At 45.4% G+C, this 143,557-nt stretch overlaps 5 protein-coding genes and 1 pseudogene across 7 annotated transcripts in view; 3 read left to right on the forward strand and 3 right to left on the reverse strand.

Moving 5' to 3' along the window:
• Nucleotides 1-1,862: 1,862 nt before the first annotated feature.
• LOC142068091 (coiled-coil domain-containing protein 81-like) lies at nucleotides 1,863-4,338 on the reverse strand. Its single transcript, XM_075117337.1, has 6 exons — nucleotides 4,221-4,338; nucleotides 3,948-4,009; nucleotides 3,414-3,567; nucleotides 2,942-3,198; nucleotides 2,495-2,580; nucleotides 1,863-2,064 (listed from the first exon to the last, which is right to left on the reverse strand). The coding sequence occupies exons 1-6, from the start codon at nucleotides 4,336-4,338 to the stop codon at nucleotides 1,863-1,865; spliced, it is 879 nt and encodes a 292-aa protein (XP_074973438.1).
• A 23,353-nt stretch (nucleotides 4,339-27,691) lies between these two features.
• Nucleotides 27,692-28,706, forward strand: LOC142067830 (olfactory receptor 6B1-like). The gene has a single exon (XM_075116803.1). The coding sequence runs from the start codon at nucleotides 27,771-27,773 to the stop codon at nucleotides 28,704-28,706; it is 936 nt and encodes a 311-aa protein (XP_074972904.1). The 5' UTR covers nucleotides 27,692-27,770.
• Nucleotides 28,707-66,178: 37,472 nt separating this feature from the next.
• On the forward strand, nucleotides 66,179-88,199 carry LOC142068092 (olfactory receptor 6B1-like). Its single transcript, XM_075117338.1, has 3 exons — nucleotides 66,179-67,090; nucleotides 70,790-70,882; nucleotides 88,134-88,199. Exons 1-3 carry the CDS (start codon nucleotides 66,179-66,181, stop codon nucleotides 88,197-88,199), a joined length of 1,071 nt encoding a protein of 356 aa, XP_074973439.1.
• A 2,767-nt stretch (nucleotides 88,200-90,966) lies between these two features.
• On the forward strand, nucleotides 90,967-104,103 carry LOC142067750 (von Willebrand factor A domain-containing protein 5A-like). Its single transcript, XM_075116688.1, has 17 exons — nucleotides 90,967-91,030; nucleotides 94,813-95,060; nucleotides 95,173-95,395; nucleotides 96,752-96,894; nucleotides 97,027-97,141; nucleotides 97,308-97,435; nucleotides 97,580-97,668; nucleotides 97,892-98,036; nucleotides 98,456-98,538; nucleotides 99,008-99,122; nucleotides 99,297-99,461; nucleotides 99,751-99,854; nucleotides 100,122-100,303; nucleotides 100,483-100,674; nucleotides 101,788-102,011; nucleotides 102,328-102,451; nucleotides 102,628-104,103. The coding sequence occupies exons 1-17, from the start codon at nucleotides 90,988-90,990 to the stop codon at nucleotides 102,705-102,707; spliced, it is 2,403 nt and encodes an 800-aa protein (XP_074972789.1). The 5' UTR covers nucleotides 90,967-90,987; the 3' UTR covers nucleotides 102,708-104,103.
• Nucleotides 104,104-109,352: 5,249 nt separating this feature from the next.
• Nucleotides 109,353-110,250, reverse strand: LOC142068093 (olfactory receptor 6C1-like; annotated as a pseudogene).
• A 22,005-nt stretch (nucleotides 110,251-132,255) lies between these two features.
• Nucleotides 132,256-143,557, reverse strand: part of LOC142067751 (olfactory receptor 6E1-like) — a 16,793-nt gene continuing 5,491 nt past the window's right edge. Inside the window, exons 2-4 of one of the 3 annotated variants that reach the window (XR_012664139.1) lie at nucleotides 136,675-136,695; nucleotides 134,646-134,787; nucleotides 132,803-132,888 (exon numbers count right to left, since the gene is read on the reverse strand). Coding sequence is in view for 2 of the 3 variants with exons in the window: in XM_075116689.1 (XP_074972790.1) it covers nucleotides 132,776-133,717 (942 nt within the window). In the remaining variant the exon portion in view is untranslated. Of the gene's footprint in view, nucleotides 134,788-136,674; nucleotides 136,696-143,557 lie in introns of all 3 variants that reach the window. The other 2 variants (XM_075116689.1, XM_075116690.1) reach the window with 2 other exon arrangements.

A 143,557-nucleotide genomic window follows, 5' to 3' on the forward strand; every position in this document is an offset into this window, starting at 1 on the left:
CTTGTTCGTATTTCAGAGCCTTGCAAGTATCCGTTTGGGGCACTATCACCATGCACATGGCTAAGCTGACTGCTTGACTTTCAGCTGTGCGGGGCACAGACAAAAATTGCTCTCAGGCTTGTCCTCTTCATCAGACATCTAACGAGGCAAAGTCACCGAGCATGACTGCTTCCAAGAGATCAGTCGTCTTCCTTGGTTTTGCCTCAGAAACTGGCTGCAGATATGGGTTGTTTTGCTACAGGGTTTGCGAGCCCAGCTTTGCCTCATCCCCGTCCTTCTTCGGCTTGCCTGGCCATGGCTCCTCCTCCTCCTGCCAGGCTGGAGAGCAAATAGGGTGGTAACATCTGAAATGCGGGCACTTGTTCTCAATTGTACCTGTCTCCTACCGGAGAGCTGAGAGACCTTGCTCACAGAAGAAGGGCTAGGGAGAACACAAGGCAGCCTGCATTAGTCAGGCGGTAAGAGACCAAAACTTCCACCACAGACCACCTCCTTCTGGGTGAAATGCTATTGCCAATGGTGAAAAGCCTCAGGGATTTTTTGAAGCAAAACCAACAAAAAACCAGCTGGGTGATTTTTTCCCCCCAGCTGGGCTTTTTTACCCCAGCCCTGGCCACTCTGCAAGACGATGCTCGTCACCAATATTATGGTGCAGGATTGGGCCCAGGGCAGGGCTTTTCCCCCAGTAATGCAGTCGCTGGGCATTGATCAACAACTGGGGCAGTGGCCCAGATGACTATTTTTGCTCTCCCCAATTCCCATCTATTTTTTTTCCTTTCTTTTTCTTTCTTTTTCTTTGGAATCACCAGCTGCTGCCTGGAAGGACACAACTGGAGAGGTCTACCTGAGGACGCGATGGGTTTGGGGCCCCCCATGAGCCACGTGCCCCTTCATGCGGCCACTGGCAGCTCACCCGAGGAAACCCCGAGCCAGGACCCTCAGCTGACACCCGGCTGTCCCATGCGCAGCTCAGGAGATCATGCTGGGGCTCTCCTGAAGGGCTGGGGAAGATCCAGCCCTGTGAAATGGGGGGCTTTCAGCAGCCCCATCCTGCCCTTCCAGGCATTGCCTTCACCGTGGTTGGGCAGCAATGAACGGTGAGTGTTTGGGGCTGGGGAATGGGCTCGTGCTGGGTCAGAAAGTCATGGAATCATAAAATCATAGAATATTTGGGTTGGAAGGGACTTTTAAAGGTCATCTAGTCCAACCCCCCTGCCCTGAGCAGGGCCATCTTCAACCAGACCTTGTTGTTCAGAGCCCCATCCAAGCTGGCCATGAGTGTTTCCAGGGATGGGGCATCAACCACCTCTCTGGGCTAAACATCCCTGTGCAGATGCCAACCCTGAGCCTCCAGCCTCACCTGACCCGAGACCTTTTCCTCTTCTTCTCCTTCATCTCCATCATCTTGCAGAAGGGTGGTATTTCACTAGTAGTCACGCTTGGACCGGCAGGAACAAGAGAACCAGAAGATTTCCCTGGACCCAGGAAGGAGAGACCTCGTCAGAAGAGCGTCGCTGTGACGCTGCCAGTCCTGCTAATGCCCAGGGGTGTTAGACCTCTTCCCAAAACATCTGAGAGGGCTGTTGTGCTCCCCTTGCAGCTGCTGCCGCAGCCTTGCAGCCTCCCCAGCACGGGCACTTGCCCCGGTTCCCAATTTCCAATGTGGTTTTGCAACTGTGTTATCAGCACCAGGGTTGGGAACGAGGAAGGAAGCGATGGGGACTCTTCTGGAGAGTCGTTTCTGAGGGGGGAGGAGATGCCATTGGATCCACTGTACCCTTGGGTGCATCCCACCCCAGGGCTCCGTTTTGGAGAAGCTGATGAGTCGTTGGGACAAACGGCTTTGGCGCAAGTCAGCACCTTTAGGCACTCAGCGCCGATGATTTCCCCATCAGTGACTGAAGTTGGTTGCTCATCCCATGGAAAGGAGCCAGGAGCTGCTTTACCTTCTGCTCAAGAGGTGGCAAGTCCTTTCTTCTCAGCTGCTTGTCTTTCCCAGGGACTTGTCTCAAGGTCTTGAGGAGCCTCCTGGGCGGTGGTTTGGGCACAAATTCCATTTCAAACCTGGAAACAAGGAGAAGATGCTGACATGACCCAAAGCACCAGCAGCCCTTGCCGCTCACCACCATCACCAGCTCACAGGCAGATTTTGGCATTGCCATAAAGACCATAAAGGCCATTGTTTTCCTGAGTCTACCGTGGTTTTCCCATCTACCATGCCCCATTCCCAAGGACAGTCCTGGGAAATGGCGGGAGTCACCCGGCAAAGTGGGACAAAGCATGGCCTAAATTCCTCTGTCTTTCCCATCAGATTTGCCTTCTGGGAGTGACTATGACCTGGGGACATCAACGAGAGTTGCTGCCTGGTGTCCCCATGGGTGGTGGACATCGTGCCACCACCCACATGTGGGCATCACATGGGTAGTGTCACAAGGAGCAACTGCTGCCGTGAGCATCTGCATCAAACAGTGGCTACAGCCACCAACGTACTCACTTGGGAAAGACGATGATGCGGTCAGAGACACTCAGTGAGGCCACAGGGACCTCCCAGGACACCACCATTTCCAGCAGCCAAGGGACCTGCAATGGAGAAGCCCAAAGGTGGCAGGATGTCCCCAGCATGGCCAAAGCACCCAATATTGGCGGAGCCCAAAGGTGGCAGGACGTCCCCAGAGTGGCTGAGGCACCTGATATCAGAGGAGCCCAAAGGTGACAGGACGTCCCCAGCGTGGCTGAGGCACCCGATATCGGAGGAGCCCAAAGGTGACAGGATGTCCCCAGCGTGGCCGAGGCACTTGATGTCAGAGGAGCCGAGGCAGTGAGAGCTGGTCAGGCCACATCTCTCACCTGAGTGGATGACCACGTCCTTATGTGCCACAGCAAGGAGTGCTGGGACACTGCCGTGGGACCACCTGTGCCACAAAGACACCAAAACACTCACCTTGAAAACAGCTTTTTCCAGGTTCTCCTTCCCAGACAGCTTCTCCAGGAAGTTGTGGTAGAACTTCATTTGCACCTTTGTGCCTTCAATGAGGAGCACCCCGATGTCCTTCAGGACGAGGGCAACAGTCTCCCCCTTCCCCAGGCAGTGTGAGAGGAGGGTTGTGGTGCTTTGGATGCAGCCCTCCACTTTCTGCCGGGACACAGAGGCGGCTGTGGCCACCTTGGCGTATCTGAAGGGCTCCAGCACCTTATTGCCTGGAAAACCACACGAGAGAGACGTTCACTCCGTGGCCCTTCCGCAAGCATTTCCAAAGGGCTGCTTATTGCAGTCATTGCATTGCCCCAGAAGAGAAAAACCCAACCATTTTTGAGGTGCTCTGCAGAGGGGGAGTTGCTTTACAGAAGCATCTCAGAGCAGGGGAGGGGTGCAACGGCCGTGCAGCCAGCTAGGGTTTAACCCCACGTCTCACCGGGCAGGTAGGCCTTGTTGTCCGTTAGGCTGTGGGCAACCACGAGATTCCTGGCCAGGTGAAACATGGGCCACTGGAGAGTTACAGCCTTGTCTCCGACCTGGATCTGCTTGGGGATGGTGTCGAAGGAGCCGAGGGTGGGAATTCGGAGCCCCTGCAGCAGAAGAGAAGGCTGGAGGTGGCCCTGACCGCGGCGGGTGCTTTGGGGTGGATCCTGCCCGCTCCTGCTGTGTGGAGGCATGAGCCGAGGCAGCGAACAGAGCTTTGGGGAGGAGCTGCTGAGTCTTTCCCCCTCCAAAAACGCCATGGTGGAATCATGGTAGAGCATCCCAAGGGCATCTGGGGGGTCTCCAGCAGCCGGGCTCAGCCGTGCTGTACAATACCACCCACCAGAGGTGACACCACCCTTGCATGAGCCATCAGTGGGAACTTTTGGGGTGAATTTCCTGCTTTCCGAGGAGGGGAAGAGTGCCAGCAGCCGTGGGGCCTCCCCACCCCTCTGGGCGGACAAGGATGATGTGGGTCTTGAACCACCTTGTGCAGCAGGAGCCACTCCTGAACGTGGTCGGCCACTGCGTCCCAGACGGCCGCTTGCTCTGGAAAGCAAAGGAAAACCAGGTCACGCTCCCCATCTGCCGGCTCTCAGCCCCCCAGCACCCCGAGCCCTCGCGCTGGGCAGATGCAAAGCGGCCTCACCCTCCACAGCCAGAGACAACCCTGGGGTGGCTGCAGTGCTGAGTCTCGCTCACGCGAGGCTGTGACTGCTGGTCGCCACCACGTTCCTGCCGTGGCTATGGCCGCTGGTACCTTTGGCGGTGATGCTGGGCATCATGAAGGGGTGCTCCGTCCCACCCCAGAAGCCCTTCTGGGCCCAGCTCTTGCTCTGGGGCTGCTCCTCAGCAGTGACGCTCGTTGGGGAGCTCATCTCTGTGTCAGATACTCCTCTGGGGTGCAGGACCCACTGCCCCGTGGCCTCTTTTATGGCCTGAGTGGCCACGTCACAGCCACAGCGTGAGGCCACAGCGACACGGCCGCGATGGCAGTGCCCACTGTGACACAGTGGTGACCCACTGCCCGCCAGGACGGGGCAACACCGGTTCCATCCCCGCAGCCGGCACGCTGCTGACGGACCCCTGCGAGTCGCAGCCCTGGCGGGTGGCACAGGCGGAGAAACGCCTGCGTGCGTGGAGCAGCCACGGGACGTGCTCGGCTGCCCCGTGCTGCCCAATACCCTCTCTTGCATCGCAGTCACCCTGACATCGGTGGGGCGGGAGGGCATCAGAGGGGTGAAGGCAGGGAAACCTGCAGGTTGAGATAAGAATGGCTTAATAACGATAGTAATAACTGTAATAACAACAATAATAATAAGTATAATAATAATTGTAATAACAACTATAATAATAATGAGTCTGGTTTAATATCTTTATCAATGATCTGGATGAGGGGATTGAGTGCACCCTCAGTAACTTTGCAGAAAACACTAATTTGTGTGTGAGTGTTGATCTGCTCGAGGGCAGGAAGGCTCTGCAGAGGGACCTGGACAGGCTGCATCGATGGGCCGAGGCCAAGTGTATGAGGTTTAACAAGGCCAAGTGCCAGGTCCTGCCCTTGGGCCACACCAACCCCAGGCAACGCCCCAGGGCTGGGGCAGAGGGGCTGGGAAGTGCCCGGCGGAGAAGGCCCTGGGGGTGCTGGCTGACAGCCGGCTGGGCATGAGCCAGCAGTGCCCAGGTGGCCAAGGAGGCCACCAGCCCCCGGGCTTGTGCCAGCACTGGTGTGGCCAGCAGGAGCCGGGCAGGGATGGGGCCCCTGTGCTCAGCACTGGGGAGGCCCCACCTCGAATGCTGGGCTCAGGTTTGGGCCCCTCAGGACAAGAAGGACCTTGAGGTGCTGAAGCGTGTCCAGAGAAGGGCAGCGGGGCTGGGGCAGGGTCTGGAGAGCAGGTCTTATGAGGAGAGGTTGAGGAACTGGAGGTGTTTAGCCTGGAGAAGAGGAGGCTGAGGGGAGACCTTATTGCTCTCTAAAACTACCTGAAAGGAGGCTGTAGTGAGGTGGGGGTTGGTCTCTTCTCCCAAGACAAGAGGAAATGGCTTCAAGCTGCGTCAGGGGAGGTTTAGATGGGACACTGGGAAAAAAGTCTTCCCTGCAAGAGTGGTCAGGCATTGGAAGAGGCTGCCCAGAGATGTGGGGGAGTCACTGTCACTGGGGGTGTTTAAAAAACATGTAGACGTGGCATTTCAGGGCATGGTTGAGGAGACCTGGTGGTGTTGGGCTGACGGCTGGAGTTGATGATCCTAGAGGTCTTTTCCAAACTTAGTGATTCAATGCTTTCATGATTCGACACTTCTATATTATAGGCATTGTCCACAACTCAATTTATCTCTGTTTCCAGTCTTCCCCCAGCCATAGCGGTACATTTACAGGAGGTCAAAGGAAGGAAACAAAAAAAAAGATTAAAAAAGATCCCCCGTGGAGTTAAGGTGCTGCCATATTTATGGATTTTCTCAGGACTGCTAATATTTACACAAAACGGGAGATAATTCCAAGTACAGTGTGCTATTTAATTAATATGCAGTTTATTTGCCAGGCCACTAATTAAATATCTCACCTAAAAAGCCAAAAAATTAAATTCAATTTCAATCACACCTGTAAAATGGGGTGTGAGCTGGGCTTTGCTGAGCGATTCTGTAACCGCCCGGGGTGTGGAGGTTGGCGTGTTCCAAAGGAGACGGTAAATTCCTGAATTGTTCCCTAAATCCGATACACTCACCCGATTATTGCAATAAAAAATAAGAAAATCAGAAAGAACCCCACAAAAGCTGCTCTCCTTGTTGACTGACCCATTTTAAGCTATTTTTTTAGACTGGAAGTTTATAAAGACATAGATAAATGCTGATGACGTCACCGAAATCCTTTTTTAATGCAGAACTACATATTTTCAAGATAAAACCTGAAATCCTGCAGATATAAATAAATTGCACCCGATAAATGGAGTGAGTTTTGAAGCCTGAGGCCGTAAAAATTGTTTAAATCTTCCGATTTCCTCCACTCTATCATTCTTAGAAAATAAATCTTGTATATTGTTGAAGGGTTCAAATAAAAGCAAATGTGGAAGCGCTTCAGGACACAGACAATATACAGATTAGGGGTATTATTCCACCTTTTTACTGGTCGTGTTGAACAAGAGTCTCTTAAAATAAACTGATTAAATTAAGAAAAAAATAGCCAAGATGTAATTTTAAAATTTTTAAAATTTTAAGATTTAAAAAATTATTTTTAAACTTATTTTTTATCTTTATTTTTTTAATTCCTACGGGGCGGGTTTTGGTAAAAGAGAGGTGGGGGATTCAGCCCCCACCCCAGCACACTGCACTCCTGGTGAATATTGGGAAAAATAGATATAATATTGTTCTTCCCACCACTTACTGCGTGGTAATCGTACCAGCGGGCGTTCGGTAGGTGAGCGCTCACCACTGCAGCGCCCGGGAATTAAACATTCTTCATTTAAGTCTGTTAAAGCCACAAAGGAAATTTCAGCTCAAGTCACTTCTAATACCTCCAGCAATTTCTAATATTTTCTAATTTTCCCCCCCACATTTCTGATATTTCTGTTTCTGCTTATTTCCATTTCTGATATTTTTCTGTGTGGTATTTCACAGGGCTGACGAGCAGTGCCAGCCCCCGCTGAAACTGTCTGTTTATTTCCCATGTCGGTTTTGTGTTCCAAAAACCTGCAAAGTAACAGAAGAGTGGGCATATTACAATAATAACAGCAGCAATTAAAATTAAGTCTATAAACTATATTTTTATATTTTACATATTATCTAAATAATAATTAGTATAACTAATGTAAATTGTAATGTTATTTATTATTTTAGTTTTTAATTATTTTCTAATTACTGTTGTTATTGTTATTCCCTTCCTGCCTTGTCATCTCTCTAAAGCAGCACCATCCGTGCTTCCTCATTAAACTGGAAACGAAATATTGGTTTATGGTTGTTACACCAGGAGTTATTGAAAAGAAGCTACAAAAACAACAAAAAAATTCCATTTCAGATTTAACAATTCAATTTCAGAGGTAATTTTTCCCTTTTCAGCACCATTTAATTCATTTCAATGACATTCACGTAATGGCTGTGTGACTCATCCAGACTAATTTTCCCTCCCTTGATGTAAGGCTGAGAGAAAATCAACCCTATGAATAAACCATTTGACTGTAGAAATAGGTAGAAACACCAGTTTTTAGGTGCGTGAATTACTCGAAGCACTTGAGACTGTCACTGACTAATTGCTTTTGAGTGATTAATTAATTGGGTGGATTGGGGGGGATTATTCACTTTTAATTCACTTTTATTCAATTTAACTGATTTGAAGAACTGAAGATATTCCGATAAAAGGTAAAATTATGTGAAAAAATAATTTCTGGTCAAGCAACTGGTGAAAGTTTTCATTGGCAAAATTCTGAAATGATCATTCGACACTGAATATTAATTTGCAGCATATTTTGGAAAGAACAACCAAAAAAATACAACTTCCTGGGGGGCTGGATCCACACGGGAGAAAATGATGGGAGTGAAAACACACGGATTTCAACAATTTACATCCCATAAGAATGTGAATGAAGTAGTTTGGTTTTTTTTTAAATTGCATTGTCTTGGTGGGTGGTCACATCCCTTCATGTATTTATGTGGTCATTTATTTTATTTGAATGAAAAGAACATTTTAGGGATTGGATTTCAGGAGTTCGGGAAATGCTGCAATTTGATTACAGAAATTTTGGAAAGACTGAAATTTAGGAAATGTTGAAATTTGATTTCAGAAATTTTGGAAATGCTGCAAATGGATTTCAGAAATTTAGACCATTCTGAAACTGGATTTCAGAAATTTAGACCATTCTGAAACTGGATTTCAGAAATTTAGGAAAAGCTGAAATACCTGATGCTCCTGGGCAGGGGGAGGGAAGTCTCTTTCTGACCGCAAAATGACATTTAAACACCTCAGGAAGCAACGGAATATTCCAATTGGTAGGAAAGCCCTGCCAAAAAAGCGAGTATCTCGAGCTGTTCCTCAAATTTGGCCCAAGAATTTTACATGTAAGGAATGACCAGGGGAGGCACAAGGACAATTTTGGAAATTTTAGTCATTCATTACATTTTTCACCTGGGAAAACTACGCAAACCCCTGAAATCATAGCCGTGAGCATGGCCAAAGCTAGGAAATAGCTAGAGAGAAAATAAATATTAAAGTGTAGCAAAAAAAAAAAAAGAAAAAGTGTTAAATTTTGGAAGTGCCATGCGTTCACTGGCACTGGCTGAGTGCCGATCATCCCCCAGAACTCACTGTCTTTCTGTTATGGGTTGAATTACGGATTTGGCTACCTAATTTTAGGGTTTTCTGCCAATTCTAGTGTGCACAAAGTCCTGCCCAAACCCGAGTGATTCAAAATATTTAAATTTTATAATTTAAATAGTCAGAATATTTAATTTCTTTCCGGCAGCCATCGGACTCACGGGGTACGTACCGCAGAAAATTTGGCTCTGGATTTCTACAGCTGCTGGCGGTGCCAGTCATGAAGCTCGTGGGTTTGTTTGTGGCCTGAAAACAAAATGCCAGATGAACAAACGTCTCTTAAATTTGAGTACTTAGTTTCATTTTAATTTCTGCCCCCAATATTTCATTCTCGTCAGTGGCCCAACGGAGGAACTGAAACGAGTACGAAAAGTTAAGATTTTTTCCACAGTTCTTCCTCCAGCCCGGGAGGCATGGTTTATTAAGGAAGGAATCAAGCGCTTTGGTTTAAGCCAGCAACGTTGCTGCGTGATGCACGCTTCGCGCAGAAATCAAGAGGCCCCCAGATGCGCTGCATTCCCGCAAAGCTGTGCTCTCCCCACTGAACGCAGCCCTCTTCCCGCCATCGCCGCTCTGCACCGATGGCGGATTCCCACCTCCTCCCTCGGGCAGTTACCCGTCCTGAAGCACAGAGATGGCTGGCGAGGAGCACCTGGAAGGGAGCAGCGTGCAGCCTCTCAGCGAAGGTGTGCCTGCAATGGTTTGTTATCCAGGTCGCCATCAGAGCCCTTCCTTCCCAGAGCAGCCCGCCAGCCGCTCCTTGGCTCTTACACCCCACAGCCGCCTCTGAAATGCTTCTCTCTGCCGGAACAGGTCACGGTAACCTTGGCTGCTTTCAGAAACATGCCTGGCATTCACAGCATTGCTGTATTTTTGGTAAAAAAGAACAAAGAACATATCTGCCCCGAGTTCTGGGGTGTGTATCTCATCTCCAGTATTACAGTGCAGGATTGGGCCCAGGACAGGGCTTTTGCAGGCAGAACATTTCTTGAGGATCCTGGCAATGCAGTCGCTGGCAGGTGACCATGAAATGCGGCAGTTGCCCAGAATGACTATTCTTGTTCTCTCCCCAATTCCCATCCCTTTTATTTCCTTTCTCTTTCTTTCTCTGTCTGACTCTATTTTCTAACTCCTCCCTGTCTGTCCTACAGCCTGATGCTATGTTTTCCTTTCCCTACACCTCTCTCCCGCTCCCTGGCCGCCTCCTTCCTCTGTCGCCGTGTCCTGGCCTCCTGGTTCCCCTCTGTGCTGCCGCCTGTCCCCTCTCTCCCGCCTGTATCCCCCGCTCAGCTGGCCCTGCTGCTCTCGGGGCCTCCGTCCTGCTCCCCGGCCCCTTCTGCTCCTCCTGCGTCTCCACCCTGGAGGCCGCGGCTGTTGTGCCCTTCTGCGCCTCCTTGTCCCGACCCACAGCCCCTCTGTCTCAGTCTCTCGGGGTCGTTTCCCGCCCTTCCCTCGCCCTGTGTCCCGCTCTGCGTCCCGGCCTCTCCCTTTCTCTCTCCCCGCTGCCTTTTCCCTCCGCCCCTCTCCCCGCTGTCCCCCTGCCCCGCTCCCTCTGCCACGTCTCTGTCCCTGCGCACTCCCGGTGCCTTCTCGGTCTCTGTGGCGGCGGGTCCCGCAGCCCCGGTGAGGCGGCCGTGGGGCCTGCGGGGGGGCGGCGGGCTGGGGCTGGGGGGGCGGTGCCCGCGCAGGGTCGGGCGGCGGGAAGGCGCGCCCCGGGGCATGCTGGGAGCTGTAGGCCTGGGGCAGGGGCTGCCGGGCGGCCATGTTGCCCCAGCCCCTGCCCCGAGGCCTGTCCCGCAGCCCCAGGCCGCCCCCGGGCCTGTCCTGGCAGCAGCCAGCTGGGCCTGGGCCCCGCTCCGGCCTCCCTGAGCTGTGCCTCGGGGCGGCCTCGTGGGGTGCGAGCTGTGAGGCACCCGTGGGTTCCCTGAGGTGGAAGGCAGTCGAGTGAGTGGGGCTGCAGCAGAGGGAGGGGGGGGCAGACAGACAGACAGAGAGACAGAAGTGGCTGAGCTGTGCCATGTGCCTGGCAGTGCAGAGAGCAGGAACTGCGGTGAGTCCTGGGCCCCTGGGTCATGTCACCCCTCTCCCGCATCCCAGTCCCTCCTGACACCCCCTTCCCTTTCCCTCTGTGGATTTGGTGGTGGGATACGTAGATACATATCTATGTATGTGTATATGTATATGATATTATACATAGACATATACATAATACAAATATTATAATTTCAAAATAATTATTTGTAAAAAATCTATTCCTTATAAAAATAGAATCATATTATCTTAAGCATGCACTTAAGTGGATGCACTTAAGCATCCACTGGGGCAGGATGGGGCACTTTTGGGGGTTGTTTTTGCGTTCCCCCTCTCTGCCCCAGGGTGGGGACAATGCTGCTCCCAGCTGTGGCAGATACCTGGTGCTGGCGGTACCGGTACCGTGTGGCCATGCTGGGGAGCTGTCAGGCAAATCTGGCAACTGGCCCGTGCCAACCGAGGAGAGAGGCTGGGACGCAAAGTATAGCAGTTCAGAGGCACCCTCACATTCGTGTCCTCGAGCTGTCCTGTTAAAACTGAGGCACCCCAGATGCAGTCTTACACATGTTTCTTAGACGTTCAAGCGTTCATGTCCAGCACTAGTTGACCGGTCGCTACTTAACACACACGAGTGCGCTGCTGTTTTGCAAAGCAACTCTAGTTCTGTGGTGTCATCATCTGTCTGCTTGTTTCTTGGTCTAGATGCCACTAGAGCCAGGATTGCTGCAGCTCCTCATCTGTGATGCCAGCTGAGAGGAGGGTTTCGCTGACGTTACCAACTCCAGAGTTACCAACTCTAACAATGGTTCTCTTAAGTTTGTTCTTGGGGTTGATTTTTCTGAGAGCCGAGTTGCAGATCCTGCTTCCTGTACCTGGAGAGATTCCTTATTCGATGTGTTTGCTTCTCTTGCTTTTAGACTAAAGGCAGATACGCACTGTAGTGTAAACTTATAATTTGTTCCCATCCCAGAAGAGTCAGATTGTCAGTGTTTGACTATTTCTTGCATTTGGGGAGAGGGGGCAGGATATGGCAGGTATTATTCTGCCCCAAATCTGGGTTTTTTGCATACTAGCCATAGAGGAAAGAGCAAGGGTGCCAGCTGGCGAGCCATGCAAACAAGCAGTTTCCTTCATAAGTGATTGCGACTAATTTCCTAAAGACAATGTCCGTTTCAGGCAAGAGCAAAAAAATAATATCCTAAACAGTATTGCGTTTGTGCAGGTATTATGAAGGAAGAGTTAATCCTTTCCCAACCTGAAACGCAGTAAGCAGTTTGGCATGTTAGCAAATGTTAGTAGTTCTCTTTCTAAGGTATCTTTTCTACCCTAAGCTGGTCTCTGTGCGCCAGGTTGTTATTCTGTATTGTGTGTTCCTCAGATTTACGGAGGACAGAGAATCAGGTGCAGTGATTGACATTTCAGCTATGGAAATGCAATCCTGGCTACAGGATTATTGCTGTCATTCATGTATTCATACAGCCCAGTAGTATGTCAGCTCCACCGGCCTTATTCGAACGGTCGTGTTTTCCAGCCTTCTTAAAGATTTGCCTCTCCACTGCAATGAGTAGCCATTGTTAGCTTGTGGTTTTGCCATGTCTTTCTAGTGTTGGTTCTGAATAAATGAAGTACACTGGTGAGTTACAGCGTCTCTTGCACAAACACTACAGCAGCCTCCTGGTGCCCATCCCTGAATTTATGTGGCTCTGCATGCAAGCTTTGGGCGTATTGCTGCAGTAGTTGTTGCAGTGCTTTCAGGCCCTCCCCAGTAATTCTGGACACCACAGTGTTGTGCTTCTAAAGGTGGCCTTGTTCTGGGGGTTAATTGAAATAGGTGTGCCTAGTGCTGTCTTGTCGATGCACCCTCTGTTTCTGGTTGGGCGGCACCCTCTCCTGGTATTGTAATGCTGCCCTAAATGAGAGGAGAGATGCTGCTGTCATCAAAGATCAGGTAAATACCCGTATGTGGTTCAAGGAAAGAATGGCACTGCTGTTCTGACACGGAAAATGAACCAGGCAGATGAGCTTTCTGTTCCTTCAGCTGGAAACGTTGCAGAAACCACTGTTAGAGTGGCTCCTGTTTGGGAGCGAGGAATGGAGGCTGTACTGGTGGAGAGGCCTTCCAAAATGCGTTACTGGTCTTGGAGTGTGTTCTTCAAGGTAAATGGATGAAGCAACCCTTGTGTGGTGATGTAAAGTATGTCCTTGTCCTTCCTCCGCTTCAGGAGGTACATGGCTGTAAGTGCGAGCCCAGTGGTGCTCTAGCAGTGGCAGGCAGCACGAGCCTTTTTGCACCTAAATTCCACAGCAGCCTCTGAATTGCCCTCAGAGGCTCATGGGACACTTTGGATAATGATGAGTTGTTTGTCAACGATATCCGTGGTTGCATGTCTGATTCGTCATGAGTAGAGGGCAGCTACAGATCAATGAGTGTGTGAAATCTCAGCAAGTTTTCAAATGTAATAACTAGTCCCTAAAATGCTGTAGCATTTCCCAGATTATCTTAAAGCAAATTCTGGCAGTTAAGGCCTGTCTGGGTTTTTTCACAGGGCTCCTAAATCGCACCTAATCCTAGGAACTGCTTTCAGGTGACGTTTCCACTCCTATTTTCAGTCGATACAGCACACGTAACAGATTTAGTATTTTGGCACTGTGATGGCTAAGTATCTGAGCACAGGGCTTGGGCTTCCACAAAGAAACACTGTTCTAAAGGTGCTGCTGCTGACAGTTTTGTTACTTCTTTGTCAGGTCACTGATGTTTTTCACTCAAGTAAATTTGCACTTCAGAGTGTCTGGGCTATCGCTGTTCTTTCTTAGAACTTGAAGTACTGTGTCTGGTACCTGCCTGTAATCCTGGGGATATACAGGCTGGCTAAAGGTACCTTTGTATTTTGATGGTTGATTATTTAAGAACCCAAAATGGTAGCACAGACTTTGTATTTTTGATACTTCCACAGCAGAGACAAAATACCTGAGAAGTTCTTGCACTGTTGTGTTCTATATCTGTATGTCTGAGAGTAACTTGTGACAAAGTAGAAATGGGATTTGGGGGGCTTTTTCAGTGGCACTGACTGTACCAAGAGAGAAGAGTTTCTGTATACAAATGAATGTCCATATTCTCTAGACCATCAGAACAGCATGTTTTGATGTTCAGGCTCTATAATTTGTGTTCACTGCTTGATGTTGGGTACCAGTGCTCTATTTGAGGTTCTGATCACCTTTATTTCTTCGTCTAGAAGTGGAATTGAGCCAGTGAGTGGAACACCAAAAGCAGTATGTAAAAACACAGTCTCACGCGTTTTTCTACACACTGCACTTAATTCTAAACAATGTAGCCATGTATTAATTTTCCAAATATTAACACAATATATTTTCCAAGAAACCACAGTCTATATTGTAAAGACAAGGTATTTGATTCAGCATAGCAAAAACTGAGCAATGCCATCATTTGCACAGCTCTGATGTGACTGTTGGTTTTGGTGCCCAGTAACACGCTGTATTTCATCCTGAATATGCGAGGCTATTTCCTGAATGGCTTTGTGTTGTACAGGTAAGGTTTGATCGTTTTTAGGCGCTGTAGGTTCAAGGTTTGCGCAACTGAACGCGGTGCCGTGCTCTGCATCTGTCTGTGTACGGCTACTAATGTGTATGTTTGTGTAGCTTGGTGTGTGCTTCTGTTCCTTGCAATAGGAATGCTTTGGAGTGTCTTTGTTGCCATTTTCACCTTGTATCACTTAGCTTCTGGTTTTAAATACTTTTTTTTTTGCCTAATATTTTTTGAAATTGTTACCAAAACCCACTGAGAAAAGCATTGTTATTGAACTTGGTACTGTTTCCTTCTTTTGATGTGAGGGTTCAGACAAATCCCAAACCTGACATATGCCCCATGTTTTGAGGACAGATCTGTGCAGCGAACTGATTCCTTTTCATGCCCTTAAATACTTGGGTATTTGTTCCTAAAACTGTATAACGGAAGTGATGTTGTTTGGGCCCCTCTGGGTACAGAAATGTCTTCCATAGCTTGCCCTGAAGGTAAATATCGTTGCTACACAACGTGGGGTTCTGAAGTTCTGCATTGGCTCTTTCCACTTTCTCAGATGTAGCAGTTGAGTTGAATAGTTTGTCTGCAAATGAAAATCCCTAAAACCCAGTGTACAGACTTTGGCACAGGGTTAGAGCCTTGTGCCTTTGTGGGTAAATCCCTGTCATTCTTTTTAACTTGTGCCTGCAGCCCATGTTTGGATGTGGGTGACCCCAGGGTTGGATGCTGCTTTAGTTTCCCAAAGGTGAAACCCTTCTTCAGTATAGCACCACTTTGAATTTCCATTCGGAAAAGGGGCAGCATTTTTCATCAGGTTTGAAAACACTGTCGTTCTGCTGCAGAAATATAACTAAGTAACAGAAGGAAATAGTGGCCTGGTAATGGTCTAGCTCTTGATTAGCCACTTGGGACGGCTACTGCATGTAACTCTGCATTTCAAAATAGTCCTTGCAGTATCAAAATTCCGGTGTGGTGTTTCTTATTTTTCATCTTTATTTTCAGTATCGCTGCTTTTTCTTCACTCGAGTGGTGTGAGGCTTTACTCTAACCCTGGCTCATTGGATGTGATCACTTGATAAGCTGTTAGGATAACTTAACTTATGTGGGGGATGAATTTGCAAGTAACTTAGCACTGTTTGGCACGTCCTTGAACTGAAGAAATGCGGCAGTAAAAAACAGAGACAGGAGTGTGGGAAGTGCCAAGAAGAATTTAAGTAAGTAAAAACAAGTGAGGTAGCGCAAATAGACCAGCCTGCTAGACTGTAGCATAAAGCGCATGCTGAGAGCTCGAGCAAATAGAGCGGCCTGTTAGACTGTAGCATAAGGCGCATGCCTAGAGCTAGAGCTCTAGAGATTTGTTGTTGTTGCTGCTATTATTGTTGTTGTTTTATTTTAAATATTCAATTATTCTTATCTCTACCCACGAGTTTTCTCACTTTTCCCGTTCATATTCTCCCCCCATCCCGCTGGTGGGGCAGTGAGCGAGCGGCTCTGTGGGGCTGAGCTGTCGGATGGGGCTGAACCACAACAGTCTCTTTTGGTACCCAACGTGGGGCACGAAGGGTTTGAGATGATCACAGTTGCTGGTCACAGCATTGCCTCATCTGTTCTCAGTATTAGCAGAGAGTATTCTCTGATCTACACCGTGCTCTCATTTGTGCAGAACACGTTAAAGATTGGTGTTGGTTTGTGTAGTCTGCCGTGCTCTGCAGTGATTCGTGATGTCTTGGCAAGGAGATTTGTTATTCAAACACTGGCCTTCAGCATTATCTGATATGTGGGTTTTGTATTGAAGCCATTACTGTTCCTCGGGTATCACCTCATGGAGCAATTAGCAACTATACCTCCTCCTCTGAGAGATTTTCTATGGAGGAAATAGAGAGTGGCATCTTCGCTACCTCCTTCTATCACATCTCCTCCTTCATAAGAACAACCTTTTGTATCTTGAACATCCTTGGGTAGTGAAGATATGCTGATTGGTAGCTCTTGGGCGTATTCTTTTGGTTTTGTCTGAAGTTAGTATGCAGTTTAAGAATGTCACCCAGAGATCTGCTGCAAGGCCTGACAGTTCTGAGTGGCAGCGTCAGGGACCCCTCTGCCCACCCAGCTCCATCAGGGAGGACGCCCAGGTGCGATGGCAGAAGGAGGCCCTAGTCATGCGTCAGTTGACCAGAGTCAGTCGGCTGTGTCAGTCGGCCAGCATCACCTGTCTGGACTCAGCTGGCTGGCGTCAGTCAACGTCAGCGTCTGTTGCCTGCAGTCAGTCAGGACTTAATCCTGTCGGCACTGCTGACCCCCGTTTGGGGTGTGTGGCTGAAGGAGGTGGTTCACGTCCCCAAGAGTCGGGCCACTGAAGAACGTCGGAACAACCAGCAGGTGGATCAGGCTGCCAAGATTGAAGTGACTGAGGTGGATCTGGACTGGCAGCATAAGGGTGAACTATTTCTAGCTCGGTGGGCCCATGACACCTCAGGCCATCAAGGGAGAGATGCAACATACAGTGGGCTCGTGATCGAGGGGTGGACTTGACCATGGATGTTATTGCACAGGTTATCCACAAATGTGAAACATGCGCTGCAATCAAGCAAGCGAAGCGGGTAAAGCCTCTGTGGTGTGGGGGACGGTGGCTGAAATACAAATATGGGGAGGCCTGGCAAATTGGCTATACCACACTCCCACAGACCCACCAAGGCAAGCGCCATGTGCTTACAACAGTAGAAACAACGACTGGCTGGCTGGAAACATCTCCTGTCCCCCACGCCACTGCCCGGAACACTCTCCTGGGTCTGGAAAAACAAGTCCTGTGGCGACATGGCACCCCAGAGAGAATTGAGTCAGACAACGGGACTCATTTCCGAAACAACCTCATAGACACCTGGGCCAAAGAGCGCGGCATTGAGTGGGTGTATCACACCCCCTGTCACGCACCAGCCTCTGGGAAAATGGAGCAGTACAATGGAGTGCTAAAAACTACACTGAGAGCAATGAGGGGTGGGACATTCAGGCCCTGGGATGCACATTTGGCAAAAGCCACGTGGTTAGTCAACAGGAGGGGATCTGCCAGGCGAGCTGGCCCTGCCCAGTCAGAAATCCTACATACTGTGGAAGGGGATGGAGTCCCTGTAGTGTACGCAAAAAGTACGCTGGGCAACACAGTCTGGGTCCTCCCTGCCTCAGGCAAAGGCAAAGCCATTTGTGGGATTGCTTTTGCTCGAGGACCTGGGTGCACTTGATGGGTGATGCGGGAGGATGGAGAAATCCGACGTGTGCCTCAAGTGGGTTTGATTTTGGGTGAAAACAGGCAATGAACTGAATGGCACAATGCTGTTAATTGCTATATAATGTTGTATGTCATCACTACTATGGTTGCTATATGCCATATCATTTGTATCATGGTGGGAATCTCCCAAATTAATAAAAAAACTTTAACTGAACGAAGCAAAGTGCAGCGGTGATAGAACACGGACTAATAGTGCTGTGCTGATGGAATGAGGACTGACTTCAGCAGGCAACAATCCAACACCACACACAGCACCTCTGTGCAAGACTCGTACCATAGATGGAGCCCAAAGTCATGGACTAAATGAACTCAATGGACATTTCATGGATGTTTTACAGGGGGGGTCCATAGACCAGGGGAATGATAAATGAAATCTGTATATTCTGTCAAAGGATGAGAAGGTGGGTAGGGGTTATTGAAATTGTATTGAATAGTATGGGACCTGACTAAATTATATGGAATAAGGAGTGGATACTGTTGTGGTTTTAGCTCGGATAAAGTTAATTTTCTTCACTGTAGCTGGTACAGTGCTGTGCTTTGGACTTAGTGTGGAAACAACGTTGATAACACACTGATGTTTTGGCCGTTGCTGGGTTGTGCTTGTACTAGTCAAGGACTCTTCCAGCTTCCCATGCTCTGCCGGGGGCACAAGAAGCCGGGAGGGGAGGGGGCACAGCTGAGAGAGCAGATTCAAACTGGCCAAAGCGATATTCCATATCATGTAACGTCATGCCCAGTATGATAACTGGGAGGGGCTGGCCAGGGGAGGAAGGCAGCAATCACATCTCGGGGATGGGCAGCGTCAGTTGGTGGGTAGTGAGCAGTTGTATTGTTTGTGTTTCTGTTTTTTCCCTTTTTCCCTTTTCCTTTTTATTATATTATCGTTATTTTTATTACTATAATAATAATCATTATTATAATTATTATCTTATTTTAATTATTAAACTGTTCTTATCTCAACCTACAATTTTTTCCTTTTGCTTTTGCTCTTCTGATTCTCTTCCCAGTCCCAGAGGGGTGGGGGGAGTGAGCAAGGAGCTGCGTGGTGTTTAGTTGCCGACTGAGGCTGAACCACGACAGTAGGAATTTCAGATCTTCATCTCTTGGAGTTTGTGTCTGATAGGAACCGGAGTGCAAGTAAGTGTGAACCATTGTAGATGGTTAGGAATTTTGGGCTGAGTAGAAACTAAAGTTTAAAGATGCCAGACTGGACAAGACTAGACTAGACTAGACTGGACAAGGCTAGAATATACTAGAATACAATAGAATAGAATAGTTCAGAGGGAAGGGACCTACAACAATTGTCTCTTCCAACTGCCTGACCGCTGGCTCATGGTGCATTCAACTCCTGCATCTAGGTCATTGATAAAAATGTTGAACAGGACTAGCCCTAGAACTGAACCCTGAGGAACACTGCTGGTGACCAGATGTAGCCCCATTCACTACAACCCTTTGAGCCCTGCTGTTTAGCTGGTTCTTCACCCACTGCACCATGTAGCTGCTCATCTCACGGTAGACAACTTGTCCAAAAGGATGCTGTGAGGGACAGTATCAAAAGCCTCACTAAAATCCAGAAAAACTACATCCACCACCTTCCCTTCATCCACTAGGCACTAGACCTTATCAAATTAGTTAAACAGGACTTTCCCTTTGTCAACCCATGCTGACTGTGCCTGATGATTGCATTGTTCTTTAAATGCCTTTCAGTAGCATTGGATCATCAGTATGTTCTTCATGTTCGAGTTCATGATTTTAATGTACAAATTCATTTAGAGATCAGACGTCTCATCTTAACTGAACCTTTTTTTCCAAAAGATAGGCAAATAAAAGTAATAAAGGAACAGTGAAGCACTCCAGAAAAGAATCAGGCAGCGATATATCTTGACACATACACTTTTTTCCTGATTCAGTTCAAGGATGCTTTGTTTGATCCATTGAACATACTTATATGTTGTCATACAGCCCCACTGTAATTTCATTTCCATGCTATGCATGTAACATCTCATTGTGTAACACATATTTTTGTACTGAGGCAAAAACCAGGAAAAAACCCAACCAACCAACCAACCAACAAACCCAAAACAGCAATAGCCTTTCAAGAGCCACAAAAACACCACACAGAGACCGGTGAAAACTTGGGAAAGATGCTATGCATATGCTTGGATATAGCAACCAACTTCACAGAGGCCTGGTCATGACAATGTTTGATCAAAGTTACTTTGTACTATTTCATCTGGCAGGAAACTGTATGTCTACACTGCTGGGATCTATGACTAAATTAGGGCAGGTGATTCACCCAAGCTGCCTACGTGCTTGGAAAAATGTCCATAATCAAAGTCTGAGCAACTGTCTGATGCTCATCAGAAGTCCTGGTATTTCAGTCTCACAGAATAAATTGTTGTATTTTATTATCAGTTTCCTGTTACTCAAGAAGGAATACTCCCACACTAAAAAAACTGGATGAAGGCCCACAATTTGACTGTAAGGAAGGCTGTTGACACACAATTGACATACAATACAGCATTGCTGTGCTTAAACAGGTTCAGGAGGAATGTGAAGAGAGATGAGGTAGAGGAGGAAGAGAACAGGAGCTGCTGAAGTGGAGGGACTGAAAGCAGTGAGGTGAGTGCCGTGACTGGAGGGTTATAGGTGAGAGCAGCTAGGATATAGTGGCTAACAAAGGTGGTTACGGGTGGACGTATTATCCCAAAAAAGCAGGTTCGTTTGCCTGGTGTGCAAAACGCCAAACTACACACAGAGCAGAGGTATTTTATTTAATTCATTTTTGTGCAGAGATTGGTGCTACATGGTAATTCAACAAAGCTAGCACACCACACCAAGACACTACAATGCATTCATACAGTTAAATGTGTCAGTCACAGCTAATATTCACATGCCTCAGCTAAAAATTTGTTAATTTCTTTCTCACTTCAATGTAAAGGTACAGCTCACTTTTAATTTACTATGCATGCTCAGAAAGTAAGGGGCTTATTGGGGGGGGTTGGTTCTGGCCTATGGGCCTGATTTTTAGTATTAAAATGAGGATAGTTCACCTAATGGGCACTTTGTTTTTGTTCCTGTCAACATCCCAGTTAGTTGTTCTCCTTGACTATAGACGTTATCACCCTGTTCTCAGCATCTTCTGAGGTGGGATGTTTGCTTCGATCAGCTTCTCAGCTCTCCTCAAGGATATAGTTGTAAAACAAGTGCTTCTCTATCTCTCAGTTCCTGTCTCTGGCCATCAAACTCTGTTTTGCCAGGTTTGCATGGTTCATTGTTATGACTATGCACTGGAACAGGTTGCTCAGAAAGGTTGTGGTAAAAAAGTGTTTCCTGTTGTTCAGACAGAACTTCTTGTGGTTCATTTTCTGCCCATTGCCTCTTGCCCTGGCACTGGGCACCACCTGGAACGCAATTCATTATCTCTGTGCGAGACAAGGGGATTTGATTGATCTGTCCATATCTAGACATTTACAATGTGTATCACCAATGTGGGTAGGATTAGATTATGTTTTCACTGGCACCTGCTTCCATTTTAGTCTCCATGAGATAGCTTTCCTTGTTATCATTTTTACTCCCAAAGGTTACAGTATGAGTAAAGCTGTATCTGCCAATGCATTATAGATCATAAAGTCATAAAATAGTTGAGGAATGTTGTGAGAAAATAGGATAAGAAAGCTCATGGGTTGGGATGAAGACAGGAACACTGCTTACCAACTACCATTGTGTGTAAAACACACAACTTAGTTTGTTGCCAATTAAAATAGGTTTGGATAGTGAGAAACAAACATTAAAACACATCTCTCCCCTCTTCCAATCTCAATTTCACTCCTTCACTCCATAGTCCCCTACCCTTCCCTGAGAGTGGAATGGGAGAGATTTATGGTCATAACATAGTGATTTCCCTCTGGTACTCCTTCCCTCTCACACTTTTCCCCAGCTCCAGCGCATATGCTCCCCATGGGTTGCAGATCTTCTTGGAAAAAATATGCCCTGATATGGATTCTCAATGGGCCACTTTTTCCATCAGGAAAATCTGCTCCAGTGTGGGCTTTTCCATGGGCTGCGGTTCCTTTCAGGAAAACTCAGTTCCACATGGGCTCTCCACAGGCTGCAGTGGATATCTGCACTGGCACTACAGAGTACATCCTCCATATCCTTCTCTGACCTTGCTGTTTTCTCTGCTGTTTCTCACTCTTAGTTTTCCCTCTTCCTCTCTGTCTGATGTTTCTTGCCCATTCTTAAACATGTTTTCACAGAGGTGCCACAGATGTCACTCATGGGCTCAGCATTGGCTAGAAATAGGTGTATTTTGGAAATATCTGGACCTGGCTCTATCCTGCATGGGGAAGCCCTTGGCCTCTTCTCACAGATGCCACACCTACAGACCCCCTACTAACAAAGTCTTACTACCTTTCATCCAATATGCCCGTGTATTCCCGTATCTCTCTATTTTCCCATCCTTGTTCCTCCCCAGATCACCTTAATATCTCCCCTTACCCACTTTTGGTTCTTCCCATAAACATCCCATAATAAGTCTGTACAATGTCAAACTGCTCTTCCCTGCATCACATAGGAGCCTTCCTATTGGCTCATCTTGATGAATTTTCCACCTGGGCCATGGGGCTGATTGCTGTCCTGTGATAGCAAGATGAAGAGTTTTTCAGATTAGTCATACTCCCCCTCCCAACTTTCTTTCACTGTGCTCCTCTATGCATGTCAAGAGAACCATTTTATCCCATAACCTATCATTCTTAACTAACTATAAGTTAGTATCTATTCTTCAAGTTGGTTTTAAAGGAAAGAGAAATATTGTGATTTCATCTGATTTTAAATATCCAGATGTAAAAATGTTAATATCTAACAATATATGATCCCAGAATGGGGAATGGAGAAATATGTAAGATTCTATACCACTGTTCTTTTCATCACAGGAACAGTTCTACAGTATCAGAACAAGGATCAGTCTAGTCCTCTATCTATTCTCAAACAGTTGCCAGAAAAAATTGCCTACAGGGACAAAGACTGGGCAAGCATATATGATACGTCATCTAAGTATACTATATGGCTACTTTATCTTTCTGAACCTGATTTTTAATGTCTGCTATGTAATCCTCAACAGACCATTCTTCCAAATATTTATTCAATCTCCCTTTGAACTAATGTGAAATTTTCACATCTACAATGTTGTTTGGAAAGGAGTTCTGCATCTCCAACTATCCTTTTGTCATGTTTTAAGACCAAATGACAGTGTGGGTCTAAATGGATTTGAATATGTCGTAGTTTAGCCAGCAGCTCAGCCCCACACAGTCGCTCGCTCCCTCCCCCACCGGTAGATGGGGGAGGGAATCAGAAGGGTAACGCTCGTAGGCTGGGATAAGAACAGTTTAATAATTAAAATAAAACAACAACAAAAATGAAACGGAAAGGAAAACAATGAGAGGTGCGAAACCTGCGGCGGGGTGGGGGGGGAAGGGAAATGAACCACCAAAACAAACCGCACATGACGCAGCGACTCACCACCCGCCCACCCAACATCACCAGTCCCTGAGCCACAACTGACACCCCTCCCACGTGCCAACTGCCCCAGCTAATAGACTGGTCATGGCATCACATGGTATGGAATGAATATCCCATTGGCTGGTTTGGGTCAGCTGTCTTGGCTGTGGCTCCGCCCCTCCCAGCCTCCCGCCAACGCGGCAGAGCGCGGGAAGCTGGAAAGGTCCCTGACCACCACAGGCACTACAGTGAAGAGAATTAACCCCTACTCGGCCAAAACCAGCACAGATACCAGAGCAGTTTCATCACAGATACATAAAATTTTACAAATTACCCAAATTACCTGATTTTGGTGAGAGATGGCACAGAAAAAGAAACCAACTGGGTTAGCAGAATAGGTTTTTAATGCAACCTCCCCATTCTGTGGGAGAGAGGAAATGTAGTTCTGGTGACATTGCTTAACCCCAGTCAGCAACCAAGCACCACACAGCTGCTCGCTCACTCCCTGCCAGTTGGGATGTGGGAGAGAATCGGAAGAGTAAAAGTGAGAAAACATGTGGGTTGAGATAAAGACAGTCTAACAGGTAAAGCAAAACCTGCACACACAAGCAAAGCAAAAAAGGAATTAATTCACTCCTTCCCACAGACAGGCAGGTGCTCAGCCATCCCCAGGAAAGCAGGGCTCCATCACATGTAACGGTGTCTTGGGAAGACAAACGCATCACTCTGAATGTCCCCCCTCTTCCTTCGTCTTCCCCCAGATTTCTATGCTAAGTATGACAGCATACGGTGTGGGATATACCTTTGGTCAGTTTGGGTCAGCTGTCCTGGCTGTGGCCCCCCCCAGCCTCTCAGGCACCCAGGAGAGCGTGGTGGAAAAGCCCTTGACTAGTGTAAGCACTGCTCAGCAACAACTAAAACATCTCTGCATTAACAACAGTGTTTTTAGCACAAATCCAAAACAGAGCCCCATACTAGCTATTATAACGAAAATTAACTCTATCCTAGCCCAAACCAAGACAACTTCATGTGTTAATGCTGTCAGTTATTCTAACTACACCTAAATCATTCTAGCAGATAAACTTCTGAAAAAAGACTGCTTTGCTTCACTTGTTTTGAACTTCATTCCAAATATTTTCATTTAATTAACTCTGCTTTCATTGAAAGGTCATGGAAATGAGGGCAAGTCTGCAAATCCTCCAAAATGCAAATACTGCATCCATCTTCAAAATAGGCAAGAAGGACGATCTCAGGAACTACAGGCTGGTCCATCAAACTTTAAATTTTGTTTGAATTCCTCTTGCTATTTTTTAATGGAAAACAACGTTTACAGGAGAGAAAAAAATTACACAAGAGTAAAAAGCTTTGACAGACATTCCCCAGAATTCTTAAACAATGCCACCTCAACTTTTCTTTGATAAAAAACCACTTTTAAAAAGATCATTTGAGGAACAATTGCAATTCATCATTGACTTATTAATTATACACAAAACTTTGCAATTTAGATTGTTTCAAGTGAAAAGTAAAAGTGTTTAGTATTAGCTTTGTGTCTTTCACAGTTTTTTCATATAAGCAGGCTAATTGGTCCAGCAAAGAATGTCTTGTTTTGGTTGGTGTTGGGTTCTTTTTAATGAAATTTTCTGTTGCCTAGTGCTTTGACTACCTGTGCTGTACCTTGGGCTTCTTCAGGGGAGTACCATCAGAGGTGTAACATCCTCTGTAGAACGAAGAATTAACACGACCAGAAAACAAAGGAAACTAAGTGGGGTCAGTTTTTGTAGTTACACATCCAATACATCTGATGACATCTTAGTTGTGAGTTGTCTTCTCCCTGCAATGCATTCCATACTCCTGGTCCTTCAGCTGCTTACAATGGGAACTGTATTAGAACACACAGTTACCTCTCTGTGTATTTTCCTGGTTTTTCTTTCAAAGGAAGCTGTGCTGTACATGGCATTGGTATAAATACTCACATGTGATTCATAGTATATATAGTATGATATCTTACCATCTCTGGAGGCAATTTTGTGACTAAATAGGTCCAATGACACTTAAGATGACATTGTGTGCCTATCTAGAAAATAAAATCTGCATTTCATATACTTATCGTAGACACATCTACATAGATGTCTGTATTTAGATTTCTTAAACATGAACCAGTTCCTGTATATTTAATGACTAGATGTATAAACTGAAGGAGATTTTTTTAAAAAAGAAAAAATATTCTTGGAATGTCTCTTTTTATAAAAATAAAAGTGCAGAATTCCCAAACATTTCAGCAAATATAATTCCTACCTAGTCTTGTCTTCCTAATGTATTTTAGAGAAAGAACACTTGTTATTCTGTACAAAGCATGACAGGTATAGTTTCTGCTATGGTCTTTATTCCCCTGATCTCATTTGAGACTCTGTTTCTACTATGTACAATTACACATATAAATTAGCATCTGGAGATAATTACTGGAGATAATGAGAGGTAATAAGCTTCCTCTCCCCCTTCATTTCTTTAATTGGCAAGGACTTTATTAGCTTGGGCCTTTTTGTACAAGGGAAGCTTTCCCAGAAGAAGACACTGAGTACTTTAAAGGACAACCTTTCAGGTAGGTTAGAAAAAAATATATCTGATCCACTGCTCATTACAAGTGTTTAAAGGCCACATGCGTACTTGGAAACCCTGAACTGGTAAGTAAGTCTTAATGCTTTCTTACCATAACAGATATATAAATGAGGAAATCACATACCCATTATGGTGTAGCTTATTGGACTGAATGCTTCAAAAAGCAATTATTCTTGGTTTTCCCATCCCATACTTTTTCATCATGAAAACTGCCAGATATGTCATATGGGATTATACCTGCAAGTCAAGAATAATAGCAAAACACATCAAGTCTTTCTATTAAAATTTCCTCTTAATGAAAAAGCAAGTTTTTTCTTTCCTTGCCATTCCTTGCCTTGATTTTGATATTCTGTGTGTCTTGTAAATACAAAAACACCCACTGAGGTGTATCACATCAGTGTCTATTCTTTTTGACAAGTGACTTTTCTAATTGGAGATGTACAGGGTTTTTTTATTAGGTTCAGTAAGAAGACATGAGTAGTAAAGACAGGTTAGAAGGAGCACTGTAGGGGCTGAATGTGAGGGTAGGTGCCTGATGATCTCTTGTGCCATTTTTGTTCTTCATTGAGCTTTAGACAGAGACTGCTATTCTCTGTGGGGAATATTTTTTTTGCCCAGGATCTCCTTTTATCATGGAACTTGCCCAGGACGTGTTCTGTGGAAAGGGATTTTTTTTTTCTTTTGGCTGGACAAAGACTATAGAAAAAGTATCCTGCTTGCCATTTCCCGAAATTCTTCTGGTTTTGTATTTGGAGAAAGAAGCTCCCAAAACTTTGTTCTGTGCCTCCAGTCAAATTTGTCATCCCTTAATTACTCAAAGGTCCATGCATGTTCACATCAGTGATGATACAAAATAGCTAAAGACTATGTTACTGTTCTGAATAAATTAATGCATCTTTTGTACAGACATCTTTTTCTCTCATGCATACAAAAATGAGCATATATTAATGAGCTGTAAAATCTGAAAGTAAGCAGATTGGAATCAGGTATGGTTATGTGTTCGTTATTTGCTCTCATTTCCTTGAAAAGCAGTAAAAATAAACCTCACCTCCTGCATCTTAAATAATTTATAGTACAGACAACTACTTCAAGGTCAGTTAAGGAGCACTAAAATGGCCATGAAGAGAAATAGGCATTTCTAGAGTGCAAATATGTGATGTGTTTTGGAAGAAGATATACCTACCTAAAGACAATATTATTCTCTAGTCTACCAATACTCAATTAATGCCTTAAGCGGATGTCCATTGATATTATAAAAGGAATCTAGAGCAAAACAGGCAATAGAAACATGCAACATCTACTTTAAGCTATTGAAGTTAAACTACCAACTATATAGATGTCTAAATCGGAGCTAAGTGCAAATTGAAAATGAGAAAGAATTATTCTTCTCTTTCAAAGACAGGTGTTTAATACAAGTTAGATGAATCACGTACTGGAGGAGCCAGTCTTTAGAGTCACTAAATATTTCTTGCTTAAACATAAACTCCTAAAATCTGTAGCAAAAAGAGCTGTAATGTCTATAGCAGTCTCTTCCAATAAACTTCACTGGTGTCACTGAAAAATACAGAGGTGGATAATTTCCTAATAGGAAATGAAGAATGTCCAACATTTGCAAAACTATGTGTTCAATTGATATTACATCCATGGTTTTAACCTTTTTTATCTATATACTACCTGATTTTTTGTGGTGCTGTTTTCAGCAATGTGATTGTCAGCTGCCAGTCTCTGTGCTCTTCCATATTCCATCCTACAGGAAAATAGTGTGCATTACAGAGGTCTTCTGGAGGATTTTTTGGCTAAGTTTTGGGTTGTTTTTCCAGTGTTGCTATTGAAAGCAATATAACAAGTCATTGGAAACAATGTCATGTGTCCCTCTCACTTTCTCTCTTGTAAGAATTGTTGTTTCTATTTTGTAAAGTTTCCACAAGAAAGAGTTTACTAATTGCCCTAATTCTTCACATAAACATGCTTTTGTGGAACTCTTACATTTGCTATTTCTTCTGCTTTGACACCTGCAGGGATAGCTGTGGGCACCCAATATGGAATGAAGAACCAAACTGATATCAATGAGTTCATTCTTCTGGGATTTTCATATGGGCTGCAGGTCCAGACCTTACTTTACCTGGTCTTTCTGGTCACCTACATGGTAACAATCACTGAGAATGCAATCATCATCTTCGTGGTAAAAAGGAACCATCTACTCCAAAAGCCCATGTATTATTTCCTGGGGAACCTGTCCTTCCTGGAGATTTGGTATGTTACAGTAACATTGCCTAGGCTTTTATTTGGGTTCTGGTCACAGAGCATGACCATCTCATTCTCCAGCTGCATGACACAGTTATACTTCTTTATCTCCCTTATGTGCACTGAATGTGTCCTCTTGGCTGTAATGGCCTATGACCGCTATTTGGCTGTCTGCCATCCCTTGCGCTACCCAGCCATCATGACCCACAAGTTGTGCTTTCAGCTGTCGATTCTCTCATGGGCAGGAGGCTTTTCCATTTCCTTGGTCAAGGTGTCTTTTATTTCACGCCTCACGTTTTGTGGTCCACAAGTCATAAACCACTTCTTTTGTGACATCTCTCCAGTCCTGAACCTTTCCTGCACTGACATGTCCCTAGCAGAGACAGTGGACTTTGCATTAGCCTTGGTGATCCTGCTGGTACCTCTCTTGATCATTGTTTTCTCCTACTGCTGTATCTTGTCAACTATCTTGTGTATGCCTTCAGCCCAGGGAAGGAGGAAAGCTTTTTCCACTTGTACCTCCCATTTCACTGTAGTCGTTATCTTTTTCTCAGCCACTCTCTTCATGTATGCCAGACCCAGGAGGATCCATCCATTCAACCTCAACAAAATAGTGTCTGTCTTTTATGCTGTATTCACTCCAGCACTGAACCCTCTAATCTATTGTCTGAGGAACACAGAGGTGAAGGAGATTCTGAGAAAGATCATAGGCACAAGCTGCTTTGCACACCAATAAGTTCCTAGGCTAAGGATCCAGAGGAACATGGACAGTAGTGTGAACTTTCCATCTTGAAATGTAGTTGAGTAAGATCATTACAACTTGTTCATTGCTGACTCAGTCATCACTGTCTCGCTGCACTGAAGTCTGGCAAGGGAGAAATGGTATCATTGTTTCTATGTGGAAATGTTTCCTTCTCATTCATGAGGGTGCTTTGATGACTGAACTACACCTGGTTGTAAATTATTCTGCTACAACAGCAATAAAATAAGTCATACTAGAACCTTGGCTGATGCATAATTTCCTTCTAAAAATGAGATTTATAGATTTTGAAACCATGTAGGAACATTGGATATCATTGAAATTCAGTTGTCCAAATCCCTACAGACACAAATAAAGAGAGCTAAAACACCTGTCAAAGAAATAGTTTGACTTCCTTATTCTATTACAATCTTACTGTATATAGAAAATATTATTCTTGCTGTACCTATGCTATTTGTATAGCCATACCTTCACATTACCTCAGAGCTGGAATATGGTAGCATGTAGTAAACCTCACTTGAACACCATTGTACACTGAGGAATTAGTGATCCATGTAATATTTAACCTGAGTAGGCCCAGGCATATGCTACATGTACAGCCTGGCCTTCAGGCCTTCGTTGTGCTGTTCATATCCATTGGATGCAGGATAAACTTTACCAGCTGAATTTAACATTATAGCCTGGAATCAGCTCCCACTTGGTACCTATGATTACTCCACTTGTGTGTCTTAGCCTTGATCTAAAAGTGGAGCAAGAACTCCTTATGTGAACATCCTTTCTGTTTGACAGTAGGAATGCTAGATAGAATTGTTCCCTTTTAAGTAAATCCTATCATAGCTTGAGTGACCAAAAGAGGGTAAATTTTCCACAGATATATTTGCACAACATACTGTTCCCTGATTAGAGTCTGTTTGGTGCTGCACAACGTCTGACACGATGTAGGATTGTCTGTATCATCCAGTTTTTCTTTATAGGGTTACCTCCAATAAATGACATTTCAAGTGATACTTCACAGAGTCTGAGTCTCTTTCTTACTGGTATTGTAATGAACATGCACCTCCAGGTGCAAAACACAGGGCTTGAGGCCACTGCATTCCCACCAGTACTAGGAGAACCATCTTACTCATATTGACCAGAACCAGTGTGAGATCCGATGTGCAGTGTGTGCAGTCAAGGAATTAGGGCTCCAGTGTCACTAGGAGCTACACATAAAAAATTATGTTTCCCATGTGTGTTGCAGCAGTAGTACTACTTTTCTCAAGTTTTTTTTAGCTGACTTATTTCAGTTTTTTCAGAATGTAAAAATAAATCTTATGGGAATTAAAAGGGCATCTACTATTTAGTCCTAGACTGTTATCACCTAAATTTACACCTTTTTTTTTAGACTGATGTAAAACACTTGCCAAAAGGGTCTAAAATTGCTAGCCTGGTTAAAGACATCTACACAAAGATAACAATTCTTCTTCTTCAGAATGAAGCGTACAAAACAACAAAAACTTTTGTTGAAGAAGTGGTGATCATCCTGATACTGTTTGTTCCTAAGGAATACATTGGTCTCATACTGCAACAGTGAGTATTATTATTACTCAGTTAATAATTCTATGATATGTTGTAACTTTCTATCAATACTGAAAATCAGCACCCTTCAGATTCCCATTTTTCCTAATAATAGCAAGCTGGATAATAACAAGATAGAGAAAATGGTATCATCATTAGGTTTTATTCCTGCTACAACAATGTTGTACTTCAAGAATTTTGAATATTTGAATTAACTCTTTCATAAGTATTATTGTTCTGTAAAATAATAATGAATTACTGTATATTAATTGTAATACCAAACCCACAATTAATCTTAATGATAGCTGCTATAGGACCTATTTATTCTATATTATACTATAAACTTCTCCATAATATGCTTGAGCTTTTCTGTTTTTTTTAACAGTATGGTGTTGTAGACATGAACAACAATCTCATTCATAGGCCTCACAGAAATACAGAGGCATTTTGTGGTGCTGGTAATCTGACAAAAGAAAATATGAATTCGGATTGAGATAAAACTCACATGCCCAGTTGACATCACTGTAACAAAAGCACAGAAAGACTAATGTACATGTAGAGTTTTAGCGAGAATATCTATTCTCGGATAAATTCCATCCATGAGCTACTAACTCACCTAACTTTAGTGACTGCAATGAACTCTCTAAACATATAAGTCTAGTGACAGTTGAAATGTCATAAGACAGCCAAAATAGATGAGGTGGGCTGACAGTTGATTACCTAGTCTACTCATCTGGGCTCCCTTCAAAAGCTGAGGAAGGAGACATATCTCTAGAGGGTGATATATTGCACATAAGATATACCAGTAAGTAAAATGGATTAAGTTATTCTTTGCAAGTGCTTCTCCCTTTTCCTTCACTGAAGACTGTATAAGGAGCCAGGAGGAATGATTTTGACTTTTCTTATAATATTTAGAAAACTAGATGTAAGGTGAGGAATATTTTAAGATGGAAAAGGTGCCAGAATAGAAAGGGCTTACTTTCATCTAAGATTTATTATTACTATTACTGTAATGGTTGTTTTCTTTATTAATTATCTTAAGTAACATACAAGAAAAAATAAAAATGAAGAATATTGTGTAGGGTTTTTTAAAATGGATTAGGAAAAGAACCAAGACTATTTCAGACCTTCACCTTAGGTCTTTCTGACATTAATCACAGACCAGAATAAAAACGAAAGTGTTATGTGAAGAAAACCATTATTAGGTTTATGGACTTTTTCCTTATTTTTTTCCTTTCTTTTTTACAGGTCTTTATGCATTTTTTTTATTTGCTTACTGCTTTTACTATCTATTGTTCCCTATTGTTTATTCTGATGGTAGATTTTGCTTCCTGATTTCTCAAAGTGTAGATGAAAGGATCTAAAACAATAGTTACAGCATTATATATGAAGGTGAACAACCTGCCTTGCTCAGATTAGCCTCCTGAGGAGGGTTCAGTGTGAATACAACCAGATGCAGGTAGGAAAGAAGGTAAAGGTAGGAAAGCAATATTACAATGAGGGTTCCGAGAGACAAGGTGGAGGAGATTCAACATGACCATCTTGCAGTGCAGAGGGTTGCAGATAGCCATGTAGCAATTATAAGCCATGATAGCCAGCAGGGTGACTTCAGGGTTGCCTGGAAAGTGAAGGAAATGGAGTTGGGACAGGCAACTTGCAAAGGAAAATAATTTTTACCTTAAGAGAAAACCAGGCAGTGTCCTAGGTAAAGTACTGAGCACTAAAGTTGCTGTGGAGTAACTGTTGTCCAGGCAGGAGAGAGTCCCCAGGAAAAAGTACATAGCTGCATAGAGCATAGGTTCGCCTAGCACCCCAGTAACAAAATGGCTGCATTCACCACTAGGCTGGGTAGGCAATGAAGCAGGAAGAGGATAAGGAGGAAGTCCTGCAATTCCCAGGTGTTGGTCAGACACAGAAGAACAAATACGTTAACTTTTGTCTGGCTGCCCATCCTGGAATTGGCAATGACAAAAAAGAGAATAAAGAGTTTGCATAGCAATATGAAACAGATTGGATAATTTCAAAAGCAGATTCAGGAAGTCTCCAGATAACAGACTGAGGTACTTATTGTGGACTTTAAGGTCCCTGACTTCATCAGGCAGCACTGAAGGACACAAGCAAACCTCAAGGGTATCAGGGATAAATTCTTAATACAAATGCTGGATAGATAAACTAGCTCTTCTAGATCTTCTGTACCAAACAAGGTTGAACTGGTGAGGGAGAAGATAATCAATGGCAGTGTTGGCTGTAGTGACCGTGAAAGTGGAGCTCAAGATACTCAGGGGAATGAGAAAGTCAAATAGAAGAGTACAGACCCTAGACTGTATAAGGGTATAAGTAGACTTCAGCTTATTCAGGGAACTGATAGGTGGGAACCCATGGGAAACTGCTGTTTAGGGCAGTGGAAATTACTGGCTTAAAAAATCTGTAAACATAAGCTTTTTTTTTTTTGTGGACAGTGTCAACAATCTTCTAAGGCACTCAAATCACTCCACTACCTCCCATTGAATACTAGTACCCTGACAAACTGAACAAATGGCTCTCTTCCCTTTACATAGCCCTCACTCTTCCAAACAACTTCCTTGCCTACAGCTTGAGAAACAGAGATTAATAAAAAGTCCTGAGACAAGATGGGGATAAGTGCAGGATTCTCCAAAATTCAGAATATTTAACTTAGAAAATAAGCTTGTATTTCTAAAGTGAAAGAAAGTCAGGTGTAGGGCTTTGCTTAAATTTAGGAGTAGGAAGCAACTGTAGACTAAAACAGCTGATTGCAGCTAAAATGAGCCTGGAGAGAACAAATGTTTCTCTGTATAACTCTTTGTAGTACCGAATAGATCCTGCAGGTGCAATTTAGTTGCATAAGCATAAGCACCTAGTTTTGTTTTAGGCTATCCTAAAGTCTGCATACAGAGCTATTGTTATATATAATAAGGTGGCAAAAATATGATAAACAGAAACTGGCAACTCCAGAGGTTGAAGTTAATAATTTTTTGATAGGAACTGAAGTTTTCTGGATTGAATAATTTTCTGGAGGTATTTAAAACTTGTGTAGATGTGGCATTTCAGGGCGTGGTTTAGGAGATATGGTGGTGTTGGGTTGGGGGTTGGACTTGATGATCCTAGAGGTCTTTTCCAACCTTAATGATTCTATGAATTCTATGATTCTATGGATATGTTTACTTCTCCCTGTTACACTGTAGTTCACAACACCGAATAACAGGAAAATCCACTGTGGCCAAATTGACCCATAACTGATCAAAGATGCACATACCTTATCACGCATTAGGGCAAACATATTGGATATATAATGCTGTGTTTCACAATGTGAAAGGTATCACATGCCATTTGAGATACACTAGCATATTCTAGTCCTGCATTTGTCACATCAGAAGACTATGGCTTCCATAGATACTGTGTTCTATCTTCCAGACCTCTGAGACACTCTAGAATATCACAAATGATATGTAAAATATATGTTTAAACATATGAATGATGTTATGAGAGCAAGGTTCAGCTCCAGATGTCTTAAATTTAAGTGTCTAAAATGAAAAGTCAATATACAGATGCACAAGTCGATTGCCTAAAGATGGGAGTTTGGTGCCATTTGAGATTCTCCATGGTTTCTTCTCTAGCCTTAAGCTGTAACTACAGAAGGTGCTGGATATTTCTTAAGCATTGACTCATATCTGTTGGCATGTGTGTAATGGTTTCAAATGCTACAGGATATATTAGAGGAGACTAGCTGCTGATGTCTACCCATTGGGCCCTAAATATCTGAACAGCCATTTGGCATATGATGGGGATTCAATCAGTGCAATCAGTGGAACACAGTGAAATCCAGTGCCCAGTAACCACTGGTGTTCCTCAAGTCTCAATTCTAGGGCCAGTTCTGTTCAATATATTTATTGAAGAGCTAGTGCAGGAGTTGAATGTACCATTAGTGAATTTGCTGACCATACTGAACTGGGAGGTGCTGTTAACTCGCTCAAGGGACAAGAGGCCTTGCAGATGGATAGAGAGAGATCGGAGCATTAGGCACTCATCAATGGCATGAAATTTAACAAGTCTGAGTGCCAGATTTTGCACCTGGGATGGAGTAACATTAGGCACAGGTTTAAACTGTGAGAGGAGTGGACTGGAAAACAACCCTGGAGAAAGGGATCTGGGAGTGCTGGTTGCCAGCTGTGCGCCCTGGCAACCAAGAGTGCAAACCACATCCTGGGGTGCATCAAACCCAGTTTAATAAGCCAGTCAAAAAAGGTTATTACCCCACTGTATTGAGCGTTAGTGCAGCCTCACCTTGAGTACTGTGTGCAGTTCTGACCCCCAAAATTTAAGAAGGATGTGAAGGTCCTTGAATGTGCCCAGAGGAGGGCTACAAAGCTGGTGAACAGGAGAGAAAGCCTGTCCTATGAGAAGCGGCTAAAGACTCTGCGATTGTCTAGTTTGGAGAAAAGGAGGCTGAGAGGAGACCTCATTGCTTTCTACAGCTTTGTGATTAGGAGACATGGAGAGGGGGGTACTGATCTGTTCTTCCTGATATCTAGTGACAGAACACGTGGGAATGGTTCAAAGCTGTGTCAGGGGAGGTTCAGCCTTTACGTTAGGAAGCATTTTTTTACTGAGAGGGTGATGAAACTCTGGAACAAGGTTACTAAAGAGGTGGCCAATGCCCCAAGCCTGTCAGTGTTTAAGAGGCATTTGGCCAGTGCCCTTAATAACATGCTTTAACTTCTGGTTCAGCCCTGAAGTGGTCTGGCAGCTGGACTAGATGATCATTGTAGGTCTCTTCCAACTGAACTATTCTATTCTATTCTATTCTGTTCTGTTCTGTTCTGTTCTGTTCTGTTCTATATGACCATATGTCATTGCCTACTTTAGTAGCTCTGTAGGCACTGAGTATATCTCCAGGGTGTTATTCAGTTGTCTAAAGAGAGGTTTCTAGGACAATTTTAGATGATCCAAGATAATCCCTTTTGATCTCCAGCTGCCACTCAAGGAAAATGTGATTTTTCCATTAAGTCCTATGTCATAATTGCCAGTGCTGTGAAGATGTCTTGGAAACTTTAGCCGTCCTTGAAGAGCACTAAATATTTGATAACTGAACTTAATCCTCACATTACATCTGGCCACATACATGTAAGACAACTAAACTTAGATCCTCAAAACTGAGCTGAACTGTTCCCATATACGTGATTATATCTGAGAAGTTTAACTCTATCTATGCCTGCAGCAATGTACTTTTCCAACCTCTCCATGGCCACTGGGTCAATTGTTGCAAAATAGTTCACATTTACAGGATTTTGGGCAAATGCCTTTTAGACCAGTGTTGTCCTGTACCCTGTATCCTTGTGTGGCCCTGTACCTGTGTATAGGGTTTACATGGCAAGGTTTTGGTAGCAGGGGATGTGCAGGGGTGGTTTCTGTGAGAGATTGCCAGAAGCTGTCCCCATGCTGGACAGAGCCAATTCCAGGTCGCTCCAAGACAGACCCACGGTGAAGACCATGATGACACAGGTCATGTGTCAGGTAGCCCATGAAGGTCCACAGTGGAGCAGATAACCACTCTGCAGCCTGTGGATGACCCCACACTGGAACAGGTAAATGTGCCCTGAAGGAAGCTTTGTACTAGCTTTGTGGGGGGTTTTTTTGATTTTTTTTTTTCTGAAATAGTTGTGAAACATGTGATTTCAGGAATTCTCCACAGAGATGAAAATCAGAGGTCTTTATTTCCTTTTCACTGTTCAGACAGAAATCACACTGAAAAATTACAGAACTTTTTCCTCAGCTTTTTTTACACATTAAATCACTCTTTAATTTAATTTTGGATTAAGCTCAACTGTGTTCATACCTCATGAAAGGAAATGTGGAGAGCTTATATTTGCTTATTTTTAATTTCAGCTCTTCCTGAAGGAAAATTTATCCTATTAGCTACAGTGTACAGACAATCACAGATAACAGTAAGTTCATTATATTTCCTGCCACCCAGCAAAATCTGGTTATATTGATTTTACATGGCCAGGTTTTTGTAGCAGAGTAGGGTGGGGGAGCTGCAGGGGTGGCTTTTTGAGAAAAGCCAGTTCCTGTCAGCCTGACCTTGGTACCAGAGAAGATTCTGGAGTGGTACATCTTAAGTGAGCTCACTAGGCATGTGCAGGACAACCAGGGGATCAGGCCCAGTCAGCACGGCTTCATGAGAGGCAGGTCCTGCCTGACCAACCTGATCTCCTTCTATGACCAGGTGACCCACCTACTGGATGAGGGAAAGGCTGTGGATGTTGTCTGCTTGGGCTTTAGCAAAGCCTTTGACACTGTCTCCCACAGCACCCTCCTAGAGAAGCTGGCAGCTCATGGCTTGGACGGGTGTACTCTTTGCTGGTTAAAACCCTGACTGGATGGCCGAGCCCAGAGAGTTGTGGTGAACAGAGTTACACCCGGTGGTGGCTGGTCACGAGCGGGGTTCCCCAGGGCTCAGTGTTGGGGCCAGTTATGTTTAATATCTTTATCAATGACCTGGAGGAGGGGATCGAGGGCACCCTCAGTAACTTTGCAGACGACACCTAATTGGGCGGGAGCGTTGATCTGCTCGAGGGAAAGAAGGCTCTACAGAGGGACCTGGCCAGGCTGGATCAATGGGCCGAGGCCAATTGTATGAGGTCTTGCCCTTGGGTCACACCAACCCCAGGCAACGCTCCAGGCTGGGGCAGAGTGGCTGGGAAGTGCCCGGTGGCAAAGGCCCTGGGGGGGCTGGTAATCTCTCTCCTCATCCCTCCTGAGTTGATGGGCCACACGATGGGGACCAGAGGGGTAAAGCCCCTCCAACTGTAAGGGAAGATCAGGTTAAAGACCACCTGAGGAACCTGAATATACACAGGTCTATGGGACCTGATGAGATGAATCCCAGAGACATAAGGAAATTGGCTGATGTAGTTGCCAAGCCACTCTCCATAATATCTGAAGTCATGGCAGTCAGGTGAAGTCCCTGGGGACTGGATAAAGGGAAACATTGTGCCCATCTTTAAGAAGGGTAGAAAGGAGGACCCAGGGAACTACTGGCCTGTCAGCCTCACCTCTGTTCAGGGGAAGATCATGGAACAGATCCTCCTAGAAGCTATGCTAAGGCACATGGAGGACAGGGAGGCGATCCGAGACAGCCAGCATGGCTTCACCAAGGGCAAGTCCTGCCTGACCCACCTAGTGGCCTTCCATGATGGAGTGACTGCATCAGTGGACAAGGGAAGAGCTACGGATGTCATCTATCTGGACTTCTGTAAGGCCTCTGACATCATCCCCCACAGCATCCTTCTCTCTAAGCTGGGGGGAGGTTTGGATTTGATAGGTGGACTGTTTGGTGGACAAGGAATTAGTCAGACAGTCACATCCAGAGGTTAGTGGTCAATGGCTCAATGTCTACCACCAGTGACAAGTGCTGTCCCTCAGGGGTCTGTACTGGGACCAGAAGTGTTTAACATTATCACCAATGACTTAACGGGATTGTGTCTCAGCAAGTTTGCAGATGACACCAAGCTGAGCGGTGACATGCCAGAAGGACAGGATGTCATCCAAAGAGACCTAGACAAGCTGGAGAGGTGGGCCTGTGAGAACCTCATGAGTTTCAAAAAGGCCAAGTATAATGTCCTGCACCTGGGTCAGGGAAACCCCCTGGCATCAATACAGGCTGGGGGATGAAGGGATTGAGAGAAGCCCTGCAGAGAAGGACTTGGGGGTACTGGTGGCTAAAAAGCTGGACGTGAGCCAACAATGTGTGCTTGCAGCCCAGAAAGCCAACTGTATCATGGGCTGAATCAAAAGCAGCTTGGCCAGCAGCTCAAGGGAGCTGATTCTGCCCCTTTGCTCTGCTCTGGTCAGACCCCACCTGCAATGCTGCATCCAGCTCTGGAGCCCTCAGCACAGGAAGGACATGGACCTGTTGGAGCAGGTCCAGAGGAAGACACAAAAAAGACCGGAGGGCTGGAGCACCTCTCCTACGAGGACAGGCTGAGAGAGTTGGCATTGTTCAGCCTGCAGAAGAGAAGGCTGCAGGGAGACCTTGTTGCAGCCTTTCAGTACTTAAAAGGGGACTATAGGAAAGATGGGGACAACCTCTTTAGTCAGGCCTGTTGTGACAGGACAGGGGTGATGGTTTTAAACTAAAGGAGAGTAGATTTAGACTGGATGTAAGGAAAAAATGTTTTACGATGAGGGTGGTGAAACACTGGCACAGGTTGCCCAGAGAGGTTGTGGAGGCCCCATCCCTAGAAACACTCACAGTCAGGTTGGATGGGGGTCTGAGCAACCAAGCAACCTGATGTATTTGAAGATGTCCCTGCTCACTGCAGGGGGCTTGGACTAGGTGACCTCTGAAGGTCCCTTCCAACCTAAACCATTCTAAGATTTTATGATTCTATGAATCTATGATTCTATAAAAAGGATATTCCATGCCATATATTGGCATGTTCTGCAATAAATTGGAGGGGAGGGTTTCTTAGGGGAAGGTACCCATTTTTCAGAGACTGGTTGGGCACTCGTAGGATATTGTGATTGTGTTTGCAACACATTTTGTGTTGCTGTTGTTGTACTTTTTTCTTTATCCTTCCTCTTTCCTTCCCTTATTAAACCATTTTTATCTTGACCCACCATTTATCTTGCTCTTTTTCTTCATATTTTCTCCCCTGTCCTGATGTGGGGTGGAGGGGAGTGAACAAGCAGTGATGTGGTGCTTAGCTGCTGGCCAGGGTCAATGCCCAGCGGATGTCTAATGCAACTGGAGGCAAATTCTATTACTGCCTTTAATAAATTTTTAAAAACCACTGTAGTCTGATTAGATTTTTTTTCCCATAAATTTGTCCTTTAGTTTAAATACAGATTTGAGCTTTTAGGTAATCTTGATTTTCTTGCCTAGGAAGCTGAGAAAAATTACAATGTTCTCTTATTCTCCAGTACTGTTTCCTAATGTCCATTGCCAAACACCATGTCACTGGGTACTAGGGAGAAAAGGCCAGCTCCTTCCTCTTCATGTACCCTTCTAAGGAAGCTGTAGAGAGCAATGAGGTCACCCCTCAGCCTCCTTTTTTCTAAACTAGACAAACCCAGAGTCTTCAGCCACTCCTCATAGGACATTCCTTCAATCCCTTTCACCAGCTTTGTTGCCCACCTCTGGACACATTCAAGTACCTTCACATCCTTAAATTGTGGGGCTTAGAACGACATACAGTACTCAAGGTGAGGGTGCACCAATGCTAAATACAGTGGCATAATCACCTCATAGGAATGATTTCTTCCCAGTGTCCAGCATAGGAATGGTTCAAAGCTGCATCAGGGAAGTATTTCTTTACAGACACGGTAGTCAAACAGTACAACACACTTCCTAGAGAGGTGGTTGATGCCCCAAGCCTGTCAGTGTTTAAGAGGCATTTGGGCAATGCCCTTAATATTATGTTTTAACTTTTGGTCAGCCCTGAAGCAGTCTGGCAGTTGGACTAAATGATAACTGTGGGTCCCTTCCAACTAAAATTTTCCTCTTCTCTTCTCTTCTCTTCTCTTCTCTTCTCTTCTCTTCTCTTCTCTTCTCTTCTCTTCTCTTCTCTTCTCTTCTCTTCTCTTCTCTTCTCTTCTCTTCTCTTCTCTTCTCTTCTCTTCCCCTCCCCTCCCCTCCCCTTCCCTTCCCTTCCCTTACCTCACCTTACCTCACCTTACCTTCTAATATTATAGTTCACATATTGTATTTTGGCCTTTTTTGCTGCAATGGTGCACTGCTGGCTCATGGTCAGCTTGTTGTCTCCCAGGACTCCAGGTCCTTTCCTACAGAGCTGCTTTCCAGTTGGCCAGCCCTCAGTATGTACTGTATTCAGTTGCTGTAGTCAGACCTCTTCTCATTACATATGCATGCACACACACAGACAATTGGACAGCTTGCCCAGGACTGTGGTTTCCCTAGTAGCAGGGTCTCAGACTCTGTCTATCCAATATTTAGCCTCAAGGCCTATGGTATATCTGGTAGTTGGTTTGCAGACTTGTTCTCCTATTTCCTGGCTAGCCCAGCTTGAACTTCACTAGTGTCAAACGCCTCAAAATAGAAGCCACTCTTATTCAAGAAAATAATTGGAATAAATTTAAATAAGAAGATAGGACAGACTGGTGGCTAGGCTCAGGACTTGGCCAGACAAGCATACTAACCAGCAATCTGTTTACACTGCACTGGCCCCTTTATCACCTATTTCTTCTATTTTCCCATACTCCTCCCCAGTTCACCTTGGTCTCTCTCTTGCCCTGGTTGTTATCTTTCCCTTAAACTTCACAAAATCCCCTTAAAACTTCCCATAATAAATTTTCCACAATCCCAAAGTGCTTTTCCTCCTGATCCTGTAGTCCTGTACCCCCTTCAGTCTGCATGGAGTTTGGTGTGGTTGACTCAGCTTGATGGGTTTCACATCAGGTGCAAGAGGGTAAACGTACCCCTTGGATAACTGTAGGAGTAGTCAATTCATTGTTCCCTGTGTTACTGATTAAGTTACTACGGTTCCTCTGTCTATCATTGTTCCCCAGTCTTTAACTGATCTTTGTGTTTATGGTGAGTAGCTTTTAACCATGCAAATATAGCACATTACACTTGTTTTGTAACTGTGGCTCTGCAGGCAAACAAACTTTCATTCTATTGTCAAAAGTTACAAGTTTCTAGCCTCTTCCATTGTGGGAGTTTCCATAACTGCTCAAACTTGTCTCTAGTTGTCCCTCCTTCACTATGTGATGGGGTTCAGGTTCTTGGTCCTTCAGGGTCAGAGAAAGTCTGTGTTGCTATTCTGTTCCTCCTGCCTGACAGTGCAGTCTGTTCAACTCTTTCCACAGCTCCTTCATCGGGTACTCAAGACATCAACTGAAACACACATCATCCATGTGAAGCTATCAACATTCCCAGCCTCAGGGAGAGACACAAGGTACTGCTTATACCCAGAGACCTAGATGCTTCTCTCTCAGGAATTCTGTCTGGGTAAAGGCCTCAAGGACAGTTGGTTCAGATGTTGCCAGAGATGGTGTCACTTGTTTCTCTAATCTGTTCATTCATACACTCTGAATCCTGTACTGGTTAATACTTAGCCCAGAGGAATCCCAGCAGAGGCAGAGATGGCTGCTTGACTTCCTTTCTTGCTACAAATGCTCACCGTGTAGGTGTGGCTCCATAAGACAGCCCAGCATCTGCTAAGATAATGCCAAAATGAAAGCACACTGACAAAATCATCAGAGGGAAGCTTCTTACCTTGTGATTAGTGCCCATGGTGTATTTTCATTCTGACTGCAGACAGGTCCACAATATATACATTTATGTAACAGCAACTTTTGATTAACCAAAAGAAAGTCTCAAATATGAATCTTCCTACAGATGTATGTATTGGACAGAAGAAAAAGGGTTCCATTCAAATGAAAATAAACCAGCCAATAATACAAATGAAAACTTTGTTTAACTGAGAATCAATTCATAAGCATCATTTTGGAAGCAATCTTCAGCTGGTAAAGCTACTGCAATAGTTTGCAACATCACTGCACATAACAAAGATCTTTGATGCTCCAAGGCCCCATCACCTCTTACTGGATCTGTCATGACATGAAATGCACTACCATAAAGTAACTTAAACATTTTTAAGGTGTTTTAATATTAAAAAGCTTCATAATATATTGAAAACAATGAGATGTTTGCTCACAGTTCTCCACATGCACATAGGCATGCAGAAAGACGTGTCATAAGAAAATGGAGTTCAGTGCTACGAACATCGTTGGAGGACCTGCCTGGGTGAAAATAATGTGGTGTCCTTCAGTGGTGTTTCTAATATGGATTAGTGGAGTCCTGCCTTTACTAATCTAAAAAATTACATATTCTGAGGTTTTCACTGGGGAAAAAACTTTGTTGTTCCACTTCAGAAGAATCCCAGGACTTAATGTAGCCTGTGTGCAGCTTAGATAATTCAGGAACTGAGTGGGAAGGGAAAGGTAGAAAGATTCAGTCTGACACTGTAGTCACTTTCAGTAGCCCTTCTAAACTGTACTTCTTAAATCATTGAGACCTATATATTTTGGATCCCTTTGTAACTGCTTGTGAAAACTCATCTGTTTTACAATGTCTTAATTATAGAGCCTGGAATCAGGTCAGAGTATGATACTGTGGACTGGTGGGCTTTGGGTGTGAGAATGTCTGTGTGTCTATAGGGAAAAAAGCATGGGGAGGTCAGCTATGGAACCAGAGGAGTCCTAGCCATCTGCATGTATGTGTTTGTGATGGTCTGTAACAGCAACTGGAGTAGGACTGCTGTCCCAGGTGCTTGTATGTCTGGATGCCAGTCTGAACCTGGGCCAGCTACTAGAAAGATTGAGTGACTGAACCTGACTGCTGGAGGAATACACCTTGTACATGTGTCTATACACACACACACAATATATATATTCTCACTGGTGGACATCCATTCTTCTTAGCCATACAGGGGAGCAGGGTGAGGCCATTGGTGCTATGTTTGTGTAGGTGCTCTGAGTGTCTGTGATCTGTGTGGCCAGCCATGGACATGTGTGCATATATGCATACATGTATGTATGTATTGTATATGTGTGCTCGGTGTGCATGGGCCTGCTGGGGATTCAACTTCAGCCCTGGGGGACATGGAGTCACAATAGCCTTGTCTCTCTCAGGCTATTAAATCCAGCATGATATATTTTTCTCTAACACTCAAAACATTGGAATTTGTGACTAGAGGCACATATCCTTAGAGATATTAAAAACTTTACTGAACAGGTCCCTGGGCAACCTGACCTAGTTTGCCATGCTGCTAGTAGGAGTTCAACCAGACAACCTCCAGAAATCCCCTCCAACCTAAATTATTGTATTATTCTAAAATTAATATGTTTGGGATCAAGCAGAGACACTCTATTCCCAGCATCCCCTTTGGGGTTTATGATAACATTTGCTCTCTAACATGTAGGACATATACTGTGATGTATTTCTAGCAGCCTCTTTTACAGTTTGTTATAGAAATGTTCCTCTTATCAACCCCATTATTAATGACTGGTTTCCAGTTTGGAGTGAGTGCGGACAGGGGAAGGATTTCAAAACCCCTTTTCTAGAGACTCTGCTGCAGCTAAATGTAGCATTGGATATCAGGAAATTAAAATCAGCTCTTATAATCCCTCTCTGATAAGCTACTTGATTATGTCTGCTAATAGTGAGAGGCAATCAGTCAGAGCACAGCCCAAATTCTGGCAGATGGTGCCTGGGTGTGGATGGAGGTTTAGGAAATTCCAGGACACATTAGTTACAGACAGTTTAGAAATATATATCTAATTTAAGAGTGTAAAAGACTTTAATGTTAGAGACGTGGTTCTTTTGTATGCCAGTTGGTCTCAAAGCTAGAAAATGGTCTTGGTACATTTTATTTGCCAATATAGACTGCTTAACATGTTGACTCACTGGTGCATCACCACTGAAAAAAAACCGGAGTAAATCTCTCTGCTCCAGGAATGTGGAGTTCCCACAAGGTCCTGTTGTCCAATTACAAGTGCTCCACAGATGTCTCAGATATCTTGAGGCATCTAAATAGCTATAGATGCCTTCGTGTAAGTAGCTGAATCACTCTTGCATACCACTCACAGAATCCAGTTTGGGTTGAGTCCTACCCAGTGATATTCTTACTCCTGCAACCCAGTGTTCCATTATGAACAGCTGCTCAGATTTTGGTTCATGTACTGTCTTGGAAAATCCTCCTTTAAAAGGATCAGGTCCTTTGACAGAAGAACCTGATTGTTTTTTACCATTGCTTGAGAGAGTAGCACCAGGATGCAGAGCTATTCCTTGTTTGTACAGGGATGACACAGGGAAGACCTCTGTCTTACTATGGTCCTTTCTCATGCAAACATAGTGTGTCTAATGGTCTTACTTCTGACCCGTACTGCTCTGAATGAAAGGAAAATTGGTCTTTTTCTGTTTGTGAGAAAGTATATGGAAATCATGAGTCCAAATCAGTCCTCTGTTTCTGGAGCACAGATGGTATGAATTAACCTATCTGCTCTGAAACAAGACAATCATTCTTGTGCTAAGAAGCAAATTATTTTGACTTTAAATTGGGACAGATCAGGAACTAACTGCAGTGTGACAGTGTTCACACAGATGACAGCCTCAGGTGCACCTAAGGTGAGAAACACTGATGCATTTTAGACACGGGGCAAATAACAGCAGGGTTTGGACCTCAGATTTTCCAAATGATATTAAAAGTATCTTGAATTTGCATGTCTTTCAGTTTCTCCAGCTCTTCCCCTCTGCCTTTGTTCACAACCCTTACTTCTTTTCCCCTTTTCCCAAGACAGTGAAGTTTCTTTCCAAGATGCTGAATGCATTCATCCCAAGGCACTAGAGTTTCACCAAATTTTAACTAGGCCTTTGTGCTTAGCTGAGTCCCCCCCCAGGGGAGGCACTGGGCTGTAGAGAATTGGGGAGGGGGCCAGTCAGCAGCTAGGAAAGTTTTTAATTGCAGGAGTGAGTCTAATCCCAGAAGTGCTTGTTAGCTCCAGTTAATTGCTCTTAGTTTTTTACTGAAAACAAATATTTCACTGTCTGAAGACAAAAAAGCAGCGTCACTTCAATCCAAATCTAGATGTGACTGGAAACACCAGTCTTTCTGACATTACACCCTTGTAACATCAGAGCTGGAGAGTTAGGGTTTTTCAAAAACTTCTGAACAGCTCCAAGGGCTGTCAGGACATTGCACTGGGGTCACTTGGCCAGCATGCAAATAGGGCCTTGCTTAACCCTGGCCAGAGAAATCATAACATTATTTAACAACCCCCAGGAGCAAGGATCAAAGGCAGCAAATATTGCTTCTCCGCAAGGGAGAGAAAACATAGGTAATATTCCTGGCTGGTGTAAATTGCTTTAACCAAAGCTGATGCACTCCTACTGAGTCAGGCTCAAAAGTTCAAAGCCACATGCTCCAGTGTAAACAGAAATATCTCCACTAGAACCAGCAGGGCAGAATGTCCTCCTGTATCTCATAGTGTAAAATAGCAATGAGTGCCCTGGAAACCCTCAGACTAAACCTCCTCTTTCTCACCATTGCCAGTACATAAGGAGGTATATTACAAATTGTTCCTTTCCTTTCAATGTACTGATTTCCTTTTTTACACCAGATTCCCTCACTTGGTCTGCTGTACCAAATACAGTTCTTAGTTGTCTGGCTTGTGTTGCCCAACTTCAGTGTCCCCTGCTCCAGCTGCTGTCTGAATTAATGGAATACCCTTGCCTGGCCTATTCACCATGCCCCATTGTCAATGACTTAGTCTGAACTTAGTCCCCTATTGACTCTAACCATTTCCCTAGCCTTCTCTATTAATTTCATATTATTTTTTCCTACTGCCCCAATATGCCCTGACCATTATGCTCTATGCATTGGCCTTGGACATATTCCTCATCCTTCTGTCCTTGTACTGTCCATACTATCTCTGCTCTGGCCTTATCCATTTTTCATTCCTTCTCTACCTCAGTTCAGCGCATCTGGGTTAACCTATTGATGTAGCCTTTTCCACCCCTGTCAAAACAGATTCTTGTCTAGTGAACACATTTGATTCCTCTGTCATACCAGACCCTTGACCCTAAATCACTGTTCTAAAATTCCCCATTCTGTTGTCCTGACTTGGTCTGTCCACTTCATTGTATGCCTTTATCCTGCTCCAACTATGTTTACCACACCACTGACAGCTGCGACTTCATCATGCATCATGGCTGTTTGAACAAGACCTTCAGCCTTCAGAGACATACCAACCATCTGTCCTTGTGCTATACATCCCTAATAGCCTTTTCCCTCCCAGCCATGTCCATTTCTGCCTCCCACTACGCCACCTGAGTCCATCATTGCTCCATGGTGGACTGAAATACCTCTTCCATGCCTTGGTTCCTCCATTTCCACTTACCCCTTAGAAAATCACACTGGATTAAAACTGACTGAAATCAAGGTCTTGTTCAGCAAATAGAACTATGACAGTCAGCATCAGCTGTGCTCTACTGTGTTGATAACCACACATGCAAAACCCTTTGGATTTCTTTATCCACAATTTTCAGTATGTATCTACAGTGTGAGCCTCCTGATGTTTTGTCATGCAGAGAAAACCAAACTCTGCAGGCATGGATTAGGAAAATAACCTTGAACATGCTCATATGTAAGAGGTTACCAGTAGGATGAAAGAGGTACTAGTTGCCTGAATTGATGGTCTGGGGCAACTGGAAGCAGAAGTGCAGAGCAGGAAGAAGTGTGAGTGTGGAAGAGTATTTCTGCTGAAACCCAGCAGTATCTGACTTGGAGAACACAGCCTATTCCAGCTTAATGAGCTAATCACATTTGAAAGTGTCTCCAGATTTGCCTGGGAAGACAGCTGTTTGCTTTCCTTGCAACGTGTGTTGTTATAAGCCTTACCTCATTCTTCAGTTGTGTATTATGTTGTGATTCGATCCCCTGAACATAAATCACAGCCTTTCCTTAGCTTGCTCCATCACTGTTTCAGCCTCCACATTACACCACTCTATAGAGTGTTAACCTAACTGCCAAGTCCACCACTAAACCATGTCCCTAAACACCACTTTTAAATACCTCCAGGGATGGAGACTCAACCACTTCCCTGGGCAGCCAGGTCCAGTGCTTGACAACACTTTCAGTGAAGAAGTTTTTCCTAATATCCAATCTAAACTCCCCTGGTGCAACTTGAGGCCATTTCTTCTTGTCCTATCACTTGTTACTTGGGAGAAGAGACTGACACCCACCTCACTACAACCTCCTTTCAGGTAGTTGTGGAGAGCAATAGGGTCTCCCCTCAACCTCCTTTTCTCCATGCTAAACACTCCCAGTTCCCTCAGCCATTCCTCATAAGATTTGTGCTCTAGATCCTTTACCAGCTTTGTTGCCCTTCTTTGAACAACAGTTCAAACCCATAGTTTCCAGATGCCTGACAGCAGTGCAACATCTTCTTTGATCTAGTGTATCCATAGTGACTCTCAGCTGCTTAAGTCCTCCTATTTGCTGGATAACCCCGGTGCAGTAGGGCTAGAGGAAGATTACTTCAGGCTGCTGCTTTCTGTTTGTCATGCTGGCTCACAGGCAAGAAATAGCTTGCAATGAACGCTGATGGGCAGTAGATGGAAGCAGTAGCCTAAGTATGTGTTGCAGGCACCACTTCCAGAGACAAGAGTGCCAAGTGCTAGAGCTGCTACTGCAGAAGGAAGAGCTGCGGCGGGGGTGGGTGGTTCATCAGAATTGCAGGACTGTGCCACAAGTACTGGAGTTATTTCTGAAGGTGGCTTAGTGTACAACTGGGAAATTCATTGGCAGTGGAGAACAGTGTGGTGACAAGATCGACTTTTGTCTCCTTCCTTAGCTTGACTCACTTGTCTATCACAGCTAACGTCATCTGGCTTCATATTTTGACCACTACCTCGATCGTTATGAATGCTGCCCTGTTCTGGTACATTCATTTTTACTTATAGCCTAGCCTGGTCCATATATATTTTCTTAGATGGATAGCCCATGCCCTGGTCCTATCAAACCTGACCCACAGCCTAGCATCTCTATTTCGAGTCCATACTTTCCATCTTAAGCCACTGATTTATCCTGCTATAGATTAATCCACAGGTCACAAGACACTGCCCTGTTCTGATTCATACTTGTCACTGACTTCTTGGTCTGTTCCACCTTATCAGCTTCACACTTAGCCTGTTACATCCACCACAATTCCCTGACATAACCAGTCCTTCTACATTTACCAGCTGGACTGGTCCGGTCTGTTAGTATTCCACTGCCCTGGACAGGTTCAGCTACATGCCTTTTCCTCCCTCAGGTGCCAATGAAAATACGCTGTCCCCCATTCACTCAGTTTCCCTTGTGAGAAAACTGGCTCCTGCTTGGGAATTCTTTTGGATGCATTGCATCAAATTTCCTTCAAACACTTAGCTGACAAAGTCTACCAGAGAGTGAGTCTGACCTCTGAAGGCAACAAAGTGTGAGTCCTGTCTTACATTCTCTGACTACAGATCCACCTGCATTTCAGATTCCTGCAGCCAATGGATACAGAAGCTTGTAATGGACTTATATAAGCTCTAGGTGGCGTTTATAACCTAAAATATGCAACAGGCGGCTAATGTGCTTAGCTGCAAGATATATTTTTCCAGGAAGAGGAATTTATATAGGAGTCTTCATTCTCCTTCAGAAAGTCCTGAGGCTTCAAGAGCCTTTGTCTTACAGGGCCTCTGTCCTTTAGTGTCAGGTGTTAAAAGCCAAAGATTTCTGAAGGTGGCACAACTTTTAGTAAGAAGACAAACAAGCAGAAAATAATTAATTCCTACTGGGAGCATGGACCAATAACTTGTACTGCTGCCTTGCCCTGATCCATTCAGTTTAACAAAATGACAGAACTGGCCTACAATAGCCCTTTGATTTGGTGTGTTGAACCCTAATGCAATTCCTGGCTTGGACAGATCTTAGTACATAATACAAACATGGTTCCAAAAATCAATCAACTGCCTCAACTCATTCAAAAAGAAAAAAAAAAGGGGTGTGGGGGGGCAGAAATTACTATTACAGCCTTGTCCACTCCTAATAATGTAGTACCTTGGCCCAATACATGGAAATTATTGTGATGACCTGAGTTAGCCCACCCACGGTACACCAGTCCCTAGCCTAGGTGCCTCTGGTCGTCATTCTTCTCTAGGGAAGCTGATTAACTTAAGATAGAGGATTAATTGATTAGTTGGTTAATTAAAATATTATGAAGCAGAGCTCTGATGCCCATTATTATAATCTGGGACTTCTTGGATCTGAAATTTTATCCTTATCTTTACAGAAGTGGGGTTAGCTTGTTGGCCCTAAAACATATTGATCTTGGATCCACTCCTGAGGACTAATCTATCTAGTCATGATTGAAAGTCCTACAAGCTAATCATTGGTGGCTTGGGACAAAGGTTTTCTAAGAGCTCTTAGCCAAATATTCTAGCCCTGTATCAGCTTTATTACAGGCAGGGTGAAAATCATAGCACTGTTATTCTACATCAGTAATAGATATGAGTGCAGAGAAAGCAGTGGAGCTATCTTGATTACATTAACTTGACATTTTCTCTCATTAAAGATGGTTAATGGGATATGGATATCTGGTGCACATTCTCTGCCTTGAGAGCAAAATTCTTTACTTCTTATTTGAGTCCTGATGGAAGCAAGAACTGTGAGATTATCTTCAAACTATGTCCTGGCTTTATCTATAAATTTTATCTTTCTGCTCTGCCTGGTCCTATTTGTTACTGTTTGTGCTCAATTTTGATCCAAGTTAGTTCCAAGTGTGAACATCTGCGCCTAGTCCACTATTCTTATGAGCCAGTCAACTATCCTACTCATTTCTTGCCCAGATCCATCACCCTTAGTTCATTAGTTTAGTTTGTTTTGTTCATTTTACACCCACTGCCACAATCTGGTTCAAATCTGTTGTTTCACTGACTTCCACTAGCCCCAACAAAACAAAATAGAGTCTCCTTTGGGCTGACTTATCCATGTGCAGTTCCTATACACTATTCAAAAAAGATAGTAGAAAAGAAAAGATAGTATTCAAGATAGTATTCAAGAAAAGATATAGAGCAAGATTTAGTGTGGATGGAAAACAAGAGCATTGTGATAGCAGTAGATTATCCATATTACCTGAACCTGAGATTTAATAAGAAGCTTTTAACATACAAACATGGGCACCTGGCTCTCATTCACTCAAGCGAAATAATCTATTTTCCTCCTACAGGGACCAGCAACTTTGTTACCCATTGAAGTATGCTGGGTTACACCAGTGAGATCTTACCTCATTCATACCAAAGAAGTAGTAATAATTTACCTCAGAGATATCACTAATGTATTTCAGGAGACCTACTCTACCTAATTTATGTCACAGAACACTTAAGTAGAAAGTTACTAAGGGAGTGAAAGAAATCTACTCCAGCTCCCAGTTTGAGCCAAAATACCCTGGCACATATTCAAGTTTGGTGGAAATCTGGACACAAGTTTTTCACTTGCCAATTCAGTGTTGACAAGTACATGGAGCTAAAAAGATCCCGGATATTTGTTCTAGACAGCTGGGACTACTGAGGAACCTAAGGAAATGAGGAGACTGATTTTATTTTGCCTCTTCAATTCTCTTTTAAGCTCTGAAAGGCATCCTGGTTGAGCCTTACTCCTAGGTTAGGAGCAATGAAGACTTTTTGCACTGTTCTGACCTATCAATTTTAACTTTCTCTCCTGGGTTCTTTCGCCCACATTATTGCAGTGTAACTCACTGGCATATCCCAACTCACTGTCTGGCCTAACATGGGTATGTCAGCTCCTTATTCTTGCCTGACCTCTCAAGCAAAACAACTCCATCTGGTCTCTACATACCCTCATTACTAGGTCCTTATAGCTCTTCCTGTATGAGAGGTGGAACAGACCACAGGAGTAGGTTACAATATCCATAACCCGTTCCATCTCTAATAATGGAAGGCCTTGGCCTTGTCAACACACTATGACCTGCTAATGTGTGTCAGATGGTCCAGGAGGCTAAACTATTTGTTAGCCTTTAGAGACTGACTTCTTATTCCAATGGGGCCAGATTTGGGAAGCTAGTGAGGATAAATCTCACCAGAAATCTTTATAGTGCCTTAAAAGTTTGATTGCAACTCAGCACAGACAAACTATTAAACCATCCCTTGCAGCTAGGTGTTTGACTGAATGGAAATCATAGTAAATGACATTTACTATGACCTTTTGGTATCTGGCCCACACTCACTCTCAGGCTGTTGTCCTGATTTCAGCTGGGATAGAGTTAGTTTTCTTTCTAGTAGCTGATACAGTACTGTGTTTTGTATGTGGCTTTTTTTGTGTTTAGTATGGGAATAATGTTGATAACACACCAATGTTTTAGTAGTTGCTAAGTAGATTAGTGCTTACACTAATCAAAGGTTTTTCAGCTTCTCATGTCCTGCCAGTGAGAAGATGGGAGGGGGCTCAGCCGGGACTGCTGATCCAAACTGGCCAAAGGGATATTCCATACCATATGATGAGATGCTCATTACATAAATTGGGGGAATTTGGCTGGCAACTGTTGATCAGGAACCGACTGGGCATTGATCAGCAGGTGGTGAGCAATTGCATTGTCCATAAATAATTTTGTATATTCTTTTATCATCATTAGTACAAGTAGTAGTAGTATTACTATTACTATTAGTATTATTATGGTTCCTTTCTTTTCTGTACTATTAAACTCTCTTTATGTCAACCTACAAATTTTACTAATTTTTCCCAATTGTCTCCCCCATCCCACTGTGGGGGTAATGAGTAAACGGCTGTGTGGTGTTTAGCTGCCTGCTGGGTTAAACACAACAGTCCTTTTGGCATCCAACATGGGGTATGAAGGTTTGAGATAATGCGAGGTCTTACCAGAGCATGTTAAAGCAAATTTGTGATAAGCATTCATTATACTCGTTTAATAATTGCTGGTCACAATGTTGATTTATTTGCTCTCAAAGTTGCATTATGTAATACTTTACTTGCAGTATATATTCCCTGTTGTGCTGCTTATCACCTCTGGGAACTGGATCAAGGTAATAATTTTGCTGCCCTGTGTAATACTAGTTTATGATATGGTAAAATTATTTGGCCATGAGACTAATTTGGTATTTGTACACAGCATTGCCATCATCTCAGTACCTTGGGAGCCACCTCTTGGAAACTATTAATAATTACACTCTTTACCTTTTCTCCTTGGAGAATCAGTCTATGGTGGAGATAAGGGGGGACACTTTCCCCCTACTCTTTTACCTTCTCTTTTTCCTTCAGCCTAGTTACAACAGCTTTTGTGAAATTTGAATGTCCTTTGGATGTTCAAACCAGCATGTTCCTATTGCTGTGTCTCCTGAATGTGGTTCAGGTCTTGTTTAGGGTTAAACAATATTTAAGAATAACATCCAAAGATCTACCCCCATGGCACCACTGCAGCTACTCCAACCCCGGCGACTGGCACTGCAACTGAACCTGTGCCAGTATCAGTTGTGTCTGTGCACAAGAAGAAATGCACAAGAAGAAATACACAAGAAAATCAGCTCATTTAGTAAGGAATGAAGACAAACCAGGGCCATAACGAGAACAGGAGGAGGAAGAGGCAGAACCTATAAATGAGGTGGGTTCCTATACCTGATACATATTCCTGAGTGAGCTGCAAGATACATGAAAATATTTCAGTCTCCATCCAGACAAGCACACTGTCACCTGGCTGCTCTGACGCTGGAATAATGGGGCTAGTAGCCTTGAATTAGAAGGAAAGGAAACAAGCACCTGGGATTTCTAAGGAAAGGGGAGATTGACAAAGTAATCAAAAAGGGGCTCAAGTCCTCAGCTCTGGAGGAGACTACTGTCAGGTGGGAAGGAAAGGCATCCCTTCAAGTGGATCACCATTAAGGGACGTATCCAGTATCAGAGGGAATTAGCTATGCTCGAGGTAACTTATGATGACCTGAACAATAAGCAGTTATCCAAAGATCCAGATGAAGTCAAGTGCACACAACACAGATGGCAGAAGCTCATACGGAGCTCTCCATCAAACCATGCCCTGAAATGCAACATCTACAGGTTTTTTGAACACCTCCAGGGATAGTGACTCCCCCGCCTCTCTGGGCAGCCTATTCCAATGCCTGACCACTCTTGCAGTAAAGAAATTTTTCCTTATAACCAATATAAACCTCCCCTGATGCAGCTTGAGGCAGTTTCCTCTCGTCCTATCACTAGTAAGCTGGGGGAAGAGCAAAGAGTACACCCGTCCAAGACATGAGCTGCCAGCTTCTCTAGGAGGGTGCTGTGGGAGACAGTGTCAAAGGCTTTGCTAAAGCCCAAGCAGACAACATCCACAGCCTTTCCCTCATCCAGTAGGTGGGTCACCTGGTCATAGAAGGAGATCAGGTTGGTCAGGCAGGACCTGCCTCTCATGAAGCCGTGCTGACTGGGCCTGATCCCCTGGTTGTCCTGCACATACCTGGTGTGCTCACTCAAGCTATATCACTCCAGAATCTTCTCTGGTACCACAGTCAGGCTGACAGGCCTGTAGCTCCCTGGATTCTCCTTGTGGCCCTTCTTGTAGTTGGGCGTCACATCGGCAAGCTTCCAGTCACCTGGGACCTCCCCTGTTAACCAGGACTGCTGATAAATGATGGAGAGTGGCTTGGTAAACTCCTCTGCCAGCTCCCTCAGTACTCTACGATTCTCTGATTAATATTGACGTAGTCAATATATGTATATTGTCTGTATAATGTATATATATACACATATGTATATATTCTACAATATAATGTATAATTTATTACATGTTATTGTGCTGGTTTTGGCTGAGAAAGAGTTAATTTTCTCCACTGTAGTGCCTGTGGTGGTCAGGGACCTTTCCAGCTTCCCGCGCTCTGCCACGTGGGCAAGAGGCTGGGAGGGGCGGAGCCATGGCAAAAACAGCTGACCCCGACTGGCCAATGGGATGTTCATTCCATACCATGTGATGCCATGACCAGTCTATTAGCTGGGGCAGTTGGTGGGGGAGGTCAGCTGGGGCTTGGGGAGGCATGGCGTCAGGTCGGCGGGTGGTGAGCGGTTGCGTCATGTGTGGTTTGATTTGGTGGTTCATTCCCCTTCCCCGCCTCCCCCCAACCCGGGGTTTTGTGCCTCTCATTGTATTCCTTTCCACTGCGTTTCTGTTGTTGTTGTTATTGTTTTATTTTAATTATTAAACTGTTTTTATCTCAACCCATGAGCGTTACCCTTCTGATTCTGTCCTCCATCCTGCTGGTGGGGGAGTGAGCGAGTGACTGTGTGGGGCTGAGTTGCTGGATAAACAACAACACCCTAGATCATGCTGGAATTAGAAATGTTGTTCATGTTACCTTCAGCCTGTAACACTTTCACATGAGTCTATGATTTTTAACTGTACACCTGGTCACTGTGGAGTACCACAATTCACCAGATGAATTTGTACTTCTGCGACCTCCCCTGCATGCAAGTTCTTATTTTATTGTTTATCTTGGTAATCTATACTGCAGCTGTGGTGGGGAATATGGGACTGATCACAGTCATTGTCAGTAATCCACAACTCCGCACTGCACCTGTGTACTTCTTTGGTAATATTCACTTCGTAGATGCTTCTTACGCCAGCAGTGTTGCCCCCGAAGTCCTGGTCAGGGCACAAAGGCATTTCCTATAATGGCTTTGCAACTTGATCTTTCTTTGGAGGACCCTTTGTTTCGACTGAATGCTTTCTTCTTGTGACAATGTCTTACAACCACTTCACAGCCATCTGCAATCTTCTGCTCTACCAGACTATCATGTCTTAGAGGGTGTTACCTGCTGGTTTTGGTTACCTACCTTTGTGGCAGTTTAAACACTGTAGTACAAACCAGTAATCTTTCAGCCAAACTTCTGTGGGTCCAATGAGATTGATCACTGCTTTTCTGAGCTCCTATCACTTCCAAAGCTCTCCTGCAGTTAAACTTATGTCAATAAGGCTGTGCTTTTCCTATTTTTCTCTTTCTTTTTTACCACTTTATGCTGTGTGATCCTGGTGTCCTACTGCAACATTTTCTCAAAGCCTTCTTTACCTGTGCTCCCTACTTTATGACAGTAGCTCTGTATTTTGGCATAACATTTGAAATGTACGCCATTCCTTCTGACTCCTCTTCACCAGACCAGATCAAATTAGTGTCCATGTCATACCATCTTTTCATGCTTATGTTAAACCCCATCATCTCTAGCCGAAGGAAGAAAGATGTGAAAGATTTTCTAAAGAAAACACTAGAAAGGAAATTATTCTAAGGAATTACACCTGTTAAGTCACATGCTTTCAAAGAAAGCTTTTTCAGAAGCAGACAGAAGCAAAGAGGAACAAAGCAAAGTCTCACAATGAATTTTTCCAATCAAAACTCAAGCTCTCTGTTCATCTCAATTTGAAAATTTTTCTAATTTCAAGCATATTTTCCTCAAAATTATCGTGCAAACCACTGCTGCATGTTCTCTTGAAGTCACTCCTGAAAGTAAAGTAGGTTTAGCCAATACTGGAAGTGCTTCGGTACAAATAAAATGTCGCCAATACTTCGTCATGAAGAGATGACTTTGGGAAGCTTGCAAGCTAAAGAGACATTAGGTAACAATTTATTTCAGCTCATTTGGTGTGGAAACATAGGAGAAGGGGGAAATTCCTGCTATGTCTCTCCATACCTCTTTTATGCACCTAATAGGGTGCCTGTGGGTGCAGGAGGAGATAGAGAAAAAGGGAGGTGGGCAGAAGAGAAAACATCTGAACTTCAGGGGTTTTGATGGAAAGACAAATCAACAATCACAGACAACAGGTGGGGAGTTTTGAAAGTAGTTATCTCTACCATTTCTCTCTTCATGACAAACAGCAGAAAATTTTTCCTCTATTTTGTTTTTCCAAAGACATAAACAATAATTTTGGGGGTTTATTGACAATTGCAGAACCAGTGCAAGGAATTTTCTGCACTTGTACGTCTACTACTTTTTAATTACTCCCTGGTTGTACAATATCAGTATCTGAGACTGGGCCTCTACTGAAGATCTTTGATTCACCCAGGTTTCTCTTTGGAACATTTGGTATGTTTAAGTGGGGAGTCAAACTATCATCTTGTTTTCTAAGTTAACAAAAGTAATCTCACTTCAGTTAAGTCCCTGTTGCTCACATGCTAGACTTATACTATTCTTTTATGCTTCAGAGAGAAATTAGCCCACAGAAAAGGAAAATGAGGCCTACGATAGACCAATACAGCTTCAAGCTGCACCGTCTGGCTGCAGCGTATTTAATTTATTTGGCTTTGGAAAACTAAGCTTGCAGAAGAAAGAAAAGTTAGTGACGATGACAAATACATAACTGAAAGAGAAAGGGATTTCCAAAACTGTTTCTCTTACCAGAAAGGTGAATCATATCCTGGAAGTGTCTGTCAGTTACCACAATACATAAAATGAGATTATATTAATAAACTAAGCACAATTATAAACCCAGGGTGGAGACTGTAATTGCTGAACACCACAAGTACTTTTCAAAAAAAACCCTGTTCCTTCTTTGATTGTTCTTTTGAGGGGACACAATCGGAAGTAGCACTAAATGCTGTCCTGATTTTAATGCCGTACTGTTTGGTACAAATTATCTCACCCTTTGATTATGAATCTTCCACCAAATCAAGTTTCACCAATATTCCTAACCAAATAAAATCTGAGCAATAAACATTTCGGGGGGATTAAACTAAGCCAAAAATAGATTTCTGAAATTTATGGGGAAGTGTTCTCCTGGATTTGCAATAGGAATCATATTGCTTCCTATTCCTATTCCAGAAGGTTCCTGGAGTGTGTGGGAGATAAGTTCCTGACGCAGCTGGTAAGTGAGCCTACCAGGGGAGGTGCCTCCCTTGACCTCCTGTTCACAGAGGACTGGTGGGAGATGTGGCGGTCAGAGGCCCTCTTGGGCTTAGTGACCATGATATGATTGAGTTCTCAGTCCTTGGTGAAATAAGCAGAGGGGTCAGCAGAACAACTACCATGGAATTCCAGAGGGCAGATTTGGGCCTGTTCAGGGCACTGGCTGGGAGAGTCCCTTGGGAGGCAGTCCTGAAGGGCAAAGGGGTCGAGGAAGGCTGGGCTTTCTTCAAGAAGGATGTCTTGAAGGCACAGGAGCAGGTGTCCCCAAGTGCCACAAGACAAACTGGCAGGGAAGACTGGCCTGGCTGAACAGGGAGCTTCTGCTGACACTCAGGAAAAAAAGGAGAGTCTAAAAGTTTTGGAAGAAGGGAAAGGTAAATCAAGAAGAGTACAGAGATCTCATTAGGTCTTGCAGAGAGAAAATGAGACAAGCAATAGCCCGGCTAGAACTCAACCTGGCCACTGCTGTAAGGGACAACAAAAACTGCTTTTACAAATACATTAACAACAAAAAGAAAACCAAAGAGAATCTCCATCGTCTATTGGACGCGGAAGGGGAACATTGCCACCTAGGACAAGGAAAAGGCTGAGGTATGAAATGCCTTCTTTGCCTCAGTCTCCAACTGCCAGACCAGCTATCCCCATGGTATTCAGCCCCTGGAGCTGGAAGGCAGGGATGGGGAGTGGAATAAACCCCCCATAATCCAGGAGGAAGCAGTTTATGACCTGCTGAGCCACATTAACACTCACAAGTCTGTGGGGCCATACGGGATCCACCCAAGAGTACTGAGGGAGCTGGCGGAGGAGTTTACCAAGCCACTCTCCATCATTTATCAGCAGTCCTGGTTAACAGGGGAGGTCCCAGGTGACTGGAGGCTTGCCGATGTGACGCCCAACTACAAGAAGGGCCACAAGGAGAATCCAGGGAGCTACAGGCCTGTCAGCCTGACTGTGGTACCAGAGAAGATTCTGGAGTGGTATATCTTGAGTGAGCTCACTAGGCATGTGCAGGACAACCAGGGGATCAGGCCCAGTCAGCACGGCTTCATGAGAGGCAGGTCCTGCCTGACCAACCTGATCTCCTTCTATGACCAGGTGACCCACCTACTGGATGAGGGAAAGGCTGTGGATGTTGTCTGCTTGGGCTTTAGCAAAGCCTTTGACACTGTCTCCCACAGCACCCTCCTAGAGAAGCTGGCAGCTCATGGCTTGGACGGGTGTACTCTTTGCTGGTTAAAACCCTGACTGGATGGCCGAGCCCAGAGAGTTGTGGTGAACAGAGTTACACCCGGTGGTGGCTGGTCACGAGCGGGGTTCCCCAGGGCTCAGTGTTGGGGCCAGTTATGTTTAATATCTTTATCAATGACCTGGAGGAGGGGATCGAGGGCACCCTCAGTAACTTTGCAGACGACACCTAATTGGGCGGGAGCGTTGATCTGCTCGAGGGAAAGAAGGCTCTACAGAGGGACCTGGCCAGGCTGGATCAATGGGCCGAGGCCAATTGTATGAGGTCTTGCCCTTGGGTCACACCAACCCCAGGCAACGCTCCAGGCTGGGGCAGAGGGGCTGGGAAGTGCCCGGTGGAGAAGGCCCTGGGGGTGCTGGCTGACAGCCGGCTGGGCATGAGCCAGCAGTGCCCAGGGGGCCAAGGAGGCCACCAGCCCCCGGGCTTGTGTCAGCACTGGGGTGGCCAGCAGGAGCCGGGCAGGGATGGGGCCCCTGTGCTCGGCACTGGGGAGGCCCCACCTTGAGTGCTGGGCTCAGGATTGGGCCCCTCAGGTCAAGAAGGGCCTTGAGGGGCTGGAGCGTGTCCAGAGAAGGGCAGCGGGGCTGGGGCAGGGTCTGGAGCACAAGCGTGCTGGGGGGTGTCTGAGGGAGCTGGGGGGGTTTAGCCTGGAGAAGGGGGGGCTGAGGGGAGCCCTTCTCGCTCTCTGCAGCTGCCTGAGAGGGGCTGGAGTGAGGGGGGGGTTAGTCTCTGCTCCCAAGTCACCAGTGACAGGACGAGAGGAAACGGCCTCAAGTTGTATCAGGGGAGATTAAGGTTGGATATTAGAAAAAATTGCTTTACTGCAAGAGTGGTCAGGCATTGGAACAGGCTGCCCAGAGAGATGGTGGAGTATCTATCCCTGGAGGTGTTAAAAAAATATGTAGACATGGCACTTCAGGGAATGGTTTAGGAGACATGGTAGTGTTAGGTTGATGGTTGGACTTGATGGTCTTAGAGGTCTTTTTCAATCTTAATGATTCTATGATTTTCTCTATATTATCAGCTGAAAAAGTGGACTTTTTTTTTTACATTTACTTTATGATTTATTCATTTTCCCCCCTGAAATATATTTATAAGAAGAAGAAAATCCAAGAAAAATGCACAGGCTAGCATCAGTGACACAGGGACTAAAGGAGCCCTCTAGCATTCTTGAATAGCAGCAGCAGTCTGACAGAGTACCATACAGCTATAAAATGGTATTGCGTATTTGTATTTTGCCACCTCTATTGCTGCCTTTTAAGTAACTGAAGGTAGGCAAATGAAATTTAATTCTGAGACAGATAAATTTCAAATTGGTATTATCTGTTTACATCTAGATACTGTGAGATTGCTTCATCTGAATCAGTTATGTATAGTACTTCTACAATAAATTTAACCCTTCTTAAAATCACTACTCTTCTAAAAAATTAGGTATTTATATGACTGTTCTCTTAAATTGCTTATTTCTCTGCAATAGCCATACAGGGAAGATAGACAGTTGCCTCAGATATGAATGCTAACAATGCAAAATATACAGTATTTATTATTTTTATTTATACTTAGAACAAAAAAAAACCCTGCTATTTCTCCTTATTTAAACTAATTTAATTTATTGTTTGTTTGTTTGTTTTTTCTTAGATTAAGGTGATCATGAATATGAATGTAAATATAAGTTTAGGAATATAAATATGAGCCCATAAATTAGGCTAGAATAGAAGCCAAATTCTCAGTGATCGTTAGATAAAATAAAGATAGATAATCTGCTTTCTTTTAATCACAAGAAAGGTTGAATTATATGAAAAATTGGCTTCACTGGTACATCTGCGTTCAAAGGGAGATAGAATAAATTTAATTTCAATAGTGTTTTTCAAAAGTAAAACTTCTTTGGAAATAAACAGAGATTAGAAACTATACTAAATTTCCACTTGATTATTAATTTACTATGATCTTTTCCATTTTCACCAATTCCCACTTCAAAAAGGGAAAGGGAAAGATGAAAGGGGGAAAGTTAAAATTGTTTCTTGGGTTTCTTTTGTTTGTTTATTGTCTTTTGTTAATTATCCAGATAAATATAACTTGTGGTAATAATATGGGAGAATGAAAATAATGTATTATGTTTACATATCATGATGCATATGCACAGGTATATACATTATGGTGTGTATGTGTATTATATATATATGAATTTCTATGCATACACTTACATGAATAAACCCTTGGCTGTTTTTACCTCTCAGCTGAGGTAGAAAGCAGAAATAACTCCAAGATGAACTCAGCTTTATTCTGTTAACTTTTTTTCTTCATCAGGGTTCTGCCATGGAAAATTGCTGCACGGTGACTGAGTCCACACTGATGGGGTTCAAAATCAGCTAGAACCGAATATCTTTCTTTCATTGTCTTCCTACTGCTGTATGTCTTGGGAAAGAATACCATGACTGTAATAATTTGTATAAACACTCGTCTATTACCAAACAACCATATATTACTTCCTCAAGAACCTTTCCATCTGGGACCTCTGCCACACCTCTCTCATCACCGCTCCTTGGACCGCTTCTTTGCTGAGAGGTAGGCCATTTCCTGTGGTGGTTGGTTAGCCCAGCTGATGTTGTTTCCTCTCTTTGTCACCAGAGAGTACTTCCTCATGGTGTTCGCAGCTTATGACTGCTTCATGGCCATTGGTAACCCACTGTTCTACCTCCCCAAGTTATCAAAAAATGATGCCATCAGCTTGCGTTGGTATCCTACATCTGTGGCTATGCCAACAGCATTCTACAGACTGCAGTTCTGTATTGGCGGCTAAATGAACCACTTCTTTTGTCATATCCCAGCTGCTATGATTTCTTCCCTTTAAAGGCAATTTAATAACATCCATCAGCACAAAAGTGATATTCACCTCATACACGTATGTCATCTCCACTGCCCTAAAGTCAGAGTAAAATGGGCAGCAAGTCAGGAAATACCCATCAGTTGAGGCTCATCTATCTCAGTGTGGGTATCTGTAATACAGACATCTCTGTCTGGACTTTATTTAAAATGACCATTGTATACATAGACTTACTGCAGCATAAATTTTCAGGTTCTACAGCAAGAAAGTGCAACTGTGGCAACCAGATGAGGTGAACAAAAATTAGAGCTGCTTCCTTTGCTGCAATATATTTTGGGCCTAATGTGAACATCTTCAAAGGACAATCTGAGAAACTACAGATCATTCAACATCCTCAATTCTGCTCCTGGGAAAATAATGGAGTAATTCTTCTTGGAACACACTTCTGGTCACGTGAAGAAGGAGGTGACTGGGAGCAGTCAGCAGAGATTTACCAAAAGTAAATAATTCCTGGTTAGCGTAAATCTGCCATGAAACCACCAGATTTGTGGATGAAGTAAGAGCAGCAGATACCATTTACATGAACTTTAGCAAGAGTTTCAACACTGTCGTCCATCGTATTGTAGTCAAGTTATGATTTTAGGATCTGGATGGATGGACAACTAGATGGATTAAAAGGCTGGTTGGATTATCAGGCTCAGAGAGTAGTGGTCAATGGATCATACTCTACCTAGAGTAGCCAAGGGGTCTGTTCTACCCTGAAATACTGCAGAAGGAGGTGAAGGAGTGCTTACCCACCAGGTTTACTGATGACACCAAATTGGGGGAGGGGGAGGGGAATGATGCTCAAGGGCATAGTCTGGCTGGAAGAATTGGCCAATAGGAACTGCCTGACATTCAACAAGGACGCAAAAACAATGCAAATTCCTGCATGTGGCAAGGAATAACCCCTGGCAATGACTCAGGCAGGGGACTGACTGGCTAGGTAGAAGCTCTGCAGAAGAGAAGGATCTGGGAGTCTTAGTAGACAGCAAGCTGAACATCAGTCATCAGAGTGCCCTGGCAGCAAAGCAGCTCAACTGTATTCTGGGCTGTATACACAGCACAATAGCCAGTACATCAAGGGAATTGTTTATCCCCCTCAATTTAACATTCATTAGACTGCACCTGCCTTGAGCAGGAGGTTGTACTTCAGATCTCCTGAGGTCCCATCCAGCATAAATTATACTATGAGTCTATAGAAGGCAAGGACAGGATTCATGTGCCTATATGTTATTAGGTATTGACATTTTAGGTGTCCCAGAGCATGACACCTGGCTTCCTGCTCCCACTGAGGAAGAATATAATTTAACATATGTCTTGTACAGAAGTGTCAAATACCCTAAGACATGCAAAATATTACTCTGTGCCTGTGTTAGACAGCTCACTTGCTCCTTTAGCATATGCCAGGCTAATCATGGTAGCTTTCTTTCTAGTTCTGAGAGAGTCACTAAATGCTGTACATGGATTCTAAGAAGTAGTAAATCTCATTGTAATGCACCCATTCAAAACAGAACAGATAAAGGGAATTCTAGATTACTATGTCATGTATATATATAAGTAGAAGAGCCAAATCCTGTCTATTGTAAGTAAAAACTAGTGTTTTCCCCTTGGCACAAAGTCTGTGTGGACCTGATTTGCTTATCAGTTCTCAAAGTGGAAGTTCTTGTACTGCAACTTTGGTCTACTTGAAAAAAAATGAGAGCAGTGTCAGTGACCACAGGAGGAATGGTTTTTTTACCTCTCATGTTGGAGAAAGAGGAGCAACTCAACATATGGAACTCAAATTGGTCCCTAAAGAGAGAGAGGTTCATTTTTCCCATGCAACAGAAGAGGAAACAGTGCTCTCCCAGCCTTGTCTAATTCTTGATCTGTAACTTCTAATTTAAAAAAAAAATTTTCTATGAAACTTCTTTTTTTAATCTGCAGATTCCTATTTTCATGCCTTAAAAGACATTTGTTCTGCGACATTTCTTTTTCTTTTCATCAGCTATTTCAAACAAACATCAAGAAAAAAATAGGCTGGTATGTTCATCTTCATCCTTTTCTCTCAAGTAAGTAGTGATTTATATTGTAGCATGTTAATGCACATTTATTATAGAAATATCTTTTCCCATTGTCTGTCTTTCCTTCCTTCCCTCCTTCCTGCCTTTCCACTTTTTAATTTTTCACTTGTTTATAATTTATTTTCTTTTCTTTCTTCCTTTTTCCTCAGAGTTGTGTGGGATGAGATTAATTTCCCTTAAGTGTACGTATCTACATCAGTAACAACAGCACAGCCCCCTCCATAGTTTATTGTCAATATCTCTTTTGTCAACTACTCTTTGAATACAATTCACCTGAATTATTTTGAAGTCTACTTCAGGTGCTTCATGCTACATGCTACAGAGAGGTAACCTTCTGTAGAATTCATTGATTAAAATCTGTATTTAATATTTGGATTGGTGAGACTTCTCTTATGAGTAAAGTTTATCCATCTTGAAATTGACCTCACATGAGATTTTCCCTGCCTGTGACTTACAGTAGAGCAGGCTGTTATCAAATCTCTCTGACAATTTCTCCTGCATAGAGGTTCATGATTCATTGGCATCATAATGTTTTTGAATCCAGTGGGCAATTGCCTAATTAAAGGGTGGAGTCAGACCTTCTGATGCCAAATTGAACTAATCTCATGAGAATTGCCTCTCATTTTTTGATAATCACATTTCCTTAAAGTGTCTTTAATTCAGAAGGAAAAAAAAGAAAAAAAAGGGCACTTCTTAAGAAATATTGCACATGATTATTTATTTTTAGAACTTGCACACCTACACATGTCTATAATCACATTTCAGGTATGAAATACTTTTGCTTTCATTCATTTTCACAGCTATGCACATAGAGAGATAAAGATATGGAGGAACAGTATAATATTAAAGTGGACAATTAAGAAGTCATGAAAAAAAGCAGTCTTCCTACCATGCTATATGGTGTATAGGTATGTGCAATCTACATTCTGTTTGTACAGCATATCCTTTCTGTCTGCCCAAATCTGATATTAGAAGCATATTTATAATACATATATAAAAGAAATATTATCAGCTAGACAGTGTTGATATGTTGGAATAAGCATAGATGAATAAGTAGCTAAATATGTGTGTGTGTATGCTCTCTCACATAGCGCATTTGTGAAAGGGATTAACCTCACAGTTTGCCACAAATATGGCATAATAGATGCATGTAAGATTTAACAAGCTGTCTGCATGCAAAACAGTGAGTTTGTGCATTTATGTTGGTTGTGTCTAATGACGGAATTTCTGCCACCTTGCTTAAACCATCCAGAAGATAGGTCAGGTTCATTGTAGTGAATTCATTAGTGGCTCAGTACAGTTACTAAAAATAAATTATTTTGCAGGTTATCCAAGGCATCTGCACAGTGCCTTTAAATATCTTATACCTTTAAGTTTCTATATCCTTCAGAAGCAAGAGCTGAAAGCTGGGTGGCATAATCTTCATCATCTTTTGTGGCCACAAAAACATATTTTTAGGCAATGCCTGCTATCTCACTTCTTAATCATATCTACCGACAGAAGAGGAATTCAAGTACTTAAACACAGGCATCTCTAGTGTTATTTTAAACCTTTTGTGGTACTCTGCATGGCCTTCAGCCCTGCTCTGGAAGGACACAGATCTTCTGTGGGTCCCATATTATATTTGCCAACTCCAAGTGAGTGGCTAAGATATTGCTGGCAGCTAAAATTGCACGATCTCACTCTATATGGGTGCCTGAATATCACCATGAGTGCCTAAAGTGGAGTAACATGTGCAATGTTAGCTGTCTAAGCTCTGATTATAGTCATATAATTATACATAATAAAGTGTAAGCCATATAGATAACAGTGTCCAGTAATATTTAACCCATTCCTAACTAGAATCCTATATAAGGCCAGATGAATCACTGTTCAGAGTCATGGACTGTATTAATTAGGATTTGATTTGCTGGTCCATGCACAGGCTCTCAGTGACGTTTTGAGAGGCCCTTTGTTCTCCACCAGAGGTGGAGGTGTCACTCCAGGTTCTGAATGTCCTGTAGTTTCTGTGTCCTAATTTTTTGCTCTGTATGAATGGCCCAAGTAACTACAACGTACAAAAGACATTACATGTATCCACAAACTCATATATGGACACTGAAGGTGGGATTCAAGAACCTAAACACAGCCATAGGAAAGCATCTGCCATGTGCTAGAGTGTTTCACAAATTCCTGCCAGGTATGACACAGAACCTATAGAAATCTCATCATCTTGTAGACTGAAAGCTAGAAGGCCAGGGTATCTATACCATCTCAAAACATGCTTATGTTTAGGTACCTAAATCACTAATATAGAATTTAGACACCCACCATGTGGTTAATTCCACACTGTTTGCTTAGAACAGGTTAACTTCACATTTGAATGTCCTCTTCTGGTCAAAGGAGAAAGACCAACACTTCAAGGTGGATTAATTTATTCTATTGTGTTTTATGAGATATTGTTACTTCTTAACAGTGTTTGTGTCTCTCTGTTAACTTTTCTATTCACTACATAACCAGATTATTCACAAGGAGATCCACCTAATATATTTAAGTAGAGACAGGTGCTGGTCTCAATCTTAAAGAATAACAATAGGAGAGATGGAAATGCATCTAGAAATTATGCCACAGGCATTTACAGGAAACGTATTAGTCATTCTGTGAAGATCCTAACTTACACAAGGATGACTAACCTTAAGATTTAGTGAGATGGCTTCATTATCTGAGTCCCTAATAGTTCAGAGGCTCTAAAGATCGATGTCCAGAATAGTGTTATAACAGTAGCTTCTTAGAGTTCTGAATGAGGAGAAATGTGGAGGCTGGGTGAAAAACTCAAGTAAACAAATGAGTATGGAAAAAAAAATCCTAAGCACTGCACCCTTTCACGCACCTAGCACGTTTCAGATCATGCTGTGTTAGTATCATGAGATGCTTGAGGTCTCGATCAGAAATGTAACTCAGTTTTGTGAGCATGATCCTAACTATATTTACAAAAATGATCCTAGAAAAATCCTGCAGTCTACTTTGGAAAATTCCCCTTGTGCCTCAATAGTACTTTGTGAAGTTGCTATGTTGTCGCCATTGGTTGTTTTTTTCCATTATGAATCATTCATTGCAACTAATATTTTTATATTTTTTCTCAATCCAGACAGATCTAATTACACAGATTTTCAAGTCACAGTGTGCGCATACAAGATAACTGCTGCTACATCTGCTTCTCCTGCAAAGTCTATAGCAGCTTCTGTATGATTTTCAACATGCCCTCAGGTAACTTGACGCAAGTGGTTGAATTCATTCTGGTTGGTTTTCCAGGTAAACAGGAAATGAGGCTTCTGCTCTTTTTTATGTTCTTCCTGGCTTATGTGCTGACAGTGATAGAAAATGCAATGATTGTTGTGCTTGTTTGGACAAATCTCCAGCTTCACAAGCCAATGTATTTTTTCCTGGGCAATCTTTCTTTTCTGGAGATCTGGTACGTCTCTGTCACAGTGCCCAAAGTGCTTGTGAGCTTGGTGACGAAGAGACAAGGCATCTCCTTCACAGGCTGCATGGCTCAGCTATTCTTCTTCCTGGCACTGGCCTGCAGTGAGTGCACTCTCTTGGCTGTCATGGCCTACGATCGCTATGTGGCCATCTGCAACCCATTGCATTACTCAGTCATCATGGATCACACTCTTTGCACCCACCTGGCCATTGGCTCCTGGATGAGTGGCTTCCTGATTTCCACAGGGAAGGTTTACTTCATTTCACATCAGACCTACTGTGGGCCTAATATCATCAACCACTTCTTTTGTGATGTCTCCCCCTTACTGAAGCTAGCCTGCACCAACATGTCAGTAGCTGAGCTTATGGATTTCTTACTGGCCCTGCTCATCCTTCTTGTACCACTCATTGTGATTATGGTCTCCTATGTGTGGATCATCTTCGCTGTCTTGGGCATCCCCTCAGCCCAGGGGCGTCACAAGGCCTTCTCTACCTGTGCCTCTCACCTCTTAGTGCTCACATTGTTCTACACAGCCTCCCTGTTTATCTATGCCAGGCCTCAGCCTATTGATTCCTTCAGCTCCTACAAACTGATTTCTGTGGTCTACACCGTACTGACACCCCTCATCAACCCGGTCATTTACTGCCTAAGGAACCAGGAATTCAAAATTGCTTTTAGGAAAACAATATACTGGAGCAACATCTCATCATAGAAATTTCATCTAGGGTTTCTCTTATTTATTTAACTCCCTTTCTACTCTGTAAAAGTGATTTCTACAGGTCCTAATAAATTACCTAGTGTTCATCTATAAGATTTGGGAGATCCTGAAGAAAGAGAGGAGAGAGTTCAGAGGAACTTGCACTACCTCCCATGAGGAAAGCTAGTGGTCAGGGGAACAGAGGCTAATCACAGGTAAAAAGTAAATTGCGGACAGCTGTGGGTCTTTGGTCCTGCTCCCAGTTTTAGTGCTCCCCAGCCCCATATGAGCCTTAATTAGCCTCAGAGCCCTATCCAGATCTAAGATCCCTAAGCTGGGAATAACTTTTTCTCTTGTTCCCACTAAAGATACTCTATTTAGTAGTACTATTCTGTGAAGTCCTTAGGATAACATACACCTATATCATAGGAATCTAGAATAGAATGACAGAGTTAGAAGGTATTCTAAGAGGTCTGTAGGCCAACCTCCTGCTCAAAACAAGCTCAGTTACATCAGGAACTTGTTCAGGTGAGTTTGCATACCTCCTATCATGGTTTAGCCCCAGTCAGCAACCAAGCACCACGCAGCCGCTCACTCGCTCCCCCCTGGTGGGATGGGGGAGAGGATCGGAAGAGTAAAAGTGAGGCAACTCGTGGGTTGAGATAAAGACAGTTTAATAGTAAAAGCAAAAGCTGCGCACGCAAGCAAAGCAAAACAAGGAATTCATTCACTCCTTTCCACGGGCAGGCAGGCGCTCGGCCATCCCCAGGAGAGCAGGGCTCCATCACGCGTAACGGTTACTTGGGAAGACAAACGCCATCGCTCCAAACGTCCCCCCTTCCTCCTCCTTCCCCAGCTTTATATCCTGAGCATGGCGTCGTATGGTACGGGATACCCCGTGGGTCACTTTGGGTCAGCTGTCCCGGCTGTGTCCCCTCCCAGCTTCTTGTGCACCTGGCATAGCACGGGGAGCTGAAAAAGGCCTTGATCAGTGTACACACTACTTAGCCACAACTAAAGCATCTCCACATTATCACCGCTGTTTCCAGCAAAAATCCAAAACACACCCCCATACTAGCTACTAAGAAGAAATTTAACTCTACCCCACCTGAAACCAGGACAGTATCCACCCCTTATTCCATACCATTTACATCATGCTCAGGTTCCACACTATCCAATACAACCACACTAACCTCCATCCCCCTTCCCATCCTTTGATAAAATACACAGATATCATTTAGTCCACGGCTTTGGGCTCCATCTCTTCTTGTGGTCACGCAGGACAGGAGAGGTGGTGCATTGCGTGGAGTTACTGGGCACCAAAGCCAGCTCAGGTCGGGTCACTGCTGCGCTTGCACTGCTTCTTGAAAGGCTTGTCCTCCGTTGGTTCAGGTGGTTCCTGCTGTAGTAATTCCTACAACATGCAACTCAAATCACAGGTTGCAACAATTTAAAGGTATATCCACCAAAATCGCCACCCCTGGCCCCTTTGGGCCAGGTTATAGGTTTTAACATTGCAGTGAACTCCTCCCCTTGCTCCCAGCCTGGCTAGCAACCAGGGGTTTCTGCTATAGTAATTTCCACAACAAGGAACTTGTGCTGGTTTTGGCTGAGAAGGGGTTAATTCTCCTCACTGTGGGGGTCAGCTACCTTTCCAGCTTCCCGCGCTCTGCCGCGTGGCGTGGCAGGGGGGGCTGGGAGGGGCAGGGCCATGGTGGGGGCGGCTGACCCCGACTGGCCAATGGCAGGTTCATTCCATACCATGTGACACCATGACCAGTATATTGAGGGGGGGCAGTGGCAGCGCGCAGGCGGCGCGGCGTCGGGTCGGCGGGGGGTGAGCGGCCGCGGCGCGTGCGGTTTGTTCCGGCGGTTCGCTCCCCCTCTCCCCTCCCTTCCCCCCTCCCCCGGGGCTTTGCGCCTCTCGTTGTTCTCCTTTACATTGCATTTTCTACTGTTGTTTCTTTTAATTTTCATTATTAAACTGTTCTTATCCCAACCCACGAGCGTTACCCTTCTGATTCTCTCCCCCATCTACCGGTGGGGGAGTGAGCGAGCGGCTGTGTGGGGCTGAGCTGCCGCTAAACCACGACAGTCCTTTTGGCGCCCAACGTGGGGCACGAGGGTTGGAGATAACAACAGCTGCTGGTCCCAGCACCATGTTGTCCTTTTTGCAGTTGGTGTTAAAAATCGGTGTTGGTTGTTTGAGTCTGCTGTGTTCTGCTGTGATTAGTAATGTTTTGCCTACGAGATTTGTTATACAAACACTCGTTTTCAGCTTTATCTGGTATTTGGGGTTTTTGCTGAAACCGTTACTGTACTTCGGATACCACCTTGTTGAGGCAATTAGCAATTATACCTCCTCCTCTGAGAGATTTTATATGGAGGAAATACAGAATAATACCTTTGCAACTTTGTTCTATGATGTCTGTGCCTTTGTTACAACAACGTTTTTGTATCTTGAACATCCTTGGGTGGTTAAGGTGCAGTCATTGTTAGTTTTTGGGCATGTTGTTTTGGTTTTGACTAAGCAACTTAAGAATATCACCCAGAAATCTGCCCCGAGGCTTGATAGTTACGAGTGGCAGGGCATGTGGGATAGCATGGGCAAATACCTAGGGCAGTGGGCACCCCCAGTGTTTTGGAGTTTCACCCCCGAGCAAGTGCAGAATCCTAAAAAACTAGTAGAATATTTAGAGAAAGTATGTTGTTACGCTGGGAACTCCAGAGAGACACAGATAACTGCAACGTGCTGGGGTCTGGCCCATGCATACCGAGCCCTGCTCAACAGTATTCAGTGCCCCCAGGGGGAAGAGAATGTCTCTGGATTGAAATGCAAAGTGACTGGCACTGTAGACAATCCAGCCCTGACAACAGGCACTGCAGCCACTCAAACCCCCACAACAAGTACCGGAGCTAGCTCAGAAAATAAACCCGTACCAGTATCAGTTGCCCCCATACATAAGACGAAATATTGGAAGCGGACATCAACTCGTTTAGAACGGGATGATGAAGAACCAGGGCCATCGCGGGGAGAGGAGGGAGAAGTAATAAATGAAATAGAGACCACCCGATCCCTGTCCTTAAGCGAGTTGCGAGATATGCGAAAAGATTATAGCCGTCGTTCAGGTGAGCACATTGCCACCTGGCTGCTCCGATGCTGGGATAATGGGGCCAGTAGCCTGGAACTAGAGGGAAAAGAAGCCAAACAATTGGGATCCCTTTCTGGGGAAGGGGGCGTTGACAAAGCAATTGGAAAAAAACCACAAGCCCTCAGCCTCTGGAGGCGACTCCTGTCTGGAGTGAAGGAAAGGTATCCCTTTAAAGAAGATGTTACATATCGCCCAGGAAAATGGACAACTATGGAGAAAGGCATCCAGTATCTCAGGGAATTAGCTGTGTTTGAGGTGATTTATGGTGACCTGGATGATCAACGGTCATCCAAAGATCCAGATGAAGCCGAGTGCACACGACCCATGTGGCGGAAGTTTGTACGGAGCGCACCATCTTCACATGCAAACTCATTGGCAGTGATGTCCTGGAAAGATGACGAGACACCAACGGTGGCAGAGGTGATAGATAGACTCCGGGATTATGACACAAATATCTCTTCCTCGCTTGTCTCTGCTGTGGAGAAACTATCCCAAGAGGTCCAGCAACTCAAAGAAGATCTGTCCTACTCCCCACCTCGACAGAGCAGTGTCTCAGCTGTTAGGAATAAGCGTCCTTTGGCTCAAAGAAGGGGATACACACCACGGGCCACCCTATGGTTCTACCTGCGTGACCACGGAGAGGACATGATGAGGTGGGATGGCAAGCCTACTTCGACCCTACAGGCACGAGTACATGAACTGCAAGGAAGAACAGTCACTCAGGGAGGCTCTTCCAGGAAAGCTGCTGCTCCAGTTTCCAGCGAGCAAGTCCCCAGACAGAGGAGTAGAAGCGCAGATTTTATTTCTAAGTGTAATAGAGGGACTCCTGATTCACATTTACAGGAAGTGAGTTGTGACTGCCATGATCAGGACTAGAGGGGCCCTGCCTCCAGCCGGGTGGAGGAAAGGGATAACCGGGCTTACTGGACTGTGTGGATCCGATGGCCTGGCACGTCCGACCCACAGGAGTATAAAGCTTTAGTGGACACCGGCGCACAGTGCACCTTAATGCCATCAAACTATATAGGGGCAGAACCCATCAGCATTGCTGGAGTGACAGGGGGATCTCAAGAGCTAACTGTATTGGAGGCCGAAGTGAGCCTAACTGGCAATGAGTGGCAGAAGCACCCCATTGTGACTGGCCCAGAGGCTCCGTGCATCCTTGGTATAGACTACCTCAGGAGAGGGTATTTCAAGGACCCAAAAGGTTACAAGTGGGCTTTTGGTGTAGCTGCCTTGGAGACGGAGGAAACTGAACAGCTGTCTACCTTGCCCGGTCTCTCAAAGGACCCTTCTGTGGTGGGGTTGCTGAAGGTCAAAGAACAACAGGTGCCAATCGCCACCACAACAGTGCACCGGCGGCAATATCGCACCAACAGAGACTCTCTGATCCCCATCCATAAACTCATTCACCAACTGAGGAGCCAAGGAGTCATCAGTAAGACCCACTCACCCTTTAACAGTCCCATATGGCCAGTCCGGAAGTCTAATGGAGAGTGGAGACTAACAGTAGACTATCGTGGCCTGAATGAAGTCACTCCACCGTTGAGTGCTGCTGTGCCAGACATGCTAGAACTTCAATACGAACTGGAGTCAAAGGCGGCCAAGTGGTATGCCACAATTGATATTGCTAATGCATTCTTCTCAATCCCTCTGGCAGCAGAGTGCAGGCCACAGTTTGCTTTCACATGGAGGGGCGTCCAGTACACCTGGAATCGACTGCCCCAGGGGTGGAAACACAGTCCTACCATTTGCCATGGACTGATTCAGACTGTACTGGAACAGGGAGAAGCTCCAGAACACCTTCAATACATTGATGACATCATTGTGTGGGGCAGCACAGCAGAAGAAGTTTTTGAGAAAGGTGAGAAAATAGTCCAAATCCTTCTGAAAGCTGGTTTTGCCATAAAACAAAGTAAGGTGAAGGGACCTGCACGAGAAATCCAGTTCTTAGGAATTAAATGGCAAGACGGTCGTCGTCAGATTCCAATGGATGTGATCAACAAAATAGCAGCCATGTCTCCACCAACTAGCAAAAAGGAAACACAAGCTTTCTTGGGCGTTGTGGGTTTTTGGAGAATGCATATTCCAAATTACAGTCTGATCGTGAGCCCTCTCTATCAAGTGACCCGGAAAAAGAATGATTTCAAATGGGGCCCTGAGCAACGACAAGCCTTTGAACAGATTAAACGAGAAATAGTCCATGCAGTAGCTCTTGGGCCAGTCCGGGCAGGACAAGATGTAAAAAATGTGCTCTACACTGCAGCCGGGGAGAATGGCCCTACCTGGAGTCTCTGGCAGAAAGCACCTGGGGAGACCCGGGGTCGACCCCTAGGGTTTTGGAGTCGGGGATACAGAGGGTCTGAAGCCCGCTATACTCCAACTGAAAAAGAGATATTGGCAGCATATGAAGGGGTTCGAGCTGCTTCAGAAGTGGTTGGTACTGAGGCACAGTTGCTCCTGGCACCCCGACTGCCAGTGCTGGGCTGGATGTTCAAAGGAAACATCCCCTCTACACACCATGCAACTGATGCTACGTGGAGTAAATGGGTTGCACTGATCACCCAGCGGGCTCGAGTAGGAAACCCCAGTCGCCCAGGAATCTTGGAAGTGATTATGGACTGGCCAGAAGGCAAAGATTTTGGATTATCACCAGAGGAGGAGGTGACACGTGCTGAAGAAGCCCCACTGTATAACAAACTGCCAGAAGATGAGAAGCAATATGCCCTGTTCACTGATGGGTCCCGTCGCCTTGTGGGAAAGCACCGGAGATGGAAGGCTGCTGTATGGAGTCCTACACGACAAGTAGCAGAAACTGCTGAAGGAGAAGGTGAATCGAGCCAGTTTGCAGAGGTAAAGGCCATCCAGCTGGCCTTAGACATCGCTGAACGGGAAAAGTGGCCAGTGCTCTATCTCTATACTGACTCCTGGATGGTGGCAAATGCCTTGTGGGGCTGGCTGCAGCAATGGAAGCAAAGCAACTGGCAGCGCAGAGGCAAACCCATCTGGGCTGCCACATTGTGGCAAGATATTGCTGCCCGGGTAGAGAAACTGGTTGTAAAGGTACGGCATGTGGATGCTCACGTCCCCAAGAGTCGGGCCACTGAAGAACATCGAAACAACCAGCAGGTAGATCGGGCTGCCAAGATTGAAGTGGCTGAGGTGGATCTGGACTGGCAGCATAAGGGTGAACTATTTCTAGCTCGGTGGGCCCATGACACCTCAGGCCATCAAGGGAGAGATGCAACATACAGGTGGGCTCGTGATCGAGGGGTGGACTTGACCATGGATATTATTGCACAGGTTATCCACGAATGTGACACATGCGCTGCAATCAAGCAAGCGAAGCGGGTAAAGCCTCTGTGGTATGGGGGACGATGGCTGAAATATAAATATGGGGAGGCCTGGCAAATTGACTATATCACACTCCCACAGACCCGCCAAGGCAAGCGCCATGTGCTTACAATGGTAGAAACAACGACTGGCTGGCTGGAAACATATCCTGTCCCCCACGCCACTGCCCGGAACACTCTCCTGGGTCTGGAAAAACAAGTCCTGTGGCGACATGGCACCCCAGAGAGGATTGAGTCAGACAACGGGACTCATTTCCGAAATAGCCTCATAGACACCTGGGCCAAAGAGCACGGCATTGAGTGGGTGTATCACATCCCCTATCACGCACCAGCCTCTGGGAAAATTGAAAGGTACAATGGACTGTTAAAAACCACACTGAGAGCAATGGGGGGTGGGACATTCAAGCACTGGGATACACATTTAGCAAAAGCCACGTGGTTAGTCAACACGAGGGGATCTGCCAACCGAGCTGGCCCTGCCCAGTCAGAAATCCTACATACTGTGGAAGGGGATAGAGTCCCTGTAGTGCACACAAAAAGTATGCTGGGCAAAACAGTCTGGGTTCTTCCTGCCTCTGGCAAAGGCAAACCCATTCGTGGGATTGTTTTTGCTCGAGGACCTGGGTGCACTTGGTGGGTGATGCGGGAGGATGGAGAAATCCGATGTGTGCCTCAAGGGGATTTGATTTTGGGTGAAAACAGTCAATGAACTGAATGGCACAATGTGAACTGCTATATAATATTGTGTGTCACCTCTGTGTTGTATCAATGATATCAGAGTACGAGCCTCCCAACCCATGGAAGATCAACTATGAAACAAGCCGTGCAGCAGTGATGGAACGATGACTGACTCGGTATGCAGCAACCCAACGCCACACACCATCTCTCCCACCCGGAAAGACTGATACAACAGATGGAGCCCAGAGTCATGGACTGCGTGAACTCAATGGACATTTTAATGGACATTTTACAGGGAAGATCCATGAACTAAGGGAATGATGTCTGTGTATTATGTTAAAGGATGGGAAGGGGAGGGGTGGTGGTTGGTACGGTTGTATTGCATCATATGGGACCTGGGCATGGTGTAAGTGGTATGGAATAAGGGGTGGAGAATGTGCTGGTTCTGGCTGAGAAGGGGTTAATTCTCCTCACTGTGGGGGTCAGCTACCTTTCCAGCTTCCCGCGCTCTGCCGCGTGGCGTGGCAGGGGGGGCTGGGAGGGGCAGGGCCATGGTGGGGGCGGCTGACCCCGACTGGCCAATGGCAGGTTCATTCCATACCACGTGACACCGTGACCAGTATATTGAGGGGGGGCAGTGGCAGCGCGCAGGCGGCGCGGCGTCGGGTCGGCGAGCGGCTGCGGCGCGTGCGGTTTGTTCCGGCGGTTCGTTCCCCCTCTCCCCTCCCTTCCCCCCTCCCCCGGGGCTTTGCGCCTCTCGTTGTTCTCCTTTACATTGCATTTTCTACTGTTGTTTCTTTTAATTTTCATTATTAAACTGTTCTTATCCCAACCCACGAGCGTTACCCTTCTGATTCTCTCCCCCATCTACCGGTGGGGGAGTGAGCGAGCGGCTGTGTGGGGCTGAGCTGCCGCTAAACCACGACAGAACTCAAATCCCGGGTTAGAACAATTTAAAGGTATTTCCATTACAGTCTCCACCCCTGGTCCATTTGGATCAGACCATCAGGTTTGACGTTGCAATGAACTCCTCCCCTTGCCCCTGCTCTGGTTCGGACTTACCCACAGACTGTTGTCCTTTAGGGTTGTACCTGCTCCAAGTGGATCCTTACCCGGGAGCCACAGTCTCTCCAGGGGCACACCTGCTGCAGCATGGACTTATCCAGAGCCACAGTCGCTTTGAGGTGTGCCTGTTGCAGCGTGGCCTTCTGCATGGGCCTCAATGCTTTCAGAGCTATACTTGCTCCAGCATGGCCTTGGCCACAGCTGCAGTCCCTCCAGAAGTAAACTTGCTCCAACACGGCCTTGCCCATGGCTGTAGTCCCTCCAAAGCCTGCTCCAACATGGCTTTTCCCATGGCTTCAGTCCCTCCAGAACTAAGCCTGCTCTGTTGTGGGCTTATCCATGGCCACGCACTTTGAGGTGCTCCAGCATGACCTCATGCACAGCCACTGATGCTTCAAGGTGTACCTGCTGCAGCACGGACTCATCTACAGCCACAGACACTTCGAGGTGTACCATCTCCAAGATGGATATATCCCTGGGCCACAATTGCCTCAGAGGTATACCTGCTGTGGCACAGACATAACCAAGGCCACAGATGCTTCGCGATATACCCGCTCTGGCACGGGCTTATACACAGCCACAGATGCTTTGGGGTGCCCTGCTCCCACATGGACCCATCCACAGCTCACAGTCCCTCTGACTCGAGTTCGCACTGGAGTTCCAGCCTGTCCAGTGCAGCAGCACAGAAACAGCAGCAGGGCCCTGGCCATCTGCCAGCCCAGGCGCATCGCCATGGCTGTTATCAGAGTGTTCCCAGGCCCGGCAGGGGAAGGGGATAAGCAGTACAGCAGTACAGCGAGCAGTGAAAGCAAAAAGCACCACTAATGAGCACTAGATTTTAAGGCATGCAGTAAGTCAGGCGAGCCCCCAGCAAGCACAGAAGCCTGCCATACAATAACTGAACAGCAATAACCGCTATAAATTCCATCTAGCACATTCAAATAAAATCTGTCGTTATCTCAAACCTTTTGTGCCCCATGCTGGGCGCCAAAATGGACTGTCGTGGTTTAGCCCCATTCAGCAACCAAGCACCACGCAGCCGCTCGCTCGCTCCCCCCTGGTGGGATGGGGGAGAGGATCGGAAGAGTAAAAGTGAGGCAACTCGTGGGTTGAGATAAAGACAGTTTAACAGTAAAAGCAAAAGCTGCGCACGCAAGCAAAGCAAACCAAGGAATTCATTCACCCCTTCCGACGGGCAGGCTGGTGCTCAGCCGTCTCCAGGAGTGCAGGGCTCCATCACGCGTAACGGTTACTTGGGAAGACAAACGCATCACTCCAAACGTCCCCCCTTCCTCCTCCTTCCCCAGCTTTATATCCTGAGCATGGTGTCGTATGGTACGGGATACCCCGTGGGTCACTTTGGGTCAGCTGTCCCGGCTGTGTCCCCTCCCAGCTTCTCGTGCACCCGGCAGAGCACGGGGAGCTGAAAAAGGCCTTGACCAGTGTAAGCGCTACTCAGCAACAACTAAAACACCTCTGCATTATCACCGCTGTTTCCAGCAAAAATCCAAAACACAGCCCCATACTAGCTACTACGAAGAAATTTAACTCTATCCCAGCTGAAATCGGGATACCTCCAAAGATGTATATCTCACCACTTAGCTAGGTCCCTTATTACAATGTCTGATCACTCTCAGAATCACAGAAAGGCTGAGGTTAGAAGTGATGTCAGGAGATCGTCTAGTCCAATGTCCCTGCTTGAATAAATATCAACTAGAGTGGGTTGCTCTGGGTCATGTCCAGTCAGGGTTTGAATATCTCCATAGATGGAGACTCCACAAACTCCTTTGAAACTAGTTCCAGTGTTCAACAGGCCTCAGAGTAAAAAAGAAAATTTCCTATCTTTAAAAAGAATGTCCTGTATTTCAATTTGTTCTCATTGCCTCTTGTCCTTTTGCTAGGAACCACTGAGAATTCTGGCTCCATCTTCTTTACTATTCTCATCAGGTATTTATACATACTGATAAGAATCCTTCCTGAGGCTTTTCTTCTCCAGGTCAAACAATCCCTGCTTTCCTAGTCTTTCCTCATATGGAAAATATTCCAATTGCTTAATCATCTTAGTGGCCCTTCTCTGGACTTGCTCCAGTAGCTCTGTGTGTTTTATGTGCCATGAGCCCAGAACTGAACACAGTATGCTAGATGTGGTCTCACAAGTGCTGATGTCCCTCAACATACTATGTTCTTTCTAGTGCAGCTGAAAAAGCTGTTGGATTTTTGCAAGGCTGCACTGATTTTCAGTTTGTTGTCAATGTGGATACACAGGCTCCTTTTTGCAAGGGTATTTTCCAGACAATAGTCCCCATAAAGTATTGGTGAATGGGGTTATCCCTCCACAACGTCAGAGTCTAACACTCTCTGACCATGTTCTTTAAGATATTCCTCTCATGGACAGTTTAATGTCTTATTTGATGTTATTGGACATTATACAGGATTTTTATTTAACATGATACAGCAATGTTCTTAAATCAGGATACAAGTATAAACTGCACATAGCAGAGAGTAGCAATTGGAATACCCAGTTGAATCACAATGCAAATATGAATTTCATTACCTTTTTCTACAATATGCTGGTCATCTGCAGCCAATGAGAGGCAACACATGGGTTGAAACCATCTCAAGCTGACTGCTCTTTTGGAAGTTCTTTTTGATTGTTGTCCACTTTTAATATACTATATTGGGCTGAACCATGTAACCCTGCCCCTGGCTAAGTTAGGAAGATATATGCACTCTTTTGATCAACTCAGAGACAAGTAATTATGCAGCTGTTTGATCTCCTCAACTGATATAGCTGGCTGATCTACTGCACTGATATAGCCATTTACCTAGAACCAAGGATACCCTCTGGTCTCCTTTGTGCGTAACTCCAGCTTTCTTTGCAACAGCTGCAGTCAGTAACTTCCTATGTTATTCCCAGACCTTCATAAGAACAAACCCCTCTTCCATCTCCTCAGACCGTCCTGCCATTGTAGATGTTTGTTGACAGGTCACAACCAAGTGCAGGACTTTGCATTTCCCCTTGCTGAACTTCATAAGACACCTGTCTGCTTATTTGTCCAGCTTCTCAAGGTCCGTCTGAGCACAACAACCTAGTTTATCAAACACCTTTCACAGTTATGTATCACATGCAAACTTTTTGACAGTGCACTCTAACTCATCCATGTGGAATTTGCACCGCTGATCAAAACTCTCTAAGCCTAGCAGTTCAGCCAGTTTTCAATCCACTTCACTGTCCACTTATGTAATCCACACTCCATGAATAAATTCATGAGGATGTTATGGGACACAGTGTCAAAAGCCTTGCTAAAGTCAGGGCAAAAATCATGCACTGTTCTCCCCTCACCCACAGAGCTATTCATTTCATTGTGGATGTGCATCAGACTATTCAGGCATGCTTCCCCTTTCATACGTCCAAGCTGACTACTATCAACCACTTTCTTGTCCTTCATATATTTGGAAATGGCTTCTAGGCACGTTTGACCAATCACCTTCCCAAGGACTGAGGAGAAGGTTGATTAGCCTGTAGTTACCCAGATCTTCCTTCTTGCCCTTCCTGAAGGCAAGGGTGACCTTTGCATTCTTCCTGTCCTGAGGAACCTCCCCAGATCACAGAGACCTTTCAAGGACAATTGAGGGTGGCCTTGAAATGACACTGCCCAGTTCCCTCAGCATTTATGGGTACATGCCATCAGATCCCATGGAATTCTGCAGGTCTAGTTTGTTTTACGTTCCCTAACCTGATCATCCTCCACTGACAGCAGGTCTTCCCTGCTCCAGATTTCCCATGAGTCTCAGGGTCCTGGGATTCCTGAAGGCAAATCTTATTAATAAAGGTCAAGGAGAAAAAGGCTTTAACTACCTAACCTTTTCCATGTCCTTGGTAACTAGGTCTCCTCATCCGTTCAGCAGCAGGCCTACATTTTCCCTAGTCTTCCTTTTACTGCTGATATACCTGCAGAAGCTCTTCTTGGGCCTCTCAAGACTCAGGTCCAGAATAATTTTTATTATCTTAAAGAAATGTTAATACAGAGAACAGTTCAGTCTGGTCTTACAGATTCCATCTTCCTTTTGTACAGCTATGAATAAGAAAGACTTTTTATGTGGAAGAATACATTTCCTTGCTTGATTCAGATATAGGTCTGAATGTAATCACTTGATCCATGTGTTCCTTTATTTATGAGGAAGGAAAACATGTAAACCAGATAAAAATCTTTTAAATTTCAACTTTAAACTCAATAGTCATTGAGTATATTCGCCTAGAAGTGATTTACAAGCACATGAAGGACAGAAATGTGATGGGAAACAACCATCCAATTTAAAATTGTGCCCAACCAACCTTCATGCCTTCTATGAGGACATGACTGTCTTTGTGGATAAGCAGAGAACTGTACATTTTTATTTCCTTGACTGTAGCCTTTGAGATGGTCCTCTAAATTATATTTATAGCCATATTGGAGCATGGGCTGAATAAATGGACTATGAGATAGGCAGAAAACTGGATGGACTGCCAGGCTGAAAATGTTATGATCAGTGGTATAAGGCCTACAGGAAGGCCAGTCACAACTGGAATCCCACAATCATGAACTCTGGTGAACACCCTTATCACTGATCCAGTTGAAGGGATAGCATGTACTCTCAGAAACTTCATACATGATACCAAATTAGAGAGAGAGGTCAATAGTCAGGATGACATGACAGCTCTTCAAAAGGACCTTGAAAGCCTCTATAAATGAGCTGCAGGAACATCATGAAATTCAACAAGGGCAAATTCATGAAGTTCAGTAAAGGCAAATGTAAGCATTAAATTCACATAAGCAGACAGGCTGTGGGCCAATGTGTAAAAAACTGCTTTGCAGTGGTTCTTCCACTATACTCACTCCTTGTGAGACCGTAGGTGCAGTACTGTGTCCAGATTTGGGCTCTCCAGAACAAGAAAGTCACTGACATCCTGCAGTGAGTTTACTGGAGGGCCACAAAGATGGTTAGGGATCTGAAGTATGCGATGTATAAGGAGAAGTTGATTGATAGCTGGATTTTTTCATCTTTGAGAAGGTGAAGGGTTGTTCTTCTTCCTGTCTTCTCCTACCCAATGGTACACAGTTAAGATGAGAAGCATCAGACACAAGTTGCAACATAGGAAACTCCAGACAGATATAAGGAAAAACTTTATCACCCTGAGAGACAGCATTCAATGGACTCAGCAGTTTTTGCACTGATGGGGGCATAAATTCTGCTGAGTCCCATGTACATGTGCTCAAGAACAGTGGTGATGTGCTGCAGGGCATGGTCCCCAGCACAAACTGGAGCAACTACCCTTGTGTTGTGGTTTAACCCCAGTACACAACTAAGCCCCAAACAGCTGCTTCCTCGCTCTTCTATTAGCAGGATAGGGGAAAGAAACAGAAGGGTAAAAGTGAGAAAACTCATGGGTTGAGATAAAAACATTTTAATAAGTAAAGCAAAAACTGCATGCACAAGCAAAGAAAAAGGAGTTCATTCACCACTTTGCATCAGCAGACAGATGTTTAGGCCTTTCCAAGAAAGCAGAGTTTCATTAGACCTAACAGTTACCTGGAAAGATAAACACCATAACCCTGAATGTCCCCCACTTCTTCCTTCTTTCCCCTAGCTTTTATTGCTGAGCAAGGTGTCTTATGGTGTGGAATATCCCTTTGGTCAGCTGGGGTCATCTGTCCCAGCTGTGTCCCCTGTCAACTTATTATGCACCTCGGGCCAACTCACTGCAGTGGCAGTGTGAGAAGCAGAAAAGGCCTTGACACTGTACAAGAACTGCTCAGCAACACCTAAAACTTTGGTGTATTATCAACACTGTTTTGGTCACAAATCTGAAATATAGCACTATATGAGCTATATGAAGAAAATTAACCCTATCCCAACCAAAACCAATACACCTTGGAATGGTACAGGTCTCATCTCAGACCAAGCTTCCAAGGGAGGATGCAGGTCTTCAGGCATCAAGCTACAGGGAATTCTTGGTGCCTCTCTCCGCACCAAGTGTCCTTGTCTGCAGGAAGTGTATAGTGGTTGAGGATCTGTGCCACCAAATTATGAACTATTGGAGGAGGCCAGAAGGCAATGTAGCACCAGAAATGAAAACAAAAACAAAACACAAAACAAAACAAAACAAACAAAAACCCCAGCTGGTGGGTTATTCTCCAAGACCCTGCAGTTACAAGAGATTGAATCGCCAACTGTATGGAAGATGGGACAGGCATATTCAGTGCTTATCAGATTGGGCAGTAGAGACTCCCTCTATGTAAAAAAATCAATTGTCTGCACAGAGCTGTCTGAAAATCAGCGATAAACAGGCTGAGAGCTTGTGGGTAAAAACTGACAGCCACAATGAGCTCTGTGGTTGGTTTTCTGCCACTCCCCATAGCACTGCAAGCACTGTGTAACTAATTAGGGAGCTCCCAGATGTGTTTCAATGAACAGCACAATTTTCATTTGTCATTGCTTTTAATTATGTATAATGAGGAGAATGGAAATTAAGAAATATTGAAAGGAAATTAGGCAGGCTTTATATCCTGGTGGGAATCAGGCAGAAAGAGGAAAAGTATCTTTGTGATCAAGCAAGAAGTGACCAAAGTAAAAGTTAAATTCATGCGCTGGGAGTAAGACAGTTCTTATTACAGTCTGCTCTCTTGTCACTGCAGCCCACAGCAGTGTCAAAGGCTTTATTTGCAAAGTCTTTGTCTGCTCTAATTAGCACTGTCTTTACCTGTTGTGCTAACTAATCACAGACACAGAAGGAATATTCATTACAACTGCAAAAGAATTTCAAGACCTTTTTTTAATGAAAGAAGGAAAAACCTTATTTTAAAAAAAAAGTAATATCTTTTACCCTGGTCCCACTGAACTCCAGTTTCCTCAGGACATGAACCCTGAAAAGAGCTACCTCAGTGGAGAGAAAATTTCAGAGGCAATTAGATTAAGGAATGTTTAAACAATGGAATGGACAGAAACAAATAAAGAAAAACTGAATGCACATGCAGAAGAGAACGCCATTGCCTTGCCAGATAATTTAGCAGATGGACAGGACAACTGGGTATCAACTTGACTGGTTTAGGAATTACAGAGGTAATGAGGTGGAACTACGGATAGGAGCGTTTGTTTGGCCTGGCTTTTTTTTTCTAAAGTTAACACCATTTTTCAACATTTCCATGATGGGAACATGGGAAGTTATAGCAAAGACATTTCAAATGTGAACAATATGTTCAGCCAGAATAGAGGGAAGAATTCTTTGGAAATGTCAAAGTAATTGTTGGAATTGTTCATTTAAAATTCATATACTATTTATAGCCAAAAGAACCATTGTCAGCCAAACAAAACAAAAATATTATCATGAGCTAAACAATAGGAAAGGTAAATAGCAACATTTCTTACAGTTAAAAATGTATGGATTGTAAGAAAAATCTTTTGAGGGAGTGAAGTAGTATTTCCTTCTGAAGTGTATTGCTTGTTTCTTGCTTTTATTATTAAAGCATTCATAACATTTTGGTTTTGGGTATCAGTACTTATTTCAGGGATGGACTAAAGTAGCTTTCTTCTCCAAGCCTTGTATGTTCTGACCTTTCTAGAAAAGTACACAAGACTCCAGTTGATGTTCTCAGCAGGCTGACTTTTGCAGGAGCCTACATAGGCAGCTTAGACTTGAGGGTGTATTTTGGGTGAACTTAGTGGATTTAGCTGAAATGCACAAAAGAGCCTTTCTTACAGTGTGTACATAATAAAAGAGCCTGCAGTCTAGCTAGTCATTTGCAAAGTCCTGCACCTGGGACAAAATAAGCCCCCTCCAGAGGACAGGCTGGAGACCTGGCGAGCAGATTGTTGAACCTGTCTCAGCAGCGTGCACTTCAGATGATGAAGGCAGACTGTCTATTGTGCAAAATAATTAGAAACTGCTTGCTTTATGCTGAAACACCTCTTGTCGCTTGTTGGGGGAGAATCAGGGAAGTTGTACTTTTCATTGTCTGTGCTCATTCTCTGGTTTTATTTTGGACACAATGCTCACTTCTTAGGGCCTGCACTGATGTCTTTGACAGACACAAAGTTTAATCTGCATTTGGAGACCTACAGCATTTTTTGAAGTTCAGAAAGGGTGGAATTCATCAGATAGGCAGGAGCGAGAAGCTCAAGTGACTCAACCACTTCCATGGGCAGCCTGTGCCAATGCTTGACAACTCTTTCAGTTAAGAATTTTTTTCCTAATATCCAATCTAAACTCCCCCCGTGCAACTTGAGGCCATTTCTTCTTGTCCTATTGCTTGTTACTTGGGAGAAGAGTGTCCTGGTTTCAGGTGGGGTAGAGTTAAATTTCTTCTTAGTAGCTGGTATGGGGCTGTGTTTTGGATTTTTGCTGGAAACAGCGGTGATAATGCAGAGGTGTTTTAGTTGTTGCTGAGTAGCGCTTACACTGGTCAAGGCCTTTTTCAGCTCCCCGTGCTCTGCCAGGTGCACAAGAAGCTGGGAGGGGACACAGCCGGGACAGCTGACCCAAAGTGACCCACGGGGTATCCCGTACCATACGACGCCATGCTCAGGATATAAAGCTGGGGAAGGAGGAGGAAGGGGGGACGTTTGGAGTGATGCGTTTGTCTTCCCAAGTAACCGTTACGCGTGATGGAGCCCTGCTCTCCTGGGGATGGCTGAGCGCCTGCCTGCCCGTGGGAAGGAGTGAATGAATTCCTTGTTTTGCTTTGCTTGCATGCACAGCTTTTGCTTTTACTATTAAACTGTCTTTATCTCAACCCACGAGTTGCCTCACTTTTACTCTTCCGATCCTCTCCCCCATCCCACCAGGGGGGAATGAGCGAGCGGCTGCATGGTGCTTGGTTGCTGAATGGGTCTAAACCTCCTTTCAGGTAGTTGTAGAGAGCAGTAAGGTCTCCCTTCAGCCTCCTTTTCTCCAGAGTAAACAACCCCAGTTCCCTCAGCTTCTCCTCATAAGGCTTGTGCTCTACACCCTTCACTTGCTAGTGAACTCGCTGCAGCGTGGGTACCTCTCCATGGGTTCACAGGTCCTGCCAGGAGCTTACTCAAGTGCTGGCTTCCCACAGGGTCACAGCCTCTTTCAGGCTTTGGATAAAAATTAAGTCCTTTTATATAATAGGACAGAAGAGAGCATAAGGCACCTTCACTTTGAGCAGCCAACAAATACTGTTAATTTCTATTTTTCATCTGTAACAGTCAATAAGTGATGATGTTTTCTGTTTTTGCAGGCCAATTTTATTTTCCCAGACTGTTTACACTTTTTCAGATTACAAGTTGCTATTACAGTTGCTTTGCTTGCATGTGCAGTTTTGCTTTACCTATTAAGCTGTCTTTATCTCAACCCACAAATTTTTACACTTTTACCTTTCCCATTCTCTCCCCCGTCTCACTGGGCATGAGAGAACAATGAGATGAGCAGAATAAGTGGAAAAAGCTCTGCGATGACCTTGAACTGTTGGGATTCTGAGTATGATGGAGATGGTATAAGTGTAAGAGATCAGGGAGACAAAACATAATCCAGGAATGACAAAAATAGAGAAGACAAAAGCTGTCATGTCAACCACATGGATATTAGGAAAAATTTCTTTACTGAAAGAGTTGTCAAGTATTAGAAGAGGCTTCTCAGCGAGGTGGTAGAGTCACCATCCCTGGAGGTGTTTCAAAAATGTGTAAACATAGCACTTCAGGACATGGTTTAGGAGGTATGGTGGTGCTGGGTTGACAGTTGGACTTGATGATCTTAGAGGTCTTTTCCAACCTTATTGATTCTATAATTCCTGCCCCAAGTTCCCTTTTTGTTGAGGCAGACATGCACAGGAAGAAAAAACTGTTGGAAAGATTTGATAAAAAACTAAGTGTCCTCTTGGTGGACTTTTGAGGGTCTACCTTACAATGAAGGACTCTGTGGGAGGCATCACAAAGGTCTGTCAGACACCGATGGCAAAAACTAAAGCGAAGACACTGAGTACTTCTGCCCTGTCTTCATCTGCTCTGTCTAAATCACAAGCCCCATTCAGCAGTGAGCCCATATTTTCCGTCTTTGTTCTTTCCCTGTTAATGCAGCAATAGAAGTTCCTCTTGTTGCCCTTGACATCTCTTGCAACTCTCAACTCCAGCTGAGCTTTGTTTTTCCTAACCACATCCCTGCATGCCAGAGCAATTTTTCTGTATTCCTCCTGTGTTCTGTTCCTACTTATACCTCTTTTACATGCTTTCTTTTGCATTGGAGCTCAGTTTTTTTGGCCAGGTTAGTCTCCTGATATGGACCATTTTTGTGCTTGAAAGAGATTTCCCTTGAAGACTTGTAAGCTCTTTTGAGCTCCTTTGCCCTTTACAGCAGATCCCTATGGGATCCCAGCTCCTTGGCAGCAGGAGCCACAATGGCAGGATGGGAGGCTGACAGCATCCTGGGCTGTATTGGCAGTAGTGCAGCCAAGTATGGACCAACCAGAAGTGGTTAGTCCACTTTACTCAGTACCCATCTGACCATATCTAGAACGTTGCATCCACTGTTGGGCTCCACAAGAGAAGGAAAATGTTAATGCACTGGACTGAGTCGAGCGGTGTGCCAGGAAGGTGGTTGGGGCTGGAGGAAATGGCCTATCATATGAATCTTTCCCACAAGTCCCCAGCTGGCCCTCTGCCCTCCTGTAGAATCGTTGTTCTTTCATGTAAATGGAAACCCCTTCCACTTCATCCTTGCCTGTCTTTCCCGTTTAGCCTTCACAGAGCACAGAAATCAGTCAAGTAAGAGCTCAGTTACTCCAGTGACATCACAGCTGTGCATTGGCTTGCAGAGCTCTGACTCTGTGTGTAGCTACTTACAGAAAGCCCAGTTTTATGCTGTTTTGTTTTTCCTGAGGGCTGTCCCACTCTCATTACCCTGCCCCATAGATTTACCACACTGTCCTCCGTTCCTGCCCTCACTTGTAGGCTGTGATCCCCAACCTCCAGTGTACCTTGTTTAAAGCTTGCCTCATCAGTCTGACTTCTTGACAGATTTCTCATTGCACTTCCAAAGGGGTGCTCCAAAGCAGCACCCCTTCCAGGTCTGGAGTTTTGGCATTCACTTTTCACAGGGGTATGGCTCCAAGCAAGCTCAGCAAAGTCTAGAATAAAGATTCAAGATGCACATCTCTTCTTCTAAGGTTTCCTTGCTGGTCTAAAACTCTGTCCCTACCTGAATCCTCTTGGACCTGATGAGGCCCACTGGAAAAGGAAAAGTCAGGGGAGGGTGTCAGGAAGGCAGGCTGAAGTACCTGTGTGGGTGTACTTTGGCTGCAGGAATGGGATGGCTCCCTGCCCAGCAGCCACTTTCGCTTCTGGTGGGGGGGTGCTTCCCTCAGGGAACATGGGAGCCTTCCCCCACTCCACCCCTGCCAGCTCCAAACCCGCCCCCACCCAGGGCGGGCAGTACTGGGCAGCACCCCCTCCCTCCTTTTCTTTCTTTCCCTCCCCTCTCCTCCCCTCCCCACGCGGGGCAACACTGCTGCAGTTTGCTCTGCAAAGCACCCCTGCTACACGCAAGAGGCCTTTCCTAGGCAACATCCCCATTTTGGAGCCTCCAGCACAGGGCCAACCCACAGCATGGTCTCTATTAATGCCTCTCCCTCCAGACTGGCTCCCCGATCTGGGCCCCAAAAGCACCCTCCGTGCTCCTGCTTTCCTCATGGCTCCACTGACTCCCCAGAGCTGCCCAGAACCTGGAGCACCCCTGCACACAGCGCCTCCCACCCGCCCCAGAAGACAGGGCTGGCAGCACCTCTGGTTCCCAAACATATATGCCAGAGTGCACGTTTGGCAGCATTCTCATTCTCGGAATCCACCCAGGCACTGCGGCAATGACCGCAGCTCCCATCCATCCCTGCCACTTCCTGCAAAGACCAGCCTTCTGCCTCCTCCTCCTCCTCCTCCTCCTCCTCCTCCTCCTCCTTCTCCGAGAGCAGCTTTTCATGCTGAAACTGAAAACTACAGGTTTCAGTCCCGGTGCCATTGCTCCTGCTGCAGTCTGCCATTCCATGGTGAGTGCGTTTGTCTGTGCATCCATCCATCCTTCCTTCCCTCCTGCAGACCTGTTCTGCGTGCATGTGTGCATTTGTTTGTCCGCGCTTGCCATACCCTGGCAAAGACTTGGAGGCTTCTGTGTGTCTCCCTGTGTTTGCTGCCCCATCCTGCCAGGCCACTTAGTTCAAATGGTACCTACACATTTGGGCTCTTTAAGGTCAAGGATAGCAGACTAAGGTCCAAAATCACAAAGAGGTACACACACAAATCATTATATTTATATCATTATATATCTTACCTGACAGAAAAAAAAAATACAGGAACATGGATGTGCAAGCATATGAATTTTGCTATTGGGACCCTTAAAAGCAGTTGCCCATAAACTGGGATTTCTTCTGCAGACAAAGAATCATATCTTTAGTTTTTTGTCAGTGTAGCATCTCTCTGTTTCATCAAATAGGGGCTATCTCCCCAGGAATTCCTCTGACGAAGGGGTCCTCCAGAATCCGGAGGATTATCCAACTACCATTTAAAGAAACTAACAGCAAGGATGACTGACTGAGGGTAGAAACCTCTGAGAGCACCAGAGAGAGAGAGAGAGAGAGCACCTCCTGATATGAGTAAAGCAAGGAAAATTATACCTGTCCTTAAGTTCGGTGGTGAGTGAAGTCCAAGCCCCTGGTGTCCGGTTTGCACCTGCTGACCTTCCTTCCTTTCTTTTTTTTTCCTTTGACTTTTCTCACTCTCTGCTTTTGCTCCGCACAGACCCCAGACTTACGTGAGAAACTTACATTGATTCTTGTGGAGTCGTCTGAGATTTACATGTGGTAAGCAAAAGGGGCCGTTAACTCAGAAAGCCTGTCTGGGTCAGCACTGGCATAGAATAAAATACTGCTGGCAATGCTGGGCTGAGCCAGGGAAGTAGGAGATAATTCTGCGCCTGGGAACAAAAGGGAGGTGCCCAAGAGCCATTCCCTTGGAAATCTCACACCGAGCAGGATCAAGCGCTAACAGCACCTCCCAGCTCTCTTGGTGCTGTTATTACCATGCCTGGGAGGGAACTGCACAATCATGCACCGCACCCTCCCGGCGGCAAGGTTAGAAAGACTTTTCGAGACAGTTCTTCTGCCCTCCACCCTGATTTTGTTACCAGTCGTGACTTTAGTCCTGGGGTAATGGGGCAGGTTTCCATGAATCAGGGTTACGTCTGCCCCAGTGCACAGCCGGGCCGTAGCCGCTGCTTGCTGTGCCGCTTCCGCTGCGTTACAAGCAGAGCGGAAGGGCGGCGGCCTGGGTGAGCCGCGCCGCAGAGGGGCCGCGCCTTCTCCGGGCTTCTTTGCAGGGAGGAGGACGCAGTTAAGGCAGGCACCTCTTCCCGGTGACCGGGGTGGGGCGGCCGGGGCCGATGCCCCGGGGCTCCGCGCTTCCCTTCCCGCCCCCTCCTTCCCCGCCTCCATCGCCGCCGGCCGCACGGATGTGCTGCTGTGCCCCATCCCCGCCGGGGTCCCCGAGGTCTCCCACCCCCGCTCGTGTCTCAGCGGTGCCCGGGACGGGCCGCCCGGTGCGACCCTTGCCCCCGCCCCGCCGCTCGCTGCCCGGGACCCCCTTGTGCTGCTGTTCCTGCAGCTCAGGCGAGGCCACTGCTTCTGCCCCAAACGTCGTCCTGTCCGCTCCAAGCACGTTAGTAACAACCTAACACAGCACAGGTTTTCCTTGCCTTTTCCTTGCTCTGCCCCGTGTTTCTTGGGACACGTTAATACTTCAGGTAATACATTCAGATAATTCCTCCTCACCTTCCCAATTCACTGGGAAGACCATCTGGGCCAAGTTTCTTGTGACACAGCTCCCCATGGCTGAGTGCGGGAGCCAGCCAGGCTCTCAGTCTGTATCTTCCTCATTAGCCTTTCTCCAGAAAAGTATTTCTCACTGGCATCCACTGGCTGCACCAAATGTTTTGCCCCAGGAGGTGCTAGTTCACTACGACCCCAGTAAGAAAGACACTCCGATTCTGCAAAGTACTATTTGAAACGTCATTTTTTAGAGCTGACCCTATAAAGAAAGAGAGAATAGCATAGATAATCTTACATCTGCTCAGATGCTGGGAACCCTGGGCTGTGCAGCGTCCAACAGGCCTCCAGTCAGCATGCAGCGTATTACAGTGCACATGTTCCAGAGCCGCTCTGTTACAATCAGCTGGCTGAGGTTATCCTGCGACCATGGGGTTTGTGCAGCCCAGCACAGGCCTGAAGGCCAAGCTGTACGTGCAGACCAGCACAGTCCTGTGCATCCTCAGGTTAACTGCTACGTGTATCACTAACTCAGCGTACAGCGGTCCGCCCTTTGGGATCACTACAGCAGAGAATGCACAACCCTCCTTCCCCTCGTCAGCCTACCCCTCCTCGCATCCCCCTTACTCCTCATTCGTTTGCCCCATTCTCACTCCCTCTTTCTGTGGCATCTGGAAAACCCCCTTGCCTGGGTTTAGAAGTTAATCTGAATGTACCTATTTTAAATACCTCCATTTATGTGTAATAATCTTGAACTGACTCTTACCCTTGTGCTAAGGAAGAGGCTCCTCCTCTTATTTAAATTTGGGGTGAGATGTAGTTGTTGAGATGTGGGTATCTAGTGTCATTTTAGATGTCCTGTCATTTCCAAGATAGATACATGATGCCAATACGCATAGCACAGGACCTACGGGAGACAGGTACATTGGATTTCCTCACCTTTGCAAGGACCACTCACCTGTGCTAGGGCTCCTTGCTGCACATGGCCCTCCTGTCCAGTGTTTTGACAACTGAGTTAAGGCTCCATTCAGTGTTGGAAGAGTTCTGACCTGTACACAGACCTGGTGGTTTTAGGTGCCTGATTGACAGATCAGTCACAAAACGGGCACTTTCTACCATCCTCTCCCTCACATTCCACACAACTGCATTTGGTCACCAATTACTCCAACACCCTCCTGCCCCCCACTTCCCTGGATGTGCATCCATGCATCCCAACTAAAAATTCATTCATCCATTCCCCTCCCCAGTTCCCTATATGGCCGCTATTTTCTGCAATGCACTCCCACTGCCACTAAATACCTCCCTATCCAACTACCCGTCTACACCACTCTCCTCACACAAACCCATACATTCCTCCACCCATCCTCCTAGACCATGATTCACCTGCTCTCTGTCCATCCTTCTGCCCATTTCTTCCTCTGCCAACATTGGTGTCCTCCAGGTGCACATATCACTGCTCATGCCCAAACTCATAAGGCACAGTATGTCTCGGGCTGTGACCCATCATTGTTCCCACATTCCCCGTGCACCAATGTCAATACAGCACCACACCCCATTGAACCAACAGACATTTTTGACACCTGCAATTCCCATCCCAGGCCTCTCTTCTAGTAATCTGCTACCAGGCTGGTGAGAGGGGGACAAAAACCATCCTGGGTTGGGATGTGAGGAAGCAAAGAGTCACCTTGGCCCATGTATGGAGGGAGGTGGGGGCGGAGCTCCATATCTTGGAGGAAGAGAAGGTAGAGTTGCCCCGCTTTTTTTCACAAGGTCCTCATAGGTCACTTTATGCTCTTTCCCACACAGAGGCTGTCTTCAACCAAAGAGTCAAGATGAGGAAGAGTGGCATCCTGACTAAATGCTGTATGTATAGGGGTGAGTTGGGGCTAGAAGGGTGCATCTGCGAGCAGTGGAGATTTTAGCTGGCAGAGCAATGTGGGAAGGAACTGATTTCATAGGTGGTTGACAGGGAGGCACACGTCACGATGTTCTGGCAACTAGGGGCATGGCCTCTAGGTAACCTTCACTTTTCTGGTTGGCATAGCGAAAGATGCTTTTTAATTGTGATTTATCTCACCCATAGTGTTGAAGGCTTTCCAGGGAAACCATCACGAAGTGGGAGGATGATGCAGACGAGATGGCTACTACTGCAGGATGGGGGGCAACACTCCTCAGTGCTGTGATATTGCCTCTACTGTAGTGCTAAGTCATAGAATCATAGAATCATTAAGGTTGGAAAAGACCTCTAAGATCATCAAGTCCAGCTGTCAACCTAAGACTACCATGTCTCCTAAACCATGCCCTGAAGGGCCACAGCTACACATCTTTTAAATACCTGCAGGGATGATGACTCTACCTCCTCTCTGGGCAGCCTGTTCCAATGCCTGACCACTCTTGCAGTGAAGAAATGTATCCTAGTATCCCATCTAAACCTCCTCTGATGCAACTTGAAGCCATTTCCTCTCGTTCTATCGCTGGTGACCTGGGAGGAGAGACCAACCCCCAACTCACTACAGCCTCCTTTAAGGTAGTTGCAGAGAGTGAGAAGGTCTCCCCTCAGCCTCCTCTTCTCCAGGCTAAACCCCCCCAACTCCCTCAGCCACTCCCCAGCACACTTGTGCTCCAGACCCTGCCCCAGCTCCGCTGCCCTTCTCTGGACACGCTCCAGCCCCTCAAGGGCCTTCTTGTCCTGAGGGGCCCAAACCTGAGCCCAGCATTCGAGGTGGGGCCTCACCAGGGCTGAGCACAGGGGCCCCATCCCTGCCCGGCTCCTGCTGGCCACCCCAGTGCTGACACAAGCCCGGGGGCTGGTGGCCTCCTTGGCCCCCTGGGCACTGCTGGCTCATGCCCAGCCGGCTGTCAGCCAGCACCCCCAGGGCCTTCTCTGCCGCGCACTTTTCGGCCACTCTGCCCCAGGCCTGGAGCGTTGCATGGGGTTGGTGTGACCCAAGGGCAGGACCTGGCACTTGGCCTTGTTAAATCTCGTACAATTGGCCTCGGCCCATTGATCCAGCCTGTGCAGGTCCCTCTGCAGAGTCTTCCTGCCCTCAAGTAGATCGACGCTCCCGCCTAACTTGGTGTCGTTTGCAAAGTCATCACCTACTGCATTGTTCATTGTTTGATTGGTGAGTTGCTTCATCCCCTCCAGGTGAACTATACCATCTTCTACCATCTTATATATATATATACACACCCCTATATATATATACCTAAGAGAAACACTGTGCCCATCTTTAAGAAGGGTAGAAAGGAGGACCCAGGGAACTACTGGCCTGTCAGCCTCACCTCTGTGCCGGGGACGATCATGGATCAGATCCTCCTAGAAGCTATGCTAAGGCACGTGGAGGACAGGGAGGCAATCCGAGACAGCCAGCATGGCTTCACCAAGGGCAAGTCCTGCCTGACCCACCTAGTGGCCTTCCATGATGGAGTGACTGCGTCAGTGGACAAGGGAAGAGCTACGGATGTCATCTATCTGGACTTCTGTAGGGCCTCTGACATCATCCCCCACAGCATCCTTCTCTCTAAGCTGACATCATCCCCCACAGCATCCTTCTCTCTAAGCTGGGGAGATATGGATTTTACGGGTGGACGGTTCGGTGGATAAGGAACTGGCTGGATGGTTGCATCCGGAGGTTAGTGGTCAATGGCTCGACGTCCACATGGAGCCCAGTGATGAGTGGTGTCCCTCAGTCATCTGTACTGGGACTGCTATTATTTAATATCTTTGTCAATGACATAGTGGGATCATGTCCACCCTCAGCAAGTTTGCAGATGACACCAAGCTGAGCGGTGCGGTTGGCATGCCAGAAGGATGGGATGTCATCCAAAGAGACCTGGACAAGCTGGAGAGTTGGGTCTGTGAGAACCTCATGAGGTTCAAAAAGGCCAAGTATAACATCCTGCACCTGGGTCAGGGCAAGCTCCAGCATCAATACAGGCCGGGAAATAAAGAGACTGACAGCAGCCCTACAAAGAAGGATTTGGGGGTACTGGTGGCTAAAAAGCTGGACGTGAGCCAACAATGTGTGCTTGCAGCCCAGAAAGCCAACTGTATCATGGGCTGCATCAAAAGCAGCTTGGCCAGCAGCTCAAGGGAGCTGATTCTGCCCCTTTGCTCTGCTCTGGTCAGACCCCACCTGCAATGCTGCATCCAGCTCTGGAGCCCTCAGCACAGGAAGGACATGGACTTGTTGGAGCAGGTCCAGAGGAAGACACAAAAAAGACCGGAGGGCTGGAGCACCTCTCCTACGAGGACAGGCTGAGAGAGTTGGCGTTGTTCAGCCTGCAGAAGAGAAGGCTGCAGGGAGACCTTGTTGCAGCCTTTCAGTACTTAAAAGGGGACTATAGGAAAGATGGGGACAACCTCTTTAGTCAGGCCTGTTGTGACAGGACAGGGGTGATGGTTTTAAACTAAAGGAGAGTAGATTTAGACTGGATGTAAGGAAAAAATGTTTTACGATGAGGGTGGTGAAACACTGGCACAGGTTGCCCAGAGAGGTTGTGGAGGCCCCATCCCTAGAAACACTCACAGTCAGGTTGGATGGGGGTCTGAGCAACCAAGCAACCTGATGTATTTGAAGATGTCCCTGCTCACTGCAGGGGGCTTGGACTAGGTGACCTCTGAAGGTCCCTTCCAACCTAAACCATTCTAAGATTTTATGATTCTATGAATCTATGATTCTTTACACTATCCCCTTCCAGGACATTACAGCAACTCCTATGAAGGTCTTATAAATTCTTTTGCTAAGTGTCACTCTATTCCTACTACAGTGTTATGCCATTCTTGACTAAGACACTACTCCAGCATTGGCATTTTACCACCAGGTTTGATGCACCACTGATGCAAAACCTTGCCCTAATATGAAATGCTCTTCATCTCAAACCAAGGGCAAATGTATGGAGAAGGTTATCTTTTGCATGGGCTGCTGTCAAAGCAGGAAGGGCGGTCATCAAATCTGTCTTCCAACCAAGTTCAGATCTACACATTGTTGGCCTTAAAGAAACCATAGCTACAGGTATGCCTGGTGAGAAAGGGAGGTCAGCAAGAAACATCTCCCCTGCTGACAGTGAAGAGGAGATGAGGTGACTTCCTGTGAATCTAACTTTGATGCCATGCTAAGTGCCCTTGGTAAGGCCCCACCTTCCCTTCCAGTAGTCCAAAACTAGAGGTTTATCTGCTTAAGTAGAAAACTGAGCTCGTCTCTTTGGAGCATTGGCCTCAAAGCGGGTGGTTAGACCTGCTCCTGTCTCTGAGATATAGTTTGGAGGTTTGAGGAGGTGTAGGGCACCTCCTGCCATTTGTGTGGAGCTCTATGGTGGGACTGTCTCATGCTATGTTCTGGGGGACAGACAGACTCCTCTCAATGCCATGGTAGGCCTGAACTAAGATGAAGCATGGCACATTTAGATGATCTGAGGGCACAGCTGCCATGTGTGTTGGACAGAAAAGGGCCTAGAGAGATGAGGAACTGTGATCTAAGGGAAACATGTTGGCAGCCTTACAGGGACCTTTCATTGCTACTTGTCAGCTTCTGCAGCTGGCATTTCTGTGGCAGGTTTGGACACACAACCATTTCCCACTGCAAGCAGACACCTCAAATTTAAAGTTTTTGATGTGCAACCAGGGAGTCTGAAAGCTCTTGTGTCTTCCTCAGGCTTATTCCAGAGGGGAATAAGGTTCTTTTCTTCCTGTCCTGAAGTGAAGCTGGAAGTTGTGACAGTAAATGTAACCATCCAGGACTTCATAGCTGATGTGGTGTCTGAGCTGTTTTTCCGCAATACGCAGCAAGTCTCTAAGGAGACCATGTTCATCTTTCCTGTGGACTCTCACACTGTTGTACACACCTTCTATGCTACCGTGGGAGACACTCGTATTGAAGCAATGCTTTGGGAGAAGGAGGAGGTACTGGGATTGGGGTGGGAGGGGGTAGTCCACAGACTGGGATGAAGGGTGGAGTTGAGTGAATGGAATCCTGTGGAGACCTCAGTGACACATTACTCCCCCTTTGTGGCAGGCCCAGCAGCTGTGCAATGCCACTTCAGGCATGGAGAATTTAAGATACCTGCAGGACCAGTGGGATCTTTGGGGTCCTTTCTTCGCTTGTTTCCTGGGGACCCTGCCTCCTAACAGGGAGGTGGCCATCAGCCTGTGCTATGTCCAGGAACTGCCACTGCAGCCTGATGGAGCTGCCCAGTTTTGCTGGCCGTGCGAGCTGTTCCCTCCAGTTTACCCCATTGGTAAGTGATCCCCCAGGTGCATTCCCCAGGGAGGAACACTTCATTCCCCAGTATCCCTCTGGGGGGGACCCCCATCTCTGGACACATGCTCAGTTGCATCTCACAGTCAGGGACACCATGGTGTTGCATTAATAGGTGAAGAAATTTGGCAGAAAATAAACCCCCTTGTGGTCCAGCTGGCCCTCAGGTGTCAGAGGGGCCTGGGGGAGGCTGGGCTTAGATTCTGAGTGATACCCAATTCAGTTGCAAGGTATTCACTAACAGGATGCTCACTATTAGCCTAGTTATGCCTAATGACTCTCACAGCCAGGTTCACCAATAGTGCAGTTTACTGAAGCAACAGAAATACAGGTTCTTATCAGATTGCTGGTGATAAATGCACTGTCTGCAAATGACATGCAAGTATAAAGCGCTGAAACACAAACCACAAAATGACAGGTTTGTTCTCTAAACTTCCCAGTGTCCATTCAGTATAACCAAGTGTTCGAGTCTTACCCAATGGTCCCTATGGGGGGGAAGAGAGGTTCAGCCTGTCATCTGATCCCAGTGGTCTGTGATGGTATCTTCCCTAACGTCCCTCTCTCTTTAGGTCATTTTATACTATTTTAAGTTTAGGTGGAGCTTGAGTGACTCTAGTCATACCTACTTTTGTTACTGATTGGTGTAGAAATTCCTTGCTTCGATTTAAAGGTATAGACTAAGAGAAATTCAGAGCACATGCTCAGTGAGGGGTGGTCGTGCTTTGGAGGTGGGTAACTTTTGGATGGAGGCATGTGTTTTGGTATTATAATGACCAAAGTTCGTCCACAGAGCATGATTGTATGGTGCTGGTCAGGGAATGGCTTCATGGTTCCATCTAGTTCTCAGATCTCCAGTGATTTATGGATGACTTTGGCCATGGAGCCTTTGCTCCGCTCCCTCCTCCAATTATCTCTCTTAGAACTAGTACACCAAGCACCCTCAGTGTTGCCAACATCTAAGAGTGCAGGTGATGTTGCTTAGGGAACAATCACTGAACCAATTTCCAGCGTGCCAATCACATTCCACTCTGGAAGTTAACTTTTATGAAATGTGGATATAACTTTAGCCTCAGTAATTTCATCCTCAATAATTTCACCCCCAGTAATCATTCCACGCACGGGTCTCCCCGTCCATCCCACAGCAAGAGATCCACACAGATCCCTATACAAACCACAATGTGAGTCTACATACTCACCCCTACCCCCCCACCCCCCACTAAGCACCACAGTGAGGGATGTCTCAGATGCCACACTTCCCCGCTAGTGATGACAGACGTAGCTGTCCGCTGCCCTAGGGTCTCTTCTTTCACCTTCTCACACCTCTTTCTCGCTGCAGGCTTGTTGTCTTCTAAGGAGGAGTCGTCCGAAAAGCTGCACTTCAGCATCTGTCTGAAGTCAGCCCATGGTGTGTCCCATATAAACATTAACAGCAGCCACACCCCTCTGCAATACACAGCTCCAGATCAGACGTCTGCTGAGGTACGGCCCTCCCAGATGCTAGAGCCTCAAAGGGGCAGAGGACGGAAGGGTCTGCAGCCTGCTGACACTCCTTAGGGCTCCTCAGTCCTTTTAGTTGGTTCTCTTTCCTCCTCACACCCTACTTGTCCTCAGGTCTCCTTGAAATTGCCACCCTGGTTGCAGACTGATCTGAAATTGCTGGTGTATTACAGAGGTTCTCACACTCTCAGCGCTGTGGCAGAGAGGAGCGATCCCAAAGCCCCACCTGGTGAGTGAGGAGGGTGGAAGTGGGCATGAGGGAGAGGGTGTCAGGGAGGCAGGGGGGATTTCAGGCAATAGTTTAGAACTGGGGGCTATGTGGATGACAAAAGCAAAGAGATGGGGAAGGGGACTCCAACCTAAAAATCCTCCTTGTTTCTCCCCACACACTCCAGGCTCTCTGCTGGGGGACCCTGTGGTGATGGTGACGCTGACACCCAGCATTCCTAAGGTGGCACCCAGTCCAGGCCAGCTTGGGGAATTCCTCTTTCTCATGGACCGCAGCCTCTTCCGGGATGCACAGGTACCACTGGAGGAGGTCTTCAGAGGGAATTTTCCACACTGGTCATGCCCAGATGGTGGGGAGAGAGGCAAGATGCTTCATGTGGGCAGATGTTCTGCTGAACTTCCCCATCTGAGCTCTGTCTATCCCTCCATCTGTCCCCAGAACACACTTCTCTTCCTCCTCAAGAGTTTGCCTCTGGGCTGTTACTTCAACATCTACAGTTTTGGGGCCACGTTCAAAGCCTTCTATCCGTGAGTCGGGGTGATGATGGGGCAGGGCCAAGGGGTAAGTAGAGTATGACTTTTCTAAGTGAACCTATGTCATGAGATCTTGCTGGAGGGCAGTTATGGGGCAGGATATGTTGGGGGCAATGAGAGGGTAAATCCTCTTTCAGGGTGCTTCTGTAGCACTGGTAATGAGGTAGGGCTTTTCTAGGGTTCTCCCCCTTCTGATAATCTGGGTGCCCTCCCACAGGCAGAGTGTGGAATACACACAGGAAAGCATGGACAACGCAGTGGGGCGCATCTCCTCCATCTGCCCTGATCTGGGGGGCTGTGATCTGTTGGGCCTCCTAAGGTCTATCTACAGCACTCCTCTCCTTCATGGGCGTGCCCGCCAGGTACCAGGGGCCAAAGGGTTATGGGGAGAGGAATGGGTGTAAACAATGGGGTAAAGGTAGCCTTCAGGGCTCAGGGTGAGATATTCTGCTGCTGTTTGCACTGGGAGTTGGCATGTGGAGGGGTGTCCTCATGGCAGAAAGTGACACCACCTTTGGGATCGGCAGCGTGGGAGGGCTTCTCTGGAATTTGCCTGCACTTGGGGAAGGTGGATCTTCCTTCTGGGGTTGCCCCTTTGTGCTAAGAGTTGTCCTGGTGTTAATGAAAGGAGACACACGATCTCTTTTCCTGTTTCAAGGACAGTGGGTGCAAGAGGGTAAGGGAACAAACTGGGAAGGCTTCCTGCGTTTTAGGAAGGTGTCTTTCCTTTACGGGGGTGCCCAGCCCTGGCAATCTTTGTTTCCCCTCCTCTCTCCCTCAGCTTTTCATCTTCATCCAAAGGAAGATCTCTAGTGAAGAGGAAGCTGTCATGGCTGAGGTCTACCGTTACCGGGACCACGACCGGTAATGGGGGAGCCCTGTTCCTGTCCCCTAACATGCTAATTCACAACCTTCCTCTCCCCCTGACTCTCCTTGAAACATTCTCCAGATCCTAGTCTGCCCTCTTCATCTCAATGGAACATCAGCAACAACCTACACACACACACTTTCCTTACCTCACTAAGACTGCCTATACTCTTCATCTATCGAGCCTCCTCTCCCAATCTTTCCCTGCTCTTCTCAGCACTTTTCCTCTTCCCCCTCACCCTGAAATACCTCCATGTTCTAGGCAGGCCCAAAACCCATTCTCATGCTCTCCCTTTCCAGCAGGCAATTTCTCTCACCCCAGAGTGGATAAGAAAACTCTGAGTCAGTTTCATTTCTACGATTAGAAGCATTCTTACCTCTCCAGACTTTGTCCTTTGCACCACTCCTGTCCTTTGTGCCTCTCACCTTTGTTCCATCTCTAACCTCCCCCTCTTTTCCCATACAGGTGTTTCTGTTTCCCTACCGGCAGATGTGACAGCTTCAACCTTTCCCAGGCCATGGCCCTGGAGACCAAAGGAGAATGCGTGTGCATCCACTCTAAGATGGACATGGCATCCGAGGTAATGACCAGGTACCCCTCTGCTCTATTCAGTACATCCCATGGCTCTCCTAGACATGCAAGGCAATTCAAATACCACCATCTACTCTAACTCAAGAGACCCCCTCCAACTTCCCCTCCGCCCAGAACTGGGAGGGAACCCAAGTTGTCTGCGCTCTCCGCTTCCCCTCACCAGGCAGTGAAATGCCTGCAGCGGGCTATGCAGCCTCTGGCAAGTGGGATCTCACTACATTGGGACCTTCCACCTGGCCTGGAGGTGTCAATGATCAGAAAAGCTCCTGAGATGATCTTCCAGGGACATAAGAGCTCCAGCTATGCCCAGATCCATGGGCAAGCACAGGTGAGAGTGATCCAGGAACCATATGCACTGGGGCAGGGCTTTCTGAAGGTAAAGGACCTACTCCCTGTTTCACCTTCCCAGCACTAAGAGTCCTTCACCTCCACTAGACCTGAGAGAGACCATGATCAGTGCTCTGCGAACCCTCTTCTTTCCCCCAGAGACACCACTGCTTCTGTTCCAACCATGGACATCTTCTACCTCAGTAGAGCAGGGTGGGAACCTAGATAGCCAGGCTGCCTGTGCCCTGCACATGAACATTTCTGTCTGACTCTTTCCTTTGCATCACCAGGATCCAGCAGTGGGTGAGGGAGCCGTCACCCTCCAGTACCACGTGGGCAGCCAGTCCTTCAGTTACACACTCAGGTTCTCACTGTCCCCATCATCAAACAACAGGTGAGAGGATAACACACTTGCCCACAAGGCAGGGTGGCATTGGCAAAGTCTGGAGGAGGGACAGCAGGTGTCATTTGCTTGCATCCTTCCCACTGTAGCCTGAGGCGGGAAGAGAAGCTGGGCATCCAGTGCTGTCTCCTTGTCCCCTCTGCCCTGAGCTTGGGAGAGGACCTGGGTGACCATTACCCCAGTGCCCCCTCTCTTTGCTCCACGTGTCCCATGCCACTCCCCGAGGTGGAACCAAGGACTAACTCCCTGCCCCTGCAGGCTGCCTGTGCACCGCATGGCCATGATGCACCTACTGTGGAAACTGGCCTGGGAGAGGACCAGCAGGGCAGAGAAGGACGTCCAGCACAGTGAAGTTAAGTCCAGCATCAGCCTGGGGATTCCGTCCCCCTTCACAGCCAGCGTGGCAGTAAGCATGAAACAGAGGGATGCCTGGCAGCATGGTAAGGCCAGAAACAGTGGGGATAGGACTGGGAGGAGAAAGCAGGACTTATTGGTCTGATGCCTCCTCACCACCAGCAGCACCCTATCCTGTGGGCCTGACCAGCCTTTTGCCTATCTCTAATACCCATGAGTCTAACCCCCATCTCCCTGCCTCTCTCCCCATATTCTTTGCCTCCAGAATCTGCCATGTTTTTCTTTCCCTCTTGCAACCTGGTTCCCTGCCAGCTGCTCTGGTTGCGTGGCTTCAGGCCTGTGTGGTTCAAGTCCACCAAGTTTTGGATGGTCCAGAAGTGCCAGTTCTGCCTTGAGATGCTTGGTCGCAAAGCCCCTGACACTGAGGCACTCACCCAGTTTTCAGCATCCTATAGCGGTAAGGAGGACCTTCTTAGCTGAGCATTCTCAAAATGTTCTGGACTAGGGTTGAACCCTCCTTTCAGCATTTATCTTCTCACCAGACTTCCTTATTGTCATTGTGCTGGGGATGGATGGAGTGACAGACAAAGCAAACTCCTACATCTCAACTCTGGGCTGGAAACCAAGAATCAAATTCCTTAATACTTCCCTTTTTCCAACTATCCTTAACTCCATACACAAACACTTCAGTTTCTCACACTTTCTTGGAAGTGCACAGCATTAGGATAAGAGGCAACAGACACAATTTGGAACATGGGAAATGCTGAATGGGTATGAGGGAAATTTATTTTCCTTTAAAGCAAATGGATAATAAAAAACTGGTGGAATCTCTACCCTTAGAGTTATTCAAGACTTGACTACACAGGTACCTGAGTGAGCTGTTCTAATGACACCTGCTTTGAATTGGGATTTGGATGAGATGACTTCCAGAGGTCCCTTTCAACCTCTGTGTACCTTTAGGCCAGCCTTAAATGACCCTTAGTCCTGCCTCAACTACTCCGTGCCTGAGTGCTTCTTTTTCTGCCCATAAAAGCTCTTAAATCTGCCCCAGAACTGAGCCATGCCTGGGATAAAAATGACCATGGGCTGTGCTTGACCCTCCTCAGCTTCACTCTGTTGTGACGCAGTGCTGCTGTAGCTCTAATGAACTCTTACATCTTGGAATGTGGAAAGGAAAAGCTGATGCTGAGGCTGGTGGGTTTGAATGGATGATGGAGAAGGACCCCTGTGGGGGCCTCAGTGGTGAACATGAACCATAATTGCAGAAGTGGCGGGGAGGAGTAACATTAAGGAAGCTCATGGGCAGAATTAAGGATGTTCAGAGAGAATTACATGTGCTGGGTAAACTAGAACATATAGGACAGATTTTAGGATACTTATGAGGGACTGGGAAGATCTGAGGATGCTCTGGGAGGTCTGGAAAAAGTTCAGAATGCTTGTGGAGGACTAGGAAAAACTGGGAAGTCCAGAGAGGATGGAGAACAGTTAGGTATGCCTGGAGAAGGCAGAATTTAAGGTTACTAGCCATTGCCTATCTCATATAAGCTGTGTGAATGTTTCTGTATTCCAGAGCGGGAGCCTTCTCCTGAAGAGCAGGTGATGGAAGATGCACCAGCATTTAACAGCAGTTGGGACTGGACAATTTCACCACTGTCAACAAGGCTGTGTGACTTCTCCAGGCTCAGGGTGGTGGTGGCACTCCAGAAAGCAAATGGCTCCTGGGCCCTCACCACAGCCCTGGCCTCTGCCTTGGGGCTCAGCAAGGCTGATGTTGAGGGGCAAAGGCCCAGTGAGGTAAGCAGGTCAAGGGCACAAGTGGGGCACCATCATGAGCTGAACCTTCCCCTGCTCCAAGTGTCCAGTCTGAGCTTCTGAGCTGAACCGAGAGGAAGAGATCAAAACAGTCTGGATTAGAGCTTCTCCGCTCGTCGAAGTGGGCCATGGAGGGTGAGGGTGGAATCAGCAGAGGTACCTGGGAACTTTCTGATTTTGAGGATTTCAGAAGCTTAGAGAGTTTATGTGTATGTGTGGAGGTTTTACTTTGTCCCTGTGCTGCTTTAGGTCTGATTTTTTTATTTCTTCCCCTTGATTGTCTTGTTTTCCCCCACAGGATGTGCAGCCAACTGCCTGGGCCACAGTCTTGGCGTTAGCCTGGTTGCACCAGTATAAATGGAAAGTATCTTGGTCAGAGCTTCTGCAGGCCAAAGCTTGTAGGTGGCTGCGAGACCAAGCTGGTAAGATTTGGCTGGGAGGAGTCACGCTTTGGGCCTTTCCCCGCAAATCCACAGCCGACACCCATTGACCCACGTTCCTCTTTCCCAGTGCTCCTGTACAGCAGTCTATGAGACTGTCAATACACAATTCCCTTACTGAGTTGTGGGCCCCCTCTACTTTTTCTCCCTGCTTGCAGAGGTCCAGCTGGATGAATGTCTGGAGGCAGCAAATTCCCTGCTAGGCTGCTTTGTGGATCCCAGCATCTTCAGGATTTGAACTTACCCCACTACCTGGGGTGCGCAAGAAGCTGGGTGGGAACACAGCCAGGATAGCTGACCCGAAATGGCCAAAGCGATGTATCACATACCATTAGCATCATGCCCTTGTGGGACTGGCTCAGTGGGTGCTTAGTTGTTTTCTGGGGCCAACCCACCTCAGCTGGCTTGTTCACACATTTGCTCTCTACCATATTATGAGAGTTTCCACTGGGTTCTGAAAAATAACCCTAAATACATATACTAAACTTTGCTTCATTTTCCCACATTCTGCTTTTCTCTGAGGTTTACTCAAATAGTCATCTGCTCAAAATATCAGATCTCAAGGAGAAAAATGCTGTTCAGATACTAGAGAAAAACACCTTCTTCATGAATCTGTTTGTCTGCCTGTCTCTTTAGCTAGCGAGCTATTTCCCTCCCTACCTGCCTGCCTATGTACCTTTCTGTTTTTCATAGACATGTAAGACAAATTTTATTTGGTTTTGCAGGCATTGATTCACTCATCCTCACAAGCTAGAGGACTTTGTTTGTTTGTTTGTTTAAAGGAGGGTTTGTCAAATAAAGGGGTGGATTTCATTGCATCACTGCAGTGCCTACTGTAGGTGCCCAGTGCCATTTCAGCTGTTCTGAGGTATCTGAAACACCTGCCAGATAGGAGGGGCAGGATAATAAAGGACTGATTTTCTGAGGTGACAGCTGGAGTGTGAATGGAATACCATGTGGCATGGGATTCAGCTGCCTAAATATGGATGTCTTTATCATTATGATAGACCATTATGATGTTCTAGGATTTTCAAGTGTATTGAGATTACATGGCAAGCTTTTGGCAGTGGTGAGGCTGCAGGGGTGACCTCTGTGGGAAGAGATTGCCCCATCCCAGTCACAGACAGTTCCAAAACAGACCCACTGCTGGCCAAAGCTGAGCCAATCAGCAAATATGGTGGCACCCCTGTAAAAGCATATTTAAGAAAAGGTAAAAAATGCCGCACAGGCAAAGCAGGAGGGAAAAAAAGGAGGGAGAACAACAGTGCAAACGCCAAGGTAAGAGGGAGAGGAGGAGGAGGAGGTATCTTACTGTAGACCCTGTGCTGGAGCGGATGGATGTTTGCTAAAGGAATTGCAGCCCATGGAGAGGACCCATGCTGGAGCAGAAAAAAAGAGTGAGGAGGAAGGAGCACCAGAAAGAAACTGCTATGTATTGACCATAGTCCCCTAGCCTCCACCCTGCCTGTACAAATGGCGGGGTGGGGGGTAGAGGAAGAGTCAGGAGTGAAGGAGTGAAGTTGAGCCTGGGAAGAAGGGGACCTGGGTGGAGGGTGTTCTAGTTTTTTATCTTTGTTTCTCACCATCTTACTTTATTTTTAATTGTCAATAAATTATATTAACATTCCCCAAGCCAAGTCTGTTTTGCCCATGACAGTAATTGCTAAGCAATCTCCCTGTCTTTTTCCTGACCCACAAGCTTTTTAATTTATTTTTCTACCCTGTCCTGTTGAGGAAGAGGCGTGAGAGAATTGCTGCATGGGCATCGAGAGGAAAATTTTTCACAGTGGTTGACTCGGCCATGTTGGACACCTTCAGCAGTTGTCTGGACAGGGTGCTGGGCCATCTTGTCTAGACTGTGGTCTTCCTAGAAAGGTTGGACTAGATGATCCCTGAGGTCCCTTCCAACCTGTGAGTCTGTGATTCTGGTTCAACACCCCTCCCATGGGCAGGGACATCTTTCACTAAATCAAGTTCCTGAAAGCTCTGTCCAACCTGACTTTGAACACTTAAAAGGAAGGGACATCCACAACATCTCTGGGCAACCTGTTACAGTGCCTCACCACCATTTGTAAAAAAATGTCTTCCTTACATCCAATTTAAGCTACTGTCTTTCAGTTTAAAACTCTTCTCCCTTGTCCTGTCACTACAGGCCCTGGAAAAATGTCACTCTCTTTTATAAGCCCCCTTTATATATTGAATAGCTGCAATAAGGTCTCTACAGATCATTCTTTCCTCCAGGCTGAACAACCCCAACTGTCTCAGCCTTTTTCATAGGAGAGGTGTTCCACCCCTCAGATCATTTATGTGGCCCTCTTGTGAACCCACTCTAGTAAGTTCATGCCTTTCTTTTACCGGGGACCTCAAAGCTGGATGCGGTACTCCAGGTGGTGTTTCACAAGACTAGAGTTAGTGTAGATGCCAGTGATGTAATTATAGCAATAGCCATAAAACCAGGAAACAGATTCAAGTCAGAGTCAGGACTTGTAGTTCATCTGGTCTGTTTAAACAATGGCTTACCTATTGCCAAATATCAATCACAAGACATTGCTGCTGGAAGGTAACATTCCAGAAGAACATTTGTGCAAGGCAGCCACTAGCAGACATTCTCCCACCCCCTGTCAGGAAGCTGGCCAGCGTCCTAGGCAGGATGGTGGAGGCATAATCAGTCTCCGAGGATGACAGCTTCCCTAGACAAAGTACATTGGTGTGTAAAGGTGCTGATCAGTTCCAACTAGAGCAGTTATCAGGATGTTTCCACTCACAGTAACCCTGTAAATGATGGGGAAAAACAAGAAAAGGAAACCCATTGTTCAGGAAGATACTCAAATGCAAGGAGAATAGACTCCATAATACTGGGTTGATTTCTGCACTCTGTTTTTGATATCAGTCTTATCTAGGCAGTAAGAATGAACCAGAAATACTTTCAATTATCATCAAACATCCTTGCTTTCTTTCCTGAATGTAGAACTCCTTAATTCCCTTGTCATGTTTTTGCCTATCAGCTGAACCAGGACCTCAGAAATGAAAAGTGCATTGAGAAGGAGGGAAGGAGGAAAACAAGAAAGGTTCCTCAGTATCAAAATTACTTCCAGTTTTATTGAAGATGTGCATTATTCTCTGATGAGGACTTCTGAGCTACATCTTCTTTCAAACTCTATAATAAAAAGAAGCCAGGGTCTTTCAGAAACAAAGGGTTTTACAAGGAAGCCCAGGAAATCCCTGCTGAATGTCAAGAAGAGTGCCAGCTGACAAATGACTGCATGATGATTCCTTCAATAAATGCCAGGCAATTACCACAAGTCAACTGTGCCTTCCCTGCATACATCCAACTTTTGATTTCTTTATGCTGTAAGAACACCCTGTATACCTCTATGTGTGCTCTAAGATTGGCACTCACATGCTCAAGCAGCACTTGGTTACTTTTTCCTCAACGTTCAAGGGACTTCCTGGTGACATGAGATGCCTCCTGTATCCTTCATGTCTCACTTGATACCACTGCCCCTGTAGCCAGAGGTGGAGGCTTATTTTCTAGTCATATTCTCTTCATCAGGTTCTGGTAGCGCTGACATCCAAATTCCCATCTCCAATGCTTTCTACTGTTTGGAGGGAAACTGCAGGTGGAGATAGGTGACCTAGGCATGCACATGACCATACCATTGTGATGCTGCTAGTGTGGGACATTCAGGAAATGCTGTTCTTTCGAAATAAAAGACACACAATAAGCTGAAGTTAAATGTAACTTTCTCGAATAAAGGCAAGTGAAACCTGGCTAACCTATGAAGTGGTGACAGATGCATCTTTTTTTATTGCTTTCTTAAGTGTTTTCAGTATGCTACACTCATATTGAAATTTAAAAATTAATGAAAAAAGTGAAATTAATGAAAAAATTACTTACTCTGAACTCTGTCTCTGTTCACCACCAAAGACATGAATCTAGGTATGCTCTATATTGCTAGTTCTACAGGGGAAAAAAAAAGGTGTTTGTAGGTTTGACTTCCAGCATCACTTTGAGAGTGACTGATTTCTTCTTTATCAAAATATTCTCAAATTATACATGCTGAGGTATTGTCCTGAATGGAGTAACAATAAAGAAAATTTTGACATTTTTCAGCAGTTCTGATAACTCTGTGTGGTTGCAAATGAAAACCACATCTACAGGCAGAATCATTGCAGTTGAACTCCTTTAAGCCAACTTTCCAAACCCTAAAAAATCTGTAAAGATGGAAAATCAGATATGAATGTCCATCCTGAGACAAGCCCCTGGTTAGTCTGCTTGTCGATGTCAAGGGGAGGGAGAAAGGGCAAATGAAATGCAAGCAAACATCAGTAAGGGAGTTTCAGGAATATGACCTTTGAGTTTAGTGGTTGCCTTACAAAAAAAAATAATATAATAATAATAAAAATAGAGTACTACCTTTTTTACAGTGACCTGATGAACACAACAAAAAGCAGTTTTACTATAGGGTGGTCGAACTGTGGAATGGATTGCCCAGAGATGTTGTGGAGTTTCCATCTGTGGAAGTATTCAAAACCCATCTAGACACAGTTTTGGAACATGTTCTACCTGACCCTGCTTGAGCAGGGGGAGATTGGATAAGATGACCTTGAGTTCCCTTCCAACTTAATTATTAGTGATTCTGTGACACTGTAATTCCACCTTAGTGAAGAAGGTAAATCTAGTTTTCTTACTGTCAAACTCTTTCCAAGGCTGGAGTGGAATCAGTGCAGTAATCCTTCACATGTTCCTAGAGTTTTCATTTGTATGACCGAGCCTCTGTCCTCTAGATCTGTTCTGCATGCTGACCCAAGGAATAGAACTTCTGTGACAGAATTCAGTCCACAGGGTTTTTCATCAGAGATGACTCCCTCTGTTGCACTTGCTCTTTTGTCTTGTAGTTGTTTCTGGGAACACTCTTACTGTATGTGTGGACTGAAGCCTCCACATCACCATTTATTTTTTCTTGGGTAATCTTTCATTCTTGAGATCTGCTATACAACCAATATTGTTCCTAGGATATTAACCAATTTTCTTACAGAGAAAAAAGTCTCTCTTTCAGGGACTGTACTGCAGTTGTGTGTTTGGCTCTTTGGGAGGAACTGAACATCTTCTATCAGCCATGATATTTTGTGATCACCATTTAGCTATCTGTAATCCTCTTCATTATACAGCTATAATGAACCAGAATATTATTCCAGGGCTGGCAGATCTTTTCTGAACTACTGGCTTGGCAGTCACCTTGGTGATCATTGTATTGATGCTGAGTTTGACTTCCTGTGGCCCCAATGGGGCTGCAGAAAGCCATTTCTACTTGTTCATCTCCCCTCATTGTCATCATGACTTTCTGTGGGATCCTTGCGATCATGTATGTATTACCACCTGCCAAATAAAGTGTTCTCCACCTTCTATACAATTGTGATTCCAATGGCAAATCCCCTCACATACACCTTGAGAAACAAGGAAGTCCAGGAAGCCATTAAGAGGTTCTGGGGTAGAAAATCAACTTTGCGTTATTATTTTGGGGGATTTCTGGATGCTGTAACCATCCTGGCGTATGGGGTAAATACGATCTAATCTTAAGCATGAGATTCAACTGTCCAATCACCATAAAAATTGTAGGTGTGGAAGAGTAACCATTGTTAAAATATGATGAATTTTCCATAGGGCTTGACCTTGGCTAGCAGCCAGACCACAGAATCACAGACTCACAGGTTGGAAGGAACCTCAGGGATCATCTATTCCAACCTCGTGGGTTAGGATAAGAACAGTGTAATAATTAAAATAAAACAGCAACAACAAAAATCCTATGGAAAGGAAAACAACGAGAGGTGTGAAACCCGGGGGAGGTGGGGGGGGGAGGAAGGGGGATGAACCACCAAAACAAACCGCACGCAACACAGCCACTCACCACCCACCAACCCAACACCACCAGCCCCTGAGCCACAACTGCCCCCTTTAATATACTGGTCATGGTGTCACATGGTATGAAATGAACGTGCCTTTGGCCAGTCAGGGTCAGCTGCCCCAGCCGTGGCCCCACCCCTCCCAGCCCCCTGCCCATGTGGCAGAGCGCAGGAAGCCGGAAAGGTCCCAGACCACCACAGGCACCACAGTGAAGAGAATTAACCCCTTCTCAGCCAAAACCAGCATACCATGTAACACAACCTCCCTTGGAAAGAAGAGGTGTTTTCTGTGTTTAATTAGCATGAATATAGACTCCTTTCTTTTTGTTCAAGCATTGTTAAATGTCTTAATATTTAACCTAAGCTTAGGGAGAGGTTATCTTTGCCATCAGCATTATCCATTTAATCAAGGACAAGCATTCCTTTTGGAAGAAAAAGGAGAGTTGGCATGAGAAAATAGCCTTGAATTGTCCTTAGGTGACACACACCATATATGGATAAAAAGGGTTAGGTTACTTAATCCGTAAAGGACCCCCAAAGAGAGGAAGGCATGTGCAGAAGAATCTGAAGCAGAGCCAAGAAGAGTAACTTAATGCCATTATGCAGCCTATGTAGAATAGAATGAATATGTATTAGATAGGCAGAATATGTATGAATTTATTCATGAAGACTTGGACTACCCAGTTAGAGAGTGATTTCTGGCCTAGCCACATGGAGAAAAGAAAACCAGAAATCTTGTGGGAAGAAAAAGGGAGGAGAAAGAGCAGAAAGCATAGTTCAGGTTTCAGTAAGCTTATTGAAAATTGTTTGAAGGTGGATGGGTGGATGGATGGATGGATGGATGGATGGATGGATGGATGGATGGATGGATGTGTAGGAATAGGTATGTGAATGGATGGATGGATGTCTATGGAGAGGCAGGAATGTTATTAAATTATTTTCTTTCACATTCTCCATTGCATCCACATTCATCACAACCTCAAATTTCTGGGTGTTTAGAAATAACTAGATTCCATTTGATGCTCTCCCTTAAGGCCTACTTAAACTGTGCGCTCCTCAAGCTACAGATGAATGGATCGAGCAGAGGAGATACCACAGTGTTCAAGATGGTCACCACCTTGCTGAGGTCCAGTCTGTTGATCTGGGTGGATGTGAGGTACATGAAGATGCAGCTGCCATACACCATAGGCACCACAGTGACGTAAGAGGCACAGATGGAAAAGGCTTTCTGTCTCCAGCCACAGAGGTCTGCCTAAGCCAGGCTACCCAATAGGGTGAACAATACTAAGATGAAAATCATGTGCTCTAGGACCTTGCTGCTTCTGCATTTTAGCTCAATTATTCATGTACTATCATAGAAAAAAAAAGATTACTGATGTTTGAGCCACAGAATGGCATCTGGAAATATACCACTGATGGAGAAAAAATGAGCACAGCCCCACCAATCCAGGCAGTGATGAACAGCAGGCTGCAGACTTGTGAATTCATAATGGTCACATAGTGTAGAGGTTTGCAGATGGCCACATGCTTGTCAAAGGACATTACAGCTAACAGAAGAAACTCAGTGGTACCTAGCATGAAGTAGAGAAAAGCGTAAGTGAGACAACCCCTTAAAGAAATTGGTTTCTTGCCTAAAGACAGGTTGGCCAATGCTTTGGGGATGACAGTGGTGGAAAGCCAATCTCTAAGATGGAGAGGTTCCTGAGGAAGATGTGCATGGGATTCTGAAAAGGATGGTTTATCAGGGTGATGGTGATGACGAGAACACTAGCTGTTAAAGTCAAATGTAGGCGAGTAACAGGATGGTAAAGAACACATAGATCATCATCCGCAACACCCAAGAGGATGAACTCAATCACTGTTGTTTGATTCTCCATATGTAGCTTATCTTTAAACAGGTAAAAAAGTTCTGAGGGAAGATAATAGCACAGCACACAAAAAAAAACAACCCCAAAAGTATTGAGTGAGAGTCTCCAACTCTTTTACCGGGTGTTCTTCCAAAGAAGAGGAGTCATGAAGGTCAGTAATATCACCACTCTGAATTGCCTACTACCCGTCCCCACTGGTTTCTAAGATGAAATCTACACTGCCTTTCTGAGTAATACTCAAACTCAGTGCTAAGCATGTAAAGTGAAAGGAATCCATAGTGTAGAAGAAGCTCTTGAGTATGAAGCAGTGATCCTTCCTTATCCTTCTGTATCTGATCTTCGGAACCTAAATAAACAGTTAAAATAAAATGGGACATGCGGGGGGGACACTGGACAGTTAAAGGAATGGAGTTTTATGGTGGGTGATTCTGATATAACATATAAGCACACCCAAGGGTAGCTATGAAAAGGACCATCACTTGATTGAACATAGATAGCCTTTATGAAAGACTCCACTACCAAGCTTTAACTAAACCTAACAATACTCCTTGCCCTTGGTGTCAGATTCTTAGTTAAATTCATCTTACACAACTCTACCTTGCAAAAAAAATAAGGTGCTAAATCATACTACTAGTATCTAGGAATTTCAGAAAGGAAATTCTTCCCTTATTAAATGAACATGATGATTAGCCCCTGCATTTGCTGAGGAGCCATTCAAAGCCATTTCTATCTCCAGAAACAAGCAGAAGATAAGAGCCTGCTCATCTACCTTCAAGCATCTTTTCTTGTAGAGAGCTACATGACCAAATCATATAGAAACCAGTTTTCAGCAATGGATTATAAAAGGCATTTGTAGTACATGATTCATCTCATGGTAGGGTAGATACTTTGATTTCATGAGAATTGGTGTCCTGGATTGCCTATAACTATCCCTTAAACAAAACAAAAGACAGAGATGTAGATTTCAGTTTAAGTGAGAAAAGTCCCACTTGTGGTGAGTAACTTACACTTCGACAACGGAGATACAACTCAGTTGCTTAAACATAGATGTCTAATAACATCTTAGGCACCACAGAGTATTCAGGTCATCAGTACAGTGCTGGCAGATTGGACATGTATTTATAGGTTTCTGCAACCTGGAGGTGAGATGGGACATTGTAAGGCACATAAAATGCCACTGAGTTATTGTACTGATTTTTAAACATTATCAGAAGGATGCACATGAATTCCTAGACTAATGAGACATCTATAGAGGAGTGGCAGACACTGTGGAGGACCATTGTCCCATTGCCCCAGGGGATACTATGTGAGGCTGGTCAAGTAACCCTGAGACATTTCAAAAGGAGATAGACACCTCTATGTATGCAACCAAATCAAGCATTTAATGCTTCCAGGTGCCCTAAATGAGGTTCCTAAAACATGAGCAAGTTCTGAGTTAGTCACAGCAGGTTTTTCTAATTAACTGATAACAATAAGCTTTGGCAGGGATGACTTACCTTCATCATAAGTAGGTAATGAAGACAAGTCTGAAAATTGCCTTCTGGACTTCTCTTGTGCTCTCCACTCAAAAAACACTGGCCCTAAAGTACTTCCTCAGACTTGGATGTCTGACTTGTAGAGATGAATACTCCCTGGACTCTTGTGCAATGATTTTAATGAAAAAGTTCATGTCTATTACAATGAATGAAGTATGAATTGCTACTAAAGGTTAACGGGAATCCTGACATTAATCTAACACAAAATCTTGAGTTATAGCAGAGATAATAATAATAGTAGTAGTAATAATAATATGCAGTATTATTATTGATAAAGTGACTACTTCTAATAAATTAATTGGACAGCACATTCAGAGAATTTTGCAAGGGCTAGAAAACCTCTTCTTCTGGGGACAAGACAATACACATTGTCTTAATAGACTGGTTTCATCCTCCTTCAGGGAGTTCCATTGATACCGTAAGTCAGCAAATATAAGAACCCTCTAAAACTCCATTTGTAATTTTAGAAAGTGGACATTCTTTATTGTGGCACCAGGCGCACAGGGGATCGCTCGACATAGTGTGTGCACCGAGTTGCTCTACTACAGGGGTTATATGCAGTTAAAGTATACATATTCATTAAATTTCTATAAAATAATTACCATATTCATACTACTCTTGGAACTCATGAATATATTCAAATGTCCTTAACACATGTGCATTCATGTTCATTGGTGGCCTTCCAGGGTCCTCTGGTGGTTGTGATAGTCTTCCTCACCATGTCTGCTGGTTGAACTCAGTCTCTGGGCATGCTCAGTTCATTTTTGGCTTGGTTACACAATTCTTACTGATACTGAACTATCTTATTCTAGCACATCTCCCTTATTGATTCTACTCAAGGATACAGAGTCTCCAGACTCCCTTCTGTCTAATCACATACAGCAAGTTCTATGACTATCTTATTAGTAAAGTATTCCAAGTATTTCAAACTTAGCTATGTTGCTCCAATTAAAGGGGGCCGTATGTTCTTTTGAAGCTGGTGTCACATATCAATCCCTCCTTTTCTTTTGAGGATTTGTAGCCAACAAGATACAATCGTCACCATATTAGCTCTCTATTTTTACAGCAAGGGTAGGAGCGATAGTTATAACACAGTACTATTACAAAGGCAATTACACATACAGCTAAAATGAAAACACTCAACAGAAATTATGTCTTCAACCAGGACCAATTGGGCAACCACAAGGTTAATTTGTGTCAGATTTCTTCAGACCCTAAAGATGTGTCATCCTCCTGTATTTGTTTAAGTATGCTGACTCAGTGTGTTATAACCCCTTTAATAGGTATGGTCCCTCCTATATGAGGGCCTGATGTTGTCTCCCATAGAGCAATTCACAGAGACTCAAGGTATTTTACCCCGAGGCTGTGTCCTAATTCTTAACAATGCCAAAGGCAAAGCTTGTACCCAGGTCATTGAAGTTTCTTGGAATATTTTCCCAATTTGGGATTTAAGAGTGTAGTTCATTCTTTCTATCTTTCCGCTTGACTGAAGTCTGTATGGTGTATGTAACTCCCAATGCATATCTAAAATTTTACTCAGTTGTTTTTTAACTTCATCAACAAAATGTGGTTCCCGAACTGATGACATCCTTAGGGGAATATCAAATCTTGCCATTTCTTTTAACAAAACTTTAGTTACTTCTCTAGCCTTATTGGTGCAACAGGAAAAAGCCTCTGGCCATCCGGAAAAAGTGTCAATTAAAACCAAGATGTACCTTTATCCTCCTTTTCTGGGTAGTTCTGTGAAATTGATTTGCCAATAACCCCCTGGGGAATTTCCTCATTTGATTACTCCAAAAATCAATCTATTACTACTATTTGGGTCATTTTACAACAAATTTCACATCTTTCTGTAATTCCTGTCTTACAACTATTTCCCAAAGATGCTTTACTAAATTTTGCGTCCCCAGTGTACTGTGTTATGTTCTTGCCTAGTAATTCCTGTCATTAATAAGGGTGGGATTACTACTTGCTCTGTGGGTGTAATAGCCCAGCCATCATTTGTTCCTATGCCTGTAAGGCCTTTATTAATTTGGCATCTTTAGTATCATATTTAGGTGGTGTCTTAAGTAGAGTTGTTTTCTGATTATAATGCCACAATGCCTGTTTCTGCAGCCTCTTTGGCAGCTTGATCTGCCAATCGATTACCTGTTTCTGGTGGGGTCTTTCCTGTTATGTGGGCTTTGCAATGCATTATTGCAACCGCCGTCAGTTCTTGGATGCTCTCTAGTAATCCTCGTATTTGTGTTGCATGCTTGATTTCAGTTCCTTGTGCTGATAATAGTCCTCTTTTCTTTCCAGACAGCTCCATGGGCGTGTACAACTCCAAAACCTTATTTAGAACCTGTCCAGATATTAACCTTTTCCTTCACTCAGTTCCAATGCTAGAAATATGCTACTGCTCTTCGTTGTCCTCCTAGAAACTGTTCCAGGAGCCTTAATGCCACCCCTCACTGCTCATAAGCGGAAAGTTAAAGATTTTAGTCAGGTCTGGCAGTTCCAGGGCCGGCGCTCTCATCAGAGCCTGTTTCAACTGTCTGAACACAGCTCTGCTGTCATTTGTCCATTCAAGGATCCCTCTTTGGGAGTCCTTTAGTAATTCGTACAGAGGTTTTACCATCAATCCATAATTCACAATCCACAGGTGTCACTATCCCACCATGCCTAGAAATGCTCACAATTCTCCTGGTGTGTGTGGCTCAAGGAGGTGGCAAATAGCTTCTTTTCATTCCATTCCTAGTTGCCTCTGCCCTTTTAGAATTTCAAAGCCTGGGTAGATGACCGTTTCTCAGACAATCTGTGCCTTTTCTTTTGATACATGGTATTCACTAATTCCCTGCCCATTTTCTTTCCCCCAGATTTCCAATTCTTCTGACCCTGTATGAAGTAAGCATTCTATCTCTGTTTCCTCTTCCCCCAGCTTCATCTTAACCAGAGGCTCTGCTGGGGAAGATCCCTCCAGCCTCCTTCAGTCCCTAGCTTCTATAGCCATCACAGGAGTGTCTGATTTCACAGATCTGCAACTGAAAAAGGCACTTTCACCATGACCGGACCATCACTCTGACTGCTTGTCTGAGCGGAGCTTGCAATGCAGCTCCCTGCCGGCTGTGAGTTTTCTCCACCACTGGAGTTATTCTTGAAACACTTCCCTTTGACTCATTGTCCGATCCCTTTGCCCCAGAGGGTTTGGACCCACAATTTTGAGGCTGCCCCTGTCTTAACCTCGGGGCCACTAACATCTCTGCACCCTCCTCCTGTTCATTCTGAGTCAGCTTTAAACATCTCTGTCCAATACTGCATGCTGAACAGCACCTCTTTTATGTTTTCCCTTTATCGCTCTCTCTCTTGCTTATCCTTCTCTAATGCCGACACCAGAGAATCATTCGCGGTCAGTTTGATTCCACGGTGGGTGGGTGTGGGTGTGGGTGTTTTGCCAGTCAGGATGTTTTCTTAAAGTAAAAACCATATCACCATACAATACCTCATCCCATTTTCCTTCCCTCCTTAGAAACAGCGTTAACTGTAACAAGGTACTATAGTTTAAAGTACCATTTACCAGCCACTTTTCTCCATGCTCCAATTCATATAGCGGCCACCACTGATTACAATACTTAATTAAATCATCTCTTCTCACAACCCCACCAGGGGATCCAGCAATCTGTTTCCAGTGCATCAGAATACAACCTAAAGGTGATTTCCTTATAATTCCCCCACCCACAGATGATCCAACACCCATTTCAAATACAAGGAATGACAGATGTGGGTGAGTCCTGTGTACAACAGCAACACAAACTAATTGCTGTAACAAGCAAATGAGCAAGTATACAAGTAACCAAACAATTATAACAATTACTGCAGTTATTCTGTTTGTCTCAAGTGGGAACTTTCAACCGCTTCCCAAACCAAACAGGGATTCCAACCCCAGCCCAGGTCTTAAACCCAACCCTGCGTACCTTTCACTGCATCTTATGGGCAGGCAACCAAACCAAACTAAATTGAAAGAATGCCTTAAAACTTACCAGGGGTCTTGCTTCAAGCACTTTGATCGAGGTTCTCCCCGAGAATTCCTCAGTGCTGGCTGGAGGCCCTGCAATCCCATGGATCCATCGAGATTCAGAAGCAGTGTCCCATCTGGGTTGCCAAAACTGATACTGCAAGTCGGCAATTGTAAGTGCCCTGTCTTGTAAGTGACAAAATCATATCTTATTTTGTGACATTTCAAGTATGTAGCTTTTTCTTAAACTTAAACTAACCTGTACCCAGCAAAAAAGATCTTTTGCCTGTATGCTCGTTAAATGCATGTACAACCTGCCTTTCCAAGTACAATATATATTCTAAAAGGTTCAATACTAACTGCCTAGAAGGAGAAAAAGACAATGCTTAATTTGGTGCTATTAACATTGCTTCTATTTTGCAATTACTTTAAGAGACAGTGGCCTAGCTTTTTCTCAGAGCTTCTCCTGTGTGAGTTGTTACACCTGTGCTACTTAATCTGGTTTATTCTAGTTCTCTCCCTTCCCAAGATGACATGTGATGATCTCCCTAGGAAGATCCTGTGTGGTCTTCTGGGAGTGTAATTGTTTGTCACAGAAATGCCTTCTTTCTTGGCTTATTCAATTGACTGAACTTATGGTCCATTCCAAGAGGTAAAAGGTTTAGACAGTAGTGGATATGATTCATCTTACACATCTTTAATATCAACACTGTGGGGCTTTGATTCAGTTCCCTACACATACTAATGTGTTAGTAATTTGCCTACTCATAAGCATCAGGACTACTGGAGACAACATAGGGTGTTCCGCCAGTTCCTGAAGGCAGTCGTGGGCCACATCTACCAGCAGTTGGTTCACCCACTTCCTCAAAGAACTTGCTCTCCCTGGGTGTAATGAGACCGGACGCTCTGTGGCAGAATTGGAACAAAGGCAGCTAGACTGTCCGGGCTGGTCAAGGCCACCACACTGTCAGCACAGCCCTTGGAGTGGTCTTGTCTGAGAATCACACCAGTCCTGAGAGGCAGACTTAGGGAAGGTGCCCAGGTTTGGTGACCAAGTGAGAGTTCAGTGAGAGACAGCCAGGGTGTGCTAGAGCAACACATCTGAAGTCAAATGCAATTTGGTCCCTTCAGCGTCTAGAGACTACCAATGAGGTGGGTTGTCTCAACCAGGGGCTGGCTGCCAGGGAGGCATGAGCATGGGCTGGCTCATTCGAGGAAGGTGGAGATGGAACATCATAATAGAGAGGAAATGCCCATGTCAAAAGTAGGTACATGAGTTTCAGCTTGTCTGCCAACTCTCCCCATGCCTCAGCTGGACAGTGTGTTGATTTTGCTTCTTTGCAACCCACCACCCAGTTAACAGCCTGGCACTAATCAGTGTATGGACATGAGCCCAGCCTCCAAACCCGCAGCCAGCGCTGCAGGACTGGCAGGGGGACAGATTCTTGCAGGGACCACTGCCGCCTCCTCAGGCACACTGAAGACAGTGACCTGGTTGCAGGGGGGCCTTGGCAGCTGCTGCCCATTGCATCAGGTGTGAGGACAGTGTGGAAGGGCTGGGCGGTGGGGGGAGATTTGGCAGACTCCCTTTGCCTGGAGCAGTCCTGCTGAGGGATCTGCAGTCCCTCCCTTGGCTGTGCCCAGAGCATCCTGCGGCGGCGAGGGACGCTGCTCGCCGCCCAGCACACCCTCCCCGTTTGGGCGCTGCCGGGCAAGGTGCGCAGACGCTCCCGGGGCTGCAGCAGCTCATGCGGGGCGGCATCCCGCAGCGCAGTTTGCAGACGCTCCTGCCCACTCGCCACTTAAGCTTCCGAGGCGGGGAGGCGGCCCAGGGGCCCGATCCCCTCCACCGGGGGAGTCCCCTCTCCCCGCCCCATCCCATAGCCTCGCAGGCTACCCGGCATCCAGGGTCCCCGCTGTCCCCACAGCCCGCGGGGACCCAGGCGCCCGGGTGCTCGGGAGGAGGTTTGCAGCCGCGCGTCTCCGCGCCCCTGGCCCTGCCTCCCCACCTTCCCGTCCGTCCGCCTGCCCCTCCCTCTCTCTCGCCATGGCAGCCATCCGTCTGCTTACGCAACCCTGCATCTTCCTGCCTGCCCGAACATCTCTTGTTCTGCCCTCCATCCCTCCCACTTCTGTCCGTGTATCTCATCCATCTGCCCCTTACTCTCTTCCTCTTCCATCCCTCCCTCCGTCCGATTGTCAGTCCCTCCCTGCGGACTCCAGCCTTGATTCTGGTGAGTGTCTGCTTATTTCTGCCTCACTTCATCTTTATTCTGTCCTTATTCTCTGTTCATTGTCCCTGTTCACTGTGGAGAGCTTGCCCCTGTTCAACCCATCCCTCTGTCCATCCCTCACCCATACCCCCCCCGAGGACTTACACCCTAGTTGCTGTCTGTCTGTCACCCTGATGGTGGGATGGGGTTTTTTCTGGTGCTCCCTGCCCTGTCACCCCAGAGGGGCAACTGGGGAAATTGAGGCAAATGTGTCTGAACTATTGAGATTTATGTGGATGGGTTGGGATAGAGGGCAGTCCCTTTCACCTGGCACTTGTCCAGAAGACAGCCACTTGAACTACACCCTCCCCCCAGTGCTGTTCTGGGATTTGCTCTGCAATCATGGAATATCTGACTCTGGCCTCATTTCTCTCCCCATCATTTCCCCCCTTATTATCTGGACTTCCAACCTGCCCTCACAGGTGCTATCTCTTGTGCAGCTACGTTCTCATAATACTGTTTATAATGGGAACCTGCTCATCTCTTCTAAAATTGACCTCTCCACCTGCTCATCCATACATTTCAACATAAATTCTGATGTCTGTTTGTCCTCCTGTGCATCCATCTGTCCCAAAATGGACCTCATCTGCCAATCTAGCCATCCAGCCATGGATGGATTGCCATGTATTGTTCATCCCAATATAGTCCCATCCATCCATCTACCCACCCACCCATCCATCCATGCACTCTTGCTTTCATACCTTCTTCCCTCTGTCTCCCCTTGCTGTCCCACAGTTCTCTTTGAGATTCTCACATGGCTGGGTTGGGGTGCCAACCTCCTCAACACAGAGATACTCCTGGTGATGTCCCAGTGCTCATGAACAGAGATGTCTGAATCCCTGTGTTTGCTTTGCCTGTATATGGTGGTTTGGGGCTTCCAGCTATGTGTAGGACTGAAGAAAGAGCAAGGAATCTTCACCAAATAGGGACTGTCTGGTGCTTTCTGTGGATCTCTCCTCTTACAGGAGACCCTTCTTGTCTGCAAGTCTCCAGAAATGTGGTGTCAGAGCTTTGACTTCTAGGAAAATCCTACACCCATGACAGGATCAGATAGCTGAGGGACATTTGGGGGTTGGGGGGTGCTCCCAAAGGGGGACAAAGAAAGAATGATAGGCAGCCACAGGGAGAAATGTCTGGTCTGGATCCTCCCAGAGTGAAACAAGGATGGGAATGGACAAGAGCTCTACAGGAAACATGCAGGGAAGAGAGGTATGGGGAAAAAGGGAAGCTGGGGTGGTGGTGGGCAGACACTGTTCTATGACAGACTCACACTAGACCCTCAGTAACGGTCACCTAGTCTTGGTTTCCAGGGCGGGAACAGCCACATTCTTGACATAGCCCCAACCACCTCCTTGTGTCATTCATGTGTGCTGATGGACAGGTTGCATCTCTCCCAACAGCAATAGGATCCTTTTTGCTGGGGAAGTGGCTCCACATACCCCTGTACACACTGCCTCTGTGTAGTGCTGTGGCAGATGTTGCCATCCAGGATTATGTGGCTGATGTGGCCGCTGAACTTGTCTACCAGAATAAGAGTCCGAAAAGGGCCCCTGGCACTGCTGCCACCCCATCTCAGTCACACATCCCCTGCGAGATTGTTGAGTTTCGTGGCTCCAGTAAAGTCTCTTCCTGTTATCCCAAGTGCATCTGGGTTCCACCTGCCTGGCTGACAGCCGTGTGCGACTTATGGCTTGCACATTGTTGACTCACCCATTCTGTTGCTGCCCTGCCCAGCTGGGGGCTTGCTCAAAAGGTATAGGATAATCTAGTGCATTATAGGAGGATTATGCTGCCATGTCTTGCTCACGGCATGGAAACCAATTAATTTTGCCTTTAACCCTTCCCTTAGTTACCCTTAAATCTGCAAGTCCTTCAGGGAATATGAGGCTCAGCTCAGGGACATCCAGGGAGGGATCTGGATCATAAATACACGATTGGATAAGATGTGTTGGGGGGCTATCAACAGAGGTCTTGGGACATGGCTGGGCAGGAATGCCAGAAGAGGCAATGGTCAAAGCTGAGGGTGAGTTAGTGGTGCCCAGAAAGGGCTGCAGATGGGAGTGCTTTGGGGACATGCAGGCAGGAGCTTAGACTGCAGGCAGCTACCTAAAGAAGAGCAGAGATAATGCTCTGGGGCATTGCACAGGGGAGTAGAGAGGGGTCAGCTTCCTGTGATTCTCCCAACCCTCCTATTCACATCTTCCCCCACAGCATGTAAACCACCGCCACCATCTATTTCTTCTCTCAAGTATATGGATCCCATGGAATTTTTTTCATACTCTCCAATTTTGTGGCAATGGTCCACTGAAACCATTGCTGAGTGACAGGAGCTGGTGGCGCTGCAAAACGTAGATGGCTCCTGGGACCACAGCTGAGGACTGGCCTCTGTGCTGGAAATCAGTGAGGCTGAAATCAATGGAAAGATGCCTGGTGAGGTAAGGGGAGAACCTGTTACAGTGCTGGAGTGTCATGCTGGGGCAGTGGCTTGGTGGCAACGCTGGCATCCCAAGGGCAGCCAAAGAATAATGAAGGGATCAGAAACCAGAATCCACAAAGGAATGGGTGGGAAGCAGCGAGGGTGCAGGGAAGATGCTCAGCACTGCATGCTGGTCTGAGTCATTGCTCTGCTACAGGTCCTGGAGCCAAGCATCTGGGCCACAGTGCTGGCTGTGACCTAGCTGCACAGAAACGGCAAGTGTTACCAAGACCTCTGTGAGCTGCTGAAGGCCAAGGCTGTGAACTGGCTGTGCAGCCAAGCTGGTGAGTCTTGAGGGTCCTTTTCCTGCTGATCCCCACAGCACAGCCTCCTCCCTTCTCTCTTCAGTGAGACCTGCCTCATGCCTTCACAATTTTCTAGGAGCAGTTGAAGGAGTCCTGTGTCCCTTTCTCCTTGCTATCTGTAGGGTCCCTCCTGCCTGACTCCCCTATTGCCCCTGTCTCTCCCTGACTGCAGTGTCCCAGCTGGGCAAGTGCCTGGAGGCAGTCAATACCCTCTTTGAGAGCAGTGTGAGGCCAAGTGTCTTCAGGCTCTGAGCTCAACACATGCCTTGTGCTACAGATCATCAGCACCTGCAGAGCTAAAAAGAGCCAGAAAGTATAGCCTAAATTCACCTACCATGCTGGGATACCACTGGTGCTACCAGCTGGGGTCTTACATTACAGATTAATTCTCACTGCTTATGCCTTATACTAGTTGGGCTTAACCTATATCATGCTGAAGTTCTCAAGAAAAAAACTCTAGTTCAGAGCCTCCTAAGTTTTTCATTTGAGTAGATGTGGGAGTGGGAAGGAAGCATCACATTCCCCAGTGGTTGCCCTTCCTGAATTCAGCTTTGGCAAAATGGGCTACTGGGCTCCACAAAGATGCACTTGTCATCAGCATCCACGGACACAAGTCATCCCAACCTGGGAGAAAGGTGTATTAAGAGTTTGGGTGCATCACCTTTTTTGAGCACCCTATTCATGCCAGGATTTCTATGGACCACGTAGGTGCTTTCCTTCACCATCTCCATCTCCCTGTAAAGGCTCTGAAGTCATAGGGAAGAAATCAGTAGGGACATCACTGTGCTCACCCACAATGTTGGGAAAACCCTAGGATGCAGTCTAGGCAGAGGGTTCTGTTCCTCAAGCATGGACTTTCCCTGAGGACACACTCAGCCTTGCAGTGGGTACTTACCACAAGCATGCACTAGATCATGGTCCTTCCCCACTTCACCCTCTGTTCACTCAGCCTGGCAACACTGAGCACAGAGCCCCAAAACCACAGCTGAAAGCTCAGAGGTGCTCAATACCTGCAGTGCCAATTCTTCTACTGACAGGAGAAAGGGCATCTGATATGATAGAACATCAGTTGCGTGTTTTCCTCAGTTATGGGGGAAGAAAGTGTAAAGCAGTATTAGTCAGTGAGGAAAGAAACTGTGGCTATAAGAAGTATATATGCGCTGAGATCTGTAATATCTTATGCAGGCTGTGGCATGTGGTTATGACAATTGCAGCAATAGCAGGTGCATTTATGTCAGTTATGTTTGTTTAAATTTGCCAGCATGTGACTACAATATAGCTGTGATATGATTAATACTGACAATTGGCAGTGGTTGCCTATCAAAAACTTAGCCACACAGCCGTGGTCACTGTTAGCAGTATAGTGTTACAGGTACTCAGGCACTTTCAGATTCATTAGGACAAGCATTCTCAAATCCCGGAGAGCTACCAACCTGCTGTGGTCTACAGAACCTGCATACTGGTCCTTGGAGTCCAGACTCAGGGCATGGGAGTTTCAAGATCAACCCACCCAACATGTTGAGGTGGCCTGGAGAAGACCTTTGCCTCCTATTCTGCACTAGGAGGTGATGGTTCGCCACGATCCCAGTAAGAAAAGCACTCAGGCCCTGTAAACTATAATTTAAAATGCTCTTTATTAAAGCTAGCTCTATAAAGAAAGAGAGGACAATATAGAAAATTTTATGTCCCTTCACATGCTGGGAACGCCAAGCCGTAAAGCATCAGCTGGGTCTCCAACCAGGGTGCAGCACACCGCACAGATCCTGTGCATGGAAGGGTCACTCGAGCTACCGGAGGATTTTCTTAAAGGAAAACAACTGTATTCATCATTTCTACTGTCAAACAGAAAGGATGTTCAGATGTTGGACTGGATGATCTTAGAGGTCTTTTCCAACCTTAATGATTCTATGTTCACATGAGAACTTCTTACTGCACTTTCAGACACAGGCAAGGACAGGCAGGTGCCGTAATCGCCAGCACAGAGTATGCGCTGCCTGCAGACTCCTCCGTTACAAGGAGCTGCAGAGGTTGCCCTGCAGCCGGGGCGTTTGTGTGGCACAGCCCAGCCTGACAGCCCTGCTCTGCATGTGGGACGGCAGGGCAGGGCACAGGCCTGAGCCTCCTGCAGTTAACTGCTACGTGGACCACTAACTCCTCGATGTCCAGCAGTCTTCGGTCAGGATCACTTCACCTGCACAGCAGTTTCTTAGGTGGTAGGGTCTTCACTGATGATTTTCCTGCTAATGTCACCCCAGAACCTTTGAGCTGGCCTTTCATCCCCTCTAATTTCAATGATCTGTGGCTTTTTGCAAGTCCTCGGTTTCTGCAGGCAGGTTGTTGTTTATTGTCCCTGTTAAGTCAGTTTTGTTTTTCTGAAGAGTCAGCTCTGAGACTGACCCAAAGGCAATCGGGCACTTTGCCCTTGTTCTGCAGCTGTCCTATCAGTGATGTTATTACAGTAGCCATCCTATGACATAATGATTATCTAGATATGGTCATGCAGCAATTCAGCCAGCAATGTTAGATTCTGTCTCACCAAACACAAAGCTAAGTATACCTGTGCTGATCCCTCTTTCACCTACTGTGGATCTGAGATTTAAATCTCCTCTTACACACTAAGTTGTCTGTCTCCTGATGATAGCAGAAGGAACTCTGTCCTTTACACCTGTGAAGAGCGTACTGGGAATAACTTCAAGCCTAGCAATTGGGCTGTTGAAGTAATGGGTACCTCCATGAAGCAACTCATCTGTTTGGTGGAAAGGAGTTGTCATAGGATGAGCTCTCTCCAAGAAGCTATTCCTCTTCTTGCACTAAGTGTGGAGTCCCTAAAGGGACCATGAATACAGCCTGATGTGTGCAAAACACTATGGCAGTATATTTCAGAAGGAGTTCTTAGAACAGACAGTTTTGGGTATTCTGTTCCCACGAGTCTTTTGCACTCTCTCTACTACCTTAGCAGCAGATGTTACCAAAGCCATCTCACCCAGAGGAGGCTGTGTAGACTTCCTCACAAATTTTAATCATCATTACCACCCAAAATGAAAAGAAAAGCAGGGGAACAAAATATAGATCCTTTCATTCATTGAATCCATACAGCTATCATTGTTTTCCCAAAAGTGGGATCATTCACATGGTGTGATTATGCTGTTGCTCTAATTCCCTCGCAAATGCATTACCAAACAATGTGGGGCTATTTTTGAACACTTGGGGAAGGACAGTCCAACAGAGCTGCATCTTCCGTCCTGTAGTCAGGTTTTCCCATTCAAAGACAAAAATGGTCTGACTCTGTTCATCCACAAGTAAGCAAAAGAAAGCATCTTTCAAGTCCAACACTGTAAAAAATGCGTTACTGTTGGGAATTGAGGTGAGGAGGGTATATGGATTTGGGACCAGAGGGTGTATGTCTATAGTTCTCACACTAGTTTCTCATAAATCTTACTAACCTATATTCCAGAGAGTGAAGCTTCTTTACAGGCAAAATAGGAGTATTATATTCCAACTGACATTCCCTCCATTGTCCATGCTCTACAAAGGAATTTATCATTGGTTCTAATCCCTTCTGGGCTTCCAGTTTAATAGCGTACTGTTTCTTTCTTACTGGCTGGGCTCCCAGTTGTAGTTTGATCTTTATCAGAGTCACATTCTTGGCTTGCCCCGGAGTTCCCAATGACTGCATGGGTATTACCACATCTAATATGTCATCTGGAATATTTCCTTCTTTCACAGGATCCTTCTTGGTTAGCAGGCATATCTGGGCTCTCCACGCATTCTCTGGGGGAATATGTAACTGGACAGAACCTTCAGAGAAGGTTAATTGTGCATTTAATTTACAGGGTAAATCCCATGCAAGTAATGGTAAAGGACATTCTGGCATATAAAGGAACTAATGTGCTAATTTAGTATTCCCAATCAAGAGCTCCATAGGCTGTAAAAATGGTCTCAAAGTTCTTTTCCCTGTAGCACCAACAACACTTACCTTAGTCTTGCTTAAAGGTCCCTTACAACTAGCTATCATCCCATATATTTCTGATAGTGGGACATCAGTTTGTACAAGATCATTGCGCATTTGACTCCTTGTGCTATAACTCCTTTTGGGTTTGCTGGCTTCCTTTATTCACCACCTGAACAGATGGTCCCGAAATTACAGCCCCAGTTTCCCTCAAGGTATTTGCTAGGGTGCCTGCATTATCTGCTGCATTTGCCACTGCTGGTATAATCAAGGGTTTTAGTGAGGCAGGCACTCCCCTCAAAAACTACATTTTGATACTTCTCGTTACTGCTACCCTCTCCAGATTGGGACCCACAACCCACACATGACCCTTTGCCTTTACCAAACTGTCCCCAGGCACAGCAGAGTCAGATGATCAGCAATTACAGCCAGGAGAAAAAGCAAAAAGTAGCCACTAACAAGCACTAGACTGTAACATACAGTAAGGCAGGCAAGCCCCATGGCAGGCACAGAAGCCTGCCCATTAATAGCTAAACAGCAATAACAGTCATAAATTCAATCTAGCACATTCCAATCAAGCCTGTCATTATCTCAAACACTTTGGGCCCCATGTTGGGCACCAAAAAGGGTTGTTATGGATTAACCCGAGCCAGCAACTAACCACCACACAGTCGCTCACTCAGTCCCAGCCCTGCTTACTAGCAATATGCGTCACCAGCCATTCCACAGTATCTGTTTTCGTTACCTCATCAACTGGGGGATCCCCAGAGCAGCACCCAGGCCAAAAGTGCAGGCACCGCGGAGCTCAATCCTTGCTAGGGGATCACCAAACCTGCTATTTTTGCTCATATTTCAGGGATTTGCACAGGTATAATTTACCACTGTGCTTTGATCTTTCTCACAGCAGGGCAGGAATCTCAAGCATGTTCAATAGGCTGCCTCTAAATCTATCCAAGGCCTATGTTATCTAAATATAGATGTTCTACTTGTCCAACACAAAAGGCCAAACTACAGTTAGTATGACTAATGTGTTTTTTGACACACCAGCTGTAAGTCACCTGAGCACGTTTACACTCCTCCTCACTTATGGACTCTGATCCTAATTGTTTTGGAAGGGCTACCAATAACTAAGTATCTTCCTCCATGTCCTCTGACCTGTTTTTTTTTGGTCTTACAGTCCGTAAAGCACAAACTCTCTTTTTCCTTTTTTCCCTTTTCTTGGTTAAAGAATATATTCCATTTTGAATTCCATTCTGGTGTTTTGAATCCACCAGACCACCCTTCTTTCTATTATCCCAGTCATCTCTTAATGTAAAGAACAAATTAGCAAATAGGCATATGGCATTTTGTCCCATTTCTTAGTCATTCAAGAAAACAAAATTAACTGTAATATAGTGTTATATTTCAAAGACCCATTTTCAGGCCATATTCCACCATTCTCCAATTGATATTGAGGCCACCACTGATTGCAGTACCATTTTAATTTATCTTTAGTCATGGGGTTCCCTCCAAATGTACTCCAATTCTTTAGGCTGCATTCTAAGGGCGATAAAAGATGAATGTCCCTGGAAGCAGTGGAACCCATTTCAGTACTGAAAAAAAGAACCCAGAATTTAATACACAACAAATTCCAAATACAAACTGAGGGATTTTCTCCCTACATTACAAATACAATATGTAGAAATAAAACTGCGCTATGCTGCTGCGTATCTTTTCTGCTGCATCTTATGCAGAGCTGATACAAATAACCAGCTCCAACAGCTTCCTTAAGAGGTCTCGCTTTTCCCCTCTTTTCCCCTTAAAATATCTCTTTCGAATAGCATTGTACCGTTGTGTCACTCACTGCCCGACTGCAGGAGAGGAGCCGATGGAGTCCCCAGCCAAGTGGTCGGTGCCCACTGGGATCCAGTCGGGCTGCTTCTCCCCGTTGGGTACGGCAGGACGATGCGGGCAAGGCTGTCAGCACAGTCCCACCTGAGTCACCAAAGCTGTTCTCCCAAAAGCAGGGTCATTCACCTGGTGTGCAATATGCCAAATACACAGAGAGCAGAGGTATTTTATTCATTTTATATTTCAGCCAATATAGGAATAACTCCACAAAGCTAGAACACAGCACAAAGAAACTACAAGGTATTTATCTTGTTATATGATTAGTTAAAACAAGTCTAAATTCATATTCATTGGTTGGTAATTATTATCTCATCTGCTATTGGTTAGCTATATTTTAATTAGCCTCACTAGCTATGTAAATTAGCACACATGCTCCTTACAGGAGTGGGGCACAAGTCTTCTCAGTCCTGAACTAAGTCAGTGGTCGTGATCTCCCCTGTCACCTTTATCTTTCCCCTAGTTACCATAGTTTTGACTGACTTCACACTTTATAACCCAGCTTTTGGTGTCTTCCGAGGTGGGATGTTCCCTTTTACCAGTTCCTCAGTTCTTCTTCAAGGATATAGTCATAAAATAAATGCTTCCTTATGTCCCAGTTCCCTCCTCTGACCACCTGATTCTGTTTTGCAAAGCTTACACTGTTCATTGCTTTTATTTAATGGAAAATACCATTTTCTCCAGGATATCACTAATACTGTCAGCTAAGATCCTCTAAAGATAATTTTTTATTTCACCTGGCCCTGCAGGTTCAGAAGCACATATCCTGTTATATTTTACAAACCTTTGAAAATGCTCTTTTTAAGGTAGTAATCAGTTAAATGAAATCCCTTTGCAGGTATTATGCTGAAGTCTAGAATAGAGAGACACTTTGTAAATCTACTAATGTTTCTAATTTCTGTTTAGGAAATAAGTAACTAACTAAACAATCGAATAAATAAATAAATAAATATTTCTGACCACACCCAAGCTTTAATTAGCAAGAGTTAAAGGGAAAAAAGAAATGTCTAGTTTTGCGGTTTTCTTAACTGTACTGATCTGGAGGTGTGAACTGCTCACTATACATAGCACAGTGCTTCCTCCTGCCCTATCAGCTACTCAGGCTCCAGGGACCTAACATGCACTGGCTCAAGCCGTGTGTTTTATTTTAGTTATCGCTTTGGATTATTTTCTTTGGTTTTCTGTAGCATGACCTGAAAACTGTAGTTTTTAAAGAAAGTTTTTACTAGCAGTCTGGCTCCTGTTGATCACCTCTTGTTATGACAGGATTGTAAAAATAAAGTTTGTTGAAAGTCATTTTACTGGTGATCCAACTACATAAAGTCCAAAAGTTCTGGTGATCCAAATACAAATAAAGATGTTATTGTAACTGAAAACTAGACACAAATGCTAACACTTGTTGTCATCTGCAGTAACAAGTTATATTCAAAGAAAAATAAGAGTGACCAGGTATAACCGAGTCTGTTGATCAGGAAATGCAAAGACAAGAGCCTTTAAAGCAGAAGGTTGTATGTTACCAGCCCAAAGGGACTGGTCTCTTGGGGCAAACATAAATCTACCTTCTAACGCAACTGTATTTAAAGAACCAGATAGGTAAAAAATCACAAAAACATTAAAAAACATTACAAACCACACAATAGGCCAACTTGTACATATGTTACAGCACAGTGATTACATACTGCTGTGATTATCCCTGAAACTCCTTCCTAGCAGTGCGTTAGCAGCAGACAGCAAAACTGCTGTTCCTTGTTTTCTGTGTTACCCCAAAACAAAGCTCTTGTCCACAATTCAGTTTCTTTCCTTAATCTGTTAACCAACCCTGCTTGGAGAAAAAACATATCGGAAGTAAACGATCATCAGGCAATTTGCATTAAATATATAGGGCTGGTTGGCCGCAGTTATTGGTAGTTGGAAAAATCTGTTAAGAAGAATCCAGTAAACCAAACTGGCCACATATAGTTAGTTTCTTCATTAGACCCTAGACAAGGAACAAGTAGTGAAATTAGTCATTAACAAAATAGAGATGGCAGGGCACTTTTTTTTGCAAGGTCTCTTGCCAGGGTGTGAAACTGAGCATGCTTAACACCACAGTTTTGATCGTGTCGTTTATTTGATCTTTCAGTTCTTGAGGTTATGCTCTTTTTCTAAAATATGAGGATCTCAACACTTTGTGACCTTGAAAGTTCCCTCAAAGAGCTCTAGGAACAGACAATCAGGAATTCAACAGGGCAAAGTGCTGGGCCTTACGCTTGGATCATAACAACCCCATGTAATCATAGAATCATAGAATCATTAAGGTTGGAAAAGACCCTTAAAATCATCGAGTCCAACTGCTAACCTATCACTGCCAAGTCCACCACTAATCCGTATCCTCAAACACCACATCTCCCCTTCCTTTAAATACTTCCAGATATCGAGACTCAACTACTTCCCTGGCCAGCCTGTTCCAATGCTTGACAACCCTTTTGGTGAAGAAGTTTTTCCTAATGTCCAACCTAAACTTCCCCTGGCGCAGCTTGAAGCCATTTCCTCTCGTCCTATCGCTTGTCACTAGGGAGAAGAGACCAATCCCAGCCTCACTACAACCTCCTTTCAGGTAGTGGTAGAGAGCGATAAGGTCTCCCCTCAGCCTCCTTGTCTCCAGACTAAATAACCCCAGCTCCCTCAGCCGCTCCTCAGAAGACCTGCTCTCTAGACCCTTCACCAACTTCGTTGCCCTTCTCTGGAAATGCTTCAGCACCTCAATGTCCTTCTTGTACTGAGGGGCCCAAAACTGAACCCAGGATTCGAGGTGTGGCCTCACCAGTGGCGAGTACAGCGGCACTATCTCCTCCCTGCTCCTGATGGCCACGCTATTCCTGATACAAGCCAGGATGCCACTGGCCTTCTTGGCCGCCTGAGCACACTGCTGGCTCATGTTCAGCCAGCTGTCAGCCAACACCCCAGGTCCTTTTCCTCCAGGCAGCTCTCCAGCCACTCCTCCCCAAGCCTGTAGCATTTCATGGGCTTGTTGTGACCCAAGTGCAGGACCCGGCACTTAGCCTTGTTGAATCTCATACCATTGGCTCTGGCCCAACGATCCAGCCTGTCCAGGTCCCTCTGTAGGGCCTTCCTGCCCTCCAGCAGATCGACACTTCCACCCAGCTCGGTGTCATCTGCAAACTTACTGAGGGTGCGCTCAATCCCCTCATCCAGATCATCAATGAAGATATTGAACAGGACTGGCCCAAACACTGAGCCCTGGGGAACACCACCCATGACCGGCCACCAACAGGATTTGACTCCATTCACCACCACTCTCTGGGCTCGACCGTCCAGCCAGTTTTTAACCCAGCGCAGAGTGCACTTGTCCAAGCCGTGAGCAGCCAGCTTCTCCAGGAGAATGCTGTGGGAGACAGTGTCAAAGGCCTTACTAAAGTCCAGGTAGACAACGTCCACAGCCTTCCCCATATCCACTAAGCGGGCCACCTTATCATAGAAGGAGACCAGGTTAGTGAGGCAGGACCTCCCTTTCATAAACCCATGCTGGCTGAGCCCGATCCCCTGGTTGTCCCGCATGTGCTGCGTAATGGCATTCAAGATGATCTGCTCCATGACCTGTCCCAGCACCAAGGTTAGGCTGACAGGCCTGTAGTTCCCTGGATCCTCCTTCCAACCCTTCTTGTAGAGAGGCGTCACATTCGCTAGTTTCCAGTCATCTGGGACCTCCCCGGTTGACCAGAACTGCTGATAAACGATGGACAGTGGCTTGGCGAGCTCCTCTGCCAGCTCCCTCAGTATCCTCGGGTGGATCCCATCCAGCCCCATGGACTTGTGAACATCCAGGTGGAGAAGCAGGTCAGTGACTGCCACCTCTTCAACAACTGGGACTTCATTCTGCATACTATCCTGATCTCCCAGCACAGGGGCCTGACAGCCCTGAGGATGACCAGTCTGACTATTAAAGACTGAGGCAAAGAAAGCATTAAGTACCTCAGCCTTCTCCTCATCTTTCGTGGCAAGGTTACCTTCCATATGCTACAGACCTGGGGCAGAGTGGCTGGAAAGTGCCCGGCGGAGAAGGCCCTGGGTGTGCTGGCTGACAGACGGCTGAGCATGAGCCAGCAGTGCCCGGGTGGCCAAGGAGGCCACCAGCCCCCGGGCTTGTGTCAGCACTGGTGTGGCCAGCAGGAGCCGGGCAGGGATGGGGCCCCTGTGCTCGGCACTGGTGAGGCCCCACCTCGAATGCTGGGCTCAGGTTTGGGCCCCTCGGGACAAGCAGGGCCTTGAGGTGCTGGAGCACATCCAAAGAAGAGTAATGAAGCTGGTGAAGGGTCTAGAGAACAAGTCTGATGGGGAGCGGCTGAGGGAGCTGGGGTTGTTTTGTCTGGAGAAGAGGAGGCTGAGACCTTATCGCTCTCTACCACTACATGAAAGGAGTTTGTAGCAAGGTGGGTGTCCCTCTCTTCTCCCAGGTAACAAGAGTTAGGAAAAAAGAAAATGGCCTAAGTTGCATCAGGGGACATTTAGACTCGATATTAGGAAAAATTTCTTCTCCAAAATGGTTGTCAAGCATTAGAGCAGGTTGCCCAAAGAGGTAGTGGAGTCACCATCCCTGGAGGTGTTTAAAAGACATGGAGATGTGGCGCTTAGAGACATGGTTTAGTTGTGGCCTTGGTAGTCTTCGGTTTAGGGTTGAGCTCAATGATGTCAAGGGTCTTTTCCCACCTAAATAGTTCTATCACTCTATGCCTCTGCTTTATCTTCATCCCTGTTAGGTGATCATCTTCAACAAGTATCAGTTCAATGTTTTCTTTAGACCTCCTTTTGCTACTGATGTACTTTAAAAAGTCCTCCTTGTTGTCAGCCACAACACTGGCCAGTTTCAACTCTAACTGAGCTTTGGCCTTTCATGTCTTCTCCCTGCATATACAAATCATAGCTCTGTAATCTTCCTCTGAAGCCTGACCTTGCTTCCAGAGATTTCTTTTTCCTCTTGAGCTCCATGAGGAGTTCCTGTTCAGCCATTACCTGTGATGGCAATTGGTATGTGATCTCCCTTACTTTATCTCAGTCCACGAGCTTTTTCGTCTTATTTTCTCTCCCTGTCCTGTTGAGGAGGGGCGGTGAGAGAGCTGCTTGGTGGGTGTCTGGCAGCCAGACAAGGTTAACCCACCACATGTGTACATGACAAGATTTTGGTAACAAGGGGCCTGCAGGTGTGGCCTCTGTGAGAAGAGGCAAGGGGCTGTTCTATGCTGGACACAGCTACTTCCAGCTGGCTCCAAAATGGACTCACCACAGGCCAAAGCTGAGCCCATAAGTGAAGGTGGTGGCACCTCTGGAAAAACATCTTTAAGAAAGGGCAGAAATTGCCAGCTACAGAGAGAGGAGGAGAGAACAAAAAAAGTGAGAAACAACAGAGGGAACAGCAAGATCAGAGAAGAAGGAGGAAATACTCCATGGTGGAGCAGATACCCACTGCAGCCCGTGGAAAACCCATGCTGGAGGAGAGGAAAAGTGCAAGAGGAAAGGAGCAGCAGAGGGAAACCACTATGGATTGACCATAACCCTCCCCACCCGCCCTGCACTGCTTAGGACAGCAGTAGAGGAGTTCAGAATGAACGAATAAAACTGAGCATGGGAAAGGGGGAAGTAAAGGTGTTGGTTTAGTATTTGACTTTGTTTCTCACAAACTAAAACTAATTGGTAATAAATTAAATTAATTTTCCCAAATCCAATCTGGTTTGCTCCCAGCAGCAATTGTTAAGCCATCTCTCTGTCTTTACCTCAACCCATAAGTTTTCTTGCTTCTGTTTTTCCTGTTTTCTGCCTCTGGTCTGGCCCACTACAGGGTAGAAGGTGTGAATGAGCAGCTGGGTGGGAATTTGGTTGTTAGCCAAGGTTAACCCACCACAGCAAGGGGGAAAAATACACAGGCAAAGCTGAGTCTAGGTACTGGAGGACTAGAAGATCCTTTCTGCATTGGCATATTTTGGTTGCTAACAGAAGAAGGAACAACATAACATGTAGAAAGCATAAACCATTTAAAATCAGCATCTTTTATTCACAGTTACACAATGCTGATGGTGCATTTGAGAAACAATTCAGTCACTTGGATGAGCTATTCGATCATTCACAACTGCCTTAGGGAGCTAGAAAATGCCTTCAATATGCTCTCCTTTAAGGCTTGTTTGACTTGATTGTTCCTGAGTGAGTAGATGTATGGGTTAAGCATCTGAGTCACCACTGAGAAGAAGAAAGAAAGAACTTTGTCAGAGTCCTTCCCACCTCGCTGTGCTGGGCGGATATACCTGTAAATACATGTGCTGTAAAAGATAATCACCACCATGAGGTGAGCTGAGCAAGTGGAAAATGCCTTCTTCCTACCTGCGGAAGATGGTATATGCAAGATGGTGATAACAATGCAGCCATAAGAAACAGCAGTTACTATTAAGGTCCCAGGTATGATGATAATTAGTATAATAAGCATCAGTCCTTCAATGAACCCTGTGTCTGTGCAGGACAGCTGCAACAACAGGGAAGTATCACAGTAAAAGTGGTTCATGACATTGGGACCACAGAATGGCAACTGGACAATCATAATGGTGGGAGGAAACATCAAGAGAAAACTCACTGCCCAGCAAGCCAGAACCAGCTGGAGGCAAAATCTGTTGTTCATAACTGTTGTGTAATGCAAAGGGCAGCAAATGGCAACGTATCGATCAAAGGACATTGTTGCCACATGGAAAAATGTGCAGGTACCCAAGTAAAAGAAAAGCAGCATCTGAAGGAAACAGCCAGGCAGGGAAATCATCTTCCTCTCTGTCACAAGGCTGTAGAGGGTGCTGGGAATGAAGGTGGAGGTGAAAGTGATTTCCAAAAGGGCAAAATTTCTGAGGAAGCAGTACATTGGGGTCTGAAGGAAATGATTCATAAGAGTAATGCTGATGACAGTAATGTTTCCAAGCAGGATCAAGAAGTAGGCAATCACAAGGAACAGAAAGAGGATGATCTCCAAATGGCGGCTGTTGGTCAGCCCCAAGAGGACAAATTCTGCTACTGTTGTGTGGTTCATTGAGATTTCATTGCTAGCAGAAAAAGAAAAAAAGGCCCATTTTGAGAACTAGTGGAAAACAACAGAGCACAAGTCAATTTGGCTTTGCTAACTTTAAAGGGCAATGAACCCTTCTAAGAGACTGGAGCAGCCGCAGTAACCACATATTAACAATCTTATTCACGTAAACAGAGTCCCAAGCTCCACTTGGAACATTGAGTCCTTACTCCAGTTAAAATTATTCATACCATTCCTTCTGAGTATAGTTGAGAAAGGTGCACATGCAGAAACTGTTACAGACCCTAGGACAAATGAATCTCTGAATGGTTTGACAATGTTCACCCTCCATCAAATACAGAAAAAAAGCCAAATGCACACAGTGAGTACTTTGACTAAGTGTCCAAAGACGTCGTAGTTGAAATTAATTTAAAAGCAGTACTGCAGAGGAATGCACTCACACTGTAGACTGACACTGAAGCAGATTAGACTAGTTGGTGGATAGACTGGTTGCATTAGTATTGGAAACAGAAACTTACTGCAGTTAAAAGGAGATAAAAAGAAAATGACAGAGAGAGATAGAGACTTTACAGGGAAAGACCAGACAGAAAGATAGCAATGCTACAAAGAGAAGGATGGCTGGTTACCACTGAGGGAAGGCAAAATGCAAAGAGAAAAGAATGGATGCTACACCAAGCAAGACTATAAAAGGGGGAAGGAGAAAAAGTATGGGAAAAAATTTCTGTTTACTTTTCATTTACCCTCAGCTCTACAGCTCCAGTGGATCAATTCGGATGCTGTTGGTCGTTCTTTCTTCTTCAGAGCACCTGTCTCCAGGTATTCCTTCACCTTACAACATCCTACCCCAAACTCAGACATGTATACACCTCCACTGCACTGTGTCTACACTACTGTACTACACTAACATAGTCACCACTGTGGTTGCCATCACCTTGTGGAAGTGAAGTGGAACCTGAAAACTCTGGCTGACGTCCTTCAATCAAATTATTTTCATGCAGACTTGCAAGATCCCATCTACGGCTTTTCAACTGCATTCTCCCTCATTTTTCTCCCAGACACCAGCCCTCCTTGCCCTAAAAAGAGACACACATCTTGTTTTACATTCAGATCTCCCAGGTTTTATCTATTGTGTCTGGATCTTTGAATCTGGTTTAGACTTATTTCAGACTCATTTCAGGTATTTCTGAATGATTGAAATAAACACCAACACAATGAGTTTCCAGGGAAAGCAAGTACATCTTAGGTAGCTCATAGCCCATGCCAAACATGCCACTCAACTTTCCTTCTTCAAAAGCTCTTTAAAAAATGCTCAGCAAAAGGGTAGATACAAGTTAGGATGCTACAACCCTTCTTATCACACTATTCCCATCAAATCTTTCCCCTTTAGTGCCCTTTTTCCAGCAAAACACAGCGTTTTATTATCATCATCTCATAGTTGTTTCTCAAAAAAACACCTTCCCTCTCACAAAACATATAAAATAGAGAACATATTTTTTAATACCACACGTGGACAGATATTATCTGGAAGATGAGTGTCCAGTAACAACTAAAAGCTTTTTCTTATTTTGCAGACTACAAGTTCAGTTTTCCAAGCCATTGTGCCCTTCATCTTTCGTTGTCTACAAAAAATCACACCTAATCTTTAAGAAATGGTCCAAATAGTTACCAGTATATCCACAACAATCCAGGATTTTTCAAAAAAGATTCTGAGTCTGATGTTTCTCCTTCATTTAGTTTGACATCTGATCTTTGGCAAATAAATTTCCTCTCTTTTCAGCTCCTTTTTATAATAGTGGTAGCATATCACATTCTTGTACTTCTTCACTGAGTCAAACCTCAGGGACCAATTAGGTATTGAAATCTGCCAAAAACCTTCTGGGAAAATGTTTGTGAAAGTTTGAAGAATGACAAGAATATTATCAAACCATAGAGAGAATGAGCTTGGAAATGACCTCTGAGGGTCCAATCCCTTGCTAAAAGAAAGGCTAACTTCAAAGCTGGACAAGGTTGCTCATGACCTTCTCTAGGTAAGTGTGGATATCTCCATGCATGGGGATCCCACAACTTCCTTCGGCACCGCCCTGTGCTTCACCATTTTCTTTATGAAAAGGTATTTCCTTGTGTCCAGTGGAGATTTACTTGTTCAAGCCATGACCCACACCTCTTATCCTTTCATTGTGCACTTCTGAGAGGTCTGGCTCTGACTTCTCTATAAATCCCTTTCAGACAGTGGGAAGTACAGCTAGATCCCTCCTCTGAACTTTGTCTTCTTCCTCTGCTTCTCTTCATGGGTTATGTACCTCAGTTCTCTCATCAACTTGCTCGTCCTCCATTGAACTCAAAACATTTTTATAACATCTTTGGGTTTTTTTACTGGGGGCAAGGGGAGATATACTGTACGAAGTTCTCCAGATGCAGCCTCACAAGTGCCAAGCAACAAGAAATTAGCACCTATCTTGAACGGCTGGCTACAATCCTGTGAACGTAGCCCAGTATGCAGTGAACCTTCACTGTCACAGGGGCACACTGCTGATGTGTTTGGCATGTCACACCAGGAGCCCACAGGTCTGTCTGCAGAGTGGCTCCACAGCCAGGCAGCTTCCAGCCTACACCTGGTGATGGGGTTATCCCATCCCACATGCAGGACAACTGAAGGGAGCCCGCTCCACCTCACTTAGTACATGAACTAAGTAATAGCTAGCTTCCTAGCTACTGTGGTTACTACCAGGAGCTAAGTTCAAAGCACCAACATCAGACAGGAACTAGACTATTAAACCACCCTTCGGCATCATCCATCTTTCTCTGTTCACTATTAGGAATAAAGTGACTAACATGGATTTCTAAAGCAAAGGCCTAAAGCTAGCGGAGGAAACACACCCTTGTAAGAACTTGAAAGCCAAGTCAATTTCTAAGTTAGTGAGGATTATCCCAGATCCTTCCTTAAATTAGGACTCACTCACCTCAATCAGCCTATTCTGTAGCTGTGGACAGGAGAAAAGGACAAACAGACATTACTGCAAATCTCAGCTCTGCAGGAATCAAAACTTTACTTTGACTGTTAATACTTGCCGTCTTCCTGAGGGAAGCAATTCATAAGTTGGATTGAAATCCTTCACCACACATGAAGAAGAAATAAACAAATTATTAACCATTTAGTACAGGAGGAAAGAGGATCACTCTATAGGCCATCTGTTTATTTCTAAAATGTTTTTCTCTATTTTGATGACGTTCCTGGAACTACTAATAAATCAACAGCATAGGATGTCCCAGAGGACTGGAGGAAGGCAAATGTTACCCCTAACTACAATTAAGTCTTGAGGGAGGATCCGGGTAACTATAGGCCCATCAGTCTTACTTCAATCCCTGGGAAAGTTATGGAACGTATCCTCCTTAGGGCCGTCACAAGTCAAATAAAGCACGTGATTGGGAAAAGCCAACATGGCTTCACTAAAGGTAGATTGTGGTTGACAAACCTGGTGGCCTTCTATGACAAAGTGACTTGGCCTGGTTGACATGGGGCGGGAGGCTGGACGCTGTCTACCTGGACTTCTCCAAGGCCTTTGATACGGTCCCCCACAGCCTCCTCCTGGAGAAACTGATGTGTTACGGCCTAGACAAGTGGTCTGTGCAGTGGGTGGGGAACTGGCTGATGGGCCGCACCCAAAGGGGGGTGGTAAATAGCTCTTTCTCAAACTGGCAACCTGTCACTAGTGGAGTCCCCCAGGGATTGATATTGGGCCCAGTGTTATTCAACATCTTTATAAGTGATCTGGATAACGGCATCCAGTGTAGCCTGATGAAGTTTGCTGATGACACCAAGTTGAGTGGGGAAGTAGACACTCCAGAAGGGAGAGCTGCTCTGCAGGGAGATCTGGATAGGCTGGAGGAGTGGGCCAGCAAGAACCTTATGAAGTTCAACAAGGAAAAGTGTAAGATCATGCACCTGGGAAAACATAATCCGGGAGTGCAGCACAGACTGGGATCCACCTGGCAGGAGAGCAGCTCTGTGGAAAGGGACCTGGGGGTCCTGGTGGACAGAAAGCTCAACAGGAGTGAACAGTGGCTGCTGCGGCCAAGAAGGCCAACAGGATGCTGGGTTACATCAAAAAGGGCATCGCCAGCAGAGAGAAAGAAGTCATTATCCCACTTTCCTCAGCACTTGCCAGGCCACACCTGGAGCACTGTGTACAGTTCTGGTCCCCACTGTACAAAAAGGACGTGGACAGGCTGGAAGGGGTCCACAGAAGGGCCACCAAGATGATCAGAGGACTGGGAAGCTGCCATATGAGGATGGGCTGGGAGAGCTGGGTTTGTTCAGCCTTGAGAAAAGGAGGCTCAGAGGGGATCTCGTCCCCGTGTACCAGTACTTAAGGGGCAGCTACAAAGAAGATGGAGACTCCCTTTTTACACAGAGTCACGTGGACAGGACAAGGGGGGATGGACACAAGTTGCTCTTGGGGAGATTCCGATTGGACACCAGAGGGAAATTTTTCACAGTGAGGACAGTCACCATTGGAATAATCTCCCCAGGGAAGGGGTTGACTCGGCCACGTTGGACACCTTCAAGAGTCGTCTGGACATGGTGCTGGGCCATCTTGTTTCAACTGTGCTCTTCCTAGAAAGGTTGGACTAGATGATCCCTGAGGTCCCTTCCAACCTGTGATTCTGTGATTCTGTGATTCTGTGGATGTTTGGTAATGAGGAAGTTCTTATGTAAGAGTGGGAACCATCCAAGATGATATTGTAATATGTCTTTCCAGCAGGTTCAGGTATTATTCTGCCACTTGTTAATCTGTAGTCTGTACCAGGTCTTATCACACTCAGCTCGTCTGCACTGTCCTGTCTGTCATGGCTTACTACTCTCTGTTACTCAACTCTTGATCAAAGTAAGGTTGTGCTAATCCCACTTTATTTTGCCCCTTTGTCTTACTGTCATCTGGCAAATACAGGCAATTATATTTTCACTTGCAATATACATCATTAGTGGGCAAATAGCTTAAGTTTTCACAGATGTATACACTCCATACACAAAAATTATGATTAAAAAGTCTGGGGAGTTCTCTGGGGAGGACTGGGGCTCTGAGCAACCTGACCTAGTTGAAGATGTCCCTGCTTACTGCAGGGAGGTTGGACTAGATGGCCTCTAAAGGTCCCTTCCAACCCAAACCATCCTATGATTCTATGATAGGAATGATGACCATAAACGAATAGGGTGCAAGCTAATCAATGGCCATCAGGACCTAGTAATCTTAACCCTTATGAAGGCAGCTTGCTTTATTCACATTGTACTCACTGTAAATTAGTTGTCTGTTTCTTCCATGCAAACACCAGCTGGGGAGTTTCAATATATAACTCAAACTTCATAGGTATTTGTCACTTCTTGGAGTTGCGTCTACTGCTGGTGTTGTGGCTCACTGAAAGTGCATTAGTCATATCACAGATGCCCTGTATCCATAAGCCTAAGGCATACTGGGACTATGAATTCTGGAAGGGCTGTGCTGTTGTGACCACTGCTCTTACCTCTCGCTCTTGAGGGGATAGTAACATCTTGGCACCAACATGTAACCTTTCCACCTCACATCTTCTGTGTCTACAGTTTCTGCATACCAGTGTTCCCCTCATATGTCTATTACCAGGGCTTTTTCAGACAAATGTCAGCACAAGTTATCAATCCAGTCAGTCCCCAGAGATATCATGGTATACCTTTCCAGCAGTTTTAGGTACTGTTCTCCTGCCACTTGTTGACTGGTGGCATCTGCAAAGGCTCATCACACACAGTTCTTATTTACATTGTCCTGCTGACCATGTCTCATTACACTCAGCTATTCAACTTGTGATCAAGGCAAGAGGGTGATATTCATGTGACATATACGCGTGGTGAGGTGACTGCCACCCCACAGCAGAATTCTAAAATGAGACAGGCTACCACCACAGTCAAGTGTCTGTTGTTGTTGCCTGCAGATGAAGACCTGTATGAGTTGCATGTATTTCCTCATGCTCCCAGCATGGATGACAAGTTAGTGACAAAAATTCAGTAAAGGAAACATATTGGTATTAGCAGGAGGACAGAGAGGTCTAAGGCTAGCATAACTCCAGGAGAAAATGCACTTAAGGAAAAGAGAATGGCCCTAGAGCTGACCCGACCTGACAGCAGAGAGATGGAGGAAATTATACATTTAACTGTAAACCATGGTTCTTTCACATGCTGCCTCTACAATCCAAACTTCCCCCAGATTTTAGCACAACACTGAACAGTGCCTCTACAAGATGTGCAACTTCCACTTTGCTTAGTGTCACAGAATAACCAGGATGCAACTGAGATCAGGTCAGGACAGTAGCAGTATATCACTACAACCCTAGAGGAGAGCAGAGAGCAGCAGTGACGCTCTGCTGATGTGAACTCTGCCCAAATGGGGCAGTTACAGAGTTTATACACCTTTGGGTTATACGACTCATTCTTCACCAAGCCCTGTCAGATAAGCAGGACATGGTAAATCACAGTGTGATGGTAAATCCACAGAGTGGATTACTTCAGATAAGGAGTATCTAGACAGTCCATCCTTTTACAATCAACTCATTCTTTCAACACTTGGGTCATGCTGAGCCAGCGAGGCAATCAAGTCACGCTGCAGACTTCTAACTAGAGAAGTCTGCAAACCTCTGCCTATGAGGTGTCAGCTATTTCACTTCTACACTGGGGAAAGGATCAGCACAAGTAAAAAGCTTCAGATGTGTTCAAGTTAGCATGGCTGGAGCAAGACATCGGTTTTGGATAGCATTGGGTTAGCAAGAGCTTAAGAACTTCCACTTGCCAGTCCAAAATGAAATCTCATGCAACAAATAATCATTGAGCATTCATTCTAGGTTTTTAGGTGGAGTAATGACCACTGCTGCCTTCTCAAAGGTCTTGTGAAAAACAGAATCAGTTGTGTGTGTGGTTTGGGGTTTTCTTCAGCTGCTAAATCATTGACTCTGTTATGACGAATTAAAAGTATATTAGATACTAAGCCTCAAGCACTCAGGATAAACATTTGTGTTGAAGAAACTTAGCTAACATTGTATTAGGTCAAGATGTTCTTTGTATATGTTAAAACTAAAGGACACTAAACTATATTTAATTAGAAGAACAGACATTCAGAATCCTTGGAGAAGGATGGAGAGACTGATTAAAGGGAAAACTCTCTCCTCAGATGAAGCCAGTATTGTTAACCAAGGACATCCTGGGGCATCACCTTAAGGAGAGCAACTAATCAGGATGTTTTATGTATGGTTCCTCATTTGCATATTAAATTCAAAAGGACCTGTACGTTTAAGATGAAGTAAGAAAGAAACTAGCCAATGACTAGCTGGGGGGCATGAATATTATGTGTTACTAATACATTTAACAGTATAAATACTTACTGTGATTTTGACGCGGTGTGCTTGATTTGTGGAAAACCACCGAGCGCCCAGGGCTACACAACCCTGAAATAAACAAGCAGTGTCTCTCCTGAGTGTGTGATTATTGACCCACTGCACACCAGGCGACGGATCTGCTTTTTTGGAAAATGGTTTCCTGGCAACCCAGATGGGACTGCTGTGAAGCCTTACCTGGACTGTCTTGCCAGCTGCTGGTAGGGAGAAGCTGCTCTTCGGACTCCAAGCATGCACCAACCTGTTGTTTGGAGGACTCCATGAGTAATCTCCCTATCCAGAGCAGGTAAGTGACTCAAAGGTGCCACGCATGATGAAGAGACATTGCATGGGGTAACAGTGGTGTGCTGGTTTTGGCTGGGATAGTTAATTCTCTTCACTGTAGCTGGTATAGTGCTGATGGCACATTGCTGCTTCAGTTGTTAAGTAGCAGTTCAGTGTCGCTAAGTAGCACCTATAGAAGTTGGGGACCTTTCCAGCTTCCCGTGCTCTGCTACATGGGCAAGGGGCCAGGAAGGGTGGGGCCACAGCCAAAACAGCTGACCCAAACTGGCCAATGGGATATTCCATACCATGTGATGTCATGACCAGTATATTAAGCTGGGGAGGCAGTTGCAGCTCAGGGACTGGTAGTGTTGGACTGGTGGGTGGTTGTCATGAGTTGTTTGATTTGGGTGCTCATTTCCCCTTCCCCCCACCCTGGGTTTTGCCTCTCTCTTGTTATTTTTCCTTTTCATTGCATTATTATTGTTGTTGTTATTGTTTTATTTTAATTATCAAGCTGTTCTTGTCTCAACCTGTGAGCTTTCTCACTTTTACTCTTCTACTTCTCTCCCCCACCCTGCCAGTGGGGGAGTGAGAAAGCGGCTGTGTGGGGCTGAGCTGCCGGCTGAGGCTACACCACAACAAATGGGTAAAGGTATTTTGTAAGTGCTGTGCATGTTTGCACAGTGATGACTGGAGTGCATGAAAGCGTGGTTGGTAAGAATGTTGAAAGAATGTAAATTGTTGATATATGATTTGAATGTATTGATGATGATGGAGGACAGAAGGGAATTGTCTTGGTGTTGTTCTGCTTGTAGTATTGGGGGAAATGTTTGAAAATGGAAGATGAAGATAAGGATATGCAATTGTTGGTTTTTATCTCAGTTAATAGAAAGTGCATATAAGGTATACAATAATAGGGAAGAATTGGAAAGGAAGGAAAAACAGAAGGATAAATTGAAGGATAGAATGTAAAATACTGCAATTCTAGCAGCTGCCTTTGCTCAAGCACACACTTCCTCTCTGGGAAAGGGTTTCCCAAGAGGGCAAGGGCATGGAAGGGGGCAAAGACTAGGAGGAGATATTGTCTCTTTGAGGAGAGGTCAGTGTGCAGTTTGAAAGGAAAAGGGACATTGGAAAAATGAATGCCCAAAGAGACAATTGGACCCATTCCAGAGGCAGACTTACTTACAATTTGTAAGTACAGAAGATTCAGATTGATGGAGACTAGGGATTGAGAAATTAGATTCCTCAGACAAACCCCTGGTTTCAGTCAAGCTGGGGAATGAGGCAGTTAAATTCCTAATTGATACAGGGGCAATATATTCTGTACTAAATAGTTGTAAAGTGCCCATAAGAAAATTCTCTATGTCAGTGATTGGTGCCAGAAGAAAATGATAAGTCAGATCCTTTTTTCAACCTTTTCAAGTGTGAAATTGGGAATAAAATACTTACACATGAATTTTTGTATATGCCAGAATGTCCAAATACCTCTGATGGGAAGGGATTTATTGAATAATTTGGGAGCAAAAATAACCTTTTATTGGAACAAAATTTGAGTGCTTACTCCACAAAATAATGCCTAGGAACACAAGTATATATGTTACAGGAATTATTAGAGACACAAGGTGCTGGAAATAAAGAGAAAAAAATTGAAGCCTCCTCTGAAATTATGAATGAAGTAATCCCTTTTGTCTGGGCAAGCAAAAAGCCTGGAAGAGCTAAATCGGCAGAACTGGCAAGAGTGGAATTGAAACGGGGAGCAAAGCTGGTAAGACAAAAACAATATCCCATAAAAAAGGAGGCCCATGTTGGACTGGAGCAATGGCAAGGTAAGAAGACCGCCACTACTTTGTTACAATATGTAGATGATATCTTGTTGGGAGCAGACACAGTTGAAGAAAACTTTCAGCTTATTAAACTTTCTGGGGTTAGTGGGATACAAGGTGTCACAAAAGAAAGTACAATTTATGCAGCAGCAGTACTGGAGAAGAAAGGACACCACTGGTTATCCCCGAGCAGGCTGGTACAATACCAAGCAGTACTGCCCCAACAAGAAGATATAGCAACGAAAGTGTCCAGTACCCTGAATCCGGCATCATTATTACCCTCACATGTAAAAGAAAAATTGGCACATGACTGTTTACAAACTCTACTCCAGTTGCT

The sequence above is a fragment of the Phalacrocorax aristotelis genome, chromosome 23 (assembly GCF_949628215.1).
Source record: "Phalacrocorax aristotelis chromosome 23, bGulAri2.1, whole genome shotgun sequence".
Classification (NCBI taxonomy): Eukaryota; Metazoa; Chordata; class Aves; order Suliformes; family Phalacrocoracidae; genus Phalacrocorax; species Phalacrocorax aristotelis.

Excerpts from the sequence above, each read along its gene's own strand:
- LOC142068091 (XM_075117337.1), bottom strand. The coding sequence starts at position 4,338 with ATGAGCTCCCCAACGAGCGTCACTGCTGAGGAGCAGCCCCAGAGCAAG. Across the intron at positions 4,010-4,220 it reads GCCCAGCATCACCGCCAAAG|AGCAAGCGGCCGTCTGGGAC; the intron begins GTACCAGCGGCC and ends TTTGCTTTCCAG. Across the intron at positions 3,199-3,413 it reads CAACAAGGCCTACCTGCCCG|GCAATAAGGTGCTGGAGCCC; the intron begins GTGAGACGTGGG and ends GTGGTTTTCCAG.
- LOC142067750 (XM_075116688.1), top strand. The coding sequence starts at position 90,988 with ATGAGGAAGAGTGGCATCCTGACTAAATGCTGTATGTATAGGG. Across the intron at positions 97,436-97,579 it reads GCCTCTTCCGGGATGCACAG|AACACACTTCTCTTCCTCCT; the intron begins GTACCACTGGAG and ends ATCTGTCCCCAG. Across the intron at positions 98,539-99,007 it reads CGTTACCGGGACCACGACCG|GTGTTTCTGTTTCCCTACCG; the intron begins GTAATGGGGGAG and ends TTTCCCATACAG.
- LOC142067830 (XM_075116803.1), top strand. The coding sequence starts at position 27,771 with ATGAAGAACCAAACTGATATCAATGAGTTCATTCTTCTGGGATTTTCA.
- LOC142068092 (XM_075117338.1), top strand. The coding sequence starts at position 66,179 with ATGCCCTCAGGTAACTTGACGCAAGTGGTTGAATTCATTCTGGTTGGT. Across the intron at positions 67,091-70,789 it reads AAATTGCTTTTAGGAAAACA|CTCGACAGAGCAGTGTCTCA; the intron begins ATATACTGGAGC and ends CCTACTCCCCAC. Across the intron at positions 70,883-88,133 it reads CACCCTATGGTTCTACCTGC|ACCCCAGACTTACGTGAGAA; the intron begins GTGACCACGGAG and ends TGCTCCGCACAG.